At 46.0% G+C, this 142,583-nt stretch overlaps 4 protein-coding genes across 9 annotated transcripts in view; 2 read left to right on the top strand and 2 right to left on the bottom strand.

The window, feature by feature from the left end:
• Positions 1-21,587: 21,587 nt before the first annotated feature.
• Positions 21,588-60,427, top strand: NTNG2 (netrin G2). Of its 5 annotated transcripts, none has more exons than XM_042830703.1 (13): positions 21,588-21,749; positions 24,219-25,311; positions 37,175-37,818; positions 46,700-46,872; positions 48,470-48,496; positions 50,314-50,439; positions 52,540-52,608; positions 55,614-55,688; positions 56,126-56,188; positions 56,690-56,764; positions 58,232-58,399; positions 58,786-58,920; positions 59,366-60,427. In XM_042830703.1, the coding sequence occupies exons 2-13, from the start codon at positions 25,099-25,101 to the stop codon at positions 59,587-59,589; spliced, it is 1,992 nt and encodes a 663-aa protein (XP_042686637.1). In that variant the 5' UTR covers positions 21,588-21,749; positions 24,219-25,098; the 3' UTR covers positions 59,590-60,427. The 5 variants fall into 5 exon arrangements, with proteins under 5 accessions (XP_042686637.1, XP_042686636.1, XP_042686638.1 ...); XM_042830702.1 differs by having other exon boundaries at positions 21,589-21,749; positions 56,123-56,188; XM_042830704.1 differs by lacking the exon at positions 50,314-50,439 and having other exon boundaries at positions 21,590-21,749; positions 56,123-56,188.
• Positions 60,428-66,341: 5,914 nt separating this feature from the next.
• On the bottom strand, positions 66,342-95,086 carry SETX (senataxin). Of its 2 annotated transcripts, XM_042830665.1 has the most exons (25): positions 94,928-95,086; positions 93,002-93,182; positions 90,850-91,060; positions 90,582-90,691; positions 90,226-90,445; positions 89,829-89,948; positions 88,636-88,807; positions 87,416-87,506; positions 82,247-86,737; positions 81,390-81,489; positions 79,571-79,747; positions 78,791-79,020; positions 78,175-78,342; positions 77,480-77,633; positions 76,986-77,087; positions 76,404-76,516; positions 75,691-75,762; positions 74,851-74,994; positions 74,251-74,358; positions 73,277-73,464; positions 72,835-72,927; positions 72,024-72,188; positions 71,429-71,527; positions 69,026-69,113; positions 66,342-68,227 (listed from the first exon to the last, which is right to left on the bottom strand). In XM_042830665.1, exons 2-25 carry the CDS (start codon positions 93,179-93,181, stop codon positions 67,430-67,432), a joined length of 8,394 nt encoding a protein of 2,797 aa, XP_042686599.1. In that variant the 5' UTR covers position 93,182; positions 94,928-95,086; the 3' UTR covers positions 66,342-67,429. The 2 variants fall into 2 exon arrangements, with proteins under 2 accessions (XP_042686599.1, XP_042686600.1); XM_042830666.1 differs by lacking the exons at positions 93,002-93,182; positions 94,928-95,086 and having other exon boundaries at positions 90,854-90,910.
• A 2,165-nt stretch (positions 95,087-97,251) lies between these two features.
• Positions 97,252-105,655, bottom strand: TTF1 (transcription termination factor 1). Its single transcript, XM_042830983.1, has 11 exons — positions 105,571-105,655; positions 104,189-105,290; positions 103,209-103,453; positions 102,657-102,842; positions 101,204-101,282; positions 100,814-100,944; positions 100,151-100,379; positions 99,776-99,865; positions 99,506-99,571; positions 98,787-98,872; positions 97,252-98,334 (listed from the first exon to the last, which is right to left on the bottom strand). The coding sequence occupies exons 2-11, from the start codon at positions 105,031-105,033 to the stop codon at positions 98,171-98,173; spliced, it is 2,121 nt and encodes a 706-aa protein (XP_042686917.1). The 5' UTR covers positions 105,034-105,290; positions 105,571-105,655; the 3' UTR covers positions 97,252-98,170.
• Positions 105,656-105,963: 308 nt separating this feature from the next.
• CFAP77 (cilia and flagella associated protein 77) overlaps positions 105,964-142,583 on the top strand; it is a 51,763-nt gene continuing 15,143 nt past the window's right edge. The window contains exons 1-3 of the mRNA XM_042830948.1: positions 105,964-106,077; positions 136,561-136,660; positions 137,065-137,293. Of these exons, the coding sequence (XP_042686882.1) occupies positions 105,964-106,077; positions 136,561-136,660; positions 137,065-137,293 (443 nt within the window). The remainder of the gene's footprint in view (positions 106,078-136,560; positions 136,661-137,064; positions 137,294-142,583) is intronic.

Consider the following 142,583-nt stretch of genomic DNA (forward strand, 5'->3'; position numbering starts at 1 on the left):
CTGAACTGCCTTGAAAGCATCAGCTACCCTACAACAAAGTCTTGTTCTCTAATCTTCAGCTTTAGTTACATTCCTCCTTTAATTTCTTCTCCAGCTGTAAGAGAGAGAGGCCAACAACAAAGATAACTTCAGTCAAACGTGTTTAAAACTGAACATTCCCTTCTTTTTGGCAGCGTGAGCTTACACACACACTGCAGTCACACTGCTTGTGTCACATGAGCAGGGAAGGAGCAGAGCCACGTGTGATCAGCAGATCCAGCACAAGTTGGATTTTGTTCCTGAAACTGTTATCCAAAAAAGACTTTGCTTTTTCTCTCAGGCCAATGTGGTAAATGGTGTCCAGTTAGCTGAGGAAAAGGTCAGAGGCATTTTAAAGTAAAGAAAGGCCATTTCTGTCAGCTGAATCCAATTCAGAGTGATATATTATCCCCAAAGGAGCAAGAGAAGAAAAATCCTTATTTGCTTTATTTCTGCATATTCTGCTCACAGCTACCTTGCTGCATTCCTTCTCTGGAACTGAGCTATGTTTTCCAGCACAAAGCAGTCAGTCCTTCCTGAAACAAGACAGACGTTGCCTAAACAATCATCCCCTGGAATTCACAAGTCTTATTCCATACTTCAGTATTTAAGGTCTCAAAATAAATAAATAGAAGTGACATCCATCTTCCCTCTTAAAAAAAAAAGAAAAAAAGAAAAAAAGACTGAACAAAAAGATTCTGCTTCTATCTGGAGATTATTTAGTGCTCTGTTATTGACACGGCGTCTATTGAAAGATTTAAAGATAAAAATGCAGTGCATTCAGGTAGTGATCGTTTTTCATCGTCACTTAGTGGCAGTGCAGCCTGCAGTCAATTGCAGCTGATTTATCTTTTCTGATATTGATTGTGTGCAGGGCTTAGCTGTGCACAGGCACCTGGCTCTGTCTGTGCCAAACTGCTGCAAGAAATGCAAAAGGAGAAGGCAAGAGTTGTGCCAAGCAATCTTATTTTCATTCTAAATTGCTTAATTATTTCCTTTAAAGTGATGAGATAAGCTGCTAGAAGGTAATTTGCTTATGGACACCAGGCATTTCCTGCCAGAAAGAGGGAGAAGCAGACAACACAGCTTCCCTGTGTGGCTCAGTCTACAAAGTGTTATGGGAACTGGGCTTAAGGCACCAGATATCAATGAAAAACTCAGGTATCAAAGAAACAGATCTTTTGCATATTTGCATAAAGTGCCAGTAGCAATTGGACAGATAAACATGATGGTGTAGCAATTGGACAGATAATATGATGTGAAAGGCATTACACCAGAGGTGTAACGATAGAGGGACCTGCATGACAGAAAGATGCTATAAAGGAAGGGAAGAAGATTGCTCACCCATATCAGAAAACTCCAGGTTTGCAGGGGAAAGCTCCACCAAGGAAGGATCTCCAGAAAGAGAACCCACCCCAGTGCCAGTCAGCCCTTAAATGAGGTCTAAGAGAGGTGCAGCCGGGTTCCACCCCTTCTGGTCACACACACGAATTGCCTTCACCTGTGCTCCCGTCCATAGCTGACCTGCTCCTTTCCCCAGGTGCTCAATCAGTGGTTCAGGCCGTGACTCAACAGTTCCCATACAGTGCCACTCAGGTCCCAAACTTCCCATTATCTCTGAGGCAAAGCTGCTCCTATGTGTTCTCATGAGGATGCTCGTGACATCATGGAAAGATTCCCTTTGTCTTCCGAATGTCAGAAGGCAAATGTCTGAGAACTGAAAATATAATCAGGAGGGTTTGAATGCTCCAATTCCAAAACTCCATGCATGATTTTTGTATGTATGAAAGAAGAATTAATTCTGATCACCTTCTGAGCTTAGAGTGAAGCTGGAAAAAATACAAATTACAAAAAAAAAATCCCAAACCACACAACATTGAGATGCGAGGCGGGACCTGCTTGTTCACAAGGAGTGCTGTATTGGAACCCAGACTTCTGTCTTAAGCACGTCTGCTATTTTAAACAGAGCCAGATTTCTATAGATGCCCCTCTTCACTAAAGCCAAACCCAGCAGTAAGTGCTGATACAGAGGCTGTGAATGTGATGACTGAATAATGCTTGCGGGAATCCTTAAGAGACCCAGAAAGCTTTCTCCAGAAGCTGTCATGCACCTCCCTGATGGATCACAGCTCACAAACCATAAATGCACTTAATGTGGGGAGCAGTCAAGACCAGGTCTCCAGCTTCCTACAGCGATTGCTCTGTTATGGAGTGAAAAGGCACATTTGTGCTGTTTCTCTTACCGGAAACCAGCTGAAATGTGACCCAGACACCTTTAAAGCATCTGTGTATCAGCCTTACGTATGAAGGCAGGAAAAGAAGCATGCAAAGGACTGCAATGAATGAGCAGACCATCCAGCCTCAGCTCTGCATGCAGCTTCCTCATCCAAGTGGTGTCAGTGAGCTGGGAGGCAGTGCTTTGTGTGCTCCCTGGAATCTTGCTAGCTAGTAAGAGAAGCACAGAAATCCTGTTTTTGTCTTTTATTCCCTTGTGGTTGGATGTTTCTTCTTAAGACCTTTGCTAACTACCATGCTAAATATAGCAAAAGCTGGAGCAAAGAGGAGCTTAACCAAATTGTAAGAGGAAAGGACCTTCTCAGAGTTTCATCTGGATGTGTATGTCCATGGCACAGCATTAACAACCACATATCCCATAAAGGAACGCAACACAGCACGGGAGCAGTGGGACACGATGTCATTCAGGTCAATAATGTTCATTCCACAGTTGCACCAGACCTTCATGTGGCTGTCATTTATCCACAATCCCTGTGGCTTTGGGCTCTCCCTCTCCTGTGGATCACAGGAGACACAAGACACAAGCGCTACGCATTTCTTCAAAAAAGCAAACCTATTTAATTCCTTGTGCTCCCTGCTTTTTCCTCCCACTCCTGCTAGGGAGACCCAGCTGATGAATTCACAGCACAGCAAACATTAAGACTTGTCTGCAGGAAATACCTCCAACTGAAAAGTGCATCCCTTATCCTAGAGACAGCGACTTAACCAAAACCAAGCAAGCTGAACAAGTAAAACACATATGTACAAGTTCACCCCAAGCATGAACTTCAAGATGTTCTCTCCGTTCTCTCCTTCCCTGTTAATCATGTGCTACCGAGGTTCATTTTCTAATCACTTCTGTAAAATCCAATCTTCTCACAGAGACCTCATCTTTTTACATTCCTCTGCAGCAAGCTCTGACTGATCCGAAACCTTTTGATTAATCATCTCTTAACAGATTTATCAATCTGTTCTCAAGCCTGTACATGGGAGCATGCATGTTCAGCAGAGCTTTCTTCTATAACTTGATCTGCTACACTATTTTGGAGAACTGTTTCAAATTGTGCCAGCTAACTCCTGCTATTTGCAGACATGGGAGGTGGGATTGTACAGCATGAAGGTTTGCCAAGGTAGCTATATGAGTATACTAGCAACAGGAGATTTCTTCTCCTGCAGCTCATTCTGGTCCTTCAAATATACTGTACTAGCAGAAGGACTTCCACTGCATCAGCGGAAGGGTTTTGTTGGTAGGACATTACTTTCACTCTTTGCAGTGCAAGTCAATATAGCAACGATAACACAGCTTGCAACCAGGAGTCATCGTTTTCTCCTCAGTATTCACAGCTGCCAGAACAGGAATCTGGTCACCGCCTTCGAGAATACAGAGTGGCTGAACTCTGCCTCCAAAAATAACCTGCACTTTTCATCCAGTCTCTATTCTTCTCCTTGCAAGGCTTTCCTGCACAGATAACAACATTAAACAAATTAGCAAATTACTCCCTCTGCAAGAGCTGGGTCGTATTTCACCATTAGAGAAGGAGTCTTATTTCTGCTTGGGTAAAAAGAAATCCTCAATAGCAACGTCTCCTATCCTTCATGTATTAGTGTTTCCCTTTCATTTTGTCATAGTTAATGCCTCAGCATTCCATCTTAAAATAATGTCAATAAGTACAAATCTCGCTGCTTTATTTTAGGCGCTGCTCAGGAGTGACAGCAGCGCCCAGATTGGGAATGTTGCTAAAAGGATTGCTGGAAGATTTGAAAAAACACATCTAAGCTGTTCCTGAGTGACAAAAAGGGAAAAGATCATTTCAGGCACAACAGCAAGAAGCTACAAAAGCGTGTTATTCTCATCGTTGGCCTAAAAGCCAAACAAGATTCTCTCATAGTCGTCTTAGCACTGCAGTTTTGTGAGCTCATGGTGTTCTGTTCTGGCCCTTGCTGTGGGATGTTGTCCTATGACACTGACATGAAGGATCATGCCCTGAGTTCTGCACTTTGGTGCCCCTCTTTGGCTGTCATACTCAATTTTAGACAGGAAAAACCCAGTGCAGAACACTGATCCAGTTCTGTCCGATTTGTCAGTTAACAAACAGCCCAATGTATGTAAGCCAAAACCTCTGCAGACCAAACAAATAAGACTTCAAAAACTTTCAGGGAATCATAAAACCATAGAATGGTTTGGGTTGGAAGGGGCCTTTAAGATCATCCAGTTCCAACCCTGTAGGCAGGGACACCTTCCTTCAAGTTTAAAGCTCTCTATTGCTATACAGTGAAAATACCTTATAAATGTTATGGGCCCTAGCACTGACATATTCGTTTTCTAATGCCTGAAAAAATGACAGATATCCTCTTGGCCATTGAATAAAAAGGCAAGGCCCTTTACAAGCCTATTAGGAGAAAAATAGTTGCAACAAAGCACCAAGGAAAATCTTGCCATTACTTTTTACAGCAATTTCCTTGGAAGAGTCCTTTCTACAGAGAACAGCTGGACTTAATTGCAAATGAGCTGAGTGAAGGAAGTGCATCTGATTGCAGAGGTAATAAAATTCACACTTGACACCTTAATTTTTTTAATATATATTGGCCACCATCACATCACTGCAGTTGCTGGATTGCAGGTGAAAGCTCTCCAAGCTCTGGCAGGAGAGCAGGCAGGGAACAGAACAGCTCGTGGAGTCCTTCAAAGCTTGCTGCTTAAGCCACAGCTTTTTAATGCTATTGATTCCTAACAATCGATACTTTTTTCAATAAGAAACTCTCATATTACCCTTTTTCCCAACCACCCTTTGTGATGAACTTGGTTAGGATGAAAAAGCACTTAATGGCTTTCTTTTGAGGTCTCTTTTTTTTTAATTCCATTTCCATTGCAGTCTCCTCTTCCTGACCAAGTTCAGCCCCAGCCCTGCTGGCTGACACCACACTGCTGTGCAGAGGGAGGCCAGATCTTCTCCAGTGTCAACGTTTGACCCAGAAAAACCAGTTTGTTTGAAATAAACGCAGTTGCAACCACATCAGCCTATTGCAGCTAAGATTTTTGCTTAATCTACCACAAAAAGCGAGAAGTTGTGCTTCTTCATCCTCCCTGTCATATTTCTGTTAACGACTTAGCTAGCAGTGAGCTTAATGAACAAGGCTTTTAGGTACATTTTTGCTATTATATTTGAATCAAAGCATCATTTCTGCTGGGATTCTTCTAGGATGACTTTTTCCAAAGCTTGTTGTCTGCTGTTGGGAAACGCAGCCCTTCTGCATCACGAGAATACAAAACCTTGCTTAGAGACGGACCCGAGGGAGTCAGAACTGTGGCTGCTGCCACCTAAGATTGCATAAATTGTGAGTAACATCGCCGACTAATTGCAGGAAAACTATTTCTGCTGGAATCTACACTGAGTGAACAGCAGCAGCAGTGTTTGCTGGCAGGGCAGTAAGTGTAACAAAGCTGGAATTAGCCCTAAATCTGCCCAGATCCTCCTGATAGCAGCACATGCTCCCCACAGGGAGTGGGACCTTCATCCACTTCTCAGCCCCACCAAATTTCTGCTGAAGGAAATGTCGCGATGCTCTTCTCACCCTCTCCTACTTCCTAACCTGAGAGGTTTATTCCCCAACAAAACCACATTTCTACACACACAGTTCTTTTCCACCAACATACTGTGAGCAGAAGCCGATGATCAGGGCTCATAACAAACAAAGGCTGCTTTTGCTTTCTCTTCTTTTTTTTTCTTTTCTTCCCAGAGTAACACTGTGCGAGGCATCCCAGCACTTCAGAAACACCCTGCTGCTCCACAGACACCTACCCTGACGTTAATGAGAGCCTCGTGGAAAGGCTGCTGCAGAATCTGTAACAGCGAGCTTCCCTCAACCACAAGAGCACTCTGTAGCATAAGCAGCAATGCAGCTATGCCCACAAGTGTGCAGGTAAGGCTGGTAAATATTTGATAGACTATTTGTTACATGGGATACTAAGCATAAATATTTAGTGTAATATTTATTTACTTTTATATCCTATGTTTAGAATAAAGTTACGTCTAAAGGCAAGCGTGCATTCAGATGTTTGGTCTAGCAATACTAACAGATGTGCTTAGGTAAGACATTAAATACAGAGACACAATGCAGGCAGGGAAATGAAAGGATTATCTAATAAGACACGCATACATATTCATGTTTCGTTTTCTTTGTAGAGCTATTACACCACGAGAAATAGATACCCTGTAAACACCAGCCTCTTTTTATAAGGTGGGTTGGTTGGCTTTTAGCACATGACTTTTTGGTTGGTAGGGAATGACCTTGAGGAGCAGCATGACAAAATGCTGGGTGGGCACTGGGGCAGATGTGCAGACATCACCCCCACAATGCTAAGAGCACAGGCAGACCTCGTGCCTCTTCCATAGAGTGAAATGGAACTGGGGCTGATTCTTTGGAGAAATGCAGGGTGCAATCATTGCAAAGGTAAATATTTCCTAAGAGAAGCCCTGGGAATGCATTATCTCCCTAGCAAGGCTGCGACTCATTCTCTGTAAGGCTGCCTTTTGCCTCCATCCCAAAATAGAGGTGGCATACAGTTTGACGCATCAATATTTATTAGAGCTCGCAGTGCAGCAATAGCCCTGTATGAGAGCTGACTCTATTACAGAAAAGACCTGCATTATAGCAAGAGGTGGCCCTTCACATGGATTTGCTTTTTCTGCCTGATAGCACATTTTGGACTACAGTCTGTGTATACATTGAGAACTGCTTTTACAGCTGCATTACATTGATGATGACAGCCGATATCTCCAGCTGAGGGCCTGTCCCAAGAGTCCTTTCAGTTCTGACTTTTTTTTTTTTAATTAATTAAATGAGGTTAATTGAAAAATATCTGTTTGTATGTGCAGGCACAAGCACTATTTCTTTTGGACCCCCAATCAAAGCATCAGTGCCGGCTTGGCAGGAATACAGTGTGCCAAAGTAGAGGAGCCATTCTTGGAGGACCAGTAAAGCAATAAAAAGCACTTAATCTCTAATTCATGGTCTTAAATATGGCCCACATTGCCTGGGACTGGTCTCACAACCACTCCACAACGACCTCAATGCAATGTGCCGTGGCAATGGTTCCACTCTTAATGGATGCTTGCTATCTGCTTTACAAAAATCCCACTGTCACTGTTTGTATCTGTTGCTCTTTTTTTTTTTTTTTCTTTTTTTTTTTTTCTTAGCATGCATTGTCTTTTTAGCAATATGCCTGCTGAATATTAACCACTCTAACTATCCCAGTGCAGTTCCGTAGTGCTGCTGCTTCCTTCAGTGCTAGCAGAAGTGATTTTCTGCCTTTGTAGCAATTTCAACAGAGGCCAAGGACTGGCAGAGCTACAGCAGCCAAGCATCCTTCCTCCTTTGCCAGTTCTGCTGCACAGGGTAGAAAACTTTGATTGCCATTTTGCCTTATTGATACTAATCCCACAGTGCTGATGCCTTTGGCTGAGCTCTGTGTTACACAGGGTGAAGAGATGCTCAGAGTTTCCTTCTGAGTGTTGAGGACTTGCTAATGCAATAGCAGTGCAAACTGCTACCCTGGTACCAAATCCAGAACCTTACTTGTGGGGATGAGGAGACAGAACCAATTTAGTACGCCATCTTCCTGGGTAGATTAGTCATTGCCCTGTAGGGAATGAAACCACAATGCCATCTGTCCTGAAAAATGGGTTAGTCTGGAAACAGAAGAGGAAGACTGATCATGGGTGCTTTGACACAGGGTAATCTGTAACCTTGCTGCTCACATCCTAAGTGTGCTTGGAAGAACTGGGGAACAGCAGAGGCAGGAAGGAGCTCGAACTGACCTCTCCTGTGTGCTGTCAGCATTTCACCTCTTCAAGTGCTGCTCTTCCTTCCAACTCACTGAGGTGCAGCCAGGACCTGCCCTGCCCTGCACCCTGGGCAGGAAACCTGTCTGAGTCTGCTAAGAAGGCTCCTTTCCTCTGTGCCCATTTGACTTGCCCCCCCAGCCTCCTCCCTGGCACACTTCAGTTTTCATTGACTGACTGCTAAGATTGTGCCTGACTTCATTGAGATGCTTTTAAAATCTTCATCTTTGCTGTTTGTATTGATTAGCTTTGCCCTCTTAATGGGCTATTTTTTGTCTCCTGGCCTGTTGCACCAGCAGGTTGTATATTATTCTTTGTATGGATTCATAGCTGTGAGTACGGTTGGGGACCAGCACTGAGAAAGGATGCTGATGTTTGGAACAAAGGCCCCAAATTATCTTTTGGTGCTTAGGAAACCATTCACAGTGTGAAGAAAAAAAAAAACAACCAAAAACAAGAAGAAGATAAAGAATCTGATCGCTGCGTTCTTCTGCATAAATAAATAAAGCAAAAGCAAAAGTTGAAAGGAGGAGAGCAAATTGCTCTTCAACAGGGTGAGTGTGTTTAATAACTCAGAGAGCCAACACGCCAACTTCATCCCTGCAGCCATTGGTTCCCAGCTTAAAAATAGAGAAGTAGCAATTAATAGTTTGCATTTACGCAGTATTTTTGCAGATTAACCTCTCCAGAGAAATTCCACCCAAAACTGAATGCAGCCACTCCTGCAGTGGAAAATGGTAGGAGTTCAATTATGCATTGCAATACCATGCAAGAACTCAAGTCAGGGATATTATATAGAAATAAAAATAGAGGGGCAAGGTTCAGAGTGAGAGAACTTGGTTACTCTGGTTAGCATTGCTTTATGCAGCACAGCTCATCGTCTGCCTTCCAAAGATGTGGCTGAATGGTTAAAATATTACAAGGAGGTATTACAAGTACACTTCAGTTCCATCTCATCTTACAGCTGGCTTCTCCCAGAGCCTCCGGCATGACGCTGCTGCATTCATCCAGTATTGATTCCGGGGAAACAGAGCTGCTGAACTCCCAATGTTTGCAGCACGGAAGGTTTGCACTGAGATCTGTCGTCAGGACACTGACCCAGCAGCCCTGGCAGTCTGTGAGAGCTGCAAATATCACATTGCAAGGTGATGGGAGTGCGGCCCATTGATCTGATAGCCTCAGCCTCTGGGAATGTGCCCAGGGCACGAGTTAGCATGGATCTCAGAGAACAACTGCAGACAGAAGAGCTGTCCCACAGGCAGATGATTCTCCTGGCTGTTCTCTCGCTGCAAAACGCTGCTTGCCATTTCCAAGCCTCACTCAAAGCCTCCCCCCATCCCCACTATTGTTCAGCATCAGTCGGTAACCACGAGGCAGGGACCAGCTGCCACTTTCAGTCCCCTTTGTCGAGTGCTTGCGCCTGGGGTTTGACATTCGGTTGCCTCATTCCCATCAGCTCACTGATACCCCCTGCGGGGTTTGTTTAGCAGCGCCTGTTATTGTGGGCTGTGAGCTCCCCGGCAGCGCAAGCTTTGGTCCTTCCATGGCAATGAAGATGTTTTGTGACAGGTGAGGCAATAGCTGGAGATGCTGCTGATGCGCGGTGAGTTCAGCTCGTGAAGGAAGCAGTGAATGCTGCCGGGGGGGTTTTGCTCGTTTGCCGATCCCAGATAATTCGGGATTGGACTCCGCTTCCCTCAAAACTGCCTCTCGAGAGCTGCGCTCTAATCAAATTAATTTGGCTGTTGGTCAATGAGGAATAACAATAAATCTCAAGTCCTGAAGGCTTATGGAAATTTGCTCCTACGTAGGATATAATTTTCAAGCAGAAAGGAGAAAACAGATTTGCAAAAGAAGTTCCTCAGCTGACAAAACAAGCTGTAACAGAGCAGGGCAAAAGTGAGGGAAGAGCCTAGAGAATTCTGAACGCAGGGCTGTGTCTGAGAACAGCACTTCCTTGTAATTTCACTGCAAAGCATTGCACTCTGAAAATGAGACCCAGACAGCATGCTTCCAGTGGTCCACAGCTTTATTTTCAATAAATGATGAACCTTCAAGTCCCGTGAAATATGAAAGTAGAAAGCTGCGTTCTATTATATTCAGCAAAGGTTCTCCCCCGTGCCTTTTGTTTAAATATATTCATTATCAAAGGTATAGTGCCCTTGAGAAGCTGAGGCAGTTGCTTGTATTGCTGTGCAAGGAATTTAAGACACTTACTGAATTCTTTACAAACGATGATGCAGAGCTGTGTGGAGTCTTTCAAGACCCCCAATCCATCTAGGTAGAGCTGACACTTTAGCTGTAAAAAGACATCCCTGTCAAACTACTTACATACTGCATATAGAATGAGGTAGCTCTCCATTGCTAACGCGCCAGTAGCAGGAGTCAGAATGTAAAGCAGAAGGGCTATAGACCTCTTTTTCCAGACTCCTGTGGCTCCGTGTGCAGGAATCACACTGGCAAAGATGAAAGTTCAGTATTTACATTGAATTTATGAGTACATGAGAGGGCAAGAAAGTGTTCCGAGGAAGAGGAATCTGACTTGATAAAACAGTGCTTCCATCCTGTGCTCCAGAAGCTGTTTGCATGCTGAGAGCTGGGAGGGGAAGGATGAGACTTTTTTCAGGTTGTTCCATTAAGTTCTTCATTCTTTGTCCCACTGCCCTGCACTGACACTTTGGAAAAGAAATACATTTCTATGTATTACACGTAGCTGTGATACAAGAGATAGAAAACTGTCTTACATGGGCAGTTTCTGAAAGTCAGTAAGAGTGCTAAGACTCAATCCAGCCTTCAGACTCATACCTGTGGCTTCATCTTAGGGCTCCTCTTTATTTCTACACTTCTTAACTTGCATTTTTCTAACCTGTTGCCGTCCTTCTGACATACCGGTGTTTTCACCTATAGATGTGTTATCCCCTCAGATGGTTTAAAAGCAGGGAGAACTGTTTATCTCCTCAAAGATGAGCATGGGCTGCTCTCAGCCAGGCTTTTCTCTCTGCTATGTGGCCAAGGAAGGGCAGCTCAAGCGCCTTCTGCAGCCCACAGCCCTGCAAACAGCGCCACGAGGAGCAGAGGCCCGGGCAGCAGGAAGCTTTCTCCTGCTATCACATATCTCGAAGGAGCACCACTGAGATGTGAAGTGCATATGCAAGAAGAGGTACATTTTAATGCCAGCTTCTGTTGGTAACAATTTCTTGCTGGCAGCCATATAAAATGATGGTAAAAATCTGAACAGGGGTGCTAGCAGTGCCTTGATTAATCTGCTTACTTAATGCAGTTTTATAAATTCCACATGCCAACACCTTGATTGTGTCTGCAAGAGTTCACCAGCTGCCTGGCTCTGCCCATCAGAGAAATCTCTGTTGATGAGGTGGATGCCATGTGAGCAGCCCATCCCAGCCTTGTCCCATCCCAGCCCAGCAGCCTCTGCAGGCTCTTGCAGCAGCTGGAAGCTTCAGAGCTGCTTTACAAACCGCCCTCTCTCACAGCAGGCGCCGCGTTGAGACCCACTGGGGAATCGTCCTGCATCTGCTCCACTGAGCCATCCAAGCAGGGCTGAAGGTCACAGCTTGAAGAAGTCCTTGCAAGAAGAGATCTCAGCTGGCTGAGATGTGGTCCCGGGTAACGTTGGATGGTTTTCATATGACTCAGGTTTTTCTACTTCGTCCTTCCTTCTCCTTCTCTAAACGCGTGTTTTGCTGGTTCGTGGTGATGCAGCACAGCTGTGGGTATCGTGCCCATGTGAAGGCCAGTTATCATTAATATCTCTTTGACAAACTGTCACTAAGCACACACATCCCTCTGAGCAGAGCACTTTTAGCAGAAAACAGTGGGACTGCTGCAGAGGGATGAAAACCAAGGCGTCCCTCCTCCCGCCTGGGAGGCAGCGGTGCAGCCGGGTGCCAAAGCACCAAAGTGCAGATGGAAAATGCGCCGTGGTGAGAAACGACTGCACGGCGCGGCAGCTCAGGAGGTGGCACAGGAAAGCTAATGCTCCAGAGCGATACTAGAGGGCACTGTAAACCTGGCAGTTTGGGCTTCCGAGTGGGACGGAGTGAAAAAGCAAGTGTTTGCTATTTGCGGTCGTTAAAGCTCTCCTGGTACTTGGAGCAAAATTAGCGCTAACCCTTGGGTCGGGAGCAAATTAATTTGCGGAATTGCATTCTGCTGCCTTAGATCCCACCCTTGCACTTACAGAACAGGATGCCCATTCGCTGCCAGGCCTTCACACCACTGCTATAGGGCTCTGCTTCCCATAAGCCTAATGCTTGGAGGAGAGGGCAGTGAGAGCCATTAGGAGAACTCAGGAAAGTCTTTTTTTTTTTTTTTTTTCCCTTTCCAAAGCTATCACTTAACAGTAATGCGTTCATTAATTGGCAGCCAGACCACTGCCTGGCTTCATTTAAAAAGGCAATAGTTTCCTTCCATTGCGGCAGGGTGAGGTTCCATCCCGTGCCTTTCCTGAATGCCAACAGCAATCTCTCCCCGTGCCTGCTTAAAGATGTGCACCAATCAGTGAGCAGGAGGAGTCCTGTGCTCTGATATAATAAAGGTGTTTTAAGAATCTTTCAAAACGTATTTAAAAATAGGTATATGATGTTCTAAATGAAACGCTCCCATCAATGCGATCGATAGATGAATGGGTTTCAGCATCTGCCTCCCCAGATATCCCCCAAACGCCCATCACTGCAATTTATAATTCGGTATTCAACTGAAATTAGTCAGACTCGAGCTGAAACAACAGCAGACAAGTAAACACAACCTCTCAATTTCAATGTAAAGCATTGATGTAGCACCAAGCTCTCCGCTCACAGCATCTTCTCTGTACAAAATATGCATGGAGCCACAGGGAATGAGAGGGAAAGGGATCTCGAGAGGTCACCTCGTCCATCTCCTTCCCCCAGGGCAGGACCAACCCTGCCTAAATTGTTCTTGACAGGTGTTTGTCTGACCTGTTCATCACTGGAGGCTTTTAAGGAGAGTCTGATCTGTCCTTCTTCTCAGCTATTCCTGTAGATGGAACATTTTCCCCTAAAATCTAACCCAAATTCTATTTGCTGCTGCTCAAGCCCACTTCTTCTGCTCTACCCTGGTGGACGTGGACAACAGTTTATTACTTCTGCAGCATTTTTACCCTTTGCGGGATCATTGCTGTGTCTTTGTTCAGCCATAAGCCACTGAGCTCCTTCTGCCTTTCTCAGCAGTTTTGTTTTCTAGAACTCTGATCTTTTTCTCATTTTCCAGATTTTTCTGGAAGTCAGATGACCAAAGCAGCTCCTCCCAAATGCTCTGTAAGGATGGAAACAGAGCAGCATACCGCTCTCTATTTACACATCCTTATGTCAGCACTGCTTTTCCCACTCCGGGGCATCACAGTTGGCTCAGGGTGAATTTGTTGCCCACAACATTACCCCCACTCCATAGAAATGCTGCCTACACAGCCATTTCCTGACATACGTTTCGATAGTTCCAGTACATTCTGTTTTGCTCTTGTCCTTTTTGAATGTCAATCTACTCTTTCCAGACTGCTTCTTCAGTTTGTCAAGATTTTGCATCTTTCTCCCGTTCTCTGAGAGCTCTTGCAGCCCCTCTCAGCCCGGTGCTGCCAGCAGATGCACTGAGTCTGCTCTGCATTCCATTGCCCAGCTTGCTAAGGAGACTCCTGGGTAATGGCAGAGCCTGCAGCACCCTGCTCAAGCCATCCTTCCACTTCATCCAAAAGCAGCTGATGAAAGTGTACACATATATAAATATATACAAAAATATCACCTCCGTACAAAATATGCATAGAGCCACGGGGAATAAGAGAAAAAGGGATCTTGAGAGATTACTGTACTCCATCTCCTTCCCCCAGGGTAGGAGATGGACTACATAGACCTTCAAGCATTTCTCCTAGACTGTACCTCCTATTTTTCTCGTGGGAATGCCATACAACAGAGTACTGACAGCCTGACTGCAGTCAAGATCTATCCCAGCCCCAGCTTCTCCCCTCTCTGAGACCTGCTGCCTTGTCATGGGAAAAGAAGGTTGGTTCGACATGATTTATCCTCCACAAAACCACAGCTTGTGGGACTGCAACATGCCTTAATGCCTTGCCATCGGAGCTAACAAACAAAATTCTGTCCCTGCTGAACCATAGAATCGTGAAAGTTGGAAAAGGTCATCATCAAATCCAACCCATCAGCACCATGCCCTTGAAGGAAGGGACGAAGCTGCCAGCATCCAGAGATGACTTCGCTGCATCCGAAATCCACGCAGCACGATGTGGTTCTGGGCAGCCTGGTCTGGTGGTTGGCAACCCTGCACATAGCTGGAGGGTTGAAATTAGATGATCATCGTGGTCCTTTTCAACCCAGGCCATTCTATGATTCTGTGAAATAGCACAGCACAAGAGCCCACGTGGGTGAGCAGTGGTTGATTTCCACCCAGGACTGCAGTCACAGAGCACAGCCCCTGTACTTTTGAGCTCTGTTAACCCCTAGCAGCACTGCTCTGTTTGCACACAGTCCCCCTGCCTCCCTCCTGCAACGACAGAAAGTGCATTATCTGGTGCTACATGATTTCATTAGTATCCTTGGTGCAATGGGTCAGACCCAATATAGGTGGGAGCAGGTGTAATTTACACACTGAAGGGAGTTGGGAGAAGGTGTAAATTACTCAAGCACCAACCACCTAAGATGCATTTAAAATTCTCTCCGAATTTGGCACCAGATATATGGGAGATAATAAAGTTTCCCTTTTCAGGATCTCGTGTATTTAAAGCCTGCTGTGTTCAATCTTTGCAGTCAAAACAATGCTCATTCATAAATATTTCCTAATGTTTGATCCTATTAGAATGTGCAGCGTTGTGTTGGATTAATGGTCTGGAACAATCGGATCAAGCATATTTTGGGCTCCAGAATACCACATTGTAACACCTCATATTTGATGAGGTATTACAGATAGGCTTGTCTTCCAACTAGATTTGATTGTACTGGAATTTTGAGAAACTCAGATCTTGGATAAGAGCTGAATTTCAAGTGAGCCCTAATTAGCCAACACGCTGCACCCAACCTGGAGCCCTGCACACTTCCAGCACAGGATTCTTCACAGTTTAGATGCAAATGCTGTTTCTTAGCCCTCTCTCTCGGGATTTATAACATATTCATCAACTTGTAGTACCTAAGAGCCCTGTCCAATTGTATTTGGAAGACCTTAATTTGACTCCACTAGGAGCTGAACAAAATTAATAACTAATACCAAACTGGATTCCTAACGGGTGCCGGGACAATGGCCTTTGATTGCTGCATTAATCTGGTGCAGTTGTGTTGGTATCAGCCTCGTTCATCCCATGTGTGCTCAGGGCCATCTTGGCATGAATACAAGATATGCAAATCTGGGGGATACACGTTAATAGTGGGTCCATCTGCTTGGATCTTTTATTAAAGGGAAGTGTGAATGCAGTTGCCATGCAATCCACTCTTACACACAAAGACCACGAGTTACGAAAACAAGAGAAAACATCTCCTGATTTTGCCTTGCTGGTAGCTCACATTCATCATTTCTGCAGCTGATTTTTGCTTTAATTTAGAAATCTTCACAAAAACGAACTTTGAGTGAAAGAGCTCAACAGTTAGCAGTGATTGCACATAGACACACACAGCCCTTCCTCTACAGTGACAGACAGGATATTACTTTCCCACTGCATATGAAATTAATACCAGAAAGCATAAGGAAAAAAAACATGTAAATTCCAGCCCATAAAGCCCGGTCTGCATCACGCTTCTGCTGCTTCAGACAGCAATAACCTGGAGGAGAAGTAGCTGTTCAGATTAAAAGGAAGGTAATCCCTGAGCTGCTGAGCGATGAGGCAAACCCTGAGCGTGGAGCCGCAGCCCAACGCCGATTCATTCAGCTCCATCCAAAAGGAAAGTCTCCTACAGCTCGTTGCTCTCAGAACTGCTGTGTCCTCAGCCTGTCTCTGCCGTGGATGTGTGCTGTTCCATGCTAATAGTCTGGGGAGAGAGGGCTGTAATTCGTTTAACAGTTGGCAGGTCAGACCTACGTGCCCTAGAGATGCAAGTGCTGATTCGGATGTGGAGAGGAGAAGGTGCCCTGATGACATCAAGCCAAGGTGTCCATGATGACGAGCACTCCTCATCCAGGAGCTGCCTTTTGCCCACCAGCAGGCACTGATGGAGAGCTTTTGTTGCCATTGTAGCTCTGATGCTCACCACTCATCCCAGAAGGTTGCACTGAACAGTTGCTCCCTTATTCAAGGGCACTGAGATCAGAAGTACAAGGCAGCCCATATTCTCCTCCTTGTTTCACAGATATTGAGTAGGCAGGAGAGTAAGCAAGAAGACAGTTATTTTGCATATCTTCAGAATGCAAATAGATGAGTGAGCTCAGCTCTCTATTCATTGCTTCCAACATACATGACACAGATGATGCTGTTCCCATTGTCAGACTGAAACCGGGGGCTTGATGACAAGAAACTCACTGAGTTTCCATCTGCACAAGGCTGGGATGATGGCTGGGTAGGGAAAGTCACCGCACTTACATACGTCAGCCCCACCGACCACGTCCATAACTTACAGGCTGTGTTTGGGATCTGCAAAGCCAGTTTTGCTCCCAGTTATCCCTGCAAGATCAGCCCTCATAGCTCCTTGGTGTGGCCTCATTTGCACCTATCCAGGGGACTGCCCCCTCTGCCCTCCAGCACAGCTATGGCTCTGCTCCTTGGGTTGGAGCCAGCAAAACTACTGAAGCAGCAGCTGATTGAACCGGTGCGTGGCTCAAGAAAAAGTGTTAAGATTGATTATATATGTATTTATTAAGTTCCAGTGAGGCAAACAGCATATTAGCATAACTGGGTCAATTATTTGGCAATCAGCACATGCGTGCCTGGGAGGGAAGCATGTGCAGAAATCTGCTGTTTTGTGCTGCTGAACACATCACCTGCTTGGAAGAGAAGAAATGTGTTTATTCCAGTGCTAAAGAAGAGAGAAAAAAGAACAAGTCAACCTTCCCGAGCTCGCTGATTATGCATTTTCCACATCAAATTGTCAGCATTTATTCAATTACTTCACTCATTACAAGTTTGTTCTTCAACCACTAACCTAAAAACCCTCCCCGCTGCCGTCAGCTCCATTAGAAATGACACATCCCTTCCTCGGGTTAAGAAGAATTGGAAGGCGTCTCCTCCCAGTGCCAGGCTGTGGGCTGGGAGCTGCTTCCCATCCCCATTTCCCTGTGCCATGCAGGGGGGCAGTGCTGGGGCCATCCCTGGGAACCCATCCTCAGCCCAACACGGGGCTGCCTGAAAGCACAGCACGCACTGGGGAGGGGATGAGGGGATTCGCAGGGCTCTGGCAAGGAAACAAGTGAGATCCCCAGAGCCAAAACCACGTACTCTCAAACACTTCCATTTGAATAGTAAGTCGAAAGGAAAGTTCCCCTTTCGGAGGGGTTGTTAATTATAGATCCCTCCTTCAGAAGCTCCTCCTGTTTTTATCCCTGCTTACTCCCCCGCAGATGGGAAAGATAAGGAAAGCTCTACCTTCCCCAAAATCAAATAAATCTTCAATGCTTCCTGAGCTGATTCACTTGGCTAAGCTCTGATTTGATATATGAAACAAAAGACAAGGCAAGAGACAAGGCGCAGAAAACAACATATTTTCCCCGTGTCAAGGTGAAGCACTTCCCATCACCCAGCCCGTCTCCCCTGGAGTAAATGCGCATCAATAATATTGAAATGATCAAAGTTTTTCAGCAGAGACGGCGATGGGCTTTTTTCTGACTTGTCATGCTTGTTTTCCTCCAGGAGGCACTGACCTGCCGTGGCTCAGCCTTGCAGTTTGGCACGCAGGAGCTTTTGGAGAAGCGTTCTCTCCCCAGCAGAACAGCAGCCTCATGTTTCCCTGCACAACAACCTTTCTTAGCCCAAAATGCTTTGCATCCCATTTCCTTGATCTGGCTAAGTGCTCGCATGCTGAAAATCCCACCCTCCCTCCAGCTGTCCTTCTGGCAGGAAAGAGGCAGCGACTCCTCTCTGGAGACTACAGTCACCGCTCCTTTGGTTATCTAATCAGGGAGGGCAAAACTCATCCGGGGCCCTGCAAAATGCAGACATTGCACCTGAGGTCTCGTGCACGAGGCAGGGAGCAGCCTCCCCTCCTGCAGCAGATGCTCCCTGCCATCTTCCCAGCCAGTTGCCCTGAGGAAAAGATTTAGATGGAGGCGCCAGGCTGTTCCCTCTGCTGATGGCTGTGTCTGCATGTGTTGAGGAGTGGGTGCTGGTATTTACACCCTGAGGTTGGTGCAGAAAGAACAAGAGAATAACCCCCCAGTCTTCCTGCACTGCACATCACAGCTCTCTGTTGCTCAGTTTCCTGGCCTTTGAGCTTTCTGGTGTTTCTCAGAACTACAAAACAGTCCCTCTTCTTTTTCCAGCGTGCTGATCTTACCTTTGCACAAAGCACAAGGCAGCGGGAAGCACAAACCTTCCCATTCCCATCACTCTGCGAGATCTCTTCACATCCATCAACAAAGGGACAGCACAAGGGATGGGATGGGGAGGGTGAGCTGAGACAAACCTCCCAGCAGGACAAGGTTCAAGCCCATGGCACAACAGCCCTCCCCTCCATCACCCCTAATGCCCCCCCTTCAGAGCGCTGTTACTCATTTCCTTCCCCCTCCTGCACACTTCTTCCCAGAGGTCCTGGCACAGCTGGAACAACAGGTCAGGCTGCACTGGGCTCTGCGGACACTGCGAGAGCTTCTCTTGCTCAGGGGTCCCTCACCTGCTCCTGGGCTGAAGCACATTTACGAGCCTTGTGCTCCCACCTCATAAAATGCTTACTCACTTTCAGCAGGCGCTTTGACATCCCTGGCCGCGCATCACCAGATAAGGACTATAAAAAGAACGTATCGCTATTATAGGTGATACAGCAAGATGTATCCTCGAATGAAAGATCCTTTGTGAGGCTGGTTATTATGCTGGCACTAATCTCAGAGCTCTCTCCACGGACCAGACTCAGCCTGAGTGTTCGTAAGCACATCGCCGCCGAGGAGCAGCGCTGCGAGGTGTCACGTTTGCCTTCTGTTGTTTCAGTTCATCCTCACTCATCCCAAGTTGGAAAAGCACTTCTCTCTTCCCCTCCCCCCCACCACGCGTGTCAAAATCACCTCTTGCCATTTCGATGCAGGGAGCCAAATATTGCCTTCGTACAAACAGGTGCCAGGCTGCATATGTCAATAGAATTACACCTGCGTGTAATGGGTTTGCATTTGGCCCTTGAGCCCCGGGGATCCCTTTGGGAGCTGAAGCTGTATTAAAAATTAAGGGCCTTGTTCTCCACCCTTGCCTACTCTGTGGTAATTAAATCTCGGCGCAGACCCATTGATTTTCAACCTTGTGTGAGAAGGCAGAGCTCAGCACGAGGGAGGGGCAGAGCCGGCCCTCCAGGAGCAGCACAGCCACGTTGCTCCCCATAGGAAGATTCCCCAACAAGGAAACAACGCTGATCAGGAAATATTTGCCAAATTCTTGGGCAAAAGAAGACAAATGGTTTCAAATTAAACGTTTGCTGAAACCGTTGCCCATTCCTTCCTGCAAGAACAGCACTGCTGGATGGGTGACCCACTCCGCAGCACACAGCCCCTGGAGCAGCTGCTCCCACCTCTGCAGGGCATTCGGGTCACTGTTCCTCCTCGGGATGCACCTGGAGCCCTCACCTGCATAGGTGTGAGTATTATTGCCAGTCGTCATCTTCTGAGCTCGCAGGGCTGAGAAAAACGACTTCAGTTTTGCTCTAAATGCCAAGTAGTTTAGAAGTGTGACGCCTCACACTGCGCTGTTATTCTTTCCAATTGAAACCTAATGATGCGTGCATATCACTTAACTCTGATGTCAATAATCAGCACACCACTTGGTCTTTGCCACGGCTATTAGAGGGAAAGAAAATGAAATACCAACTCCTTTTTATCCCGTTACTGTACCATAATAACTAATAAAGGAGTAATAAGTGAGACGTGGGGAATTTCCAGGGGAGTCATTACTACAGAGCAGAACCTAAAGGCACAAAGTGAAACCCGGGAATGTTCTTCAACCCTGAATTCCCAGCTAATGTTTCTCACTACCATACAGTGTTTACAGAAAAAAAAAAAATACAGAAATAACATGTAGAAAGTGTCTGTGTCATGGCTGGAGTGGAGATGGATCCAGAATCACAGTCCTTCAGGTAAAGACCGTCCCATACCTCAGCACTGAGGCTGAGCCACAGTCAGGGTGTGCTCCATCATTTCCTACTTCTTGCTTCTGCTCCAGTATTTGGGAAACGTTTCCCAGGGTGGTCTGTGTGTTTTCCAGGGACTCTTCAACAGGAAAAGCCATAGAAAGACCTCAGAGCAGCGAGCCAAAGTAAATCATGTAATGTAACACTGAGTCAATGAGATTGCAAACCACATGCAGGTTGGACAGTGCACTTTCTGGCTTAGAAATTATTGAATTATTGGTTGGGAAAGAACCTTCATTTTTTGGTGGTCATGTACAGAGGGGACAGCAGGGTTCTTTGGTTTTCCTCCCCAGAAATAGATTGCCATTTATCCATCTGTATGTGAAAACCTGTAGGAATGACCCCCCCAGCAGCATCTGCTTGGGTGGAATTGGGTTTCACACGGCAGAATCTGGCACGGGTGGATTGAGATCTCCACCTGCCACTGCTTTTCCTGAGCAGCACCCACAGCAGTCGTGCCCTGTGCTGGAAGGAACTGCCAAACCCCACAGACCTGCACGTTTACCAAAGGAAACCCAGCTTCGTTAAATCCCAGAGTGCATCTCCATCATTACCAAAGCATTTCCCAGCCATCTGATTTCCCCATCCCCGAGTCCCTGCTTTGTTTATCCTATTAATTCCAACCACCCCCTCTTCCCCAGCACACGCAGCCTCGCTTACAGCAGCTCCGCCAGCAGAACCTCCCCAAAATATTCGGGACACAGCGTGGATATCTCACACGTGTGGGGAAAACCCTCGTGACTACAGCTTGTTCCTCGGGAAAACATGATCTCATGATTATTATTTCTTAAAAAGAAAAGGGGTGGGAGGAAAGAAAGGAAAAGGGGGGGAAGAAGGAAAAGGGGGGAGGGAGAGGGAAAAAGGCAGGAAAAAGAAAAGAGGAAAAGGTGGGGGGAAAAGAAGGAAAAGGAGCAGCGCAGCCACTTCCATCATCTCTCAGTTCTCCGTTCCCCGCCCGCCGCTCTCCAGCCCCGCACCGCGCTGATCCCGCAGCCCCTCCGGCCCCCCCCCCCGCTCACAGCCTCCCCTTCCCCGGCTGCTTTTCTCCCTCCTCCCTCCCCTCCCCGCCCGCATTTCCTCCCTGCACCTTTAAGAAGCACATTGCTCGCCGGTGGGATGGTGTGTGCTAAAGCTGCACAGAGGAAGTTACGCAGTCCGGATCAGGCACGGAGATAAAAGCTCCGATTGTGAAAGTGATAGCAAACGGGATTTCAGCCTCGGCATTAACTTGGGAGGGGAGCCGGGCACCGCAACGAGCTCCCGGCCGCCCGCCCTTGGGGCCCGACCCCGGAGTTGGCCGCTCCTCGGGAGCCCCGAGCCGCAGAACCCCCCGGTAAGCGCTGAAAGTTGGGGGGCGCGGGGTGGGGAGCGGGGGCTGCGCCCGGTGCGGCCCCGCAGAGCTGCGTTGTGGGTGCGGGGACGGGAGATCCACCGCCGCCCCCCGCGGTCCCCTCACCCCCATCTTCTCCCCGCCCTGCGGGAGCGCCTCGCCCCTACGGAACGGGCGGAGGGAGATCAGCTTCGGATTCTCCGCTTCGGAGTTTCCAGCTGAGATGCAAAGCCGGAGATGCTCGCGGCACGTTTCCCGTTTTCCCCACTTTTTTTTCTTTCTTTTTTTTTTTTTTTTAAGCCCAAACCTTGAATTCTCGTAACGCGCAATGAACCCCGTGGCATCGCTTGGTCGGGAGGCACAACCGCGTGAAGGAGCGCGGCTGCCGTAAGCGAAATTGCACGGGTTTTCCTTCGGGGAACGCGGCGCTCCTCTGGGCTTTGCCGTATTCCGACAGCTCCGTCACAGCGGTGCTCCCAACCCCGCTGCTGGGGATGCGGGGAAGGGCTCTCATCGCGGGGAAGGGGAGGGACGCGCAGCCGAGCTCCGTCGGCGCTGGGGTCGGTGGGGACGGCGGCTGGGTTTTATTTTCGAGGCAACTTCCGAAACTGAGGACTCCTCTGTTGAGTTTACTTTTGTGTCCTTAATTCCAGAGCAGCTCAGTTGTTGCTCGGCGCTGTCTCTTGATTTCAATTGGGTGTTAATCCAATAACAATAAAAAAAGAAAAACAAGGAACCAGCTCAGCCGAGAAACAATCTCATTTTGTGTTTTTAATACTCTGGCTATCAGTCCCTTGCGAGTGCTGCACACGCCTCAAAGAAAACAGAGAGCACTGATTGTATTTGTTCCCACGAACTGCAGTTTCTTAATATCATCGGGCAAAGATTTATTTGCTCGGTGCCAAACCAAGGCGAGCAGGGCAAAGCCTTCGGGTCAGAAAGTCTCTCTCCCCCGGTCGGGGTGTGCTGGTTCATCTCGGGGCCGCCCCGAGCTCCTATTTCTGCAGAGGGTCGGTGCTGTCGGAGCGCTGCACCGCGTGCCTGTGCCATTGACCGCCTCTCAATTCCCAGGCAAATTACCTCCCTGGGAACCTACAACATTTAGCAAGCGTAACAAGAAACTAATAGATATTATAGATCTTCTCTTCCTGGGTTCTTCCCTGACAGCCGTTCAAGTGCAAAATAGGGTTTTACGCCTATGAAAATAGATCCATAAACGAACCAGCGGTAGAGCCCTCATTAAAGGCGCTGCATCCCAGGGCTGAAGTCTCACATGCTGCAGTTGTTGGGTGCTTGGCTGGGACTGCTTGGATGTAATAATGAGGAGCTGACTTATTTTAACTGCAAAGACAGCTCTGATGTCAGTGGGACTTCTAAACACTCTGTCACGCCGCTTTCATATTTTTACTACATTTACTCATGATGTAAAAATAGCAGCCAGTCTATTCTTTCTTTGGGAGTTTATTCAGGTCCAGTGCGTCTGTAATAGGCTCTTCTTTGAGAGCCAGCGATGAAGCATGAGAGATGGCTGCTCCCTTCTGAACTCATTCATCTCAATCAGAGATCTCTCAACCAAAGACTGGGGGAAAGGGGGGCAGTGGCACAGCACTGCGAATCCCCCCAGCGTGGATCGATGCACCCGCTAACCTGGAGCCTCTGAGCCTTGGTGAGCTTCGTGAGAAAGCAAACGTGGTGCTGAATGGAGGAGACACCTCCAAATTGTGGGAGAAAAGTTGGAGGAGCCAATAGAGAGGGAATTACCAAGAGCCAAGTCTTTGCTCTGGATGTCTGCCTCCCACCTCTCCTATGATGCTTTCTCTCCACTGCTGGCCGAGGGTTCTGCTCTCCTTTTTCAGTTCTTTGTCATTTGGTTTTGCAATTACTAACGATTCGTATAGCTCCAGTGGAAAGACAACAAAACTGCAGAACTGTTGTTTTCACCTGAAATGACTACTGAGAAGGTCATTGCTCCTTGTACTGGGTAAACCTTAAGTGTTATTAGGACTTTAAATTGCTTTTTATTAAACGTTATTGTTCAGATAAATCATATGTGGGGATGTTGGACTGTGGATGCGTTTCCCCAGCTGTCACATTTATTTGCTTATCTCAAGACGTTCAATTTTCTGTCTGTCCCCAGTCTGTGTCTGCATATTCTCCATCTTCTAATGACCTCCAGCTATTTCTTGATATTATTTGAAGACTCATTAGGGCTGTTGTTGTCCAGCTGCCATTAAAATCAGATACCTTAAGCGGGGGAAGCTCTCCTTCCAACCTCCCAAACAGCAGAAGAGCCATAAGCATCTTACTATGGATTTCTTTTTATTAAAGTTGTATATCTCCCTTTTACAGACCCCGCCGTGTGTCTGGGATCACAGAGCCAGCTGAGGGCTGTGTTTCCCGTGGGACCCTCTGGCCTCATTGCTCCAGATGCATCCCCTCTCCCTCCCAGCTCATTTGTCTTTCAATTTGCAGGTGCAGCCCGCTAATGAATTCCCCCTTCGCTCTGACCATGAGAGAGGGACCAGACCTCAGGTAGCAGCGTGGCTCACAGCTGAAGGTTTGGGAACCCGATGCTCCATTGCCAGAAGACACAGACAGGTGGACAGACGGGCGGACAGACAGACAAACTGCACGCGGTGCCTCCCAGCGCCGCAGGAGCAGAGGACGGCGCTGCCCATCGCGCAGACCCCACCGATGCCACCAACCAACACAGCGGCTCCAACCCCGTCACCCCTTGGGAGAAGGGGACTGTAGCCCCAAAGCTCCTCTCTGCCACCTCCCAGATGCTATGGTAATTTGGCACATTAACGTCCCAAAGCCCCAATAACTGTCAAAGCAGACCCACAGTTTAAGGCGCTCTACCCAGTGACGCGTTTGCAGCAGACAGGAAGGTCGAGGAATACCTGATCCAGCACCATCCCGCAGCCTCTCCAATTTGCTCCTATCAAATTTCATCAGCGACTCAGAACTTGATCTTTCTATTGATTGACTGGAGTCACCTCTAGATATTTTCATGCTGATTTGGAAGCTCTTTCGTACGACAAAAGAGGGGAAAGAAAAACAAAAAAAAGATGAGGTTAAGGAAGACTTCTGACCACTGAGCAACAATCCCAGCCAAAACTTTCCCAAGCAAGTCATCTGCAAATCTGGCTTCAGTGCAGAGAGAAACTTTCCACAGCCGAACGCAACGTGGGATCACTCCTGTCCTCGCCCTGACCTCCCTAGAGCGGACCATCTGTAAATGAGGAGTTTCCATGCTGAACCTGAGAGCACCTCCTAGCCCAGCAGCCGCCTCCCCCTGGACTCCCAGCACGTCTCCAGCCCAGGGCACTCACGCTCGGCCGCAGCTGCCATGCTGTACCTGCTGGCTCTCCTCCTGCACCGTCTCCCCTTGGCCATGGGACAGTATGACATTTGCAAGTCCTGGGTGACCACCGACGACGGCCCATCGTGGGAGTTCTACGCGTGTCAGCCCAGGGCCATGAGGATGAAGGATTACGTGACGGTCAGAGTGGATCCGGCAGGAATCACATGTGGGGACCCTCCGGAGAGGTTCTGCACTCATGTAAGTATTTCCCTCCTTGCTAGATGGGACTGCGTGCGGGTGGCCAGGAAGAGCATCCTGCTGGGTGCTGCTGGAGGGACACCTTCACTATGGGCGGTGATGTTGGTGTCACACTGAGCAGGGTCGGGTGGTGGGAAGTAGTGGACTGGTTTGGGTGGTGGGGTCTGAGATTCAGACATACCCACCCAACAGTGAGTGCATCACCTGAACTTCGCCGAGCACGGATCGCAGAATGGCTTGGGTTGGAGGGGACCTTAAAAATCATTGAGCTTCATATGATGCTATGGGCTGGTTGCTTCCCATCAGCTCAGGCTGCCCAGGGCCCCACTCAGCCTGGCCTCGGGCACCTCCAGGGATGGGCACAGCTGATTGGGATGTCACTGCTGACCCACCCCAAAAAGCTGCCAAACCTGGGGCACTGTGCCAGTAACACCCGCACAGGGCTGTGTTCTACCCATGGGGAGCTCAGAGTGGCTTCAGTCCACTGATGTCCCCAAACCCCAGCTCTGCCTTTGCCCTACGTGAAAAAAGCCTGCCGACAGACACTTGCCCTTGTAGTTAAAATCTTTTAACTTATTTTCACTTAAATATTAATCATCACATTTCATTCTGTGCACCACAAAGCTCAGCAGGAGCACCTGATTTATAATTCACAAGGCTTTGCATTGGTAAAAAGAGTTCAGAGGTCAAAGCAGAGTGCAGCAATGTGGCCACAGCATCCCCTCCCACTGCCAGTGGTGACAACTCAGCCCCCAGTGCAGGGAGAGCATCCATGGGGGGCACCAAGTCAGTGGTGCTGGGGAAGCACCACACTGCAGTTAGCAGTGCAAGAGGGAAAGGAGGCCAACTTTCTGTTGCCAGCGTTGTCCAGGTTTGTACACCCTATGCCTCAGTTTCCCCCTGGGAAAGTCCCCCAACTCAGGGCTCCCCATGAAAAGCCAAGAGGAAAGCTCTGATACACCGTGGGATGTTGAACACGGAGACCATCCCCACATGTCACCACTATTTACCCCATTCTGCCCAACCTGCGGGGGCTCATTGAAACCAGCGCCGTTTCCCCTAATTCCAGCAAAGCAGCAGCTTTTCCTTTTAAAAGATAGTTGGAAAGAAAAGCTTAAGCCCAAGGATGCCAACAGAACTGTTAACTCTTGGTAGGGCAGTCCGGACTTCCACTTATTTGTCTGCAGAAGGATGAAAGATGAACAACAGATCGCTTTCTGCTTTGCTTGCTCTTTGCAAACTCCCTGGCTGACGTTGCTCGGGGCTCCAGCTCCATTGCCCTCCTCCAGTAAAAGCCACCACTCAGGATCAGCTCTCTGCCTCCCCCTGTTCAGTCAATATCCAGCTGAAACCCTTCTATTCTGGGCGCCAGCAGCATTTCCTCGCAGTGTATGACAGCACATGCTGCACCACGCACACACACCACATACGGCTGTGAGTGAGAGCTGCACCAACACACAACATGGATTCACCTCTCCCTGTCCCTGCCTGGCACTGGGGCAGAAAACACAGCAGAATCCCAATAGATTCCTCGAGAAAAGGGAAAACAAAGAGCATTGCGTGTTATTTTGCAGCCCGCTCCACTGCCTCTCCCTGTCCTGTTATCAATTCCCTTTGTGTTTTGATTATAGTCCCATAACAGGTGAGCTCCCATATGAGCCCAGCTGTCCAGCAGAGAATTTCTTAGGCTGACTATTGCTTTCTTAGTGGCTTTCAAAACAGCAGGGTGCTGTCTGTGAACTTAAACCAGCACTGCTCAGAATTAACCCTAAGCACAGCACCACAGGATGGCTGTGCTGCTCAGACAACTGAAACCAAAACAAAAAGACACCCAGACACACAGTGCCACACAGGAGGTGGGCAATGAACCCATGGCTGGAGGCAGCACCAGGACCCCGTGGGGCTCTGAACTTCCCAGCTATGCCTATAGGGGATTACACAGCCCCCAGCACGTTCTGCTCCAGGAGGTGTGGGGGGATGTGAGAGTTGTTTGAAGGATCGTTTTCTCTCTTTTGCAGCAATTGCTGGTCGCATTGGGCTGCTCTGTTCTGGCAGTTCAATGTTTTGCTGCTCATTAAGATTGGGAGCTTTGATTTGTCCCCATCTGTTGAGCTGTCCCCTGGCCATGTCAGTACCCTTTTGGCAGCATCACCTGGAAACTGCATCGTGCCTTCACTCCTGACAGGGCAGGGACAGACAAGGAAACAAAAGCTCGAAGGCATTCCAAGTCACCTCTGAAAGCAAAGTGGGAAAACAGCAGAGGTGTTGGCAGCAACTGTCCCGTGGCAGTTCTGGGAGATGGAAGCAGTTATTCCCAGGCGTGGGGATGGCATTCTCATTCAGTCGATGCTCTTTGATGCAGGGTGAGCTCTCAGCCCATATCGATGGGTCAGAGGTATTTTTATTTAGCATCAGCATTGTTTCATCAGCTAATAGGGCTCGTTGACTTTGGCATGGCTACATGAAAGGAAGAGGCTTTATTTATTCATTACACATTGAGTCGAGGTTGACGTTTAGTTTAATTCTTAGCTAAACTTTTCTGAATGACACGGGCTTATAAGGCTTGTGCTAAAAGCTATTGCTCTTACTAAACAGGATGCTAAAATTGGAAAAAGCAGACAAACTTCTGAGCACAGGAGCTCTTTCCTTGGACTTCTCAGCTCCGCAGCCACCCCAGGAGTCAGGATGAGGGAAAGGAAAATCCCTTCCAGGAGAAGTGGATGTTCTTCCCCTGCAGTGAATCAGCTCACCCTCGGTCTCAGCAGGGCCGGACTCAGAGCTGGCTGTGCCCTCCCTGCATGGTGCCCCTGGGGACAATCGCTGAGCCTCAATGCCAACTCTCAGCAGCACAGGAAATCCACTCCCAGGTGTTAAAATGACCCCTCAGTCAGGGATGGGATGCTGCTTCTTTGTCACATCTGTGCAGTGCAGGGGCCCCATTCCCCGCTCAGTACTCCAAAACATGAACACATCTGGAAAATCCACCCCTCTCCTAGGAGGAGTGCCTGGAACTGGGAACTGCTGCTATTTGCAAAGCTTCCTTAACCCACACCTGCACTCCTTTGCAACACAGGAGGAGGACTGGTGCCTTTCGGTCCCCCACCCCCCTCTTATTGACTCCCCAGCACCAGGGCTCTGCACAGAGCACCTCTGCAACCTGGGTCAGCAGCTCCCTGCCCTCAGGGTCAGACCCCTGGGCCACACAGCATTGCTGCCCAACAGATTGCATGCTGCCACAGAGGCCATTCCAGTGCAGCAGGATCTCAGTGTTACAAAAGCAGAGGCTTTCCAGAAAACAAGAGAATACAGGCTCAGCTTCAAATTAGAGAGTGCTGAGCAAACAGGATTTCTTCCCCCCCAGTCTGCAGCAGTTCTCTTAAATGCCCGATTCGGGATTCATCACGCTGCATAGCAGGATGGTGCTTTCCTAACAAGAGTCACTTCAACGTGCTGATGGAAAAGGCTCAGTGATAGAACCCAGACTGTCAGGTAGATTTAATTGGTACAGCGAGCAGAAAGTTTATTCCCACCTTGAAAGGGATGAGAAAGACTGAGCTGCTCTCAAGAAGAGCTTTGCTTAAGCATGGCATGAAACAACCAAATGTTGTATGCTTTGCATACAACAGCAAAAGTGAGGGCAGGAGCCCAGGCAGCAGGTAGTGCGGGTGCAGGGCTGCCCAGCACCATGCTCTGCTCCCCCCGCATCAGAGCACTGCAACAGCACCTCTGTTCCTCACTCTTCCCACCCCCAACATTCAGCTCTGCCCTCCCCCATTCAAACTACCCGGACCTCTTACAGAATAAAATATTAATGGCAGCGTAGCAAGCCTCTCTGCAAAGGCTGCATGTATTGAGCTCGCAAGGCGCTCAGGCTTTTAGAGAGCAGGACACTTTTCCTACTTCCTAAGCGTTTTCTGAGTCCTGAATCAATAATGCACTCCGGGTCCAGCAAACAGGTCGCTGCCGTGCTGCTGGTAGGGGCTGGTTGTGCACAGAGCCCTTGCTGCAGCAGGGCACAGGACGGGATGGGGCAACTGGATTCACAGACAGCCTGCAGGGATGTGCCTTGGGAAAAGCAAAGCTTGCAGCTCCTGGCGAGCTAAAAGCAGTCACCAAGGTTAAACCTGTGCATCCATGCATGCATGCCCAAGTCTGCAGGTTGAGGGCCCCCAGCTCCATGCCTTGCTGGTGGATCTCATGCTTGAGGTCACCCCTTAATCCACAAACCCACCAAAGGAACAACAGTGCAGCCCCATTCCAAAGTGAGCCTGGCCCTGCTCTGCAGCATGGGGTTATTACAGCTCAGCAGGGATTACCAGGTCAGAATGAAGGAGCGCTCACAAACGATGCCATGGGAGGAGGCCGGGCTGTGTGCTGTGTGTATGCACCCAGCACAGATTATCTGCTTAGGAGTGGAATTTTCCATGCGTCGCTTAACCCTCACATCACCCACATTTGGGCTGCACACACAGGTTTGGGTCCAAGGTGACACTGCAGTGCAGCTGGGGCTGCTCGGGGCACCCCATGGGTTTGGAATTGCCATCACTTCTGAATGCCAGTGCTGTGCTGGGGTCCTCCTGCAATGGGTCACCCTTGCAACGGGCTGAGCTCAGCCAGGTGGTTAGAGTTTGTTGTGTCAATGGATTTTTCATCCATTACTGCCTGTGAAGGGATCTCTGTGTGTGTGAGCATTGCTATGAGGATGGGCAAGGGACAGGGGTCAGCCCTGGTGTACAATGGGCAGTAGTTTCCTACCCCTCCCTTTGCACTCTGCTGTCCAGAGTTGGGTGCAGACCCTTTTCACGTGGGGTATTGAGGAGACTGTGGGGAACATTTCCAAGAGTATGGGGTAAGAGCTGAGGTTTCCTTGCTCTTTACACTAAGGCTCAATTGAGGAGCAACTAATACTCAACTGCCCAGGGTGTGCTGGGTAATGCCAAACCCCACTCCCCACTCTCTGCCTGCCTCAGTTTCCCCAAGAGGGGATGGGATGGAGTACAGCCCATCTGTTCCAGCATTACACCATGGCTGAAATAAGCATGAGATGCTTCTGGAATTCAGAAACAGATCAGAGGGGGAAGGGGAGCAGCAGCCAGTGAGCACGGGTTGCATCTTCTCTCTTGCAGAGAGATGGGCCCGAGGGAGCAGCAAAGCCTTGAGCAAGGAACGTGCTGCTCAGTGTGTCTGCTGCTGGCCAAAGGAAAGAGGCACGCAGCAAGGCATCAGGCTGGGCTCATCCTGCACACATTCTGCTGACTCATGGGATCCTGAACCCTGTGTGCATTCTGCTGACTCACGGAATCCCAAATCCCACATGTATTTGCTGACTCATGGGATTCTGAATCCCAGATACTTCTGCTGACTCATAGGATCTAGCATCCTGCAAGCAGAGAGTGTCCTAATGCCCAGGGGTGACCTTGCTCTGACACCCTGAGATGTGAGGGTGGAAAGGAAGGGAGGGAGAAATCGATGCCCCCAACCACTGCAAGATGGAGTGGGGAGGAAGAGGGAGTGACATTTGGCTGAGCCAGAATTAGCACAGATCTGTGGAGGGACCCCATTTCCACCCTATTAATAATTCATGCTAGCTCTGTCTTTACCTGCTAATAAACAGGAAACTGCTTGTTAGGCAGGACGTTCTTCTCCCCTTTTGCCTTCCCTGCCCTAAGCAGAGCCCATTGCAAGCAGCTAAGGGAAGGGAGGCAGCAAGCCAACATCCCCACACAGTGCCCATGACACTTGCCATGTGGGGCAATCATTGCAGGAGGAGCTCAGGTGCTCCCCACGCACCCTACATTCCCTTATCCCCAGCTACGCATCTCCCCTCTTTTGTCTGCCCCACTGTTGGGCTGTGTTGTTGCAGACACATGAGCAGGGGCTGCCTGAGTCCAGCGGTCAATCCAGGATCTCAGATGGGCATTAACGAGCCAGAATAAACTACTCCAAGCCCCCTGCCCCTAAATCTACAGAAAGGACAGGGAGGATAGATACCAGAGCACAGGTTCCCCTTGGTGTCACAGCCAATGGAGACCATCCCATCATTTTACAATGAGAAAATGATCCTGGCACCAGGACACAGTGCATTGGAGCCAAGAAGCTCTGTCCTCCAAGGGCCACTTGCAGCCCCCAGGACATGGGGCTCGATGTCACCACTGCCTGCAGCCCAGTAAGGTGCGGGGCTGCCTCATTCCAGCAGCACCTCATAATTTCTGCTCAATTATTTCCGTGCTCCCAGACATCGCTGCTGCTGAGTTGTGCCACTTGCCAGCTGTTGGAAATAATCGCTGTAAATTAATTACGGTTGTTTCACCCCTCTGATCCCTCCCAGCCCCCACGAATAGAGTGAAAATTAATTGTCAGTGAGTATTTCCAGTTCTCTGGGAGTCGCATCCCGGCCACTGGCAGGTTACGGTTTGTGCCCTGAAGCGTAAGACTTAATTACCCACTGATGTTATTTTTGATCAAAAAATCACCGTGTCTTTCCATAAATCCAGACAGAGATGTTGACCCCTCAGGTCAAGAGGGGCGAGAGTGGAAATGCCCAATAACATCTTCAGGACAATCCCAAATATCCCCTCGTGTAAATGGGATTCTGGTTGGGAAGCGGTTGCATCATGAAATAGATACTGAAAAAAAAAAAAAAAGAAACTGGGAAGTCACTCAATGCACACATCACACAGAAAGCAGGTTTAACCCCATGTCAGTGCAGGGGATGAGGACAGTTGTCACTCAGCTGGGACGAGGCCGCCTGCCCGCGGGGAGCAGCGGATGGGGCCGTTAATCCGGGGATTAATCAGGGAACTCGAGCGTAAAGAGCAAAACGACAACAAATGCTCCGCAGCCTCCCTTCCAGCTTTATCCCACAGCACAAACAAAACCCGACGCCGTGCTCCACAGGGGAGCCACGAAATCAAACTTCGGGTATCTGCACGCGGAGAGATGAGGACAGAGAGATGTCACCTCCGCCCACTGCGATCACCCCCGGCACACGCCGTGCAGGAGGTGTCCATCAGCACTGCTGGGCCATCTGCTGCCACCCAGGGCTGCTGTGGGTCGGGGACCTGTCCTCCACCAGTCCCACCGGTGACAGGTGGCCTGCAGGACACCCGCAGCTCGGTGGCATCAGAGCACGGTGGGGACATTTGCAAGGAATCAGGTGCACGCCAGGATTTTGCCGACACGGTCGTTCTGCAGGGTCGGTTGGTTGGAAATCTGATACCAACCCCAGCACTTTGTTGCCGTGCGAGGCAACGTGGGGACAATGCAAACCTAACCAGCTCATCTTTAAGCTGAAAAATCAAAGGCAGGGTCATAGGCACGCTGCAGGGAGCTGAAAGACCTTGGGATGCACCTGAGAGCTCCTTAAGATGTCTGGAGAGCAGCGGGGAGAGGATTGTCACCGGGTGGGCGGAGGTGACATTCAGCCCAGAGCTCCTGGCTGTTGGGTGAACCTGTTCACCAGAGGCTTGTCCCATCTGCACAGCCCACAGGCAGCTGGAGCCCCTTCGCAGGGTCTTGAGTGCTGCTGGTGGTGGAAGGGGCAGTCATGCTGCCCAACCATCCCCTGCTCTTGCACAAAGTGTGGAGTCAGTCAAGGTCTGAGAGCTTTCTGAGAGCCAGTTTTTGGGGAAAATACAACGTAAGGAGGAGTACAACGTAAGCACGTGAGAAAACTGCATGACAGCATGGACCTTTCTGCCCAAGAAAGGTATTTAATTTCTTTCCCCTCAGATAAAAATCTTCTTAGAGATAAGCCAAGGATTCCTCACTCCAGCTGAAAACACGAAGTTACAATATCTGGAGCTACTCCAAGCTGGTGTGACATTGCTATTATTCTTATTAGGATACTGGTTGTAATTAAAGACAGGTTGATCCCAGCATGACTGGGATTCTAGCAAAGGTCTTCACCTCAGCACCAACCCAATCGAGCAGAGGAGACCCAGCAAAGCAGCAGCTCCGTGGGGTCCCCTGGCCAAGGCACCAGCTGAAAGCTCATACTGGGTTACAAGAGCAGTACAGACTTTCACATTGTCCTTTTATTGTTCGTTGTTCAAATCTTTCCTCTCCTGCCTTTAATATTACTAATGTTATTACTGCTTTTCTTCACGGTGCAGCTAGTGGTTGTAATTTCTTTCTAGCTTCCCTTTGGCATGGAGATCTACTAAAAGCTGCAGCTTTATTTCTGCCCAGCTTCCACCATTCACAACAGATGTCTGGTTTGTTTAAAATATTCAACAGCTTAGTGATTAATCAAGCAATTTCACCTACAAAAATATATAATTTCATGCTATGAGGCTTAAAAATGGCATTATCTGCCAGGAAAATAAAGCAAAACAACTTTGTGCGCTCATTAGGAGCCCTAGCAAGCAGGCAGGCTTTGAGTGGGGCTGTTTTTCCCATTCCCTCTCTCTTGGCGGAGTGGAAAGCAGCTCCTCTGCAGCACCCTGGATTCCTGTTGCCCCTGACACATGTTATTTCTAAAGAAATCCTAGGAGGAAATCCCCAGCTAGATCCCTGCTCTCATCTTCAGAAGGACCCTTGTGCAGCATTTCTGCAGAGCACAAATGGGAAACGAAACCCATGGGCTGCAAGTCACCAGCATGGGGGCATCTCCAGATGTGCCACCCCCAATGGGACATCCACCTCTACCCCCAGGATGTTTGTTCTTTGGAGGCACATCCCTTGCCACGGTGCCAATGGCTGTGACAACCCGCCCTCAGCTTTTGCCACTTCTCCCCAGGGCTTTGCCAGTTGGGCTGAGCTCAGGAGAAGAAATCCTGCAGCACTCCTTGGTGCACACGCAAGAAAAGAGCAGCCAGAGCTAGGGACCTGCAGCATCCAGCTGCCGTGAGGACATTCACGACTGATTTAATAGCGTGAGACTCTAAGTGAGCTGCTTTATTTTAAGTGCACGAAGACCAAGTTTCCCTAGCTAATGCATTCTGACTTTTAGATTGAAGACGTAAATATCTTGAGACTTTGGACAGATTCTTTGGAGGACACATGGCTTGGATAAGGAAACCAGATTCTAAAATAATACCTGGAATTGTTTCAACAGAGCTATAACTGATCTTACCAGGACCGGCGGAGCAGCCAAATTACGGCCATCTGTTTCCGCTCCCCCCTGCCCTCCCAGCTGACTCGAAACCACCCCACCAACAGAAAGTGCATTGAGCATCCCAAGGAGGAAGGACATTTCAATAAGCCAAAAACCAAAAAGGAACACTTCATTTGAGCAGAGGAAGCCATGGTGGCATGACTCACTCGGTGGCTTTTGAGGCTCTTCCCGACTTCCAGCACTGTCACTTAGAGGTTATTTCCACGCTTGCCCTGTTACAACTGAGCAGCAATTGAGCCACGTGCCACCCCGGGGTGCTTGAAGACTAATTTGGGCTCACTGTCTGCTGAGCCATGTGCAGGCACACGTTTGGGTGTACAGGAGCCAGCAGGGATGGTGCACCTCCATTTTCTGTTTTCGGGGATGAGCAGATGGGAGACATGCTCTGTTCCTCCCTGCCTGCACCATGGCGCGTTGCATTCATTGAACTCCCATCGCTTCCCCTTGCTGCTCCTGCGAAACCTGCCCCACTCCATGCCACCATCCATCGCCACAGCTCTGGGCCAGGTTTTGTCATTGTGGTTTGATTGCAAAGCCATAGAATCATTAAGGCTGGGAAAGATCTCTCAGATCACCAAGTCCAACTCCAATCCACCGTGCCCGCTGACAACATCCTTCATAGTTCTAGAAAGCATCCAGGGACAGCCCCTCCACCTTCCCTTGTGCAGCTCAGCTACCAGGAGCCTTCAGAGAAAGCCTCGATAGGAGCATCGGGATGGCCTTTTCAGGGCTGTCCTATTAAGCCATTTGTACGACCACATTTGCAGCAGAAGCATACTGCAGCACAATATGTTGCCTCAGCACAGGAAATGCAATCAGAGCCCCCATAGCTTCAGCTGAGGTGCGTTTTTCTTCCTTTCCCGTCAACCACCATAAAGCTGTGCTAAGCGGCAGCCGCATCCCCCAGCAGGAAGCTGTGTCTCATTAGCAGAGGTAAACAATTCCTCTGAATGTGACAAGTCAGGAGAGCATATTAAATATGTCAATACCTAATTCTTTTACTCCCTGCTCCAGCACAGCGTGTTGCAGCAGGAGGGGACCAAGCACAGCCCAGAGCCCACAGTCAACATCCCCCATTGCAGACAGCATCTCCCCAGTTTTGGGATGGGAACAGTGCGCCTTTTCATCAGCTGCCTCCCCTGGCAGCCTCACGCACATGCACCAAGCAAGGCAGTGGCCACTTGTAGGACCCCTGTGCCCACAGCTGCTCCTCCATGCACCTGCAGAGAGCTCAGTGCTCACACACAGCTCAGCTGCTTGCTGTTCTGTTCAGGGGAGAATTATTGACACCCTTTGGAGCTTTTGGAGGCTTGCTCACATCTAATGCGTCTCTGAGCCACGTCTAGGCAGAGAAACCCATTTTACACATTCAGGATACAGACAGCTCTAAGTAGATCCCAGTACTTCTGGTAGCCCAGTTGGAGATAGCAAAGACCAGATTTTCCAATGCACCTCATGACATACATCTATGTCCATATTCAACGTACACACTGCAGCTGAGAACACCCACTTATGGGAGCCAGAAACTCTCTGCTTTGCCCAGGACACACACTAGATACCCTAAAAGCAGACCACAAGCACTTGGGGTTTCAAAAGATTCACAGCTCAAAGCAGACTCACAGCCAGGACCGCAGGCAAAGCAGCTTCTCTCCACGGAACAGCTCCCAGTCTTACTTTGTTCACATGCTGTGCTCAGGATGACCAGACCAGACCAGACCAGACCAGACCAGACCCCACCACTTTGCAGGCTGCTCACCTCCAGGCATCAACCTCAGTCAGCTCCAGCAGCTTTATCACCTCCTGTGTGATAAGGCATTGGCTGCAGCTGAGCCTGGTGCACTCCCAGCCCAGGTTTGGGTCTGAGAGGGAAGCAAAGAGATGCTTTGTATGCAAAGATTTGCAGTGTGGAGCCATGCAGAGTTTTTCAGGGGTTGATGCTTGCTATAACGCATCCCTGCAGGGGCTGAAAGGCAGGAGAGACCCCAGCTTGTCACAAAGGGCTTTCACACATTCACGAGCAATAAACCCAGCAGTGCAGGTAACCCTGATGTGTGCCTCCAAACCTTTAACATTTTGCTATGTATGACATTCACTGTGCACTCACAGTGCAGTTCAGCACATGGGGACACGAGGAAATGGGGATATGAGCAAAAGGGGACATGAGTGCATGTCATTGTGGGCATAATGGGATGGCTGTACCTTTTCTGCCATTGCACCACACCTCGGGAAGTGCCTATCCCCATGGGCAAAGAGCACAAAGCTCTGCTCTCTGCAGGGCCCTGAGTGTGGATGGGGGATGGGGCTTCTTCCTGCAGTGGTGCTGGGCCCTGCAGAGCCTGGGGCTGCTATCAGGAGCCACTGGGGACACGGATGTGCCCAGTGCAGCTGTGCCTGGGGGCTGAGCTGTTTGTTCTTGTGAGCAAGCAGGCGTGAAAATGGCCTTCCATGGGCTTGTAACTTGGCCAAGCTGAAATGAGGTTTCTCAGGGACTGTGTCAGGGAAAGTACTTTCTATGAAAACCACCCCTGTGTCAAATTGATGGGCCCTTTCCCAAAGGACCTATCAGAGGAAACAGCTCAGCTGTCCTTAGGGCAAAGAACCCTCGCAGAGCCAGGCCTCCAATACTCCAGCTCAGCTGAGCAGTCAACATTTACCAAAAGCACCAAAAAACAGGAATGGGGCAAGTAGGGTCTGGCTGGGATGCCCAAGTGTCGCCTTTTCTCGTGACCATTGCTGTTGTTCCAGGAGAACCCGTACCTGTGCAGCGACGAGTGCGACGCCTCCAACCCAGACCTGGCCCACCCACCAAAGCTCATGTTTGACAGCGAGGACGAAGGCTTGGCCACGTACTGGCAGAGCGTGACGTGGCGCCGGTACCCGGAACCGCTTCTGGCCAACATCACTCTGTCCTGGAACAAGAGCATCGAGCTGACGGACGACATCGTGATCACCTTTGAGTACGGCCGTCCCACCATTATGATGTTGGAGAAGTCTCTGGACAACGGGAGGACTTGGCACCCGTACCAGTATTACGCAGATGACTGCATGGAGGCCTTCAGCATGCCAGCACGGAGGGTCCGGGACCTCTCCACCACCAGTGCCAACAGGGTCCTCTGCACGGAGGAATATTCCCGCTGGGCGGGCTCCAAAAAGGAGAAGACCGTCCGCTTTGAGGTGAGGGACCGCTTCGCCATCTTCGCTGGCCCCGACCTCAAGAACATGGACAACTTGTACACGAGGCTGGAGAGCGCCAAGGGGCTCAAGGACTTCTTCACCGTGACCGACCTGAGGATGAGGCTGCTGCGACCGGCACTGGGGGGCACCTACGTGCAGAGGGAGAACCTCTACAAGTACTTCTACGCCGTGTCCAACATTGAAGTCACTGGCAGGTAATGGCCGCTGTATTTCTTTGTATATCTCTTCTTGGAGGGATGAGAAGAGGTTTACTGATGCAGAACTAAGCCACCAGCGTTGATGTCAACTGGTAGATGATCAGCGTTCCTCTCTCTAATATCCCCTTTCCCAAGCCAGGGCAGCATCATTGTCATAAAAGAGATGTGTCCTTGCAGGGAAAGGCTGAAGCACCCCCAGGGATGCCCTTTGTGGGGGGGAGGAATGAGGCTTTCCCCATTAAATTCCATTGGTCCAAGGAGGATCATCCTGGCTCAGCCCCAGCTCCAGCCAACAAGCTTTGGGGAGAGGCCAAAGCCAGCACCAGCTCTGGGGCAGGGCTGGGCAGGAGGGGATTTGTTTCTCCTGCTTTTTATTTCTCGTTTCTCTGTGCAGTGCCATATGTTATGTTATGACATCAACCGAAAAAGCAAAGTAAGGTGGAAAAATGCCGAGATGGCTGATTTCCCATCCAGCTTGTGGATGCAGCTTGTGTGAGACTCAGAGGCGAGAGGGGAAAAATCTCCCCATCACCCACCACTGGTAACAAGAATCTCCACAGCGACAGAGGAGCCGTTTGTATTGCTTCCAAACTGTTTGCTTCTGAGTCTCACAAGCAGAAATGTTCCGCAGGTGCCGCCGAGGCTGGCTTTGACTGCACTCCAAGGGAGAGGAAGGGATGGAAGAGCCCTTTATTTCAGCGGGGGGTGACGGGAAGGGCAGCGGGAAGGGCTGAGCAAGCAGCCACAAAGCAGGCAAAGGCAGATACAAGGCCAGCACGCTGCCTTCCCTTTGACTCCAAGCATGGTGGCTCCTTGGTGGCAAAGCTGCAGCGTCTGGTAGGCAGCACTGAGCAGACAGGAAGGGTTGGAGTGGATGGTTGGACATCGGGGCTGGTCAGACTTCGGGCTGTTAAAGGGATGCAGAGTTTTCAGCTCAGAAAGCTGTAAATGAGGATGTGATATCAGATGCCCTTGTGCAAGGACCTTTGGCTTCTGAGCTTGGAAGGTGCTGTGCAGGTAACCAAGGACTCATTGCTGTGTCCACAGTATATTTGGGATTCTTGATGCTTTAGGATATGTGGTAAAATAGAGATGTTACTATGTGCTGTAGGGGCTGTGATGGCCCACGGCTGCCTGTCCCCACAGATCACTTTGCCTTTCATGCCTGCCTTGTGCAGAAGGTGTCCCTTCAGCATCTCTAGTTCCTGGCTACAATGCTGAGATTTCCCATAACCGAGCCTCTTGCTGCCTGTCAGGTGTCTTCCTTTCCCACCCTGTCCAAACCTCACCACGTACCCTATTATAGCAGCAGAGATTACTTTGAGAGAGAAAACCCCAATAAATTTTTGTGAAAAGAGTCAAATAGAACAGGGGAGGAACATGGTGTGGGGGTGGCACAACCCCTTATGAGACATCAGAGACTCCACATCCACCCACACCCCTGGGCCAGTGCAATCAAAGAGTGCAAACGTCATGTGGGAGCTGCAATGCTGCATTTCTGCCAAGGCTGGGAGGAGAGGAGTTGGGCTTTGCTGGCTGGGTCCTGGAGGTCTCTAGGGCAGGGAGGGACAGGGATGGAGTTGATGGCTGTCCTGGGCTGAACCCCAAGTGCTCAGGTGGAGCAGCTCTGTGTGAATTCACTCTGCTCTGGTGGTTATTCCAGTACCAGCAAGCAGGGCCTTTTTTTTTTTTTTTCTTTTTCTTTTTTTTTTCTGGAAAGCAATCTAATTCGAGCTATAAGCAAAGCCTGTTACTTGCAGGGACTAAGACCAAATTAAATCTTGTGTGCGGTCCAAGAAGGGGTGGAGTATTGAGATGAAGAGAGGAGAAATCAATGCAAACTGTGGAAGGAAGGGAAAGGATGTGTCGTTTGGGATTCACCACTGAGGTCGTAGGAGATGAGAGGGAAGATGATTCTGAATAAAGGCAAAAACAGCCAGAGGATCCCAGCTGAGGTGCAGAGGAGCTGGTGACCTGCATATGAGAGCAGCCCAGGGCTGGATGGAGGAGCAGTGGTGCATGGTGGTTGTCCATGGCACGCAATGAGAGATGTCCATCTCCAGTTGCAGCTCATAGTGAAGGGAAGAGCAGAATGCTTTGCTGTCAGGGCAGGCTACAATGGGTGGTACCTCATGCTGGTGCAGTGCCATCCCAGGACCTCATCCAAGCACACTCATCCTTCACCTCCCTCTGCTTCCCATCAACAAAAACTGCTCACCACAACCCTGCAGAGCTCTGCAGAAAAGCAGAGTGATGGAGCAAAGGACACAGGGAGAAAAGGGAAATACTCTGCTGCCTTCCTTTCTTTCATTAGCCAGGTTGGTGGGGACCCAAGAGATTGACAGGACCTGAAAATGGAGTGAGTCCTGAGGGCCCTTCCTGATGCTGCTGCTTTGCACTCTGTCTGCATCTCCTGCAACCTCAGCCAGGTGGCATTTCTCCTTTCAGGGCTGAAGGTTTATTTTTACTGTCTTTCTTTTCCATATCTTTTTCTTCTTCTTCTTCTTCTTCTTTTTCTTTTTTTTTTTTTTTTTCTCCTTTCCTTCCATCCTGTCCCTATTGATCTGCAAAGTAACTGGAGCTGCAGAGGAGTCAGGACAGGAATAGACACGACAAGCCCTTGGCCTGTGTGCTTGTGCTCGTGTGCGTGCCAGGCGTGCGGGTAAGGGAAGCAGAAGGGCTTTTCCCCACAGATCTCTGCTCACTGCTCATTGTAGGTTGGAAAGGACCTTAGAGATCATCCAGTTCCAATCTTCTCCCTGGTGCAGCAGTGAGCTCGGTTGTTTTCTTGAGAGCGGGTGGATGAGCTTTTCCTGTCTGCTGGGACTGGCAGAGGGAGATGAATTCTGTCTCCATTACACATCATGTCTCTTTGGAGTAATCTTTTCCCCTCCATAACGTCAGTCACCACAGTGCTCAGTGGGGCACGCTCCATCACAGAGACATTAATAAGCTGTAATTGAAGCTAATGTGCCATAGCTGGGACACATGGATCCAGTTAGGAGAAATCAGATTGAGCAGAAGCGAATCAATTTCAGAGAATTTCAACTTCTCAGAAAGAGCAGTGTTGCACTGGCACAGCTGTCCAGGGAGTGATGGAGTCACTGTCCCAGACATCTACCAGAGCTGTGGGGACGTGGCACTGAAGGACGTTATCGGTGGGCACAGTGGGGTGGGTTTGGGTTGGACTTGGGGATTTGAGTGGTCTTTTCCAACCTTCATGATTCTGTGATTCTACTTTCCCCCGTGATCTGACCCAGCAGCTCACAGCCAACCCCACCCACACTCAGCACCTTTGGGAAGACCACAAAAACCAGGTTGAGCACAGCCCCCATCACCCCTGCTCTGTCCCACAGCCCCCAGCAGCCACGCACCGGTCCCCAGAGGTAACAGCATCCTGGTGTCAAGGACGGCCAAGCCTGCGCCAGCGGTACCATGAGGTCCTCATTCCGTCCTCATCTCCATGCCAGGCAGCCCCAAGAGCTGGAAGGATGAATTTCCCTGGCACTCACCCAGGCTGGAATTAGCTTCAGTTCAAGCAAAACCTTGCTGTTGGTCATATAGTTAAATTAAGTTAAGGCACAGCAACTGTTTGCTTTGCTTTCCTACAGTCTCGTAAAAGGCTTTACTCCCACGGAAGCTTGCTGGAAGGGAACGAGGCAGTTAGGGACAAATCTCCCCCTGCACCCAGGCACTGCTGACACTCTGTCAATAGGCAGATGCTCCAGGTCCCATTACCTGCTCCTTGCTTAGTTTTGTGAAGGTTTTTATTTCCACCCAGGTTTTTTTGCCGAGCTGTGTCCAGCCCTGAGCAGATAATAGAATTTTGCCAATAGACTGAGAAGGTGATGTATGTTAAAGCACTTAATATAAAGAGACTTCTACAGGAGCCCAAATCCAATTTGGCCAATGAACTCAATTGCAAGCGTTATTGCATTCCAGGAGAAAGACCAAGAGCATTTACACACATTACTCTGCAAATATTTATGGCCATGTATCGCTGCGATGTCCTCCTCACCCTTCCTCCCTTCTGCTGCCTGACCCCCTAACGGGGAAGCTTGGTTTTGTGTTTGCCTTTTTAAGACAGCTTTGAATGTAAACAATGCTCCACCAGTCAGCAGGATCCTGACAGCTGGTGAGTGTCAACTTATTTCAAATAAATAGCCACTTGAATGGGAACAGCCAGCTAGCACGCTCTCCATTTTGGCATCTTTTAAATTGTCTCCTCTTTGCAACCCAAACCTCAAATCATTTCGAAGGGCAGTGAGCAGGGCTCCTCCCCTCATCAGTCCCCACCACACAACCAGAAGCAAAAACCCGCAAGGAAAAGGAACCACTCACAGCACGTCCCTCTGTCTGAACCCAGAGTGTTTTTCTTACTTGCTCATTTTTTGGCTCTACAAAAAGCAGCAAAACCCCCTCTCTCCCTCCCTCCCCGCTTTGCGCCGAAAGCAGCAGAGCATTAAGATGTCTCTTCCTCCCTGTTTGGCTTCAACCACAGCTCAGTTACACTCCTGGCTTTGCTCCTGGGTGAATGAGCCACATTTGTCCTATTCTGTGTTTGCATGGCCCCTTCAGCCCCGCTCTGCCCAACAGGTCCTCAGCAAGAGACGGTGCCTCTTACATAGACCAGCCATTAGGAACTATTTCTCCTTGCTTCTGCATGCACAGATGGGCCAGAAGCAATCCAAGCTGAGCACTCATCGTGCTTTGCCCAACAGATCTGCTCCATGCTTTTGCTGAGCTGCCAAAACAGTCACAAAGGAGCAGGTAAAAAGTGGGTGAGCCACAGCCAGGCAGCTGCTGGAGCGTGCTGTGAGCATGGTTGGGGATGACAATAGAGAGAGGGGAAGAGTTATTCATGTTTCCCCAAGAGCAGAGATCAGTTGAAACACTGTTCTCCTTCGGGATGGAGAGGAAAGAGCTCCCTTCAAACACAACATCCCATGAGACTCATTAAAGGCTCATCAATTACAGTGAGAGCAAACAATTCAGGGGAAAGCGATCATAATCCTTCCTTTGGATGGCAGTCATTAGCAGCTTTCTGCTGTGTTCTATCTTTCCCCAATGCCAGCTTGGGTAAGCAGAAAGGGAGCAGGGGGGCACAACTGCCAGCCCAGAGCACAGAGAGGAGAGAGCATGGGAGCCGGTGGGAGGGGACCAGGTCTCCACCGCATCCCTGTGCCACCTGCAGCAGCATCCTCACCTCGAGCACAGGGTGGAGATGACAGCATGGGCTGGATCAGAGGAAAAGAGAAGTGGTCGCACACCATCATGGCTTTTGCTGCCCCACGTCTTTGCTCATTCAGCAAAGAGGTCAGGAAGGAAAAGAGCAAAGAGATGTTCCTGAGTTTTGTGCTCTTCAAAACGCAGCTATGAGCAGAAAAGCGGTTGTGAAACACACAAGGATCTTCGGAAGGGAAGGAAGGGCTGAGAGATCTTTTAAAACTTGTTTCTAAAGTCATTGGTAGTGAAAGCTCAGGGGAGGTGGCTGCTTTCCTGCACCCACCCGCGGGCTGTGCCTGCTCCCACAGCCTGATGTCTTGGCACCAGCACACTTCCAGCCGCTCACTGCTGTGACCTCCAGGATGCTGACTTGGGGAAACGCAGGGAGAGCTGCTCTTTATGGCTTAAAAAAAGAAAAAAAAAAGAAGGACACTTTCTGTAAACTTTCCTTGGCTCTTCAAGCTCCTTCCCATTCCCTGGTGGAGGCATTGGCAGCCTCCAACTGCTCTGCACCACTTGGAGAGAAGGCAGCAGCCAAACGACCTGCACTAAGGATAAACTCATAAATACCCTATCTGCACACTGCAAACTGCAGCGTGTTGGGCCAAGTGTTGCTCTGGCAACTTTTGCTGAGGTGTGGTGTGAGCTTGCAATGCAAAAGGCAGCTGTGTTCACCTCCCAGCAGCAGAGCTGGGTGTCCCCAGATCACTGAGGGTGCTGTGTTCCCCTTGGGTTTGCTGTCACCCACCACGGCTGCACCACACGTAGGCTCTGAGTACTCACCAAGAACTGCTGCCATCACTGCTAGTCTGGAGCCATGAGCTGGAAAGGAGAATAGTGGAATAGAATCACAGAATCACAAAGGTTGGAAAAGAACCTCTAAGAACCCCAAGCCCAACACCAACCCCAGCTCATGCCCACTGACACATCCCTCAGTGCCCGTGGTTCTGGAGCACCTCTGGGGACAGTGATTCCACCACTCTCTGGGCAGCTGTGCCAGTGGTATCCAACCAGAATAGAGTAAGAACAGCCACCAGCCCTCCAGAGCACCCCGTGCTCAGCTCTGTGCTGCAGGCAGAGCAGTCAGTTCTGGACTGAGGCCGCAGCTGCCTTCACCATTGCAGAGCACAGGTGTCTGCCCCACTGCTGCTCTTTAAGCCTCATTGCTAAGTTGCTCCTAACCTTTCCCTTCATCCTCTCTTTCCTGAGATGGCTGCACGCCCGGGAAAGAAGAGAAGAGACGAGCAGGACGAGCAGCTCCCACCCAGGGGACCGGGTTAATGTCATTTTCTCCTGTCTCCACCAGCTGGATCTTGGCTGGGGAACGATGCTGAGCACAGACTGGCAACGAGAGCATGTCCTTGGGCTGGAGGCTCAGAGGGGGAGGCAGGAAAGCCTGGGGAAGGGGTTAAAGCTGAGCCGCAGAGTGGGGAAGTCCAAATGCAGAAAGGCTGGGGCAAAACAGGATTGGCAACCTAGGCCAGCTGCTGGCTATTAAATAATGCAGCCTGATTGATTGCTCTGAGAAGTGTTGTGCTGGGGGGTCAGCTCACTGGGGTTATAGTTCCCTGCTTAGATTGATGATCCTCAAAGGTCAAAGCCAGAAAGCAATTCCCCAGTAAAATTGATCTTTTGGATAAAAGCTTCTGCACAGCGGTGACGGGCTGAGCAGTGAGAAATAGGCGAGCCAGGCGAGAAGGGTGAGAGGCTGCCTGTGTTTGCTCTTTATTTAATTTTCCTTGTTTACACCAATTAGGGAGTGAAGCTCTTCTCCGGCAAAGGAGCTTCCGCTGGCAAAGGATCAGACACCGTGCAGGGACAGGAGGAGGCAGCTGTGGCTCTCCAACTCTGCTGCTCTGCTTCAGGGCCCGGTGCGGCTGCAGTGAGGCTCTGACCTGCTTTAACCCCCTTCCTTGCCTGCTGCCTTCCCTCCTCCCCTCCCACTCGCTTATTCGGAAGTGAAAGAAGGAGGCCAGATTCGCTGGACGCTGAATAATTCAGAGCCCAGCTCTGCAGCGCCGATGGCCGGGCATCACCTCTACCAAAGGGCTGAGACAGCTCTGCCGAAATCTGTCCTCACAATGGGCACAGAGCAGCTGAAATGCATCATCCCCAGGTGTGAAACTGCCCAAAGCCACCGCGTGCTTCAGCTGCAGAGTGTGGGTGCTTGGAGGCTGTCTGCTTTCAGCGTGACACAGCTCCTCCAGCTCCAGGCTCCAATGGAGCACACTGAGCATGTCAGCCCCTGCTCCACTGGCATCATTTGCTCCCCTGTTCCCCTCTTCCTTTTTAGGGGCTGTGAAGCTCCCTACCCTGCTTGGCCAGAGCTGAGCAGGTCTGTGCTATGGGGATACTCACCCAGCTTATGCTCAGCCTCTGAGCACAGTTTGCTAGAATTTAGGACAGGGAGGGAGGAAGGAAAGAAATCTTACATGAGGTCAGTGTATCCAGCCATGCATGAACAGAGGCAGCAGAGGCAGGCTCACCACATCAGCACGGTGCCTGGGAGCCTCTTTGGGGGATCCAAGTGCTCCTAGGCATGCGTGGTGCCTGTAGCCAGGAAGGGACCAAGCACAACTCCCAGCCTCATCCACTTTGTTCATTCCTGGGCTGACAGAGCACAAGAAGAAGCAGGCTGTTTCTTCCCACAGCTTCTCTGCGAGCATTTCATTTCCCTCAGCTCTGCAAGTAGCCCTACAAAGCAGAACACATCCTGGTCAGACCGCTCCACACATTCACATCAGGTTCAGCATCACTATTTTCTAATGGTTCTGCTTTTAAGGGTATACATTATTACACGATGGAGAAAGCAGTGAGAAACCATCACGATGTGCTGGGATCCATTGTCCAGAATGAAACAGGATTTTTGGTACCCACAGCACTTGCCCAACTGGCTGAACTGAGTGCTGAGCAGAATCACATGTGAGCTACGAGCTCAGCCTCTGTGCTCTGCACGTCACCTCCCGAGTCTGAGCAAAAGGAGTTGCTGTGCACAGTGATAATTACTCCCTGCACACTGGCCTACAGCTCATCAGAAGTTTGTTAATGTTTGCAGGTTGCTGAACAGTGTTTTTCATTGTTGCCTTCTCCAACGAGGTGCTGACTATAAGGCAGGTTCTGATGGTGATGTTTCCCAGATGTTAATTTGGGCACAGTAGGCTGGCTGCATGAAGTGAAAAGGGGTTTTGATGTGCAGCTTCACACCACAGGAGAAAACACTCTTGAACTGAGAACACTGTACGGGGGTCAAGGGGCTGCCACATTGGTGTTATCTGCTCTCCTCCATCCGAAAAACCAAAGCTTCCTTTCTGCCTCCAAGTAAAAGCCTACATCTGGGCTGACAGCTGCTTGTCTGTCATGGAAATGTAGGGACTCATTCCTGGGGTCTTGGATGGAGACTGTCTTACCATGAAATGGTCTCTGCTCCCAGAGTTGGGTGGGAGGAATAAGGAATCTCTCATCTCGGAATGCATTGTGCAGATCCACGCAGGATATCATAACCCCACAGCACCAAATTCCCTGGGCTCAGTGGAAAAACACCGCAGAAGGAACAGTAGAGGTGTAACCAACCCGGCTTCACCTCTACATTTTCAAACACACTGGGGCAAGGACGAGGTGCAGCAAAACTGACATCTCTCCTGTCTTCTTCCAGGTGCAAATGCAACCTCCACGCTAACCTGTGCACCTTCAAGGAGGGCAGCCTCCAGTGCGAGTGTGAGCACAACACCACAGGGCAGGACTGTGGCAAGTGCAAGAAGAACTTTCGCTCCAGGTCTTGGCGAGCAGGATCCTACCTGCCCCTCCCCAACGGCTCCCCCAATGCATGTAAGTAACCTGCACCTCAGCCTGCACAATGCCCATGGATGGGAGCAAGCTCTCATCTTCTCCTCCTCCATCTCAAAGCAGTGCAGGGCACTCAGCTTTCAGAAGGGAAGCGAGGATTTACCTGTGGTGCACAGAGAAATGAGAACGGATCCGGGTGGGCACGAAGGGGATCTGTTGGTGGGTGGTAGGTCAGTGGTGAGTCCAAGGACGACTCCATTTAGACCTGTACAAATACGGTCCAAAGCAAAGGTTTGTGGCTTTGTAGCAATGCACATTACTGTCCCTTGGAGAAAATTATTTGGCCACAGTAGAGCCTTGGCTTTCCCATAGCCTGTGAGTCTAGTGAAGCCGGCTGCAGGAGCTGCACGGCAGCTATCTTGGCAGATTTCTGGATCCTGTTCTGTGTGTGTCGGCGTCACAGGCAGCGCTGAGAGCTGCAGTCCCTCTGCTCAGCTCCAGTCTCATCCGATTGCTGCAGCGACACAGTGACAGAAGTGAAGGTGCGCAGATTAGAGAAAGGATGTCTACCCACCATCCTTCAGCCAGGGAATTGGGGCAGGAAACATCACAGATGGGCCACTTTCTTCTGGGTTTCCATCCAGTCCACATCAACAGACTTGTTTAAATGTCACACAGCCACAGTAGCCCCTTCGGCCTTTCAAACAGAAGCTTTGAGCATTACCAAAGAGAATCTTTTCCCTCCCTCCCCCCAATTTTTTGAAAGATTTATGTGCTTTAAGATGATCAAAGCTGAAATCCAGGCTCCGAAGGCCGTGACGGGAATGTTTTGTGTGTGCCAGGGATGGTAGACGAGCAGGTTCTTTGAAAGGGAACGAGCTTGTCAGCTACCACCAAGCGGCTGCATCGCTTCAAAGGAGACTGGGAAAGTTTCTGGTGTTGACAGGCACAGACATGCTGTTCTCTCCTTTTCCCTCCCCTCTGTTCCTTGTGTCTCTTCCTATCTCTTTTTCTCTTCTTCTCTTGTTTTTTCCCATTCATCTCTCTCCCCATCTGTCAATCAGTCTTCCTTCTTTCCCCCCATCTCTCTGTTGCTTCCTCCTCCTCCTCCATCACCATCCTCTTCCTCTGCAAGAGAAACTGTTCTCCACAGCCCTTTCCTCTTGGAAGCCTTCCACCAGTGGCCCCCTGCTCTGTGTTTGTGCCAAGCTGAGGCTTTCCATGCCTTCGGGTGGCAGATTTGAATCTCGTGGCTTTGCAGCCCCCTATGGGAAGGGCACTGACACTCTCCCGCTGAGGACTGCCTGGATGCTACAAACTGGTCCAGACCCTGCAATCCACACTTAGCACATGGAACCTCACAAGATGCGCTTGTCCTTCACTGGGCATCAATGGTAGGTCAAGGTTAACAGAAAACCTTTCAGCAAGGACCAAGATGGCTTTTGTACGCCATGAGAAAGGTGTGTGATATCAGACCCTGGACAATCTCCTCTGTGCTTTGACAAGAGCAGCTTTTAAGATGATGCATCAGACATATTTGACTACGAGCAAGGCCCCTGCCAACGAATGGCTGTTTGGTCTCTGTGCACCTGTTTGATCTCCTGCTCCCAGTGACCTGTTTCTCCTTGTTTTTTTCCAGGTGCAGCTGTAGGCTCAGCCGTTGGCAGTAAGTAAAAACGTAACTGAAATGCTGGCATTTAACCCCTCGGTGCATGCTCCTTGTGGATGTCACTAGGAAAAAAAGAAATATGGTTGTTTTCTGTCCATTATCATTTTTCCAGGCAATAAGTCTCCCCTAATTGCTCCTCATTTTCTGTCCTGTCAAAGAGTCTTATATTTTCTTCCTCTGACTTCAGCAGCCTCATTTTGCCTCTTCCTCTGGCATGGTTTCCCCCCATGAGGTTCGTTAGAATGGCAGCCGGAAAGGAAATAAAAAAAGACTCTTCAGAAACACCACTGCTCGCTGTGAACTTTTCCCCCCAGTGTTGCAGACTTTTGCTCTAAGAAGGAGCTGGGTTTGAATTATTTGGCACAGCATCCAGGCTGGGTCACCTTGGGCTACCTATAGAAAAACGCACACACAGTGTGTGTACGTCTGTATGTCCACGTGTGTGTCCATGAACATATGTCTGTGAAGAGTCTGCAGCAAAGAGTGGAGAGCTCAGCAGGGATTTCTCTTGAAAGATTAATAGGAATAATAGGAATAATAGGAGTCCTTATTTAACAAAGCTGGAGGTAGTTTGGTATCAAACAGCCCTGAGTCTGGGGGAAGCAGTAGCTTGTCTCTGAGTTTCGTGGCTCAGAATTGCCCTCCAGAAGAAACAAATCATAGAGCTGAATGAATACTGAGCTCTTCAGTTTGCAGGCAAGTGGAAAGAACTGAAGGAGAAGTGGTTTCAGATAACTTCAAATACAATTAAGAAAAATGCACCTAACTGAAAGCTGGATAATAGTTTTTTTTCTGGGTAAATGAACCCTATTTAGAGTAATTTGATTTTAAATTTTCAAATAGAAACTAAAAGTCTCCCTTAAGTAATTTAGGATTAAAAATAATTAAAAAAAAAAGCTTTACGAGTCCAAAACATTCTTTGCTTTTCTGATCAGAAACATTTTGGCAACCCTTCTTCCCCTTTACGCAGCCTGGCATTCTCAGCTCTGCATTTGTTTCACTGGAAAATGTTTCCCATCAAAATTTTCTGCCAGGATGAAGCTGGGGATGTGCTTAGAGCAATGTGCAGAAAGCAGACAGGAGGGATTTGTATCCAAGGCCAGTTAAGGAGAGATTATTTAGCCCGCATAGGAGACTAGAAGTGACCTAAATTAAGTATTTAAACTAGCTCAGGGCTATTATGAAATTAAGCACAATAATCTGCATGAAGCAGTGGGACAAACAAGGACACGAGGGCAGCAGGTGTAAGTTAAGCAGGAATTTGTGTTCCACATGTTATTTCGGTCCCAGCCGTTGTGGCAGGCAATGGGCATCACAGCCAGCACCGTGCTGAAGCCAGGACAGCAGTTCCTTTGCCCTGGTGAGTGGAAGATGCTGGTGGGAAGGAACAAATGGCGGTGGGACAGGTTGATGTCGCTGGTGCTGAGCAGATTTGGGGTGCTGGGAGGAAGCTGTGCTGGTGTGGGCACGGCTCTGCCATCTGGCACGGGGAAGGCAGCAAGCAGGAGCCCATCCTGCTCTCTCCTCTGCACAGGGCGTGCTTTCTTTTCCTCTTTTCAAGTTTAATTGGCAATTAGTTTATGATAGAGCTGTAAGTATTTAAGCTAATATCAGCGCCAACAGGGTAAGCTGATAGAGCCACAGCCTCCAGCCCTGCACGCACGCGCTCCCAGCGTCACAGCCTTAATCCACAGAAACCTCCCAGTGCCCCAGTTGGAACCGTGCTGGAAAATCAGCCATCAGCTCAGCCCATAGGATGCAGAGAACCCTTCTGTGCCCTGCAGTAAGTGCCTCCCACCTCTTCTCTTTGATAGCGTTTGAGCGACCGCAGCGGGTTACCACTGCAAAAACCACCACTGCAAAACCCATCCCCACCACCACAACCACCACCACAACCACCACCAGCACCCCCCTTCCTGCCTCCACCACCACCCAACCAGGTGGGTGCCATCTTCCTGCACTCCTCTTTTTGCCTTCTTCTCACCCTGGCTCCTCTGGTGATGCTGGAGAATGCGTGAGGAGTGCTGTGGGTTTTCTGTGCTCTAGGATGATACGGGGACATGGATAAAAATCAGCCTGACAGGTTCACATCCCTCAGTCTCTGAGCAGACCTGGTTTGCTCTGCCCCTATCCAGTCCCAAGGCACTGGGAGCAGGTGCCATGTTTCCTCCAACCATGAAGCCAACAGTTACAGATCCACCTTGAAGCCCAAGACCATGCAATGGGTTGACATCCCCCTCTCTTACCATCAGGGCAGCAGGAAGAAGCCAGGACTGGATGCAGGGAAGCAACTTTTCCCTATTTTTCCTCCTTTTTCTTTCTTTTCCCCCAAAAAGTCACAATGGGAGAGGACTGTGCTCACCTTCCTTCCCCCAGGGGGCTGGCTCTGCCTTCACTGGCTCTCCAAATCCTGCCTCAAGTCCCATCTCAAGGGCTGAGCTGCAGGCTGGCTGCCTGCTCAAGGGCAAGCGTTCAGAGAGAACTGGCACACACCAACAATCCCAAAGCAGCTCTGCACAAATAAAGGGCAGAGAATGGAGCTCGCACACGCCTATAACACCCCTTCCTAATTTCTGCAATCACCCCATGGAGGAAAACTTTTGTGCTTTCTCCTGGGGTTCCTCCTCCCCTCCCCTGCGAACAAGGAGACGTTTTCACTATTCTTTTGGAAATGAGCAGATAAAACTTAACAGCAGGACTTTTTTTTTTAAGCTCCTCACGGGGGAATTAGACACGCATTCCTCCCATTGCCATGCTTTCTGGGCCTGATATTTCCCAGGAGGACGATTTACACCCACAGTATGTTAGTAACAGTCTGTCTGGGGGAGCTGCCAGAAGCCAGTCAAAGGGATGAGGAAACTTGATTACATGTTTATGAATATATAGCTGTATTCAGGGAGGTACCCTGCTTGGGAAGCTGGGGTTTATCTGCGATTTCCACAGACTCTGGGTAATCTCCTGCTCTGTTCAAAAGCACTCCTGTGACCCACAGTATGCATGGGGAGGTGGTTGGCCACCCAGTGCTCCCATCCCCACTATGTCCACAATGGGGGGAACCACCTCTCCACCACACACTTGGGGTCACCTGATTTTTATCCATGCTCACTCGCAGCAATATTTTAGGCCTGTTTTGTTATTGTTTGTTTTTCTCAAGTGCCATGTGTACGTGAGTGGTGTATTTAGTGCCTATCTCACATATGATTTCTGAGTGTTGTCCATCTGGGGTGGGGCAGGAAGGCAACAGTGCAGTGTTGGGGATGAAGGGCCAAGCTGCTCTGAGCAACCTGGAAAGCATCCTGCATTCGGGGGTTATCCCTTCTCCCTGGATAGAATCAATGCCCTCATAGCATTTTCACATCACCCCTTAGCACCAGGTAATAAGTAAACAGAGAAATGTAAACTGTGGAACAGCCACCACATCTCTGCCTCTACAGGGGAAGGGCTGAGCTGATCACCTCCATCCAAGGCCTGGTTTGTTTTTCTGCACCGCCAGGTCCCACCCCAGAACTGTGTCTGTGATGTGGAATCAAAGCAAAGCCCAATCCTAATTTGTTTCAGAGCTTAGGAGAGTAGAGTTTGCCCCCATTTCCTACCTTTGTGCAGGAAAGGAGATTCAGGCTGGGGTTTTGCAGCTCTCATGGTCCCTTCATAGAGGGAGTCTGGTCTCCTGCCTCCACAGATGTCCAGAGATAATCTTCCCACTCCAGCCCTGCAAAATGTAAAGTACTTATTTAAATACCACAAGGGGCTCAGAGTGGAACTCACCTGCACCTCAGGGAAAACATCTCATTAAAAAAAGGTGACCTGCTTGCAGGAGACGCAATAACCCCGAGATGGGCAACAATCCCAAGTGGGATACTCTGTCATTGCCTCTCTCTTCAATTTTAGAAGCATGAAACAAATTCCTCCTTACTTAAAAGTCAGCTCAGACAGACATTAATATCCCCCCCTCCCAGGTCCCTGTCCCATCGCTGTGTTGTTTCGCCCTCTAACATACACGCTGTTTTTTCACCCTCTGAATTTCTGCTTCCCACCATAAGCAAGCATCATCAGACCCGCCTCTGAGCCCGCTGCCTCTGAGCCTGTGAAAGAGAAGGAGGAAAGAACAGGTATTTCCAGCCATACTGATGTGTTCTCCCTTCTCCTCCATCCCTCCTCTCGCTGGGATAGCAGCCAGGCATGTAGACTAGAGGGGTAGATCAGAGTTGGGTTGACTCTGGGGTGCAGACAGCAGCTTCCTTCGGCTGCTCGTGGTGCTTTCTGTGGTCAAGGAGGAGCCGTGCTCATGTTCTTGGGATGCTTTTGTGCCCGTTGTGTGGTGAGAGGGGAAAGGAGTGTGTCCAAGGACACGGGCTGTGGTCTGAGCATAGCGGCAGAACAAGGCAAAAACAGGCAGAACAGTTACCCAAAGGAGGATGAATTGAGTGCCAATCTCCCTTGCCTTCTGCAGTTTTGTTATTTCTAAGTCTTCCCCAGAGCCTGTCAAATCTGCCTTGCCTTCAGTTACATTTTCCCCCGCATTCAAAATAAGCAAAAGGAGCTTTCTTGTAGGTTTTTGGGTTTTTTTTTTCCCCTTTTCCTGCTTCATTTTCTGACTGGTTTGTAACCCAGCAGTGCCAATTCGCTTCTGAGACAAACAGAACCAATCTAAGCTTTGGTTTGGGTTTTACCAACTCCCTGGTGCTGGACAAACACATCCTATGCCCTTCTCTCCCAGATGCTCATGCACCTGGGGAAAGACAAGGGCTTCTCAAGGTCCTTCCCCTGTACTTCCGCACTGTTTCAAACATCTCTTCCCCCAGTGTGTTTTTCTACAAAGAAGGGCTCCTTGGTTCACTTCCTGCTGCCTCATCAGAAACCCCACCAAGACCTGGGGTTGCCACCAGAGCCATAGAAGCCCCAGCAGGACGTGCCTGGGGCTCCCGTTGGTGTGGAGCGGGTTTGGGTGAAGCACCTCTCTCCCACTCCCGAAATGTAAAGCTGTCCATTAATGTCACAGAGCTACAAGGGAAAAGTTCTCAGGATAATGAGCATTAATAATTTCCCTGGCTCTGCACACGCAATGTGAGTGGAGGTGTATGCGAATGACTAAAAAGCAAAATGCCTCCAGGGCTGTTTTTTATTGTGACTCTAATTAAACCCTTGCCAATTTGCACAGGGTTTTTTTCATACTCTCCTTTAACAGCATATTAATATCAATTGGTTTCCACTTCCCAGCTGAAAAGGACAATGTCTATCACCTTCTCTTGAAGCTCATCATTTAGGAAAAATATATTCTTTTTTATTCTGCATTGTTTATGATCCCCTTGACGAGGCTGGGAAATCACATTTCTCTCCTACTCAGGTTTGTCCTTTGAAACTTGGCAAGGATCAAGGAATTTTTTTTTTCCCTCCTCCTCCTTATGTTACCCAATTGGAGCCTGAAATTAATAATGTGGCTTTTAAATTTGCATTCCTCGATTTGTTTTCTAGCAAACCTAAAGATTGTTATCACTGTTGAGGAGACAGAGAGGGGCATGGAAGCAGAGGGGTTGAAAGCGTGCAGAGAAATCAAAACTAGGGATCTATAAATGTCCTGCTGCTTTAATTTCCCTGCAGGGGCTTGCAAATTCTGTAACTGCTATTTCCAAGGAAAGAGCAGAGCCTGAAGCAGGGACGAGTGCGCAGCAGAAATCAGGACTTGGTGCCTCCAACGTAGGATATTCCTCTGCAAACACACAAAACTCAAGCAGTGCTTTCAGAAGGGCTGAGAACCGACAGCTCGGTGCACTGCTTCCCTCCTATCCTCTGCACTGCAACGTGGGGAGGTTAGCTGCCAAATCCCACCTGAGGCACAAAAACCTGCACGTGCTCACAGCCACAGGGCCAGCTTTTGTCCTCCAGCGCAACGCAAAGCTCCCAGCTGGTTCCCAGCTCCCCCAGCACAGCTCCTAACACAGCTCTCTGTCTGATTGCTGCCAGGCTATCCCGGCCTGTCGGCGGCCGCCCCGCTGCAGGTGGGCTCTCCCCCAGCCAAGGTTGGGGCAGCAGAAGGTAGGAGACACACGGCTGAGCCGGGTCCTGCCAGCCAATCCCTGCTCCCACCGCTTCCCTTCGTAGCTCTGCGTATCTTCTTTCCATGCATCTCTCTCTTCCTCCAGCCTGGGAAAAGCTGGGGGTTCATCTGTGCCCTACATGCAGCTGGTAATCTGGTGAGGCTGGATTGAGCCTCAGGGTTTAGTCGCATACATGAAAGATGAGGATGATAAGTGGTAGAAGAGATTGTTCTCGGCTTGCTGCCGGGGTGAACAGAGAGGATCATGGAAATCCTGTTGTCTCCTGAGACCAGAATAACTTTGTAAACAGATAGGCTTGTGTCGTTTATAGCATAGATGCCTTCTTACATATTTCCTCGCTTCAGGTCTCCCACGTGTCTGCCTACGGTGAGCTATGAAGCTCCTGGTGGGAGCCCTGGGAGGCTGTTGGGGCTGCAGTGCCTCCTCCTCAGGGCTCCCACTGACACATGCTTTGGCAGCTGCTGGTGGGGCTCACTGCCCTTTTCCAGCTGAGATGCCTGTAGCAATCTCCCCCATAGACATCAGCATCCCTTCCAGTGCAGAATGTAACAGCAGCTGGAGCCGGGCCAGGACACAACCCAGCATCTGCTCATAGTAAATGGGGGACAGAAAGTGCTGGAATTCAGGCTTGTTTGAACTGTGTGCTTTTGGGCTTGTCTCTAACCTCACAGAGAGAAAAAATTGTATTTGAAATAGCAATAAGATAGGCCAACGCCATTTGCACCAATGCCAGGTGATGCTGACAGTTTGTACTGGACAATGGGGACTTCTGAGTCTTGGCAGAGGTCTGCTTTTCTCCATGCTTCATGCAATGCAGTGACCACATGTCAACACTCATCTGTCCAGCAGCTCCCCTTAAGAGTAGCTTTTAGAAGACCAATTTCCAGGAGATTTTGTCTCCTATCCATGCCCCATTGTATCCTCAACCACACATGGCTCCACCAACCCACCCTTGATACCTGAATAGAGCTTCCAGTGTCCTTTTCTCTCCTTTTTAAGCAAGCAAGTGCAAGATCTGTATTAAATCTGATGTTCTCTCTAACTGATGCCACCTTAAGCTGTTCAGAGCCCAACAAAAGTAGCAGCACCCGAACCCAAGCTGAAGCCACCAGACCCTCCCAAGAACATTCGAGGTAAGGCCCTTTCCCAGAGATGGAGCAGGTCTGTTTTCTCCCTCATTGCCCACCGGCTGGGGACATTATGCCCATCCTCAGCATGCCCAGCATTGTGCAATTCATTCTGCCACTCGTAGTTGAGATCAGCTCAGTTCTGCTCATTCCACCCCATAGAAGTCTTTCTGAATGCCCTTTTGGGGTTGGCAGATGTGGATGGGTGGGACAAACTAGAGAAATCAGGAGTCAGTTTCCTTGTACTCCATTCCTTGAGAGATCATTTGCCTTTTCCACACTTGGAGAACACGGAAGATAAAATGGGGGTCCCACAAGCACCAGCTCAGCCATGGGCAGCCACTTCTGGTGGATCAGCTACCATCCAGCCCAGCACAGCAGGCATGGGGGGCTCTGTATCTCCACCTCAGCATTCAGATCTATTTTATCATCTCATGTAGCAGCTCCGAAGAACAAAGCAGGGCGCATAGCACACTCTGCAGGCAAGAGGCATGGGAAGAAGACAGGTAGGTGCTGGGATGGGCAAGAGGGCTGGAGCAGCCTGGGTTCTGCAGGATTCTGTGCTTTATACCACCTCCGTAGCTTTTGTGCTCTTAGCTGTGGTCCTAGCTGCTTTTTGAGGGTGGTGAGGGGCTGTCTGCATGGCCGTCATCAAAGCAAGGCCACAGACAGGAGCTCTTTATACCTGTAGATCCTCAGCCTGGCAAAGCCAATCCCATGTGTAAGCAGGGGACGCGTGGATGGCTCCTTCTGCCCAGCGCTCGGCTCTGTGCATTGCAATACTGCCGTGCATGGAATTTTTCATGCATCAAACTTTGAGGAGGGGAGAAGAAGAGGAGAAATGTAGCAGCTACCAGCTGTCTGGTGCAGAAATAGCTTTCAACGCTGCCAGCGCGGTGTTCCTGACTTGGCTCATCATTGTTCTCATAGCAGAGATGCTCGCAGTAGTGTAGGACGCAAAGTGGTGCGGAGCACTGAGAAAAAGCCTGTCTCTGATTTTCCCTAAGCATCCTCAAAGAACTCAAAACTCATCCGGCTCCGACCAGACACCGGCCCGGTGGCTCCTATTGAAACATATAAAGGTAAGAGGAGGGAGTGAGGATTTTCAGGGCTCCCAGTCCTCGAAAGAGCTGCAGCCTCAGACACGGAGAAGATGGGGAGGGTTTGCTCTCTGTAAGATCACACACCTCGGGTGAAATACTGCTTGTGAACTGCAGCAGCAGAACCACGCGAGCTGGAGTTCTTTGGTTATCGATCAGGCAGGCAGTGGTTGTTTCACAGAGGGTCTCAGCTCCTACTCAGGCAGCTGCAAACCATGGGGAAACCTCTGCCACGCTCCATCCTCCCTGATCTTCATTTCATTGGCATGAATCTCTTCCTCCAGCCCCACATGCATGCCTGCCCATGCTTCCCTGCCATCGTTCTGCCATGCTGGAATGTTTAATGTGGGAGCCTGGACCCAAACCCCTGATCTGAACCCACCTCCACCTCTCCAGCACTGGAGAAGCTCAGATCTGCCCAACACCACCCCTGCTCACGTTGTCTCCTGCCAGCTGGCTGAGACATCTCCTGAGCAGGATGACTGTGCCACTGAGCAGCCAAGAACTCTCCCCTCCTCTTGTGTTGTCCTTTTCAACTCCCAGAAAGATTCATTATCCTGAACACAGCACTACAGTACTGCAAGGTGATCACCATCCCACGTCACAGTAATAAAAAGCAAACACAAGAAGCAAATAATTAAGTTCTTCCAGCTAGAAATTAAACCCAGGTGGTTGTTTTTCAACATACACCCACAGCTGAGAAAGGTCAATGCAGCACAGTGAGGACAGGAGCAACACTCTGCTCAGCAATGGCAGCTCTGTGCCACACCAGGCAGTGCTGGGCCACCTCCCCATGCCCACCTCCCTTGGAAAAAGCCCACACAAGCCGTGCATCCTAGCACATGCTCATTTTAAGCTATAACACACTCAGCCAGAACTGAGAGTCATCATGCTTCACAATAGGCACTGCCTGGGGAAGTACTACAGCAAAGGCCATGCTAACAAGGGACACATGAGAAAAAGGCCAGAGAAGCAGCCAGGGCTTACCTGCATATGCATCAGGTTCCACACATCCAGGCCTTCCCATCACCTCTCTGCCAGCCCAGCTCCTCCTTGTCACCACCAGGCAGGGCACAATCTTCCCCAGAGCTCTGCATGCCCCTGCATAGCCCCATGCCTCTCTCTTCTTCAAAACATCAAGCTGGGCTCTACTGATTAACAAGGCAGCTCTTTAATTAACACCTGACAGCACTCCACAGCCCACTGGCTGCTCCTGTAATTATGCATTTCCCCGAAGAGCTGTGTCCTGGGGCTGGCTCCTGCCTGTGTACCCTGCAGGGACAAACCATCCTGGCCCCACTCTGAGCAAAGACCTCCAACCCAACCCCCATGCAGCAGTGAGGTACAGCCCCCACTGCAAGCACTCAGCCCCACAGGCAGCAACCATTGCATTTTGTTGGAGCAAAAGGCTTCCCCAAGGCCCACCTCTCTCTTTCTTCCTCTCTGCAGACTGTGAGTGCTACGGCCACTCCAACCGCTGCAGCTACATCGACTTCCTGAACGTGGTGACCTGTGTGAGCTGCAAGCACAACACGCGGGGCCAGCACTGCCAGCACTGCCGCCTGGGCTTCTACCGCAACAGCTCGGCAGAGCTGGACGATGAGAATGTATGCATAGGTGAGCACTCATGCTGCCTTGGGAGCAGCGCTGGGCCTGGGACCTTGTGCTGTGAGATGGGCTTCGGATCAGCCCATTCTGAGGGCAGCGTGTCCACTGGGATGCTCTCAGAGGACAGCAGCTCTTAGGGTCTTGCAATCCACCAAGCCCAAAATAATATCTGTGGGCACCAAAGCCCAAATAATCTTTCCAATTGGGTTCAGATGCATTGCTGTAGCAGGGGCTGCCCATGGTGAGGGTGGTCTCAGGCAGACACGCGCGCCCTCAGGGCCAGCCCACGGCACGTAACCAGGCCTTTCCAAAGTCCCCAGCCCCTCCATGGTGGGAAGAGGAGGCGCAAAGCCTGCGGGCAGGGTGAGGATTCACAGCGTTGTCTTTATGGCCAGAATGTAACTGCAATCAGATCGGCTCCCTGCACGACCGCTGCAACGAGACCGGCTACTGTGAATGCAAGGAAGGAGCCACGGGGCCAAAGTGTGACGACTGCCTGCCCAACTACTACTGGAGACAGGGCTGCTTCCGTGAGTAACCAGCAGCACTGCGGGCAGCCTCCCCGTCAGGGCACAGAGATGGGAGGTGGGCATGGACGTGGGGGGAGCTCCAATGAGGAGGGAATCTCCCATGAGAAAGGGATCTCCAATGTGGGGGGATCTCTGGTGAAGGACGGGGCGTCCCACGAGGGGTGGCACTTCCAGAGAGGTGGAGATCTCCAACAAGGAGCGTGCCTCCTGCCCACCCCATGGTGGGGGGTGAGCTTGGTCATTCCTGACAAATCCAAAGCAGCTTTGAAGTCTGCAGCCCCAGATCTGTTCCTCTGGCACAGGGACCGGTCCCACTCTGTCAGGGTTTGACGATGGAGCCCTTCGGAGCCAAAGCAGAAAACCAAAACCTTTCTGGTTCCTGCTGCATCCGAGGGGTTTCACGCCCAGCAGCACAACCCCCACCGCCATCCCTCCCTCCCTACAGCCAACGTCTGTGATGACGAGCTCCTGCTCTGCCAGAACGGCGGCACCTGCTACCAGAACCAGCGCTGCATCTGCCCCGTGGGCTTCAAGGGAGTCCTGTGCCAGCAGTCACGGTGCGAAGCTGACAAAAAGGACTGTGATGGTGCCTCCAGCACGCAGGCTGCCATTAGCACCATCGTCCTCAGCGTGCTGGGCCTGCAGCTGCGTGGCTGGGCTGACCTCTGAGGCCGGCAGGAGGGAGCCCAGCCGAGGCACAGCACCGAGGGTCCAGGGAGTGCAAGGCAATGGTGGATCTCCCCACCAGCTCCTCTGCCTTCCTTCACGCTAAGACTTGCACAATGTCTTTCGGCCACTTTTCAAGCAGCTGAAAAGCAGGGCTGACTCCCGACCACGGAACCACGCGGGGCGGCCGCAGCACAGAGCTGATGGTTGAGCAGCGACGCAGGGACTGCAGCAGAGCCACGCAGATACGGCCGTCCTTCCTTCCCCGCTCCGCACAGGGCGACCCGGGGCCCTGGTGCCACAGTGCCGCAATCCAAGCGAGAATCTTTTCTTTTTTTAATGATTTATTTACTTTGGTAGAGGTTGGGGTGTTCTTTTTCTTCCCTCCCTCTTAGTGTCCCGTTTCAAAAAAGCCTCTCGTGATAACATCAGAGTCCTGCAACACCACAGGGAGGGGAAGGGAGGGAGGGAAGAGGGGACTCTGCTCCATCCCGCTGTGTAGCCCCACCGCCAGCCGGGCCTGGCTGCTCACATACCGTTGCCTACAGCTCTAGTTGCTGCATTGATTTTGTATCTCATTGCCAGGTTTTGTTTTCTTGCACTTACAGAGAACACAGGGGCCATCAGGCATACGGAGCGCGAGGAGGGCAGTGTCTTATCCACACATTTCCGTATAGTGTACGGTTCAAATCCTCTTTTTTTTTTTTTTTTTTTTGGTAGAGACTTATTTTTGTTTGAAGTAAATGTTATAAAGGAGCCACAAGTTAAAGGGACATTTTGCCATGAGCGTTTGATTATGGTGTATCCTCCTACAGTAAAGCAACTATCAATTGCTGCTTGATTGCCACGTTTTCCTTTCTGTGTGCACAGTTAATTACAGGTAAAAACTTATTTTTTTGATTCATAACGTCCTCTTGTGTTTTCTGAGTCACTGGCAAGGTGCACCAACGGTGAGGGAAAAGGGAGGGAGAGACGTTGCTTCATCACTGAGAGCCGTTAATTATTTCTCCTAATTACTTTGCTGAACTTAGGTTGCACCACTAGCTGTAGACAATGAACGATATATTAAGCCCCAGCCTCATGGAAATGCCATTTCCAAATGAGCCTGCAGCTGAAGAATGCTGGGCAGCCCAGGGGTGGTTCTCCAGGGGATCTCAGCTGCCCAGCCTCCCATGCCATCCCCCAGAGATGGGGCCATGCTGCACCTTGGCAGAAGGAGCCCTTCAGTAAAGCGCCTGGGACTGCAGTGTTGAGATTCTCATAGAGAATCAGCGTAGAGGAAGCAACATACAGTCAAGCACGTCAAAGATAGCGACGAGAAATAAGGGGATCAGCATCAACACAACTTTAATTGCATCGTATCCAAAGCCATACCGAGCAAAGAAATTTGGTGCCTGTTTCGAGGAGCACCACAGAGGTAGGTCACAGGACTCAGTTAATCTACTACAGAAGCAAGGAGGGTCAAATTCATCCTGCTGAGGTCTGATCTCTGAGGGAGTGGGCTGACACAAGCATTTCCTCCCTTTAATGCAGCCGCTTGCTGTCTGTTGCCATTGACACTTTGCTCTTTCCTTATACTTTCTTACTGAGATATATTTCAAATCCTTATGTGTTACTGTTCTTACAAGTAATAGCACAGAACAGGCTGTAACAAGATCAAGGTCTCTAATGACATTTCTGGAAGGTGAAGCACACATTCTCCTTTCCCTGCACTAGTGTTTTTCTCTAGTAAATTAGATTAAGCAATGGAAAATCTGCTATTTCACAAAGCCATATCCCAGGCGAACTGCAGCCAGCAGATTCTCTGCAAAAGCACACTTATGAGAGGCAGGTGGGAACATGCCAAGCAACAGCAGCACTGAATTCCCACAGAAAACAACCACAGAAGAGCACAACAATGCTCAGAACAGCCAAGATTACTGAGGGTGATGTACCAGTAAACCAAGCTCTTATGAGGGGCTGAGGAATTTGGATTGTTTGATCGGGTGCTGTTTGTTGGGATTTCTTTGTTTTCAAGACAAAACATCCCCAGCTTCCTAAGTCCATTCCAGAGATGGTCCCACCTCCGTGAACCCCAAATACTGTGGTGTTCAGTCCCTAGGCCTCTTCAAGCAAAGCCTGATGAACTGCATGCATAAGTAGAAACTTGCAGTGCTAATCCTCCAGTAGCTGTATCCTGTGCAGCTGCGTCCTGTATCAAAGGACACCTGAGAAACACTGAAGGCGGTGGGCAGGGCAAGAAAACCAAGAAACAAAACAAGTCCACTCAATAGAGCTAGAAGAGGGAGCTGTGGTTGCAGACTGGGCAGTAGATGGCACATTCAAGCTCCTCCATGAAGCCAGCCCCACTCGGTGCAGCTCCAGGTACTGCTTCACCAGCCCAGTTGCATTGGAGAACTTACAATCACAAAACAGAAACCCCTGCAAGACAAGAAAATTAAAAAAAAAAAAAAAAAAAAATCACTCTCACAAAACCTGGCATTTAAGAGAATAATGTAAATTTACAGAGAGCTTCAGCACTGCAAACCCATTAGCTTGACATTTGTTAGCACACAGGTGTTTATACCAAGAGAATCAAGCATTATTGAAATCATACAGAAAGAAACCAGCACAGCAAGTGCCTGCAGACCTGAAAGTTCTTCTTAAGATGGAGATGTCTGTGCATTAATGGAGAAGCTGTCCAATGAGTTTGATGTCTCACTAGTAGAAGGGTGAGCTGACAGGCACTTCTCCTTCCAAGGAAAGCCACTTGTACTCTTTCAAGAGGTTTTCACGTCAGCAGCCAGCATTTGATTCCTTTAAAAAAGTTTTTAGATTACACTCCTGTCTGCAAAAAGGTGACCTCTTCAAACAGTACAAGCAGAGCTTTTGATTTTACTTGTTTACCTCAAATTCTTCTTTAACTGTTGAAAGTACTGAAATCCATGCAGTCAAAAGCCCCAGACAACAAAAACTGCCTGATGTGATGGAGGACAGACCCAGCTGTAGAGAGGTCTACAGCACTTGGGCTTCATGCACGTTTACATGCTCAACAAACAGACGTGTGACACCTCCATGTGAGCTGGACACAGAAATGAAAGAAATCCTGCCTATAGGAATTTACCAGGTGTGCTGGTTCTCCATTGGTTTCGCTTTAAAGATGGGGAGCTCTCATCTCTGAGAGTGATTTGTGACCCTACCAGGCCAGTGGAAAAGCAGTCCATTAGTGGCAGAAAGTGCCAACAATCTCACCAACCATTTTTATTCCATAATCGGCTTCCATGAAGCATCCCAAATAAATTTAAGGAGGGAGCTGAGCCGTGTTGTCAGAAATAAGAGCAGATCTGGGTTCTGAAGAGATTTCCATCGCCATCTTCTCAGCACTCCTGGCAGAGATTTGGGGCGTTCGGCCACTGTCGTGCAGAAATCACACACTGATTTCAGATGCAGAGAAAAGCTTCAGACTATCCTAAGGGCTCCTTTTATCATTTTGATTCTCTAGGTGTCATAACAAGTTTCACTGCAGGGTGAGACGTGTGAGTAAAGCCTAAAGATAACCTGTTTTTGCCACACTGCTGTTTTCTCCTGGCCTACAACACAACCGAGGTCCAGGAGTTCCACCCCACTCCATGCAATTTCAGGGATTAAAGTAAAGAGATGGGAAGCACGTTGTAGCCAAGAAAGGAGGTCTTGCTTGGTGAAGCAGTGAAATCAGAACAAAACAGAGTAGCCTGTCAGGCTGTACAACAAAGTTTTCTGCTCTTTCTTTGTACTGAATGTACTCAGCCTATCTTCGTTTTCATTTCTACTATTATTTGCGTGGGAGCTGGTGGCAAATTAGTCGAGGCCTCAGCAATCAGGCACATGTGGCCAGGAGGTCTCATGTATCAGCATCGTTCAACATACAGCTCTGCTTAGCTTACATTTATTTGTATTAAAGAATAACGCATTTGGCTCCTTCCCAAGCATCTTAAAGACAAGAAAGGAGACCTAATATACGACTTGGGAATGGACTCGTTGTGGCAAGAGACTGTATTATATTGTTAACATTATAAATTCCATTTACAATACAGCAGCCATTTCATCCATCATTTATTCATGCAGGCTGGAGAGAACGCCTTGCATTTTTAGGACCACAGTTCTGCTTACTCTTGGTGTTGTCACAGTCCATAGGCTGTGAATAAAGAACCCACCTCTAGCCGTTGGCTGTTGGCCACTTCTCTCCATTCTATAGGCAAAAAGTAAACTGCAACACCTCGCCACCCTTCAGTAACTGCAAAAATACAGTCTCTTAAATCATTGGGTTTCCATGTTATTTTTTGGATCTCACCTGAGGCTAACAATGTTTAAACTCATTCAGTGTTTGGAAGCTGCCAGTTTTTCTGGGCACAGCTGCCTCCCAGCTCATGTGCCTTCATTTACTGGATGCTAATTAAGCACCAGCTCATCTGTGAGCCAGTACTGTAACCCCTCACACCTCACCAGCACTGAAACGTGAACGTAGACAAGAGACTGGGAAGAGATGCTGATGTTTTTGGGTCTTGCTTCGGCCTCCCCCTCAGCAGCACCGCACTGCTCCCATGATTACTGCCCACAGAGATATCACCTGCTCTCAGCATTACTCAGCCATATTTGCCTCTGCTGCCACACCAAGCAGCATAAAGCCCCCCAGTGTTTTATCCGGAGTGTGATAATGCTCCAGCAAACTGCCTGCCTTCCTCTGATGGGTTGGCAGGTAGCTGTAGGTACAGCTAGCAAAGGCATCCTTCCATGAACACCAACTGCACTCTGCACGTGCAGTGATACACAGGTAAGAATTGAACAGGAAAGTCCTAGGTTGGATATCATCAGTATAGATACAGCCATGGCTTGGAGTAATGGCATGGAGTTACACTTCACCTCTACTGGAGAGGCTGCTTTATGTACAACCAAAGGATTAGCGAGACAGAAACCTTTGAAAACAGCCCTGTGCTCACACAAGGCATTTTCCCTTCTCTATGGAGTCAAGGACCAATAGCATCACACCAGGAACTTCTTTGCACTGAGAATTCAGCTGCCAAGCACACAGTTTCATTCCAGATATATCCTTAATGGCACAGACTGACAACGAGAGGAAAAGCTTCTGCTGAAAGATCAACAGTTTGGGGGGCTGGACTTGATGATCTCTTGAGGTTTCTTCCAGCCTCTGCAATTCTGTGATGCTGTGAATTTATATCAGACAAAATAAACCTAGTTTTAAATAAGAAAAATGCCTCAGCCACTGACCACACCTCAAAGATGATTTATGGAAGAATACAAATTATAAAATTACATGGCTTACATGCGTACATAATACAAGAAAAAAGGCAACGTTGAAACAAAATTCCTTCCAGCATGGAGTAAGTACAGTTTCAGAAGAAAACATGCTCTGAAATGCAGAATGCTTAAGCAGAAAGAAAACAAGCAGAGAAGCCTTAAGAGAAAATTCCCTTGACAAACTTCTATTTAATGGCCAGAAAAGCATCCTCTCATTCACACTGTTGCCAGCTTTGTTTTATTTACAGAAAGACAGACTTCACAGCTTCCACAGCTATAGGGTCTTTCAGCAGCTTGCAGAACAGTAGCCTTTTTAATGTGTGAAAAAACAGAAGACAGGTCAACACAGCCCTGGCAAGTAGAGCCAAAGGGTTTAAAAGACAAAGGTATTTTAAGTGTTCCTGTTGACTTGGAGAATCCATCCCTGTGTGCCATCTGTAACATGGGAGTGGCAGAACTGCCCAGTTCAGGGCAGTAAAACAAGCAGCCTTCGTTCTCACACAATGTGCAACAAGAGTGACAGCAGTGGTAGAAGCACACAGTGCTGAGAAGAAAAGGTCGGGGTTCACTGCAACAGTTAAGATTGCAACATGGAGAATGACTGAAGCTGAACACCATGCATACTCTGCTTTCACTTCACAGGCATCCCAAAGGACAGAATTCTCCTGTTATCTTAAATATAGCACAATGAACAGGACAGGCACAGTGACTAACAGTCTCCCAGCACACCTACAATGCAGTTGTTGCTACTAAAGCACATTTTTCTGAGCTTGGATACATCAAGCATGCAAGCTATCCCAGCATCAATCACCACTGAACTGCTACACCCTTTTGTTCAGTGAGCCACTTGTGTGTCACTGCACTGGATCACACACACCACTCTGGCAGTGGGATGAAAGAACAAAGGTAGCACTGATCACTGCAATCAATGTGTCAGGGCAGAAACAGAAACAAGATGATGGTTAAACTCTGGCCAGAGAAACCCAGCAGCTCATTTGCTCAGGAAAAGCCATTGACATTTTGGAACCAAAAGCATCCCCACTTACTGGTTGTAAGTGCATGGTTTTCAGAACTTCACCCTACCAGGACCTGCCCCCAACCGTGTGACAATGCTTCCATTTCAGGTGCAAGATTCACTTACCAGAGCTCACTCACAAAGATAATATTGGTTTCTTTGTAGGTCTCAGATCTCATCAGGCCTCAGCAGTCACAGCACAAACAGCCCTTCTCAAGTCAGAGTTAGAAAGGGACGGCACGATACCAACCTGGTTCATAAAGCACTGAATTTGAACACAGGAGCCTGGAGGTAGCAACCTGGCTTGCAGGCAAAACCCCTACCTCAAGTTACTGCAGCAAGGTGCCAAGCTCTTGGGCAGAAGCATGCAAGACTACCTCCATGCAAATCCGCATGCATAGCAAACATTACTGTTCACTTGCTTAAGACAGACGCAGCATATTCCAGAAGAATTAATACTTCATTCTTAAGAGAAATAATTCCACTTTTATTGTGAAATGTTAATGATGACAGGATGCTTTCTTAAAAATAGGTATTTCTTCCCCCCTGCAACCTCATTTTACTGGTTACTTCTTCATCGACACAGTGAAAAGAATCCAGTAATAACACTTAGAATGAACGCTTCTCCTTTTTTATCTCTGGATCTCCAAGAGCAACATACAAAGAAACTTAAGTGTCATTATCAGTAAGTGTTAACTAGATCTCTGACTCAGATTCCACAGTCCTGTTGATTATTCATCACAAGGACTCACTGGGTTCAAACAGACCTCCCAGGCTTTAATCTGCAGTTTGTACTGCCACTGCAAGAGGAAAAGGATCCCAGCTGACGAAGCAGCAAGAGCAAAACTCAAGGCACATCTATATAAACGAAAGCTCTTCTGTTCCTATAAAAACAGACAATAAAATACACAAAATAAGTAGAATTCTCTTCATTCAACCAACGTACATCTGCCTTCAGCCTTCCCTGAGGCACTAGTGGAACACGAGGAAGACTCATCGTTACCACGTTACCAACACTCACGCTTTTCTATTAAATAAATTAGACTTACTGGTACAAAAGGAAAACAGTCTGGCTGTTTTTTTGTTGTTTGTTTGTTTTTTCCTCTTTTTTGTTTTGGACAGGTTAGGTCTGGGTTGGTTTTTTTTTTGTTTATTTTATATTTTGCTCTTGTTCTTCATTAAAAAAAAAAATCACGTAGCTAAGAAATCTGCATTTGCACAAGGAAATGAGAAGTTATGTTTGCCCAATTAAATCTTAAAATAATTTTGCATACTGTACAAATATACAACATTTACAACCTTAACTTCCTAGATGACAAAATTCACTGCCATTCCAAGTAATGCAACTCTCCAACTTCTCTCTTCAAAAGCTCTCAACTGCCAGATACACAGTCCCTTTTGTAACTCGAGACATTTCAAATGATGGATCTTCTGACAGTAGCAGTATTACTATAAGAGAGTTCCAGGTGCACTAAATATTTTAAAAATATTTCTTTGTTAGATAGAAACCTGGGAATAGAGTCTCAGTAACGAGCCAACGCTGAAGTACTGAAGTCAGTGAGAGGTCCTTCTTCGCTTGGCACTGTTGGAGTCTGCGCTCACTGATGACGACTCTGATGTTCTCCTCATTGAAGTACGTGGGTCTTTGTTCCACTTACTGCCACTACACTGACCTCGTTCACTGCTGGCTGTTGAATGGTGTTCTGGCAACGGAGCTCTCCTGTCGCCCTCTAGTTTAGCTGCATAAGGCAATGTAGAAGGCACCTCACACTGGCCCTTTGCTTGTTGGTGCTTCCTAGAAGGCTCCGTTCTGGAAAACAGGTCCCTGGCAGCTGAGGATACATCCAGACGCGGCTGCAGCGTTGATTCTCGACTGCTCTGGGCTGACTGACTGCTGTGTTTTGGGTCCTGCTCCTTCCCTTTAGCTTCAGTTCTGCTGGCCATACTTGCCAGCCTTGGGTCGCGCGGTTTCTCTTTATCAGCAGGGAGTGCTGCTGCCTCCACTGGTGCAGAGATGCTGGCTCTCCAGGAGTCTGCAACCTGAGTTCCCTGTGGCTGCTGGGACATTCTGCTTCCCTGTGGCACTGCATGGCCAGGACCAGCAGCAAGTTCCCGTGGTCTGCTGGCCTCCCTTGGATTTGCAGGCTCACCCACCTTCCTGCCAGAAGTCGCCTCTGCCAGAGGAGCTTTCGTTGTCCCTGCTTTGGTGGGAAGCTGGCACAGGGGATTCTGTGGCGTTGGTTTGAGCTTCAGAATCTTAAGGGCATCTTTCTTGTAGCTTTTGTCTGATGTCTTGATAATTGCACCTCTTCTCTGAGCGTCCTGAATCAACTTGTTCCAGTCTTTATTCTCCTTAATGGTAAAGAAGAAAAAAAAAAAAAAACCCACACCAAAAGAAAACATTTATCAGAAGGAAAACAACACATGGCCAGAGGTTTTGGAGGATACAAAACCCCTTTAATCAAGGTACCTGACAACCGTAACGGAAACCACATAATGTTCCTTCTGGAATAGAAGGATCTAAACTTTCACTGGCGAAACAGCAGTAGGCACTCTGGCTGCTGTAACACAGGGAAGGTTACTTTCAGCAATCTGAACTACTCTTTAAGTGGTAATTTCTGTATCTATGAAGGCCTAGAGTTATTTCCAGTGTGAAATGTGGGTCTAATGCCCCCTAGTGATGTAGCTAACCCCCCTTCCAATGGAAAAAGAATAAAAACCAAAAACAATAAGACCAAGTCTATTCAAGAGTATTTCTGCACATTTCATAGGATCTTTATGACCCTGGGGGCCCGCCCCAGATATGCATATCTGTTTCAGAAACATTTGTTTCAAAAAATACCATCAAATAGTATCCTCAGACACCACATGGCTATACAGAGTAGTGTAAAACAATCTGAACATCAGGGGAATGTTTGGGGGTGTCCTGCAGTTTTTAATCTTTCCTTGCTCTAGAATCCTATGACAACTGCATTAAGTGGAAGAACAGTAAGGATCAAGAAGGAAAGTATCTCTGCCATCGTTGTATCTTGCCTATCTTTGAAGCCTCTGTTCTTCAATTGTAGAGCCCTGTGTTATAATTTAGGTACTGAAAACATTGACTCAACCTAAAAGGGTAGATTACTATCATTTGATTAACGCTGTACCTACCATGAGTGTTTTCAGTCTTCCAAGGATGAAGAGGCTGAATCTGGCTCGGGTAATTGTAACATTCAAACGCTGAAGACTTGCCAGAAACCTAGGAGACATGACAGAATGAAGCTCCTGAAGACTTCTTGGAAGAGACTTAAAAGTGGTAAGGAAATATTCAGTTACTGTGAAACGAAGACAACAGAAACAGCCCCTGACCCACTCCCAGATGCCATGGCACAGCCCTGCTCTACATGAAGGGCTTCAGATGAATTGCTTTTCCTTCTTTCTCCACTGACGCCTTGCAGGGAATTCCAGTCCTTTCCACCTCTTACCATCAATGTTTCCTTTCTTAGTGCAAATCCCCTCTTAATGCCAACTACTGCTTCCTTAAATGTTCCTCAAAGAACAGAAGTCATCAACCTCACTTCACCTATCAAGACTTTAAGCTTCTTTTTGACTTGAACTGAAATAGATTAATAATATTTGGCACGATTAACGGAAAAAATTTCTACTGAAATGCTGAACATTTCAACATTTTATTTTAAAGGTGAAGTGCACTGGCAGAATATGAAGGAAAACCTGCTATATCATGCTTCTAGATCAGAAAAGCACAGCCCTTGCAAAAGAAAATATTCATGTTGCAAGCATGAGATCACCTAGCCTGCATCTGTGGGTTCACAAACCAAGGTGCTGAAACCTGCAAATAAATGTTAAGTGTATTCTTGAACGCTGATTTCTGTTAGGGCTTCTTCCCCAGCAAATCTTCAGAGTGGAAGAAAACAAAAACGCCTCTCAGTTACGAAACTTACATTCCTCCTCTAATGAAGAAGTTCCCAAAATGCACAGCTTATTCTGTATTAACAAAGTTTGCAATTCAAAGACATGCCTCTGCACAACTTAATTTGAACAGACCCAACATCAGTGCCCAACAGCGCGGTGATGAACAGCAGGTCTACAATACCTGCAGAAAAGACTGCAAAAGTCACAGAACCACAGCAGAGGATTTGGCCACTGTGAAAAAAGACAGAGGCAGGGGAGCAGATCCAACAGCACAGATGATACAGATCTACAGGTCTTAAAGAAGCAAAAAAAAAGTGGTCTTGAAAGAACATCTCAGTCTTAACAGCATTTAAAAGTGGAAGATGACAAGCACTTTGGTCTGAGGAAAGGAAAAAAATCCTTTCACTGTTGTGTCTTGTGAGATTTTTTTCCTCCTTTTGCAAGGTACTTTCAGAGCAAATTTAATGCTGGACGAGCAACCTTGGAGACCAAAATACTTTGCTCAGCTAAGAGATCAGCAGTAATGGTGATGGCAAACTTTCCCAGCACATCTTGCCAATGACACTTGACTTTGTAACAGAGATGTCCAACTCATCAGTACACATAGCTTTTAAGGCACAACACTGCCAAAGTTTTATTATGTAAATCTCCAGCACAGTGTTGCAAAGTTTTGTTCTGAAAGAACAGATAGAGGTTATGTCCCAGGCCAGCCAGAAGTACTGGCAGGTTCCAGCTGCCTTCAGTCTCCAATCTCAATCAACTAGATTAAGACACCTTCAGAAAGCATCACTGTTTAACACAATTTGGGTCTTTTATCCTTCCCAAAGCAGCACAGGTCAACATAATTAGAAGCCCTTAAGCTAACAAGTAGGAAATTAGTACCAGAAAAGCATAAACAGCTTAGTGAAACCTGGTGTGTGGAAACAAAGGATTTCTGTTTATGTGAACAGCTTTCCCATAGATTAATTTAAAAGCTAATGAACTAGAAGGCAGCACACTACTGCCATTTCTAAATTGAAGCAATCAGTAAGCTACGGAGAATATTATTAAAGTAAATTAAAGTAAATTAACAACTGTGTAACTGTTGTCTGGAGGGACAAACAGTGCACCTGGCATTCAGTTCCTTCTGCTTCAGACTGGAAAAAACCTACAAAAACTATCAAATCTGCAAGCTTAATTCAAGACTTTCTGCATATCAACGTAGGCATGCTGCTCTACAAGTCAAAGATACAGCTGCTCTGCACAACGTGCCCAAACTACGTACAGGTTGGCAGTGCTTTTACAGACAGAATGCTGTATTAATAACGATAGTGACAAAAAATGTTCAATCACAACACAGAGTGAAAGCTAAAAGCAAAGTCCTGCCGTGTGCTAAGGAGCCTGCCAAAACTAAGCAACAACAGGCTAAAGCAGACATGTGCATTCATCAGCATATAAAACAGAACATACTTAGTGTTTTCCACACCCTGTTTGGGGGGGGATGTCAAACCACCAACATCAATTCATGCAGATGGCTTTTCATCTGCTAGCTATGGTGACATGTTCTCTAATAAGGTCTCTACTGATAATGTTTAAAATGTAATGACAATATCTGGAGTGTTACTGGAAAGGAGGCTTGCAAATCACTGGAGATGGACATACCCAATGGAGCCTTTGGAGCTGTGTGCCCGGACACACGTCACTATGATGCAATCCTTCTCTCGTCCCTGAAATGCATCCACTGTATCCACTTCTCCTGGGCTGTCAAAGAAAATATTAATCAAGCCATTAAGTTGTTAGTTGGATTTTTAAGCAACACACTGATGCAAGCAGCCTAGGCTATCCAGAATGATCAGCTGTCAGAACTATTCAAGCTTAGTTTCTGCTTCTGAACTTGAAAAGATTCAGTGTATGAATATAAAGCAAAATTTCCTTTTTTGAGGCCAAGATCACTGCTAAAAAGCTGTTCAGTTCCACATCACTTGGAATTTTAGATTTTCTTTCAAGTCAGCTACACTCAGAACAGCAATATAATCAAAGCACACACACAGATAAGCAATAACTAAGAAATGGTACAAAGAGACCACATTTGTTTTAAGAGAAAGGGTCGGTAACGTCCTTTTTTAAAAGCATTACCAAGGGCACATCTTGGCAGTACACACAGAAATCTTAAAGTTTTTGCTGTGATTTTAAGAGGATAATCAAGGGACTAATACACAAGAGCCACGTCCCATTTGAAACATCATGGTTTATTTACCTGTTATTCTTGAACACTCTGTCGAGTTCCTCTTGAATTTTCTTTTTCTGTGCACTGTAAGGTGTAATTATTCCAATGCGACGAAGACCCAGATCCTTCCTTTTTTCTTTAATTGTTTTAATTATTTCTAACACCAGTTTCACTTCTTGGGGATTACTGAAAGAGCTGAACAAGAAATGAAGGAAATGTTAAAAAAAAATAAACAAAACAAACATTTGACAGCTTCTGAATTCAACAGTTCAGCCAAATTGGAAGTGGAATTGCAATTCAAAGACCCCCTTGGAACTTTCAGAGCTTCCTTCATACAGATGTTCAAAGACCTCTACAAGCAGGCCCTGACAAGGTACTAACAATGAGAAACATTAACCATGAAAGGCTACACTTCATGCTCCCTTAAAATTACATAGCTTTGCTTTCCTCAGCACACACAAAAGGGAGGACTCAGCCTGCCATCTTCTGGTCTTACCTCAGCATGCAGCTGTGAAGAAAAAGTAACTGATTGAAAATAAATAAAATACATCAGAAACTCAAACCACCTCCTGAGTTAGCATAAACCGTAAGGATTCACTGGCATCTAGCAGACAGTCACAACAGGATTAAAACTATATTCAGGTAAGTAAATAAACCCCACCACCACCACAAATCAACACCTGCTTCCAGCAGAATTCTTCCCATAAATCAAACAAAGTTGAAAATGCAGTTCTGGGTACTTAATGCATACTGGAAAACATTACAGGAAAGAACACAACCCGTTGGCTGGTAACTGATTCTCAGCACGTGTACCATTGGGCAGAGTGGATGCAGGACTTACTCTTTGTCACGCTCCTCACGGCCATCTCCTACATCAAAAACAAGATAGGGCTGGAATGGCCACTCCGAAGAACATCTGTTCTCTTCTGTTGCTCTGTAAATAAGTTTCATCACTAGGTAACCACAAGAAACTGATGCATCATTTATTTCCACCATCATTTTCATAAAAGCGACCTTCAGCTATTTTTCAGAGCTCTTAATTTTCACTGTTACCTGAATAAACTGAAACCTAAAAATGAACTCCATGCACTAAAGAGTATGATCCTTTGAGTGAGCTAGTTATGTACAACAGCAAGCACTAAGAGGTTAAATGCAAGTCTCCCACTAAGCATCTTCCTCCACAACCTCAATTTTTAGAATTAAAAAAAATAATAAAAATCCTGATATGAAAAGGCTCATTTGAAATCCCCGCTGCTCAGAAATCAGAGCAGACAGCTACTCACTTGTCAGTCTTTAGAGTCCTGCCATAAACATAACTGGATGGGAAAAGGCAGATGTCAGGGTGCATTCGGTACTGCACGGTCAGCTGCACCACTGGCAGACGTCGCAGAAGATTATTCTGCACTTGTTCTTCCAGGTGTCTCTGCAGGCGTGCCATTAAGGACTGACCATAGCCATATTCCTGAGCTTTCTGTCAGAAGGAAACAGGAGTGATTTCTGAGGAATTAGGTCAAACTTGACGATAGAAATTTGCTTTTTAGACTTGAAACTATCTGATATTTGGAAGTTCTAAAACACTGATGAAATGACAACACTTTGCACTTCATTTTTACACTTGCATTTATCCTTTCTGAAATACTGCAATTTTAAGCACAGTAATAATGAAAAGTGAGGTCTCCCAGCTGGGATCTCTAAATAAGTACGTAAATTAAAAAAAAAGTGCTTAAAAAAGGCATTCTGTTTTTCCTCTTTTCTTTGTCAGATGTTTGAAAGACTCTTCTTTGTCACCACAGGCAAAGTAAGAGCTTAGAACACACTGACAGGGCAAGAAAGTCCTCACACCAACAGCAGTTCATCCTAATCCTGTGTTCCTTAAGGAATGTGACAGTGGATGAAGCTCACAACGGTGTAACTGATCCTGCAGCACTGCAGTTGATCACAAATGAAGTGCTGGGCTGCATGGAAGTTTGTGCTACCGTAAGCTTTTCTTACTGGTGCAAGAGATTAGCTGCAAGCCTACAGAAGCCACGCTCACATCAGCATCAGCTTTACTAAGACATCTGAAGGCAGTATGGATACAGGCTCCACGTAACACACTAAATAGGCATCACCTGGCAGCATAAAATGCTGTAACCTGACAGACACTGTGATCTGACTTTGAAGCATTTATTTATTTTTTTTCTTTTCTACGTTTTTTCCATGGTTCTTACCCTACACCCACTAGATAGTATAACAAAAATACAGTTTAAACACTTACTATTGATTTTATAGTGGGAGGGAGCTGCCTGGGATCTCCAACAAGGACAAGTTTATTACAGCGATGAATCAGTGGAATCAGTGTTTCAACTTCACAGGACTGCCCTGCCTTTTTGTATACGTGAACGGGACAAAAAAGCACAAGTTGTAAGCAAAGGACTGAGGTACCTAAAGTGTTCCGTAATACCAGCTAGAATTAACAAAAAAATGCTTTCTAAGGCTTAAAAAAAAAAAATTGTCAGTAAAAACTCAAACTAGATTATTACTTTATCATTAAACATGCAGAGCTTCCCAAGCAGATACAAACATAACACAGTCATGTACAAATCTCTATAGCAAGAAGTACACTTAAGCCATGACTTTTAAATAAAAGCTGTGTTATGCTTTAGTGACAGCCAAGTCCACAAAAAAAAGCAATTAGTACTTATCCCTTCTTCTTGTTGCTCTATGTGACAGAACAGGCTGTTATCAGATAAAACGTGGGGATGGGGTAGTCAGGCCAGGTCATTTTACATCAGCAAGCAGCCACAAGTAGCCTAAGCAGAGAACAAGGCAGACTTCAAGCACGGAACAAGATGAAATTCTCAGTGGCTTTACTGACCTCGTCCACAATGACACAGCTGAAAGGTCCTTGCCGCCAGAACGCAGATTCCAGCAGCCCTCCTCCACTTGTGCTCAGTGTGCAGCAGATTATATCAGACTCCAAGATGATATCTGTCTGTACCTTCTGAGAGTGTCCCCGAACCTTCGAGTACAACAGAACACCATGTATTCTCTTTTTGTTTTCATCAACTACCCTCAAGCAATTTTTAACTGCCTGGACAATTTTAACTGCCAAACCAAACACGAGTTATAGATCATCCCAATGAAACTTATCTCCATGACTGCAAATGGAAGTCACAAAAGCTGACTCAAAGCAGTATTCTCACTTTAAATCACAGACCAATCCTACTGAAGTGGCAAACTTTTGCCTCTACAATTATGCCATCTAACTCTGCATTTGCTATCAGGTTTGGAAGTGCAGATTGGCACTCCCCCCTTGCACACACAAAATCTCTGGCTGTCACTCTCGTGGAAAGGCTTAAACATACCTCAACTCCAGCAGGACTGCAAGAGGCATGAAAGTGGTGATGAATATAGGTCAAATTAAATGAAGGTTGTGAGCTCTTTTCTTCTTCTTCACCCAATGTGCTACATTTCCTTTTAAATCCACTCTCAGAGAGAATTCTCAAATAGTTTTTTTCCTCAACACAACAGCCAGAGTACACACGTAACTCACATCTGGCAATCTGTAACTTAAAGCAGCTTGTCTTTTACCTTTTCACTTACTTATAAACACTACCAGCTACATCAAATCCAAATCTTCACCACAATTAAAGGATACCAAGTATCCAAATACATTACCTGAGGTTTATTAAGAGCCCTGAAGATAAATTCCTACCTCTTTCAGCTGAGAAGCAAGTTGCTGTCTCTCTTTTGAAAGTCTGCCAATTTCATCATCTAGCATTTGACTCTACATGAGGAAAAAAAGAATCCACATAAATATCAGGAATAATTAACAGCACATGTTCTACTTCTCTTTCTTCTTTCCATACTATAATTCATTTATCATTTAGACTGGTCCAGACTGTCTCTAAATATCAAATGTGTCTGAAGAAGTTGATCAGTTCCCTCAGAAAACTGTCAACATATTCACACTCTGCAACACATGATACTGCATTCTCACATTTCCATGCAAACAGAAAAATGGTTTACCTTTAGAAATCTGTAACTTGAAAACAAATGCCAACTTCTTAGGGCAAGATGATGGAAAACTTCCAAGTGCAAAATACTTCAAATGTCAGATTTTAAAGTCATCTTATTACTTCCAGTTAAACAAAACAAAGCTTTGAGGCACACAATGAAATTAAATAATTGATATGGTTGCACTGAGAGCAAAAGGATGGCAGAACCAAATGAAAGTTGCTGGGCATTAGAGCAATAGAACTGCACAGCCGAAAACATCAGTATAAACAAACAAACAAAAAAATCCCTGAAGTTCCTCATTCCTTATCCTGGATGTTTTTAAAAGAAAGCGTTTTTCACTCTTTGGATACAGTCATGAATACAAAAAAACCCCACACCCAAACAAATAAAACACTGTCCATTTATTACCTCCCTCTTTTCACATCTGTGCATGGCGCGCTGACGAGAGAGCATGTCCAGCTTCTCATCCAGAGCTGCTTTTTTCTTCTGAATATCCTGGTCCCGGTCAGTTGGCTTTCGTTCTATAATAAATTGGAGGAAAGTAAGCAGGGGGAAGAGTTCAACTGCTTACAGTCACAGCATTACCTCATTAACAATGACCAGAAAGTCACTTTTTATTGCAGTTTCCTTTTTCCTATCCAGGTCTTTTACCTTGGACAATAAAATGAAGATGACACACTTTTCTTGGTTCCAACTGCAGCTCTCAAATGCTGCATAGTCACGTTGTTTAAGAAGAATGGCTTTAACATGCATTTGTTATTCTTTCTTTAAGATGTACAAGACCTGGTGTTAATTTCTGGGGGTTTTACTTAGACTTCAGGCCGTACATGCTGTGAATGCTTATGAAGCACCCTGGCACGATGCACGCCATTGCAGAAAGAAAATCTTACACCTGATCTCCTGTTTTGAAGGACATACAGTCCCAAGTGCTTTACGTCATCCAGCTCTTAAATAAAACCTAAGGAAAAGCCCAGTTTGCACACTACTTACTCATTCTATGCTCAACTTGTTTATCCAGGCTAAAAGCCCGGACTTCACTGTTGATTGATCTTTCAGCACCCAGTCGCACTAATTTGACATCACCGCAGTTTCCTGTTTACAAAATCAGACCCAAATTACTTTAATCATCTTTGCACTTTAGTTTGAGAGGGGGGAAAATAAAAATAAAAATCAATGTAACGACAGCAGTACTGGTAACACTCTATTCAAATTTGAATGACTTAAATGTGGTGATTTGATAATAACACTAAGAAGAAGGGTAAACGTGTACGTAAAGTGCAGTTTACTGAAATAAAAAAATACATCTTTTTAATAAGCAAACTAACAGTGGTATAAGGATGCAGCATCAGTCAAGGTCTGCAAAAGGAAACAGCTGTACAGAGCAAAGCGGAAGCATTACACCTAACCTGAAGGAGAAATTGTAACAACTGGTTTTGTCTACTTAACACAGAAACAGATTTAATTTTTTTTTAAATAAACCTTACCCAAAGGCTCCTGCTTGTTTTGGCATTTTTCCTTAAATGCAATGATGATCTTTTTCATGAGCTCATCAACGGCAGCATTGGATGGGGCGCAAACCAGGAAACGGTTCTGCTTCACCCTGGCGTTTTTTTTACTTGTTTTCTCATTCCTAATGTTCTGGAGATTAATTAATAATAAACCAAGACAGGCTCTTGAGATCATTTCCACTTGCATTTCAGAAGTCATACAGCACATTCAACTTAATCAGCATGCAGAATACAGGTACATGTTACTTAAACTCTTAAGGTAGGCCTCGAGTACAGCACGTCATTCAAACAAATACCACCTGCACAGCTCCCTTCAACAATTATCTGATGGATGCTAATACAAAAACCATTAAACTGGACAGGCCAAATAGCACTGTTAAAAATATCTTAATACTTTGATGTATTACTTTTAATAAAGCATATTTTCAGCAAATTCCTATTCTTTTTTAATTTTCTAAGCTCTGTAAAGCAAATGTTTTCCAAAGCATCCAAAAAATATTATTTCCACCATTACAGCCTATTCAGTTCTGGTTTAACTAATTCAGTTTAATAAACTGCATCCCCAGTCATTCCCACTCCTTACCCTTCCACTTAGCTTCCACTGAAGCTACCACTGACTTGCATTGAGAAACCAAACACCCGCACAAGATGGCTGCAGCACGTTCACCTACCTCACTCAAAACACGAGACAAAAGTCCAACTATAGTTTTGGACTTCCCAGTTCCAGGTGGTCCATGGATAAGACAGATTTTGGCAAGCCCTGGATGTTGCTTTACCATGGCATAAGCTGTTTCAATGGCTCTCTTTTGATCTTCGTTGTATTCATTCATAGAAAACGCCTGAAGGAACCGACAGGAAAATACCGACTTAATGCTGATTAAGCATTGCATAATCCCAGAATGTTCCCTTAGCTAAGGCTCACAAAATCAAAGTGCATGGAAGCTTTTGATACTAGGTTTGCTCTTAGAGGCAAACCCAATCCTGACTGAAAAGTTGTAGCGATGCTTCCTCTACAAAACTTTATCTTTCCCACACTACAGTTAACTTCCTGCACAGACCACTCCAGCAAAGAAACAAAGGTGTTCCGTTGCACCTCAACAAATTCAGCATCATCTCTATTCACCCGATCAACCAACTCTGAAAAGCAGAGCAACTCAGTGCTTTTGAAACCTTTCTTTTCACCGTTGGTCACCTCCAAAATCAGCACGCAGAATCAGTCTTGCAAAATTCACGAGATCCAATTGCCCACTTGCCATTCCTATCACTTGCCCTAGGCATAGGACTTACAGCATTTTCTGAAGCTACAGGCAAATCTCTTGGACAGAAATCACTGTAACTTGGATTTATGATGGGTTTAGCCAAGGGACTCCTGCTCAGTAGTAGCAGACCTCTGAATGATCGCTGTGTGGGCACTAAGGAGCCAACCACCACACACTTCACTTGATTATTTATGAAGAATGACAAATTTCCTCGAGTTTGTACAGAAAGATGACAGACAATATGCTGCTCTATTTGTCCTATTAAAAGAGAAGGAAGGAGAAATGACAACAAAAACTGTTATTTCAAAGAACATTCAAAACGATTACTGAAAGATATTCAAACAAGTTACATAAAAATATTGTCAGAATTAGGAGTTGTCTTCTATTATACAAATAATTCTAGCCAAAATAACCTGTTTACTTTGGGCAGCATTAATCTTGATATTTGGTAAACATTTCACAGCTCAAGTTACAGAGGGCTGTGAAGATTTTATGCAGTGATGTCACAGAAATTCATGACACCTCATGTCTAACAACAACGCACTCCTAAAGATGCATAGCACTTGGCTATGAGTTTCTGCTCTTACAGAAATAAGAACATGTGAATTGAAGTCTGCAGAAAATGCACGAAAAGCCAACCAAGTCTGTATATTCAGCTGCTGGCTTCTTACAAAGTTTCTAGCACGCAGTAAGCATGCTGACATGCTGAGCTGAAACAACAGTATTTCCTCTGAGGTAATTGCTACATCCCTCATCAACCAGCTCTAAAGAAACATTTCATAGTATCATTTTTATTTCTGTCCCTTACTCGTTAAGCAGCCAGACGCACGAGAAAATCTCCTCACAAGACCAACGTGATTCACCAGGTGCTCCTCCACCTCGCTGTCTTCCCCAAAGGCATCCTTCTTCTTCTGGCCCACCAGAAAGATTAAGTCATCCTCCTTTGGATGGAGCTGTTTTGTCAAATCGTTTTCCTCAAAATAAGCTACACAAAAATACATTTTAAAGTTAGCACTGTAAAAGGACAACAGGCACAACTACTTCCCGACTAACAAAATGCTACAATTAACATGTTACATATTTCAGTAACACCTACTTGATAGCTGTTGGAAATTCTCAGAATCAGTAATTTTCTATCAGGCAAAGACCTCAGTGAAGCAGCAAATTTTTTTGTTGTTACTGCAATAGTGGGCATGTGCCACTTTGTGGCAAGGGAGAAGAAACCCCTCTCTCATTATACACCTTTTCTCTCATTGCAGCTAATTACCCTCATGTTCCCCTCCTGGCTAGCTACAGCAGGCTCACAGTCTACATGACACATTCGCTAATCCATTTTTCCATAAGGTCTATCACCAGCCCATTAAGATCATTTTGCACTTTCCTATGGATAGAGGAGGACAGTATTTCTTGAAGCTGCCATACCTGTCCTTATGTCAGACCTTCCTTACCCTGCTCTGTATTTTCACCTTATCTCTCACTACTTACAAAAGCCACTTTTAAGAAAAAAGAAACTCTTATCAGGAAATAGCTAAAAGGTTGCTAAGCCCCAGTTCCTGATTTATGATACCTCGTCTGCTGTGCCAACAAGCACAAATTTAATTATATATTTATTTACCAGCCTTTCCCTCTTCAATGAAGATGTGTACTCCTTCACAGTAGTTCATATTGTTCATGCTTGGTAACTGTGGGCATTGCTCAAGCCTTCTGGATTAGTTTCTTACCCTGTTCAGCACATCCTAGCCTCCATCTTGTTCTGCTTCTCAGTGCTCTTCTTGTGAAAAACAACCTATGTGGTCATTTTAACCTATGCAGCCATTTTGTAAGAAAGTTATAACTTCAGTCATGGCCTATATCTTGGTCTTGGAAGTTTCCACTGCAAAAACACAATCTAACTCTCACAAAGCTAAAGACTACGAGATCAACTCCATGTGCACTCTTCTGAGCCACGTAAAAGCAGAACAAGTCAAGGATTATTTCATTTGCTAGAATAAGATGAAACAACATTCCAAATGAGTAAAACTATCCCAACGCTACACAAATAACTTCTGTACTGAACCAATCACGATGAAGCACAAGTTCCCTGCAAAATGCTTATTTCTGTTCTGTACATTCTGTAAAGCACAAATTAAAGACCCTTTTAGTACGTAAAGCAAATAAGAACTTCATGCATTTGGTGAAGCAACCACATTAGAAAAGGTGAGAGGAATAGAGATTACATGTAACATGCAGTTACATGGCAAGAACAGATAGAAAAACTAGAGGTAGCAACACCTGGATTCCTGCTACACTGCTCTATTCCATGACTCAAGACTGCACTTTCAGAGCTAAAGAACCACATCAGTGAACAAAATGTATCACATTCTAAGAAATAAGTGAGACAAAACACCTTATATTCACTCAATACATCTATATCTGTATTTTGAGAATAAAGATAAATAAAAAAGAAAAAAGATAAATCATAATCCTACCTTCCTACAATTATTTTAAATTGACATGACACTCATATGTCAGATGCTTATTTCTACCTTTAGGTACTTTGCTTGTTATTAGGCACTGCCTACCTGAAAATAAAGACTAAGTCTCATTTAAAAGCAAAACAAAGAAATTACACCAAACATCACACTTACCTATAAACTCCGCCGTATTCAAATCCGCACAGAAGTTCTGTAAGTAGAAGTAGTAAGTCCTGTCTTTCATCTTCTGGTTTTCTACCCACTCTTGTGCCAGCTATGTATTAGAAAGTAAAAGCTACATAAAAACACTTAAAAGGATTTAGGGATTCAGAAGAACAACTCATCACAACTCCAAGTGCTGTCAAACACAAGATACATGCAGCAAGCAAAAATGCTTTTGCTTTCCCCACCATTTTAAACACAATTTTCTTACACAGCCCTTTAAAACAAATGTGGGTTTTTCTGCCTTGCATCCTCAGGCATGCCAGCATTATCCTGGTACTGACTTAATTTTTTTTTTTCATTTTTTTTTTTTGTCTTATTTCAACTGGAGAAGAAAAGCAATGACCAGCCTTAAAAAACATACAGTTTTTAACTAAAGAACACCATGTTTCCTATTAAAACTATTGTATAGAATTTTTCTGGAAAAGAGCGCTTTCTAGATTAACCTACACTCATGTTAACTTCTCAGCAATGATTGAAACTTGTTTTTTTTTTGTTGTTGTTTGTTTGTTTTTTTTTTAAACACAGAGGCTGTCATTGAAGAACTTCAGTTTGCAAAAAAAGAAAATAAAAATATTGCTGTTTTAAGCTTTAAACGTTATGAAGAGGAACAACTTTTTTTAATATCCCCTACTGCACGCTGTTGGGAATGCGCACAAAAAAGCCTTTGTATTTGTCCCAAGTCACTCCTGTGTTCAGATGAATATCTGAACCGATCAAGAACATTTTTGTAATGTGAACAGAAAACAGTTTTATATCTCTTTCCAGAGTTCACTAATTATGGTTGATTAAAACAAAGAAAAACTTACTGTTTCAAAGGCGTTTAGCATCATCAAGGGGAAAAACGTATTAAAATAGTCATTGTATCCCTGAAATCTGATGGGAACAGAGGCGACTACAGATTGTAGGAGAGTATTTGGAGGTCCAAACTGCATGGAGTTTGCAAACATTTCATAAGTCCATTTCAGAACCTCCTTAACAAAAATATTATGATCGTGCTGCTGAGCGCCAAGAAAAGAAGAACAATGCTCTGCTCGGGCAGGCCGTCTGGAAATATTTGAAGCATTGTTGATGTGTGTATTTCGTGGTTGGAGAACGTTATTAGAAATACGAGGCTGAGGAATATTAATGGAACCTGGAGTCTTGCATGTTAGATTTCCTGTTGGCGTAGCCTTTTCACTCGGTGGTCTCAACACAGCGGGTTTTGCAACGCTAGCTCTGCTTTTTAAAGCTTGTGGTTGTTTTTCAACATCTTCAAGATCTTTGCTGAAGGCTGCATTTCGTGAAGAACTTACTGAGCTGAAAATTTTAGTAGTGGAAGGTTTTCTAGGTGGCAAAGAAGGCTTAGCAAACAGGTGATCTGATTCTGAATTGGCGGCCAAATGCTTGCTACAGCAGTCTCCTATTTTTTCCACCTTCCCCATACAGTCTTTGAACTTACATTTCACAACAGTCAACGGCTCATTCTGCTGAAGGTTTTCAGTACTATCTATTTCCATTTCCTCTGTTCTTGTAGTAGCTATAGAACTGTCTACAGCATCTTCATCCTGTGAACACAATTCCATATCCACAGGATCTAACTGAGTTAAAAATAAATCATCATCATCATCATCGTTGTTTTCATCTGGTTTGCACTCATTTTCTTTTGAAGTTGCCATTCCAAATTCAGGCTGGACAATGCAACCTTCTTCTGGTTTACCTTTAGCATCTCCAACTGCAGCAGAACACGGACTAGAATCCATAAGTGCAGGAGGAATCATTACATCACAGTCTTTTGCTCTGCTTGAGTCTGAACAACTAGAGACAAGTGTAGTTTGCACAGCCTCCTTCTCCACAGAGATGCTAGCGATACGTTCACTCTCATCGACAGATGGATAAAAGGTCTCTCCTGGTTTTTTTTCTTCTTGCTTTTCAGCAGATGGTTTATCAAGACATTTAGCCTTTTGTTTGACAGACTTTGTATCCATTGTGGATGCTTTTTTGCTTCTATCCTCAGAACTCCTCGAAATATTTTTCACTCGAACGCTTTTGCTGAGCCTTGTTTGCTTTAAAAACTGAAGTTCTTGGCAAGCTAGCATTTTTTTGTTAATTTGTGTAGATAAACTCGGATGAGCAGCTCGTTTAAGTTTCCCCCTCTGCACACCTCCAACCTTCCCTGCAACTTTTCCATAACTACGCAATTCAGCTAGACTATCTAACGAGCGCTGGGATAATTCAAATGCTTTGCGGGGTGCCTTTTTCAGACCAAGCTTTTCCACTGTTGATGTTGGTGCAGGACACTGTCGAGCTTTCTTTGGAGGAACAACAGCAGGCGTTGTCCTGCCAGGCTGAATTTTTTTTAACGTGCTTTGAAGTAGTTTTTTAGTTTGTGTTGTATTCAGAGCCGTTGCTTTAGGACTTCTCTGAATAGTTCTTGCTACCTTAGATTTACCTATATTTTTACGTGGGCTCAGAGTACTTTTCTTCAGTGCCAGCTTTGAAGCTAATGAGATATTGGATGTAGAAGCTCTGGGTTCAGTCAAATCTGCATTCAGAATTAAGTCTTTATCAACAGTAGTTTTGTCAGTAGAATTCTCCACTTCATCTTTTGCATTTTCTTCAGCAGAAAATTCTTGCAAAGCTGAATTAGTTACTTCTGTATTATCATTTTCTTTCTGGTGAGAAGTGTTTATCTCCTCCCCTGTCCAGCTTGTTTCTTTTTCCACAGCATCATCACTTACATAATCTGTATCATAACCCCATTCATTTGTGTGATCCTTCAGTAAGCCATCTGAATGACTGCTACCAACCGATGTTGAAAGCCCGTCTTGTTTATACTCTTGAGTATCTTGCCAAACTGAAAATACATCAACTTCTGTTTCAAACTCAAAGTACTGAGAGTCACAGTCTTCAAGAGGCAAGGGAGAGCTTGGCATCTTTGATTCTGATTTGCTATGTGTAACATCATGCTGCATTTCTGACAAAGGTTGCTTTTCAGGACACGTATTTTCGTTAATTTCTTTTGTTTCCTTATTGACAGTAACATTGTTTTCTTCATCAGAAGAGTCTAAAATTATAATGGTTTTATTGCCATGGCTATCAGTATCATAGAGAGTCACGTTACTCTGGGCACTGTTGGAGGATCTTACAGCACTTTTCACTTTCCTTTTAACATCACATGTATTATTATGCATTGAACTTTCCTGACTTGACTGTGATGGAAAATTCACACTTTTGGCATAAGCAGCTAATGACAATTTACTGAGATCTTTATCGAGCTGGGAGTTTGTTAAAGTATTATCTCCAGAAACCATCCTCACAAAATGCTCTTCTTCATTCCCCTCTAAATCGTTTTCTCTCTTGAAATATTTTGAGCATACTATCAACCTTTCACTTGATTCACATTTGGTTGGCAGTGGACTGACTGGAAGAGCAGCATTGGACATATCTCCCTTATTTTCAAAGCTAGATGGAACGTGACCACTTACTGAATTTTTAACTGTACAGGATGTCTTTGAAATTTGACCTTTACGGTCACATTTAAGTAGGTCTCTTAAATTAGGCTGTTCTTGGTCTTTAAGACGGACAGACTTCAACAACAAACTTGAGTCATCTTTGGTGGATACGTTCTGCAGTACGGTGTCACTGATATTTGCAAGCAAAATACTGTTATCTTTGTTTCCTTGCATGCCAGGTTGATTTTTAGCAAAGCTGAAGCAGTCAAGTGGCATCTCTCTTCGTTCCTGGATTTTGGAGACCAGCCCGTATTGAAAAGCACTTTGCTCCCATGTACTTTCAGAATTCCTTGAAACATTTGCCGATTCTCTGTCTTCATTTTCACCCACAGCGTTTACTCCCTGATGCTTGCAACAGTCTTTCCTCATGCACGAACTACCAGCGCAAAACACAGGTTGCTCTGCTTCTGAAGCACTTGCTGCAGAACCACAATTTTTCAAATCCACTATTGGAGTTAATAGTCTAGAGTGCCCTTCAGTATTGGGCATCTTCATTTTCAGACACACAAGTCTATGCGTACCTTCTTTAAACTCTGAAGAGGAACTAGGAGACACTTTTCTTCCCTTTACATCTGAGCTGTAAACATCCTCTGGAGAATCAACACTAGTCTGAGCAGATAGACACATTGGTGATACGGCTTCTGCTTCCTGTTTGTTTTCCAACACTCCAATTCTTCTAGAATTTGAACTCTGAATACTTGTATTAAAGCCCTGATTACCCACATCACAGTTCCCTGACATAAGATCACTGTTCCTATTTTCCTGAACTTTCCCATGCATTTCTTTTGCAAATGATTTCTGCAGGCATTTGCACTGCTGAGTTATCAAGTCCTTAGGCTCCTTTTTAATATTTACCAAGAGGCAGTCTGTAGAGGTCAAAGATTTTGAATTTTTAGATGAATCGGTACAATCCTCTTCCCAAGAACTATTTCTGCCTGTGAAAGAGTTATCTTGACAACGTCCATCCTCACCTTCCTTTGATATGAAGGCAACCGGTGAACAAAGATTCTCTCTGCCATGCACACTCATCTTATCACCAGGTGTGCTCTTCTCTTGCTTCAAAGAAACACTGGGTAAAGCTGCAGAGTTTGCACTGCTTTCCACAGATACAGACACATTCACTGCTCTGCTCTTTAAGTTTCTTATAACCTGCTTTAAACATACTTGTAATTCCTGAGTTTCTTGGATGTTCAGCTGCCAACCTAAAGATAGATTTCCTCGCAGAAGGAGATTGAGTTTGTCTAAATATTGCTTGCACAGTGCATGCTGACCGATCTGATAGCCTTCTCTAAGAAGGCTGCGTATCAGCTGCACACAAGCATGCTGCACAGAGTTAGAAGCCTGTGAAGATACTGTCGATGAACCTCTTGCATAGCTGCCAGCTGCTTTTTCAGTACACCGGGTAAATGCAATTGCTGGAAGCTTAGCACATCTCACCACTGCTTCCACCCATTCTTGAGAGCTAATCCACAGCAAATGCAGGCACTTTTTGTTTCTGTGTAGTTCAATAATCGACACCAAGATCAAAAGAAAAAACTCAGAAACTTTGTCACACCGCTGGATTCTTTCATTGAGAATATCCTTGATTTCCGAACAGAGGTAGTGAATGACCTCTACTATATATGCTACACCCAAGTCCTTGAGATCCATTAGTGACTGAACAAAAGGGATGAACCACAGAAACGTGCTGTCATGGACACGCATATCTTTGCCAATATCAGACTGAAGAACATTAGCCAGTGTTTGCATATCTTCATACATGTTGGGGCAGTAGTCCGGACAAATAGCAGTTTTCCACCCAGTATCCTGAAAAATAAATTAATCATGAATTATGATCATTATTCACATCTTCACAGTTCCATCTGTCTTTGTTTTCCTAACCTTTCTGTTATTTTCTCACATATAAGGGATCTGTTATTAGTTAACATATAAGTCAAAATCCAAATGAAAAGACAAAAAAAAAAAAAATCAAACTACTATACACAAGAAAAAAATATTTCTTCAACTAACTTATAAAGCCAATGTAGAACTGTATTTCCTTTAAAAAAAAAAAAAAAATCATTTTTAAACCTTCCAGAGATGTTATCACAATGACATATTTTAACCTCAGATAATCAGCTATCCTATATTTAAAGCCCTTTGTTTCTCCGTATCTAAATTGAATTCAGAGTTTTCCTTCAGGTAATGGTGTTTGCCTCGATCTCAATACCAACTTTAGTTTTAGTAGAATCCCTGCCTAATTCATAGACATGTTCTTCTTTCCTTCTGCATCCTGAAAGTATCAGAAAAAGAAGAAAATGGCCAGTCCTGCTGCTGCTTAAGGCACACAATACTGACTTCACTTTTTTTTTTTTCCTTTTGCAACATTATGAAAATTAGTAATAGAAACAGAATGTATTCCCCTCTATTTCAAAGATGATTTAAATTGACACTGTCATTCAGTAATCAGTTTAAAAAGCCAGTAAAAAATATAGCTGTTAATACCTTTTGAGGCTTTTCTGTGTTATAAGTATATACCATCTGACTGCAAGTAACCATTTCATCATCGTAGTTTGTCTTTGATTCAGATTTCGCCCTAAAAAGAAAAATTAACCATTACATATTCCACACAGCTAGCAATCAGAAAGCCAATCAGCCAAGACACGGACTTCACTTTTAAAATACTGACCATGTCACTACTAGAAATTCTCCTAGCTATGTTTTATCACTGACAGTAAAAACTGTGAAATCTTATTCTATCCTGCTTGTGAAAGAGTGGGAAGCAGAGAAGAGGGAGGAACAGCCTCAGAAAAAAGAGTTTTTTGGTAAGACGTGGATTTGACTGATTAAATAGAACAAACATTTAAAGTCAATTTTCTTTGAATTTTTGATCCCTAAGTACAGCCAAATTATGGCTACACTGGCATGTGGTACTCATACATTCACTCCAGCAAGACCAAGAAGCAAATAGTGATGTTACAAGGTAAGGCTTTACTAACTTCTCTGAAATGAATACACGCAGAAAATGTATAAAACTTTTGTGATCATACAATACCTTTTAAAAAAAATCTGGAGAAATAATCAAGACTTAACGTGAGCTGAAAGTAAACTCAAATCAGTCATCATATAAAACTACAATAAAATCTAAAACAGCATCATCCTATTGAAAATTCTGGAATTTCATAATTCTATTAAGAGTCTCAAACGTGGCATTTTTCTTCAACCTCAAGTATGACTTGGTTATGACACCAAGTAAGCACTAAGCAGTTAGCAGGCTTTCTCACTGAGAAAAAAAAAAAATCTGAGTATACCTGAGATATCAAGTAATCAAAGAGAAGCAAGCACATACTTTTTTGAGATTGTAGACGGCCTACTTCAACTTTGCATTGCTTGAAGTTGTCAACACCTCATTTTTCTCCTTGCCACTTCCCCAACATAAATTAAGGCAGCACTGACAAGGAAACAAATACCAAGCTATTATGCTACCTGATACTAAGATCTCTGGAGGCATTTAAGGCCAGGCAGGACAGGATCCAGGGCAGCCTGACCTAACAGTTGGCAACCCTACCAGTGACAAGGGGTTGAAACTAGATGATCTTTCAGGTCCCCTCCAACCTAAGCCATTCTGTGGTCATAAAGATTGCCCTATTCCAGTAACAAAAATCACCTATTATTAAAAAAAACAAACAACAACAACAACAACAAAACAAACAAGCAAAACTTACCTTATAAAGCTATTGCGTATATTCTTTATTTCATTGTTATAGCTCACACTGTTGATAATTGTTTGAAAGGCCTGGACGGGATCAATAAGCTGACCCCATACTTTAGCTCCAAGCTGATCCAAAATAACCATGAAACAATGCAGCGCTGGCCAGAAGGGGTCAGTGGAATCATCTGAAACATAACAGTAATATCGGAGAGAACTGAAATGCAAGAGCCCTGTGTGTTCCTGGACTAGGGTGAAACTGATTCCTACTGCAGCTTTTGTTCTGTGGCTTTTTTTTGTTTGTTTAAAATGAAGTTAACATGGATTTAACTAGTTGAGTAGGTTGCAATTATGCTTTTTAACCCCAAGAAAAAACAATTAGGAAAAGTCGGCTTAATTTGTTTGTACAGAAAGATACTGCTTATGCTGTATTTGATCAACAGGTACCTGGATAACTATTATTACCACTTCCCTGCTCTGATAATCTAAAAAACAAAGCAGTTCTTAGTTAAGAACTTACACCTCTAGGACAATTTATTCTTCAAATTTAAGATGGAAGCAATTAATTTTCTTTTCTGTGTGTTTTTCCTTCCTCATATAAGGTGACACCATATCCTCAACATGCATACTATGTTATAAACATCTTCATAAAGGAAATTATTTCTCTGAAGGGCAGCTCTAGTCTCCAGCTCACAGGCTTTTCTAGAGCTACGCCATGGCACACTGGCTACAAGGTTGGTTCAAGGGCTACAAGCCTAAAATCTAAAGTCCAAATAAAACAGATGCAAGAATCAGTTTTTTAAGCAAGTCCAAAAAGGCCAAAAGGTGTTTTGTTATTTCAGTGCTAAAAATTCTAACATTATGCCATAGTGAAATGTTCATTTCCATATGACCTGTGAAAATGATGTGGGAGAAATGATCAATTTTGTTCTCTTCAAGCACTACCATGTTTTCTCTTATTAGGAGTTCGTCATGAATGTCACTTTTCAGTATTTGTCAGTATAATCCAAATATTGCAAAATACTGACCATCTCCCAGGAGACAAATAAGCCCCAAAGCTGAAGTTTTATCACCCCAGCATTATAATGCTAAAAAAAAAAAAAAAAAAACCAAACTAAACTACAAAGTACTATAAAAAATAAAAACAAAAAAGATAGAAATGAATAATAAACTAGAAATCGTCTCAATCTCATACTAAAAATTAGTTACCATCTGCTTCCTTCTCCATGGTGTGAAGTATAGACTGCATGAAGTCATTCTGTTTGTCTGGGCCCAGTAACAAGGAGTCCATAGCTTGTTCTTCCAGCACTGTTAGCAACATACAAATGCCTGCAAGAAAACCACCTTTCTGTACATTTCTGAAAACTTGTTTTAAGTTTCACCAAATCAAGGATTTTCCAAGTGTCACTACTGCTGTAAACTCAACCTAAGAGATCAGCAGCAATATTTAACTACCTGAACTACAGATTGCAGATGTGCAATGTGCAGTTTCTCCATTTGACAAGCTCCAAGAGAAACCAAACCACTTGAAATAGCTCAGACTTGAAACAACTACTTACCAGACAAGTTACAAGCACAAGGCTCATTTCAAATCAGAAATACTCACCTAGCCAATAGTTCTTGTAGTTGGTATTATCATATAAATGGGATGGCAGAAGAATGAGTTTTCCCTTTTCGATCACTGAAGATCTGTAAATATCTGGACTCTCAAAAAGCCCCAGTTCAATAACTTTAAACAAGCAAGTCAACACTTCCTGTAAGTCATAGTAATCATCCCTGTCAACCTTCCCTAAATTCCTTGCTGTTAGGATGGCCCAACGACGAATCTAAGGATTACAACAAAAACACATACACAAAAAAAAATAAATAAATAAAAAAAAAACCAACAACACAGAACCACTTAGAATCTGTTCTAACATTATTAAAAAAATCAAGCTTTATGGAACAGAAAAAGTAACTTACCACTTCATTTGGGTGTACCAAAAACAGATAAATTCCTGGATATTTCTCAAAAATCTGAAAGGAGGTGTGACTTTCTTCCATTCTACACAGCACTTCTACACAAAGCTCACCTGAAAGGAGAAACATATTTATAATAAAAATAAATTTATCAGCTCATGAAACAAACCAAGAAATTGGTACTCTGGTTTATCCACTATTTGCTATTTTTGTCTCCTTCAGTACAAACAACACCATATGCCTTTCCAACTACATGCTAGAGGATACATACTGACTTTCTCATGCAGCAGCAGATACGGGTATTTCAGCATTTCTATAAGTGGCACTCTCAGGTTATTCTCAAAATCTGGGCCAACATAAACAGGCAGCTGTGTCTCTCCATTCTCATCCACTATAAACAACTCATCATCTTCTCCAGCTTCTTCTCTCATGGATTTTTCAATGTGGGCTATGAGACGGGAGGTTTCCAATTCCAATAAAACCTATTCAGTGTGGGAGATGGAAAAAAAAAATAAAAATCAATTTTTAAAAATACTGCTTTTGCAAAGAAAGTCATTAAGAATATTACTACAAGGAGAAACTCTGACCAGATTTTCAAAATTTGCAATTTCATTTTGCAAAGGTTCTTTCTTGACAGGGTACATAATAAAATTTTGCAGTGGAATTCAGCTTGTGCAAATGACAACATCCTCGCTCCAGAGATAATATTAAAAATGATTAAAGAAGAAAAAAAAAGAGTGGCATTAAAACTTCAAGCATTTTCATAACTCGAACTGTTCAAGTAATCATTTCAGGCAATAGGTAAAGCACGGCATAAACAAGTTAATGATACCAGAAAAAGGCATTCAAAAAATAGAAACACCAGTTTTAAAAATCTTTTTTTCTCATGTGACATTTTGTGACATAATAATGAAAGAGTGAGAACATAAACAATGCAAGCAGAACAACTGACCTGCTGAATATTTATCCAGAATTCTTTCCTTACTATATTAGTCATCTAAAATAACTGCTCCAATTAGAAATCAAGGTCATACCCCACAATCAAAGCACGCAGAAAGGCACATTCAGTGGTTCAGTCACCCCACTTAATTCCAGCCTGCAAGTGGGACTGCCCTCTAGCGGTATGCATTTTTGTGGACTCCTGAGAAATCTCTTCATATAAAAAGCAACAATGATTGATCAGCTACAAATATTCATTTGGCATAGATAAGGACACCACACATGCAAATAAGCTTTCCAAAATATACAATGGGATGCTAACAATCATCTTAAAGTAACAACTTAGAAGCACCCTTCATTGTTTTCAAGTCAGTTTCACATTGCTAAGGACTGCCAGAGAGTCCTGCCAAGCAAGTACCTTAGCCTTTTGACTGATTCAGATAATCATCAGCATCCATACTAGGCTACAAAAACACATGGGCAGAGTTCCAAACTTGGATTGTCTACCCATATCTAGATAATGGTTAAAGGTTAAAATTATATTTATACACACACACACACACATTGTAACAGTGGGCTCAATCTCTCTTCCCACCAAGATCTTTCCCCGGGTCCATTCACTTGCAGTCCCTTTTTTGCATGAGTCAAAAGCCATGAACTTATCAGTTTATCTTTATCCCTTCGTTTCATGGCACACCGTCTTTTCAACATCCTGTTCAGTCTGTTGTCAGCAGATTACCCACTGACTATCTCTTCTTTTCTTCTGCTCTTTCTGATGGTTAGATTCCGGCCCAGCCTTAGCGTGGGGCAATACAGAGGAGGAGGCCCACAGTCTCAGGACAACACGGCCTTGTAAGCAGTTTATATTGTGACTTCTGCACTGGAACACAGACGGGTTTTATCCAACTCTGTCTCTGTTCCCTTTTTGGAATTTCATCTTATCTCCTACAAAGTCCCCCACGAGCTTCTATGATTATGACTATCTGATCCCCAGCAGCTCTAAGCCTTTTACTTTCTTTCCCGTTAATTTCTATCTCGTACACACGTGCAAAAATCAGAGCTTTGAAACTCAAACATCGTTGGAAACTGTGAGTGAAAAATGAAAGCGAAACAAAAAGAGGAAGAACTCAAAACTGAACAGAAGCCAATGCTTTAAAAGCAGAGCAGTTAATTTGCTTGGCGTACAATCTCTTGATTTGCTTCAAGCTATAATTTCTAAATCAGTGACTTTAGTTATCACTAATTTGAATATATGCAAAACAAACAGGTCTTCTCTTATGCTTTGCTCTATGCAACCTGGTGTAAAAAAACAAAAAAGCATGGTTAAAATTCAACCTACCATTTTCCTCAGTCATTGTAACACAATTCCTGCAAAAAGCTCCCCTGTATACTGAGGCCAAGCCACTGAAGCCCCTTCTGAAGTTTTCCTTCAGTTTTAAGCTCTCCTTGCTAAGTAAAGGTTGAGAGTCAAAACACTCCATTACCCGATGCAAGCTTGGCAATCTCTCCCTTGCTTTGTGGTATTCAACCACGCACTCCAAGCAGTAGCAGAGGTCATCGTTGGAACCTTCAAGATCTTCTGGGGACAACTGTTTCGATGCATAGCTCTTCAGGTATTCAGTGGTATCAAGACCACTCGGTGTACACCATCGACATACGTTCATTCTTTAGAAAGAAAGACAATGAGATCAACAAAAGTCTTAAGACAGAGTGGTCAAGTATTTCCCTCCAGCCATAACAGCTGTTTTAGATAATGTAGGCACTTGCAATTAAACAAAGAAACAGAACATGTGAAAAACGTTACATAAAAATTGCAGTGGGCAGTTTTCTGTATGACAAACATTAAAAACACAGCCACAGCACTACAAAAAAGTCACATTATATAGTCTTCATACTGTTGAAAAACCCAAATAATTTGTCAGGATAGCTCTTCTGACAAAAGTAGATTTTATTCACAATTGCAATGGCAGGCATCCTGCAAGCAGGAGCATGCCTGCAGAAACAGCATTACTTCTTTTATGCCCTATTACCCTATGCTTATCCTTTCTCTCCTCTGGTTCTTCATTGAATGAGTACTTCAGGATCACAAACCTTCCTGACACTTAACATATGGATACTGGTTAAACATAAACTGTTGCCAGCTACTGCGAGAAACTCTCAGAATCAAAGATTTCTAGTTAGGCAAAGATTTTAGTGATAGCAGCAAAGTTTTTCCCTTATTTCAATAATGGACGCCCGCCCCCTACTGGCAAGCGAGAAATTGCGCACCAGTCAGCGAAATGCATTCCGCTCGATGCCCTAAATCCGACGCAGGTGATGTTCTCCTGGCACTCGCTGGTTGAACCTCAGGCTCACAGGCCTCCCGACGCTGTTGCTATGATATGTCTCCATATAAGCTCTGTTACCAACCTGTTGTTTTTAGGTATTTTTGTATTTTCCTATGGCGACAGCAGGGCAATGTTGCCAAAAGTCAGCACATTCGTTCTGTCCCATACTAGGCTATCTCCTCCCTGCATATTTACCTTATCTTGTGCCTGTCTCTATTCTAGCTGAGCCAATGCTCCAATCTCAACTTCACTCCATTCAGCAACTTCCTTTGCGAAAAACAACTCATAACCCTCTTGTGAAAGAGTTATATAAGTTCATTAAGAGCCTACACTATATACAAAGAATACTGGAAACTTCCAGTGCAAAAATACAGTCTACCTCTCGCACTACATATACATATTGCTAATTATCTAACTTGTCCTCCTTAAATTTTCTATCTCTGAGGCCTCATCTGCCCAGCACCAAAAACCAGCAATCTTCCAACATAATGAGCCTAATGATATCCTTGTTAAGGGTTTTTGATTTGTAAAGGCATTATTGCACTGTTTAGGAGCGGGTTGTTTAACTGGTCTTTAACTCAAGGCTCAGAGGTATTCCAGATGGCTGGACAAACAAGAGCTGCAGTCTGCATCCCTATAAATTACTCCATCTGCCTAACCTTCATGACTGTAAATCGTTTCTACCTTATCTACTAAGCGTGTGCCCACGTGGAAAGTTCATACAAAGGACAAGTGATGAAGACCACCAGAGACCCCCGGTGAAGTAAAAAGGACTCAAAAATAATTGTTAGTACTGATAAAGGATGCTAGATGACAGCAGAGACCATGAAATGAAATACTTATCTTGCTAGTTCTAACACAGAAACAACATTCCATTCCTACAGAAGCTACACAGCCATCTCAGATCCCGTTAGTTCTAGTGGAGCACGAACACTTAGAATGGCTGCATAAAATGAGCACTGGCAACAGCTGTCGTTCAGCACAACAACGAATGCAAAAGTGAAACCCAGGTAAAGTAGAACCACAGATTTCCTCATAGATAAGGCACTGAAAGGAAAACAAAGCACCAGCGGTAGGATTTACCTTTGGAAAAGGAAGAGATTTGCTGCAGGAGCCCTGGGTCACATGGTGGGATGGCCTCGGGCTGCCCTGTGCTCAGGGCCGGGGGTCAAAGCCTGCAGCCACAGCTGCCCTGCAGCACGGCACAGCACAGCCCATCAGCCGGCACTCGGGCTGTGCTTCGGAGACCTTGAAGAAAACAGGAGTCAGAAAATCAGCTCAGTAGCTGCAGGCTAAGAACTGCTTCGGTTTCTGGATTAATAGACTTTGTCTCTACGCCAAGCAATCCCCTCCCGAGTTGCTAAGCGTCGTTTCTTTCCGTTGCTCACACGCAGGCAGTACAAATTCCACTCACTTCGTTCTGACACAGGTGGATTTACCCGAGCACCTCAAGGAACAAACCTGCTAAAAATAAGAGACCCCTCCACACACACAAACGCCCCCAGCAGAAAGAAGCTCCGACCCGCACTCACCCCATAACGGCTCCCGCCGAAACCCACACCGACCCCAGAGGAACCCCCGGCCTCAGCAGGGATAGAAGGCAGCCTTCTGCTTCCTCCCGTCCCAACCACCTCCCGCCCCGAGCTCACAGCGCCTCAGGAACCAAGAGGGGCCGGCGCTACCTCCACAGAAACAGTGCAGCTAAAAGAAAGAGAAGGGAGAACAGAGGTCGGAGCGCGTCGCTTTGCAGCAGCGAAAATCAGCATCGCGGGGCCGGGAGAGCCCGCCTCACCTGAGCTCACCTCAGATGGCGGCGCTTCCCGACCCCACCCGCCCAGCCCCGCCTCACGGCGCGACCCCGCGCTTCCGGTCCGCTGGCGGAAGTTGGCGCCGCGCGGGTCCGGCGCCCTCGCGTCCTTAAAGGGGCAACGGCCGCGAGCAGGTGGGACCGCCGCGGCGGGGAAATTGAGACAGCTGAGCGGTGCTGTGAATGGAAGTGCTGACAGAGCCCCGAACTTGAATGATTTAAGCGCTAAGCTCATAAAACCTGCGATCAGCAATCTGAGCCTATAAACACCTGGGAGAAAGCTTCGAGGCCTGCGATGCAACGGAAACCGTCCGGGCTGCTGGGGGTTCCGAGGAGAGCAGCGCCCTCTGCCGGGCAGAGCGGGGATGTGCAGCCAAGGCCTTGCTTCAGCCTCCCGGAGGAGGGGTGGAAAAGCCGTGCTCGGCCTTCCTGCTGCCCCGGGGTCGCAGTTTCGAGGCCTGGCGCTACTGCAGACGCAGCTGTAAGCCAGGCTGGGATAACGGCAGCCAAGATTTCTTTCTACGCCGTTCATCCCATCATCAGTGCTCAAAGTGACGCGGTCAGTTTGAATCTGCTGTGATTTTTGAAGGACTGACGGTGCTTTTAGGCTCAGAGGATCTGCCCCGCTCTTTATAACAGCCTGAGGTAGAGCTCTGTCGCTGTTAGTTCTGCTGGGTTTGGGAAGTTCGTGCTTGTTGTTTATTTTTTAACCTCTACCCAGAGTTGCTGTTTTTAGCAATGACTCAAGCACCCACACGAACTAGTTGCTTCTCCCTCCTCCACCTTTACAAAAAAAGCACAAAGGGAAAAGCTCCTTGCTTATCCTCTCAAGTGCCAGGACTCACAGAATGGGATATGATTTTGGAAGCCTTCTCCTCCTCCAATGGATGAGAGAGTCAGCAACAGCTCACCAAGGAGATTAGGGGTAGGGAACTGTTTTCACAGAATGGCCAGGGTTGGAAGGGATCTCAAGGATCACAAATCTCCAACACCTTGCCTCATGCAGAGCCACCAACCTCCACATTTCATAGCAGCCCAGGCCCCCATCCAACCTGGCCTTGAACACCTCCAGGGATGGACAGGCATCCACAGCCTCTCTGGGCAGCCGTTCCAGCACCTCACTGCTCTCACTGTAAAGAATTTCCCCGACATCCAACCTCAATCTTCCCTCCCTCAACTTAAAACCATTTCCCCTTGTCCTTGCTTTCCTTCTCCATTCCCAAAGCCTGCATGAGAATGACAAGTTTCCCCTTTTTTGCTGTAGGAGAGGTCAGATCAGTACCTTTCTCAAAGCAGCCACAGTAGTGGTGGCCCCAAGTTCACAGTTCTTGCACTGAGTGACTTGTTAAATGCTGTTTCTCCATTAAAGAATGGATCAGCAAAACTCTTCCTGTAGAATTTTGCCTTTGAGCAGGTATAAAATAAATCCTGTTGTGGAGGTGCAGGTTTGTTCCTGTGAGATCTACCCTGCAAAATCTGCAAGCAACCTGTTGTGCTCTACTCCACAAAAATCTCCACTCTATCTTCTGAGAGACTAAAGCCAGACTACAGTTAACATGGAAAGTTCCCATGTAACATCCTTTGCTTCATGACAGCCAAGAAAACACTCATACAAGGCCTTTATTTCAAAAGCCTTTAAAACTTCTGCATTTTCATCGACAATTATTAAAGTAGGAAATTCTCACTTACCAAAGGCAACACAAAGCATTATGTCAGAACCAATCCTTGTGTTTCTAACACGGCACATATGAAATATAAACAAGCCATACAAATGCTTTATACACACAGTACAATTATATTACATTCACTGAATTTACAAATAAGTTTTAGGCAAATTATTAAGAGATCATAGAAAGACAGGAGGTGCAACCTCCACCTTATCCTTCTTTCATATCAAAACATAAAAACTCACCTTGGCACAATAAAAAAATATTTATGTGCATATATGTATTTATGTATATACATATACACAGTCTGTTCTCTCTCTATATTCCAGATATTAACAAAAACATTTTAAATGTTTTGTTCTGATTTACATGAAATGCTGGCACAATTTATGATTACAATGGAGAAAAATCCCTTTTCTCTAAAAGAGTTAAATCTACACCAAAAATAAAATGAGTTGGTTTAAAGCGTAAGACATCACACAGTTGTGCTGTTTCCATCACCACGGATGCCTGAAGGTTTGTTTGTATTTTAGTTAAGAGCACACTCAAGTTTCTAGCTCCACAGACAACACAGCAGTGGAAAAAAATCTCTATTTTGAGACTTTCAGAAAGAAATTTGGTTGCAGTTAAAAAAGGACTTCTAAAACAAAGCTAAATTACGGTAACAAAAGGTAGCATTAAAAAACCTGTATCTTCAATCAGTCTTCAATATAAAACAAGAAAAGCAGATGTGCCTCTATTCATGCTTTTCCATTATTTCATAGCCTGGGTGCCTGCAGTTGTTGATCTGCACCCCCTTTCCAGCAGACCCTTTTGGCAGTTCAGTATGCAGTTCAGTTGCTTCTAAGGCAGTCAGTCATCACTCTCTTCACTGGAGTCGAAAACATCACTGAGCTGGAAAACCTGTTTCTTTGGATTGACCGCTGAATCAGTGGAGCTCGACTGCTTCCCTTTCCTCTTTTCCAACTTCTGTTCAAATTCTGGCAGTGTCTTTTCAAAAAGGTAATCAATGATTTCTTTGAAAAAAGAAAAAGGAGTCTTAACTGAAAATCTGTTCAGAACTGGATCCCTTCAGGAGAAAGGATCTCACAGGCAAAAACTGTTTGTCAGTGTTTAATGCTAATCTCACTATTCCATAGTCGCCGTAATGACTGCAGTGTAGATCAGACACACATTTACATTACATTAAAACATAAAGCAAAAGAGCACAGTTGATTTACAAAGTTTATAGTTGAGGTACTCAGCAGAAGGGGTTGATGAGCGCTGTGTGAAGATGCAATTAAAAGAAAACTGTTAGAATGCATTAAAAAGGGAAAAAAAAAAAAGTGAAATAAGTATAAAGCCTGTGGTATTAGCCAAATTGCTTAGGACAGAAAAACTAAGAAAGCATGCAGTGAGGTAGAAGATGTGACCTCTTAAATTGGAACTAAAAGCTTAAGGAGTATCTGAAAACAGCTGGGAGACTCACCAGAAAAAGTCTTTTCTCGCCAAAAAGGAACATAGGAAACTTTAAGCTTGTAAAATTTTGCTTGAACGTAGCTGCCAGGAACATCTCTGAAAAGACAGGAGTTGAAAGGCACAATGCACTGAGTCACTACTGACTCTATGTGAGTCACAATTCCTGAGAATGACACTGCTCAAACAGTTAACTTTGCTTCAGGTAGAAAGCACAGCCTGCAAATCCCAATACAGCCAAGTTTTAAGCACCTAAAATGTAACACTACACACATTCATTACCCAGTTAGTAAAAAGAAACAACAAAGCTGAAGACACTGTGTAAAACATCAAGAGAATCGCATAGAAAGAATAGCATTCACAGTATCAGTAATTTCATGTTCAATTTTTACTTTGTTTGGAAGTTTGATACTCTGTCACACATCCCCATAGTTGCTCCTTTTGCTGTTTCTTGATGTGCATTTGGAAATGTCCTTTATCAGAACTTCAGCACAGGCTGTGTAATACAGTGTTAGTAGTTTTAGAGCAGAATAATAGGGTTGCCTGAAGCAGGTAAAATTAACTTTCAGAGCTTCTAGACGTGGCTGATTGTGCAGTGCTATGCCAGGATCCACAACTGTACATTATCAAATTAGGCAGTATTTTTTATGGTTGCAGGATGTTCATTCCTTTGAGGAAATTCGGACAGCCTGCATCAACCATCCTTTGTATCCATAAGAAAAGAGTTTTTACCCAATAATACCACTGAGTTCTTGCCATTTTACTTCATTAGCATCTTCCACTTTCATTTCGTACAACCTGGGAACACAACAGAGGCAGATTGTAGGCAGAATTCAATAAATAATTCAATCAGGTTCACAGCTCCCCCAGTTAGAAGTTACAGGACTCTTTGTCCAAAGAGTGGTACGAAACCACAGGCATACAGCTCACAAGCAGCACGCTTTCATCCCACCATCTGAACAGCAAGAGATCCAGAAACATCCCAGTAACTCTCAACTGTACCTTTTAATAAGGTTGATGCTGGCTTGTAATCTTTTTGTTCCCCCGTGTAACTGCTGCCCTTTGGTAATCTTGTTGGTTAGAATTGAAGTCCTTTAAAACACAACAAAAAAAGGTTCCTATTATTTCATGGCATTTCAGGCACCCAAAGGAAGCAACTCCAAGGTGCCACAGTGCTACAGCAACAACGCAGCAGCAATCAGGCCTGGAGATGACAGCAATGAGAAAACTCAGCACAGCTGGCAAGGAGTTGTTTGTCTCTTTTTGTAGCCTCCAACCTATTGCCCATCCTACCAAACATCCTACTGCAAACTATTCAGAATGGGGTTAAATACTCCAAGAACAGATTTCACTACTCAGTTTAGTAGAAAGCCTTACCATTTCTGCTTACATTGTCTCCAATACCTCGTGCCCACTTTAGTTTCAATCTCAGTCCATGGTAATTTCTCAAAAAGTTTCTCACGGTCAATTTGGAGACTTCTGTGTGATTTTTTTGATGATGAAAGAGAATTTGCATTTTCCAATCTTGCTCTTTTTACCATCACTTCCTCCACTGCGTGCATCAACTTCCGGATCTCTTCTTTTGACCAAGGACCATAATTAATTTCTAAAATAGAAAAATGTTCATGGTTGGGACATAATTTATCATCCATTATTAGGAAAAAATGCTTCACTTTGCCATATTTTCATTTAAAGGATCCATTTCTTACCTGCTTCCCAGAAACTCCTCAGCACACCAGGTGTGAGAGGGACACTCAGTTTAATGAGAGTTCAGCCTGAAGAACAGCACCAGTTCCTAACTCCTATATTTCAAGACCCTGCTGTCAAATTCCTCACATCCTCCCCACAACAGCATTCAGACATCAGAAATATCAATTCCATTTAAGAAAATAAATCACTTCTGTCCCAGTTCCTCTTCCTCCCACCCCATCTTTTTTGTTTGTTTTTCTTCTCCCTCAGATTTGAGACTGTTCACTTTTGCCCGAAAGCTTTTTAAATTAAAATACACAGAAAGAATTATTATTCTTTAACAATACATACGTGACTTGATTTCAGAGTATTTCATGGCAACTGAGAGATTAGAACGGGACATCATCTCAGCAATCTTCTTCCAGTCGTTGCCATGGAGAGCATGATACCTCTTCAACTTTTCTTTTTCTTCTTTAGTATACCTAATAGAAGGAATGGACGCAGCTTCACATGCAAATTCAAACCCCTCCAATATCATAAGAGAGAGATTCAGCACAATTTCAAGTCACGCTTTATACTGGAGGGATTTACAGCAACTAGTTAGAAAAACGAATTGCCCATTAAGTCACAGGAACCAGCAGAAACGTGGGATGATCTTAATTATATCCACATTTAACAAAGAAGTAAACATCAGAGAATGCCATCAACCTTCTTTTAAACTCTTTCAAATTACTGGCTTACCTCCCTTTGTAATTATTGGGGTCAAATATCTTCCTTGCTCGGTAATATATAAGTCTCCAGGCTCGAGGTATGCCCTCAGCTGGAAGGTAAACAATTCAATTTGAAGAAGCATTTTTACACTGGTGAAGCAACTTTAAAAAGAAGTATTTTTATGACTCTGCTTTTAATCATAGATTCTCTCCATTCAAGAGACAGTACTCTACAACACTTCAGAAACTGCACAGGAAAAGTGTTGATAGAATCTCCTGAAGAGTTCCAAAGATGTAACTGTTACAGGCACGGTAAGATTACACATGTGACAGCTAATACATAACTCTGTGAGTGTGCAGGTGAATATTCCAAACTGAACTTTTGAATTCTAAAGCTAAATCTGCTGCTCTAAAGCTTCCAGTTTGGATGGACTGGGTGTAAATTTGCATCACATGTGGACCACATGCAAGTAGCTTAGTGAATCGTCCTACTGATAGAAAGGCACGAGGCAGCCACCCATCAGGAGGCCAAGAACTTTTGCATGCTGACTATTTCAACTCTGAAAATCAGGGAAAGGAGGCACTCGGCGAAAAGAAAGTGAAGATCCTGGCTGAAGGAAAGATCCTTGAAGTGGAGAAAGATCCACAGAAATGAACGCACCCAGGAACACCTAACAACCTCGGCTAAGACTGCTAACAGCACTTGGCATCACATCAATGTCACTTTCTGCCACACGTTCCCAGAGCAGGAGTGGTGTCTCACATGAGAAGTCAACACCATGCCAGTGTGACAACACAGGTGGAAAGATCAGGTTCATGAAATCTTCAAGAAGAACCAAAGTATCCAATCCCAGGGCTATCATTTATTCTGCCTTGCCTGTAGAGAACACAGCACGACGAGCCTCTGAGAAAGGGCACCGAGCAGCTTCACCAGGGACATCACAAAATGAATATATTTGCTATACAAAGCAGGAAAGTTTCCTAGCCATGAAAAGTCACGAGGGAAGAGATTGTGCCTCTTGCAAACAGAATCTCATGAGCTGGAATATTATTTGCTTTCCTCACGTTTTGGAATACTAACTCCCCTGGCTAATGACTTTACTCCTTCCTGTTCATGACATCACTGGATGCTGAATATTTCAGACAGCATTTAATCATTCCTTCCCATTGATAAGTCACTAAACTTAGATACAGCCTAGCAAATAATGTACCTTAAGCCACAAAACCCAAATGTAAGTTTGTAAGAGCTGCTGGTCACGATAAAATTTTCATTTCTAACTTCTTCCTGACCTAGAACAAATAACAAGAACAGCACCCTGTGCAATTATCAACTACAAAACCTCAGCAACGTGTTCCTTTTCTTTGCCAAATCACCAACTTGAGTGCTTTTCAGTAATAATTTACTAAAAAGAAAAGAAAAAGGAGATATCACCAGTCTGTGCAAAGTAACATCAAAATACCTGAGACAGAGCTTTAATGCTTACCAAGCTTCTCACAAAAACGGTGCTCTGCTTTGAGCCGATTGATGGCTTCTTTCTCTTCTGGATACCTGGAGGTAAACAGGAGCTTTTCAGCACTGTCTATCCCAGTAATTGATAAGAACTCTTCAACATTTCTCCTGATTTGATTATTTTCTTTCTGGGTGAATCTGCCAAACTTGATAGCAATACCTAAAATGGAAAGAAATTTCTATTAGAAAAATAAATAAAACAGCCCCAAGTAGAGAATACTTCAAGATAGCAAAGATGTTATAGAAAACATGTAGCAGAAGATCAACAAATTCAGGAGGTAAAACGGCATACGGAAGAGAAAGTAAAGTGGAGACGAGAGCAGGTAATTTAAGCATACATTCTGAACTGTAATTTGCTGATAAAATAGGGGATGCTACAAAACAGAGCAACAAAAACATGCTCACTAGAATTACATAAATTGCAACAAGAGCACAGCTGTGAGAGGACACAAAAGCTATTTCCCCTCTGTCAAAATATCAGCACAGCTACACACTTCTTCACTGCAGCATTCTTTTGAGGTCTCACCTTGCCTTTTAAACTGTTTAAATCTCAGTAAGTCTCTTCCAGCCATTTTTCTGATTGAATGGTCAGACAGTTGACCCACATGAGGAATAAACTCCTCCAATTCTTGCCTTGCAGTATCTAAATCCAAGACTGTAACCATGTGCAGGAACTCTTCATCATCCAGACTGAGCTCATCAGTAGCCGTGGTTTCAGTAAACGAATTATTCTGGTCCTCCTTTTTATTTGATGTTGTGGTTTCAGGTGTCCTGATTAAAAAATTAAACAGCATTAAAACAAACAAACCAACCCACCAACAGCAGAGCTCCAAAACAGAGACTTTGATATTCTACAATTAAAAGGATAAACACATTCATTAATTAAAGAATAAGGACTATTTCAGACATCCACGGATGGGGCCCTGGCAGCCTGGTCTGGTATTAAATGTGGAGGTTGGTGGCCCTGCATGTGTCAGGGGGGTGGAGATTCATGATCCTTGAGGTTCCTTCCAACCCTGGCCATTCTGTGATTCTATGATCCATACACTCCACTCCAGCAGAAGCCTTTTCATACAGGTATAATTCATTATGACATTTAGTGCTTACAGTATTCAAACAGTTTCTGAAATCAGTCCCAGCTTTCTCAGAGAACTCTTACACATAGACACACATAAGTAACAGTGGCTCTTAATACCAGTGGCAACACGGAACTTCTCTGTTATTAATGCTCTTACTATCAAAAAATACTTCTAAGGTTATTTTTATTATTGTTTATTCTACATCAGTGCAAATAGTCACATATTCTTACAAACTTTCACTGCTTATGTTTATATTCATGAAATACCTAAGGTCTAAAAGCAGTATTCTATTATCTCAACATAACATTCAGGCTTTAAAGCTGTTTTCAAAGATGCACGCAATAAAGACTGAAGAAAGATCTGAGACTCAAATACTGCTATATAAACCTGTTTAAGTGGAGTAGGAAAAAAACCACCCTAAACTTACATTGCGTCAGAATCTGAAGAGCTGTCTTCTGTGATGTAAGTCCTGCTTTTTATAACCTTTGCAGCCCATCTAGATGACTTCTTAGCTCCTGCAGCAGGTTTGGAGGAACCAGCGGGTTCGTCTGTAGGATCCTCACTGACAGCAGAAGCACCACAGGAGCTGCCTCTGCACTGCGACGCTGCCACACCACCCTCACCTGTGGTGGATGGTGACTCCATGCCCTCCCGTTGCTTCTTTTGGCCTGGACATGTCAGAAGTGACAAGTCAACATCTGCATCGCTGTCCTCCTGTGTATCCTGGGTACTGCTCGCTCTTCTCTTCTTCTTTTTCGGCCTTTTATTGCCATGTGTTTCTGAAGCAGGTGACTCACTCACCCCATCCTCTTCTGGCAATTTTCGTTTTCTTTTCTTCTTAACAGACTTTTTAAAACACACGTTATCAGCATCATCCTCCTGACAACTATCAACACAATCCTGATTTACAGGGACACAAGCTACATCACCGTGACTATCCATACTCTCATTGAGCTTCCACTTCCTTCTTTTCTTTTTCTTCCGGGAAGCATCCACCACAGTTTCACTACCTACTTCACGTTCCAGTTCTGCAAGAGAATTCTCCAGCAGATGCTGCTGCTCCTCTCTCTTTTTTTTCTTTTTCTTCTTCTTTTTAGAGACTTCATTGCTCTGTCCTGCATGATCTTCAGAGAGCTGCGTAGAAGCACAGCTGAGCTCTGCATCCTGGATGCTTCCATTCTCGTGGTCCTCACTGAACCGTTTGCGTTTTCTCTTTTTCTTCTTGTGAGAATCCCAAATGGGAAAATCATCACCATTTGCTTTTTCTCTCATATTTTCTCCTTATGTTAAGTAAGAGTTTTACTCACGTGCTCAACATTACATCCGTACCAGACTCTCATATAGTAAAAAAAAAAATAATAATAAAATAGATAAAACCTATAGAACTGCTGTAGAACGACTCAGCATTGGGTGAGAAGCAGACAGGGCAGATGCTTGCTTGGCAGGAGAGCAAACTTTGCAAAGTGAGTGCGTGGAAACGCTGCCGCCCTCATCACACACACCGTGCATCCCAGCTTCGGGAACGCCGCCTGCAACAACAGACACAACGTCAGCACTAAGGTGCCTGGGAACAACTCCGTAATAACGCTGCTACGCTCAGCACGACACACCGACAGTCTAACAGTACTACAGCACTGAGGCATTGAGTTTTCTGCTCAGAGCCTCCCGACCACGCTTCGATTCTGTGAGCGGCTGTGCCGGTACCGGCAGCTCTACGCCAACACCCGAAAGCTCGAACGTTTAATCAGGAAAAACTACGCGCAAAACGGCCCAACCCGCAGCCCAGCACTGCAGCCCGTCCCTCCGCACCTCCTGAGCACCGCGCCGTTACCGCAGGCCGGCACCGCTCCGCTCAGCACAACGCGGCACCGCACCACGCAGCACGGCACCGCACCGCCGCTCACGCGTTCACCCTTCGTCCCTCCGCACAGCGCCCCGGCGCCGCTCTTCCCGTTCCGCTCGCTTTTCCCGTTCCGCCCCGCCAGGCGGAAGTGTTCCCACCCGGAACCATCACAGCCGCGCACCCACAGCGTGGCGGTTGCTAGGAGACGGGGCGACGCCGTTTTGCCCCCCCACCCCCCGCACACCCTCAGTGCCTGTCCGCCCCGAGAGCCCGCAGCGCAGCGGGGCCGTAACCCGTCCCTTTCTGCTCTTTTCTTGCCCCTTTCTTTCACCCGTTGCCCCCGCAACAGCGGTCTCGGCATGGCGGGGCCCCCTCGGCGCCCCCTGAGCCTGGCGGAGGTGGCAGCGGGCAGCGAGAACGAGCGGCTGGGGGTGGCCCGGGACAGCATGCTGCGCAACCCGCGCATCCTCAAGGTGAGCCCCGCGGCCGCACGGCTCCCGATCGCTCCCATCCCCCGGCTCCGCGGCTGGAGCTGCGCGGGCACAGCGGCTGAAGTGCAGCCCTCGCCCCCTGGGTGGCACTGCGGCCTCGCTCGGCCCCGCCGGGCTGCCTGCGGTCGGTGCGGTTGGTCCCGGTGCTGCCCGGCGCGGCGGAGCTCTGCCATACGGCGTAAAAGCAAAGCACAGCTTTTCGAATCCCGACCTTTTACGTTAGTTCTTTTTCTCTGTATCCTCTAAGATTGATTGGGAGCGGCGGTACCGTAGAATCGTTTGAGATGGAAGGGATCTTGAAAGGCCGTTGGGTCCCTCTCCATGAACGGAGGCACCCAGGGCTCCATCAGTGCTCTCATCTCATCCCCTGCCCTCGGGTGTCTGCAGGTGCGGGGCATCACCGCCTCTCTGCACAACCTGTGTCAGCCCTCCTGTATCTGTGGTTGGAAGTGGAGCTGGGGTAAGATTGTCCTCACCTGAAGACCTCCCTGTGAAGGATGTGGGGCAAACAGCACAATCAGAGCACCGTGCTTGCATGTGAAAGCAGAGAAACCCACCAGCACAGAGGCAGTGTCTTCCCCCTCCCACCATGCTAAATCTGCCTTATTGTAGAAAAGCATGATAGTAAATACGTTTTTAGATGATACATAAAGCAGAAGAGTTTGATAGTTAGGGTTACAATATAATTGTAAGGGTTGGTTGGTCTGACTTGTCATCACAATTCATTCTCCTAAACATTTTATTAAGACTCAATCTTGATTACTTCTATCTGGTCAAGTGAAATAAGATTTGAGAAATTTTTGAGGAATAGTAGTGATAAATTTTTATGTTTTAGCATTCTACACAACTTTTCTCAGTGTTTCTCTGCAAGAAGGTTTCCTTCCCAGTAAGCCAGCTCATAGGGATGTAAAGAGACTTGCACCCAACCAGTGCAGTTCTCTAGCACAGAGATGCTTTCACACACACAGAGTCAGCAGTAATTTACCTTAAAGCAAACTCTGCTGCCCACCTTCTCAGTGCAATCCCACGTCACGTTATACCCCACCAAATGCCAAACTGTGCAGTGTGTCCCATGCTGACGGGATGGCGCTGATGGTGGCATACCCACATCCCAGCCCTCTGCCACATCCCTTCTCCATGCTTCCAGCTGCAGTTATGGGTCTCTTCTCCCTGCAGGGGAGCCCTGGAGGTGCAGTACTTTGGAGCCAATGCTGAAGGGATTGGCCTGCAGTGACACCTGACAGCCAAAGACACGAAGAAGGGACAAAGGCTTTGAGACAACTGTCACTTGGACAGGTGCTTCTGGCAGCCAGGGGAGGGCACTGCAGAATGTGCAGCTGGCATTAAGGTGCACTGGGCAGCAAATACAGAAGATCTCAAGGCCTAGGAGTCATGGATGGGACATTTACTCCCCAGTCTTATTCTGACCAGCACTCAGTCCCTGAAACTGTTGTTCTCTATTACTCTCCGGTAGAATATATTGTAGGTTTTAATTAATCAAGTAATTAATTTTGTTAATCAACGTATGTTTTCTTGCAGTATAAAACTGAGGAAAGTATTTCATCTAGTGATACCAGTAGAAATCTGAGCAAAGCATTTTTACTTGCTTTGTTTTTACCAGTAAAAGCCTTAGCAACGCACTTTGCTTAGTAAAGACTTTTTGAAAACTACTCTGTGGTACAAAAATAATCCAGCTCTAGGCAGGAAACAACTTCCCCACACTTAACCTCCAGCACACCATAATCATCCCCAACAGAGAGCTGCCAAAGTCCTTGCCTTACCAGCCCATAGCAGCACACACATCTGCTGCATGAAGGTAAATGAGAAACCACAGCTGTGAAACCTGCCCATCAAAGCATGCTCCTATCAGCTGAAGAGCACTTGGGGGACAAAAAAAAGGTGGAGTCTGGGAACAGCTCTCTGTGAAACAACTTTTGAGCCCAAACTGAGTCTTGCAATATCAAAAAGAAAAGCTTTTTCAGAAGCAGCAATTCCAAGGAGGCTCAGGAAACCCATGGGAAAGGCTGCAGGAGGTCTCAATCCCTATTATGAAGGCTGTAAGAGAACCAGATGTAACAGAATTTTTCAGAGCTATTAACATCTACAATATTTGCTTTAAAATCTTGTTACTTACACGATAACTGTTGCCAGGCTCTTTTTACTGGTCTAAGTGCCAGAACATTTAAGATTCATTTCCCTGAGCTTTGCTCTTCAGCCACAAGGGGTAAAGGCAGAAACAACTCACCAGATTTCACTCTTTACCTCCTGTTGAACCACACCATAAGCGACTTCTTGGCCATCTGACTTGTCACTGAACTGCTGAGAATTACTGCAAACTCATCTTCTTTTCTGGAGACATTCATAGAAAGGACAGCTGTGAAAACAAGCAGCAGCATTTTATCAAATTGTGTCACACCATGGAAGAGAAAAAAGCTCTTCTTACACGAGAGACAAACACAGAATCATAGGACCATTAAGGCTGGAAAAGACCACTAAGATCATCAGGTCTGACTGTCAACACATCAGTAGGTGTGGACTAGGATATGGTGTGGAAAAGGATACTGACTTCAAGGAACAACCTGCCTGCATCAGAAACTCTTGCAGCAGTAGCTGTTGAAAGACAGGCTGCCCAGCACTCTGGAGTTCAGGCTTTTATTAACAGACCCACACTGTGGCAGTAACAGAACTTTGACTTGCCCGAACATTGCGCTCAATCTTTGAGCCTTTCACTTCCAGTTTACTCTTTTCATAGACCTTCTCTCCCTGTCCACACAGCTTCTTTAGCCCACATGGGCATAGCAGGGAGCCAGGTACTCCTATCTCACCCAGTCCTTCCAGGAGGCACAATCATGATGCAACACTCCTTTCCTCATCCGCATCCACCTTTGTGCAAGGACTGCTCACCTACGCTGGAAGAGAATCGGATAAAATGAAAGCTTCTCTAAAAATAACACCCATTGCTGGATGCTCAGAGCTGTGACAGCTATTAGAAACCACGCAGTGTGCGCGCGATGGGTGGGGCTGACAGAGCAAAACCGTTCCCTCTCCCTAAAGCGTGCCAAAAAAGCACAGCTCCTGGTGTCCTGCTCTGTCTCCTTGGCACATTCCTACCCCAGTGCCTGGGGGTCCACAGCAGCAGCACCACATGGGCTGAGAGCAGCCAGGAAACCCCCCGAGGTAGGAATTGCTGCTGACAGCATTGCTGCCGTACACAAGGCAGCTTCTACCGTCACGTAGATAACTTCCCTCAGTTGTTAGCTTTGCTGATTTAAAGAACCATTCCCTTTCCTAATATTGCTTTCAGCTGTTTGTACTCACTGCTCCTATTCCAAACTTGGTTGGGAACCAGTTCTAATTTGTCCATTGCAGGTGAACGCAGAGGAGAGCAGCCACAGGGGCTGTGAGCTGTGGTCAGAATAAGAGCATCTTTTATTTGCTGTTAATTATACTGTTTACCTCAATTTGCTACATGTGCTGAGCATCCTGTGCTTTGCTGCTCAGGGGCGCTGAGGATTAATTAGTGTTTATGCGGCGTTCTGTGTGCTTATTAACATTATTATTATTATTATTATATCACTCTTACTATTATATTTCCACAGTCTAAGGCCAGCACTGTGCTTTTGCAATGTATTCTGGAATGTCTACCCAGTACAGCTCAATAATTCATTAGAGAAATAAGCTAACGAAGGGCTGGTTAGTCAAATAATCATTAGATTTGGTTCCGAGCTTTGTTTTGCCAATGCTCCGACTTCTGAGGGTTTTCTTCTCAGCATGAACTCATTTAAGATTTTAAATGAATTGTTTGGTACGCTAAAAATTAAACTGCTCACGAGCTTGAACGCCCTCCCATGTTTTGCACAGACAACACTGAAATAAATCAGCGTTTCCAAGAGGCGAGCAAACATTCTGCAGTGGTGAAAATAGTGGGTTCTTCTGGTGGGCGTCTGAAGGCAGGATTCAGGCTGCAGACAGACAGCAGTGAGTCAGTAGGCAGAGAGGCAGCAGCAGCGCGGGGCATCCGGAGCTGCTCAGCACAAAGATGGGCGTGCAGGATGCGAAAACAAGCAAAGGGGCATTTTGATCCTTTATGTGAACAAAACAATGCAAATTGGTGAGACTAATAAGCCCCAAAACATTACAAGGTGAATGCCTTTCATGTTTGTGAAAATCTTCTGTGTTTATCCGTCTAATACAATAGAAATAAAGCTTCAAAGGGCCCTTTGATTTAAAAGTGCATTATTGAAGTCAGCCTGCAAAATAATAACCATTAGACCGAATTGTTGCATTATGACCCTAACAGCAGCGCTGCCGGAGCAAAGGAAGCCTGCACAGCCTCTTGCATGAGTTGTTGTTGATATAAAATCAGAGATTAAACTAAAGGAAGAAAGAATGTTAGACATGAGAAGAAAAAATAAAATGACAAAAAAGGTCACAAATGGGTCCACGTATAAAATGAGGCTGTCGTACTCACAGTGCAACAAGAGCTGCGTCAGGCAATAAATTTTTATGATGGAGCTGGAACTCAGGCTTTATTGTCTGGAAGGTTTAAGAAACTTTGGGAGAGAGCCAACACCCGTTCATGGTGTTGGCCCCAACCCATGCTAAGCCAGGAGATGATTTGCAGGCTAATTCAAATCCAGGACACCATGCAAAATGTCAGGGACATTTGAGTCCCTGTCAAACAGAGGGGAAAGGGTGGTAATAATCCGCAAGGCTCAGAACCACACGTCTCACAGTTCTTTTCAGAGTTTATCCTGTCCTCCCATTTGAACCACTGACCTGAGAACGCACCCTGGTCTACAAGCTGTCCTCTGGAGATGCTGAACCCACCGGCCTGAGGGCAGCACTGCCGACCCACTGGGGACTTGTAGGAGCACAGGAACATCTCTGCCCTTATTTCCTCTGCACTCTCAGCTCCTCACCCCATCAGCAACAAATAGCCCTCCTGTTCTGTAAAAGGCACAAGCAAATGTCCCAAGAATGCAGGAGAAGCCGGAGGAGGCTCAATAAGGGCCCTTCCGAACAGGAGGGCACTGGGTGAGCGCCCAAAGGAAAGGCAGAAGGCTCTTCATTTCTAAACCTTTGCTAAAATCATTTCTCCTCTTTTTATGCAGCATAGAGAGCAAACGGGGGTCACTGGGAACAATGTCTTCTGTTCCAGGTTTACAAGTTTTTCACCACAGTTTCCCAAGGGCAGATTGCTTTCCGTGCAAATTCCTAGAGATGCTCTCATGCTTAATTACTGAATTTGAGAAGCCTTTGTCATCTTGCAGGAATTGTTTTGTTCTTGCTTGGCTGCTCACATGGTGCAGATTAGACAGAACGTGGTTTCTGTAGGTTATTATCTTTGTTAACCATTTACACTTAAAATAAATTACATCATGACTTTTCAACTTGCGTTTATTTGAAGGGACGCGGACAAGCGAAAGCGGGGCCCTATTGCCAGATTTCTTGCAACAGCCTTTAAGAAATTTCTCTACTGGGGCAAACAGCTTTCGTTTGATTTTTGATTTTTAAAGCAAATCGACGTGCAGATTTGCACCTAAAAATCTCACAGCGAAACCCAACTAAAAGCAATAGCGTCACTGCCGGGCTGAAAAATCAGAAAGCGAGCAGAGCGAAGAGCAAACTAAGCTGAAAATGAAGATCGTTTGAATGGCAGGTTCGGGCCGCCCGCCCAGGTGGACGAGCGCCTTTGTTTGCAGCAGCTTTGTAACTTCCCTTTCCGCTTGCTCCCCTCAGATCACCTCCACGGCTGCCGCACCTTTGCTGGTTCCCCGCAGGCTCCGATCGGGCGGCGGGGAGGCGGCTGTGACTCCAATAATTGCGGCGCATGAAGGCGCTGAGCGATGCTGAACTGCAAGTTTCCCCGCACCTCCCCGCCACGGCCGGCGCTGCGCTCTGCCCCTCTGCTCCGCACGGCCAGCCCTGCCTCCGCCATCGGGGAGATCAAATTGGGATCAGCTTAGCCCCAGCAATGAAAAGCACAGTCCCAGATCACACTCGCGGTTAGTTAGCATTTAGATAGGCTGGGACAGGGGTCCGTACAATAGGCATCAAAGCTGAACTCTTGGTGCAGCAAGAGGGATTAATTTCTTTAACCAACATGCCTGATCTGGCCTATCTCATTACCCTGCCTTGTCAGTGTCGATGTTAGATTTGATTGAAGATTATACCATTTAGGCCTTTCCCCTGTTTTCCACAGAAATCGGGCCTATTGAATTGCACATTCTTCCGTGGGCCCCTGTCAATACTCAGTGGCCTGAGCCTCTAATTCTGCTTCATTTAAACTTCATCAACTTTTCCAATCAAGTGGAAGGATCTGAAATAGGCTCCGTAAGCAGAAAGGCCCTTTTTCCTTTTGTCAGATAATTTATTCTGTTTTCTCCTTCTCTCCCCTCTTCCCCACCTCTTTCTCTTTTTCTTCTTTTCGCTCCCTTTCCCTGATGCTGAAAATGAGATTACAGTATTTAAATGACTATGATAATCAATCGGGGGACCTTGAGCCGAGATTGAGGTTAATTTTTCTTAGCAGAACAAAGAAGCGTGATGCCATTGGGGATTTGAAGGTGCAATCTGTGTTTCATGCCTGTATTCCTCCCCCCTCGTCCGAAACTGCAGTTTTAGTCATCTTTTCTTGTTACTAACTAGGCAGTTGTGGTGATTTTTAGCAGAGGCAACCCCTAGGAGAGGAAGAATGTAATTTTGGGCCGATAAATAGCTAACAGCCTTCAATCAGCTATTTTAATGGGGAAAAAAATAAATCACTTCCATGATGTGACTGCAGATGGAATGAAAGTGCCATCATCACTTTGTTTGTATTTAAACACAATAGGAATAATTTTCAGCAGTGCTGCAAGCAGCCCTCCCAGCCTGCACAGTGCAGCTGTGAACTTTGAACCGAGCACCTCTGTCAAGCAGCCACTTGGCAGCTCGCTGGGTTGCCTTGAAAAAGTGGAGAACTTTTGTCACCATCTTGCTAATCAGAAATGGAATTGCTTACGTTCAGCTTAAAACTCGCACCGAAATGCCTTGTTATGTCTTTAGACCACGCATTTCTGGTTGCAACACAACAGCATTCGCTCACCTGGAGCTCTCCCTCCCCTTCTTAGGAAAAAAAAATGTGTATTTCTTTGCTTCCATCCCAGCTGTCTTGTCAGTGCTGTTTTACATGCTGCCACCCAATGTTGTCTTTTATTTGTGTCAGGAGAGGGGATTTGACAAGTTCAGTATACAATGTTCATTTGGCAAGGCAAATTTTTCATACCAATTTTGAGTAGAAAATGAAACCATCTTTCAACAGAATGAGCTGCATCATTTTTGGACAGACTTATTATGGGAAGAAGAATTGCAAAACTTTATTTCCCTGCATGATCCCCCTTCCAAAAAACCTGGAAATGAGACATTTAAACAACAACAACAACAAAAATACATGTATGAATGTTTGAGCCCATCCGTTTGTTTTAGAAATAAAAAATAACCACCGGCTGCTGTCAGGTGGCTGTGGCCTCCTTTTTGTTAATCAGATGCTGCTGAGATGGGTTGCATCATAATGTAGCTTTGCTTCAAATCTTTTAAGCTGTCAGAAAATTGGGGAAGGCAGAGCGACTTTAAAGTTTGTCAGCGTTTGCCAAGCAGAGCAGCCATTAACCAACAGCAGCGGGGGCTGAGGGCTGAGGTTGACAGGTGCCTGTGGTCTGGGTGAGGAGGGGCCAGGTCCCACCCAGTTTCCAGGGTAGCTGGGTGCTCTGCCTCTCTCGGGCATCCCCAGTGGAACTTCTGGTGGTGCTAAAAGCTCTGACCAGCCCAACTGATGGAAAAACTCATTATGAATCCTGTTCTCTCTGTTCCTGGCTCTCTGTTGGCTGCCTGCATCCCATGTGTGTTGCGAGTTGCACCGGCACAGCATCTTCCCTCAGGGAAAGGCTCTGTGCAGCCCCACCTCAGTGGGCTCTGCTCCATGACAGGGACTCCCTGGTGCAATGGCATAGCAAGCTCCCAGGACACTTAAACATGTCTTTTTTCCACGTGTTAAGAAAAGACCTCATAACCTTCAAACTGTGATGAAGTTCATTCTACACCCAGCATCCCTGCAAGGTTACGAGGTGCAATCTGAAAGCCCCACCGGGCTAAATGTCCTTGTTCTACAAGCCCACAGGACACCCGAGCCCGCAGTGGGAACTGGGATGCTCTTCTACGACTCTCTGTGGATTTTAGCCACAGCAAAAGCAGCAGCAGCCCCAAGATGCCTTTCCAGCCCCACAGACTTGGAAGGAGCTGCACGTGTCTTGGGGCAGTGGTTTGCTCTGACAGCCTTCTCTCTTTAAGCAAACGTTGACTCACCATGGGGAAATTAAAACTCCATTAGATGCTGCCACATTGTAGAGCAGACCCCATTACAGCGGTTGAGTTGCAATTAATTGGTTTCCACAGAAATTACTTAATTCTGGAAAGGCGCAGATAGATGGGAAGGACAAGGCAAGGCTGATCTAAACAATAATTTCCTAAAATGATATAATCTAAATAAGCTAATGAAGTGATTACAAAGTTATTAATCTAAATATGAAAAAGAGTCAAGAGAAAATATTGGATATGTAACAGTTTAGGAAGCACAGTAGACTTAATAACACTCTGGTTAGTGTCAACATGAGGCAATCAGCATTTGGGTGATGGTTTAGCAGATTAATTATGTTCCATCCAGAAAACTGTCATTTCCAAGTGTTCTGTCTTCTGCTTTTGTTTGCTCTGTTGTTTATGCTGCTTAACTTTTCAACACGTAGATGGAAGGGGTTGGATTCATGGCGCTGCAAGATTGGGAATTGTTCTTTTTTTTAATTAAGGTTAGCTTGGGATTAGGAAACGCAGAGCTAAATAACCACAGAAAGAGACTCCCTTGCATGCAGATAGAATAATTAATCATTTGGAAGTACTCTGGCCTGGGAGAGGCCCTCCGTGCAGGCAGCCCCTCTATGGGGAGCTGCACACTGCATCCATGCCCTGGGCTCCATAGGGCCCCGCTGTGTCCCCCTGCCCGCCCAGCTCCCACACTGCTCCTCTGCTGGCACGATTAGGGTGAGGAAGCATTTGTCTTCTGCAGAATAAATAACTAGGCCTTATAAGTCATTAAAAATGTATTATAAGAAAAAATACAGTGCAGCTATAAATAGAAAACAAAGCAACTTGTACATAAACTTTTACAATGACTGTTACTCACGCTATCGTCACAGCCTGTTTTTAAATGAATTTAGCATCTGTGATCTCTGGAGGCTGCTATTGCCTGAAACCTCAGCTCCAGCACTGGCACAGCACTGCTGCCTGTAACCTGCCCCAGCTCTGCCCTGAGCATCCAGCGCCTGCAGCCCTGCTCTGTGACCTGCCAACCTTGTCTTCAGAGCCCCTCATGGTGAGCAGAGGTATAGAGGGGCTGAGTGCTCCCAGACAGAAAAAATCAAAGTATTTCACTTATTTTTAATTCGTTTACAAAACTGCATTTATAAGAGTCTGACACATAGCAGTGACTTCCATACAAGATAGCATCTCTCCCTGCAAACCACCACTGATACAGATCTTGGCTTAACATGAAATGAACTGTGTAGCAATGCATTAATCATTCAGCAAGACATCAGTGCTGTCTTTTTTATTACTTAACCAGCAGTTGATGTAGCTAAAGCCGTGTACTCCTAGCCTTTCTTGAGGAATATGCATACTTTTGAAGCATGCACGAAGTTTGTCAGTGGGAGACAAACTGTGCTTTGTGTTTTCAGATTTGAATGTTAGGAGTTTGTGTTCTCTGGGCTGGTGGGCCTTGGCTCTCAGAGAAAAAGGTGGTATCTCAGGCTTTCAGCTCACTTCAGCCATTTGATGTTCTAGCTTTGAAAAATCAAATACTAAATGTGGTCCCAACGTGACTGATGCTGAAAATTCCACAGTAGGGTACTCAGAGCACTTGAACTCCCAAATGTATCTGATAGGTTGCTCTAAGGGAAAGACTGGGCTGCCTTTGCTGGACAGTGATGAACAATTAGGTATTACAGCACACAGCTGTACTGAGGAGTCCGTCTTTACATATTCAGGTCAGGGAAAGTAGGCCACAGATCGGGGTGATGAATCCTAACAGCCTGAGTTGTTGTGTGGTAAGGAGGAGGTTTTGTGCAACTTTTTTTGTTAAGAAATGTGATGTTCCCCTCGGTACTCTGCTGTATGCAGAAGAGCTGCTGCAGTGTGGTTCGGAGGAAGAGCAATTTGTTTGTTTGCAGGGGTAAGAAAGTGCCAGGAGCTGGAAGGCACTGCTCAGCAATTCCCAGCACTGGTGTCTTTAGGATCTGGGGTCACACTGTTCTGTTCACTTCCATTAGAGCAGCCCTGAGTCGTATCTCTATTTGCATCTAATGCCTGATCAACCATAGTGGCTCAATGTACTTGCAAAATGAGCCTGTGCATTGCCACTGAAGTCATTCTGTCCTGCCCCATCCCAGAAGTGGGATGTGCCACAGGGCTGTGAGGGCAAGCAGATTTCCTCTTCTGTAAGGATGTGCGTTCAGGTCTGCACTCCCAGGCATGGAAACAGCTGGGAGGAAACACTGGCAGAGCATTTCCTAACAGAGCACACCGATTGGATGTGCTTCTGCCAAAAGATGAAACTCAGCAGGTAATGATTGAAAAAAGCAATTTCTTTTTATGAAATGTGTGTTCTAACATTCTTTTTAAGCCAAAATTGCAGGAGCCTCTTTCTAAAATGCTCCCGCAGCCTCCTCAGTAGCAACCTGGACCCTCACCTCCCTCCCGCAAGGCTGTTAGTGTGCAGCAGTCCTTTTAATTTGAGAATTTAACAAGGAATTCTCAATTAGGATGTTGGAAAAATCCGTGATCCTATCTACCATGTCTATCCCATCAGATGCGGCTCTGTGCTTTCACTGCCTTGCAGACAAAGGGGAAGAAAGTTGAACACATGGTATCCTCAGCTAGAAAGGGCTTTGCTGTAAGAGGATATTGAGTTGTTTCATAAAGCCCAATATTACGCTTGAATTATGCCTGAATAAGGAGAAAGGACATTGTTAAAGAGCCCTAAACATTGACCGTAGTGGATCATCTTTCTTCCAAACCCTTCAGTGGTGTTGTTTTTGGCTGTTAATGATTTGGTATTGTATTTATAAGCCAGCAGGGTAATCCAGGGAGCAGCAGGAGGGGCAGTTGCCTTAAATAAAGCTTTACAATGCTGCTAATTAAAATGATCCTTCCTCTCCTTGTGATGATTAATGAGACAGAAAGAAGAACTGGGGAGGGTTAATGAAAATGTTGCCATGAGATTCCCTATTTTTAATTGGTCTTTTTAATGTTTTAATCTCCTTTATGGTGCAGGGGTGGAGATGGAGATATTGTCTTTCAACCTTTCTTGTACCATGCCCAATAGGATTGTAATGCACGGCCTTAGAAAGGGGCATTTTCTTATATAGAACCAAACCATAACCAAACAACTGAGCCTGAGTGTGTGAATGTCATGAGATGGAAGAACCAATTTTGGACTTAACTGAGAACAGAAACAAGAAATGTGAAATCTGTTTTTAAGCTCATCTTCCAAAACTCCAAGGGAGCATTCGTACCCTGAGGATTGAGGCTCAGATCTATTGTGAAGGATTGGCACCGATGCTCAGTAGTATTTAGAGCTTTAGGTCATAATGCTCTGTTAAATGCAATATTTATCCCATGAGTATGTCACAGTTCACCTCAGATGTCAAGAATTCAATTAATATTCTGTTTAATAGAACACACCATGACCTAACCTTTTAAGACTCTTAGTGAGTCTGAGCCCTCCTTATTAGTGTCACTCTCTAACCGTCCTTCTCAGTTGATGCATCTAACAACAACTGGGATGGGGAAATTGGGAGCAAAGAGAGAGGGGAAGAGATTTAAATTACTTTTGGACCTCACTGTGAGGATTCAGTAGCTTTATCCCTTGTAAAACTCAGCTCACAGGGGGTTAGCACACCCTGCTTTTCCCATTTTTACAGGGTTGACATCTTATCAGTTTCAACTCTCTATTGATTTCAGAACACAAAAGGCACCGCCAAATTTTTCATGGTTTGAGTCCACTTTTTCACTGAAACAGCGTTTCCCCTCCTCACCCCACATTGTCAAACTCGGGGTCAGGAGAAACCATTCATGTGAGTAACACCTGCAGGATTAAACCTTTGCCTTGGAACTTCATCTGTTCACAGCAACGGTGGATTACACACAGCCCAGACTTCTGCCTAATTCGCTTTTGAAAATTATCTCTGAAAGTGGAATCCCTTCAAAGCATTGTCCCAGACTGGCCCTGCTTCATCCCACTACCTTTTTTATGCAAGAGTTCCATAACACATTAGAAGTAGAAAGAGACTGAAAGCGAATAAGTGTTTAAAATTATTCTCTGTGCATGTATATTATTCTCTGTATGCGTAGCCTTTCTGTTTGGGGAAGTAGCTCAATAGCAGCAGATCATTTTAAGGCAGTGGTTCTGGGATGTGATTAGCACAGCTGAGAGCACCTGCCTGCAGGTGGAAGGGGGCCCTGCTATTACCACACCTGTGATTTCAGGAAGATTTGTTGGGAAGATCAACCAATAAATACAGAATGTGCACCGCAGCTCCTTAGAGTGGGAGGAAGAACAGGCGTTGTGCCAGATATTTCCATGCAACTATATTCATTATTTATGCAGAAGAAGAGATATTTCAGGAAAACAGAGCTGAACCATGAGTGACAAGGTATCTTTCTGGAGCGCCGGGTGCAGGAAAATTGCACCAAGGTTGACAGCTTTTTAATGTAGAGCCTCTATTTCCCTGAATTACTGCATGTTGGCATTTCGAAAGTACAAGATGACCTATTTATTAGCTGTGAATCAAACAGAAATTACGCGCTAGAAAATAAAAAAGTTGTATGTTTCTTCCAGCCGCTAAGATGCTTATCCTACAGAAATAACGTATACAGAAAAAGAAAACCTGCAAACAAAGGAACATCAATCACAAGGCACTAAATTTAACATTGTAGGACCCGCGTTCATCTTGCAATATTGTGATTGTTTGTGCTTGTTTCCTTACATGTGATGTACTATTAAATATATGTGTGTCATAATACTTTAAATTTCATTATCCTTGCTTCGCTTAGGCTCCTGTCATCCTCTTCCCTCTTGAAAAGGGCAATAGTTGCTTGGTAATGTGATTTCAACAGTAATGTGCTTCACAAAGCAACACAAAATGGTGCTCTGAGGTCAGGCTTTCCATATTCCTAGCAGTCCTGTCCAAGCAAGTCCCTTCTCCAAGCACAGTCTGGGGTCGGGTCTTCCAAACCCAATCTTGGAAACCACAGCCACAGGTCATTGATGCAGAGGAATTCCTACAACTTGTGCAAAAGGCAGGGGAACGTCACCCATCTACTGCCTCAGTCATGCATCACCCTGTGGCTTTTGGTCAGCACTGAGGGTCATCAACAGGCAGCGAGTCACCAAGCTTCAGTTCTGCAAGTCTTTCATATTCCACCATTAGACAAGCAGCTGTTGATCAGAGAAAAGCATGCTGATTCTGACTTAGAAACACACGGTTGCTACAAGCGTGCAAGAGTGTAGAAGTAATAATCTGAAGTACAGATTGATGCATGTCACCAGCAGTCTGCAAAGATGAAAATCTTCAGTATCATAGCAAGTAGGTGGCCTCATTTCCTTCCTTTGTCAATCCCTTCTGTTCCCCCACTCTTTAGCAAGAGCACAAAGTCTTGGTGTCTTGCTGCGTGGCCTGGATGTTGTTTTCCTTACCATAGCAGCAGGCTTTGCGGGGAAGATGAAATGATTGCTGACTCTTTTCTTCTCATTAAATTTGTTTATGTTGTGGACCATCGAGGTTTTGCTGGCTTTGTGTCTCCTGTACTCTTTCTTTGAGGATCCCCAGCATTCATAACAGTAAAACCTCCCGAACATCCGCAGCTCTTACAATACTTAGAAAAGTTCAATGTGAATTTTTATTGCATATGCATCATTGTGTTTTTCTAAAGACAGAACTGAAAAGCAAATTGGCTATGCAGGAAGATTACTGCTAGGTCTCCCCTTAAAGATGGCAGCTGTCACTCCCAAATCCAGAATCAGGGGTCTGCTACACCCTCATGACTGTGACCAAAAGCACCAAACATCTTTGTTAGAGCCCAACAGCAATCTGTCCTGAAAAAAGCAATGAGCTCAATCTCAATAGCCTCCCAGTACTATTATTGTTTCTGCTAATGCACCCATGTAGCCAGGAGGAGGAACGCGCCATTAAGAACTGCTGGTCCAGCTAAATACCCCAGTAGGAAATGAAGAGAGGGAAGAATAACACAAAACTCCTACTGGCTTCTCTGAAACCCATTATCTGAAGCACGTGGAGAGCTTTATAACTTCATCTTTGGTTCTGCCACTTTGTCACAGAATCACAAGGTTGGAAACGACCTGCAAGATCATCTAGTCCAACCACCCTCCCATTCCTATCAGTACCACAAACTGTCCTTCTGGGATCTCAAAGCAGTTTCTCCCACCAACCTTAAATTCCCTTCAGCCTTGCAATTAGCCATTACCACAAGGATAGCTATATCCCAATGATAGCATTTTCAGACTTCTCAGTCGGTATCCACTTCCTCAAAGCAGCTGGATAAAAATTATTTTTAAATACGTGTTGACTCAAGTATTATTTGGAATAGATGCAGGGCAGTTATTTCAGACTTACACATTCAGGTATTCAGAGTGAACATATAGGATCTTCTGAAAGAAAAAAGATCAATACATTACAAATATTTAATTGACCGCTTGATGTTATTCTAGTCCCTCTGTGTTGAATCCTGAATGGTGAAATTTAACACGATTCTTTTTTCCTTGAATTATCCTCCTGCTCTTGCATATATACAAGCTGTGTGCTGCAATGCAAGACTCCTCCATTCGTCTTTGTAATTTATCTCATTTCCTTTGGAATGGTGTCCCTCAGTGGCTCAGAGAAAGTGGAGCGGTTGTTTTAATAGATTTGAGTTTTATCTGCCTCTCTATTTGCAGCAGGGCATAATAATAATAAATTATGATACTAATAAGTAGGTTGTGCAGAACGGACTACAGTGGTACCACTTCCCTCCCCCTCCAAAAAAGTAATTTATGGGTACATTCTTGTGACTTTAGGGGTGTAATAAATTATCAGGGTTCGTTTTTCCATCCAATTTGAGGCAGTGCAGCTGTGTTTTGCAAGCAATAAACTCTCTTGTTGTATTTCTTAGCTAAGCACTGAAAAACACAGTGCGATTTTTTTTCCCTCCCTTCCCAATTATTGTTGCAACGCCTGGTAGCTTCTCTGCAGTTAAGGGTTTGCCAGTGCTTCTATTATAAACCTCAATTTTCAGGGGCCTATAACTTTGCTCTTTCAAATCAGAATGCTAGGACTCGGTGTACATCTCTGTCAATCTGCACGCTTTTTATTCGAGGAACAAAGGCAAAATTTTTAAGGAGTCCAGAACTCCCAAATTGGAGCTACGCACAGAAGTCAGAGACACACACGGATGTGAATGGCTGGTAATGCTTGGGTAGCTCTTCAGCTCCTGAGAAGCCCATAAATGCTGCTTATCACGGAAACACCTTGGGGTAGCATTTAGTCCTTAATGAATTTTTATTTGGGTGTAGCAGACAGGAAGGTCAGCCATCTGCAGCAGCTCCCTCCTGGAAGGTGGTGCTCTGCCATCGCATGCTGACCTGGAGACTCATACAAATCCAGAAGGTGCAGAGGATACAGCTCCATGCCCCCTTCCCACACAGCAGCTCGTAGGCTTTGTGCCTTGCCAGCCCTACTGCCACAGGGTCTCTGAATTCAGGCAGGAATTAGCAGCCTCCGTGGAGCTGGTTCCCTTTCCCAGTCCCTGCGCAGTCTCTGCTCAGTCTGACACGAGCAAGGGTCAAACAAGGAAGGAAAAAATGCAAGGGGGTGTAATAACATCACTAGAACCACACAGGCTCTCTACAGCAACCTTGCAGACCCTGTGGCTGGGAAGTGACGCACATGCTCAGCTCTGCCACTAAACAGGACATTCATTCACCTCTACAAAATTTTACTGAATGGGGAAAAATAATAAAATCTCACTGATTTCCCAACAAGGACTTTGTTTGGGTGCAGTTACATCCTGTTTGCATTGCCTGGGCCCTGAACGCCTTCCAGCAGAAGCAAACCAAGAGCAGTGCAGAAATGGCTCTGGTTTTCCTGGTGATCTCAGGAGGGCATCACGCCAAGGAGGAGAGCAGCTCAGCCCCTTTTTGCTGTGCTGTTGGACAGCCCTACCGCACCGCCAGGCTAAAGCTGACGCTACCCAGCCTCCTCCATGATCAGCAATTAAGCTGTGAAGTCAGCCCCTTACTATTATGTTAACATAGTTCAGTATATTAAATGTAAAACAAGCCATAATTTTTAAAGGTACCTCGGCTTACTGAGTTTAAATGAAGGCAGCAGTAGGACGATCACAGCCGTATGCAAATCATCTGCATTTTAAAGCTAACAATAGATTTTGCTTTATTGTTTTGGCATTTAACGAGTGGGAAAATAATAAATTAAGCCACATGGGGAATCCCTGGTGCTTTTACAAACTGAAGCAGTGCCCATTTGGAGAGAGAACATTCCCCATTTTTCTCCCTAGCTGCATTTCTCTTAACCCACCACCTTATTAAAACTTATAGGGCAAAATTCTCCTCTCATATTCCTCTGGCAGTTCTTAGTCCACGCTCAGCTCTCCCTACCTTCCTGGCTGTCTTTCATCCCACGAGCTCTCTCTGCAGAAAGGAAATGAAGAAGAGCAAAGAGTGGTGAGGCCATGGGGAGGCAGAAGAAAGATGTTGTCATCATTTCCAGATAGCTGTTAGAGCATGGACAGCTTCTTCTGCCTCCTGTAGCAGAGAATGCAGTTTGCAGCTACCAGTGCGAGGTGTACAGAAGAGACAGCTGCACTAGGATCCATGCAGTGAAAATAACAGGGCTTCTGCATCTGCCTGCTGCATCACTGTGCCAGGCACCAGCCACACGACCAGCACCAAAAGGAAGGGAGTAAATGCCTTGCAATGACATCTGGTTCCAAGTGCTTTTGAGGAGGGTGTTAAAATTGCATCGCGCAGGTTGTGAGCAATATTCCCTTTTTCATTCACTCATCTCTTAACGATCAGAGCCTTCAGCCTCAAGTCAAGCTCAGCTGTGAGGTGTTGGTCATCTCATGCAGATACAATCAGCAGGTGTTGCTCCTGCCAACAGCAGTGTGTTGCTCACCTATTGGTAGCTTCACTGCCCACACTGCTCCAGCATGTGACTAAGTGCAGCATTTCCTCGTGCAGAGCAGTCGCACCAGCACATTCAGTACGTGCTTGCTTCCCATGTCATCTGTGAGAAATATCAATTATAGATGTCTGTGAACATATCCCTGCACCTGCTTTCCCCCAGGAGCACTGCCTTATCAACTCCAAAGGATGCAACAGAAATCAGGAACCAAGGTAAAGCAGTCAGCCTGAAGTTAACATGGCAGTGCAGCATTCACTGGCAACAGAAAATTGCCAGGGAGAGTGAAAACTTAAGACAAAAAACAAAACAAAACAAATACTGAAAAACAGAGAGAAAATGCTTAGAATGGAAACCTGCAAACCTCAGACAAGTTTTGAACATACCTAGGGGTAATCCAGCAGCTTCCATCTCACGGCTCTGTAAAATCTTTATAAAGCCCTTGCAGTCCCACCACACATCTGTTTTCCACCAAATCTGCTGTTTGTCCCATTCAGTGCATTTCACCTGCCATACATAACATTTGCACTTACATGTGTGCCGTGCACTGAGATTGTAGATTTAAGGCTTGTGCAGCACTCTGAATGTATGAGTGCTGCCCAAGTACTAAGGATTGTGGTTGTTTTGATAATAATTCCTCACTGTTGCCTATGTTTGAAGTTAGGGATGGCTGGTGGCTGAACCAGACAAGCAGAACACACACAAAAGCCCAATTAGCTTCCTATCTCCAAAGCTCTTACAAACACTAATGCATTAATCATTGTAAAATGAAGATGAGCATCGGTCTGTACTCCTGGCTCAATTCACTCAGGATATAAGTTGACTGAAGCTGAGAATTACACCAGAAATCTCATCTGTTTATCCCCACTGTGCAGCAGAGGAAACCAAAGCCAAGGCAGAGCAGCTCACTGTCCCTTTGTGACAGCCAGCTCAGGACAAACACGTCCCAGGCCAATGTCCAGCCAAGCATCTGTTCCCAATGCAGGGCTTTCTGTTGACATCTTAGAAAATCCAAATGATGCTCAAACCATGGAAAGTTTAAAATAGCATGAGAACGTGCACAGAAGGACTAAACAACAACGACAACAACAACAAAAAAGTGTTTAGTTCTGCAAGAGATGCACAAAAATACAAAAGCTAAGCTGGCTCTAGGAAGAGCTTTTCAGATTACTTGAATGGCTCTTAAAAAAGGAATTAAAATACGGATTCCCTCTATTATTTTCCAATAACGCAAGTGCAGCACAGAACTACTCACTAGTGCCACAAACTAGTTTTTCATTTCTGTTTTTGTTTCATGCCTCAATATCTTCCAGCTGCTCATGTCTCCTTTTCCTTCTCCTCACTTTGATCTATTAGTTTTCCACAGAAATGGGGTTTATAAATCATTGTAATGCAGCCCTGGGAAAGACGGTGCTTAGTGCAGGGAGAAATACATTGCAGCTAACAGCCACGGCAGGGAGGAAAACTCTCACCTCGTAGTGGAGCTTTGGCGACAGGTTACTGATGGCACTGGGTTATTTTATGTCTGCATTCATGCCATCAGGGGCAGGGCCGCGGGGACCGCCGCCTGTACCCCCCATGCAATATTTCAAGCTTCCTTCCACAGGCAAAAACAAACTGCTTTGGGGCTCGCAAGGGAAGAGGAGGAGGAAAAATTACCAGAGGAAGGGGAGGGGAGGCAGGACAGGTGGCGATGGATCGCTCAGTTCCCGCTTTTGCACCACTGCATCTTTTTAAAAAGAGGCATTTGTCTCGAACGCACACTGAAAAGGTGCGGATTTTGTGCCAGTCTGTTGGTGGCAGCAGCAGGATCCAGCTCTCCTTTGAACATCTTTGTGTACCTTGTGTTCCCATCTTGCACTCGGACAACTTTGTTGCCTGTGCCCACTGCTGACCCCAGCATCGCTGCGCATTAGGGCAGCAGCACCATGGCACAGCAGCATTACCGGCCTGGGGTAACAGTCTGAGCATCCCCCAGCAGAGGGAAGTGCCCTGGGCTCCCTCCCAGGAACAAGAGTACGTCCTAAATGCAGAAAGCCCAACATCAGCTGTGGCCAGAGAGACAAACCTCTGCCAGCAGAGGTTTTGGTACTTACCTCCTGCCCTGGGGTGTAGGATGGATTAGGGAACCCTATTGCCAGCCCTATTTAATGAGGGAGGAAATCTTCATAAACTCCTAAAAGCAGCACAATCACACACAAGCTAGAAGCTCTTTTAAGCACTCCCTGTGTTTTTAGGATCAGCAGCTCCTAATAAGACCACCCCAGGCAGACACACCATCCTTTAGTTTTGAAAGCACACAAAAGAGACACCATGCTGGAATCTTACCTATATCTTTAACAAAGCATTACCCCCTCCTCACCCTCTTCCCCATAATTGCCTTGTTATTGTCATTGGTGCCATTGTTCATTGGCTCGTCCATAGAGAGGCCCGAGGGAGCAGTTCTGCCTTAGCTAAACCAATATCTCCTGCAATAACCCCCTGCAGTTTCCCCTTTGCTATCCCATGTTGAATAAATCCTCCATCTCTGTTTGCTGAATGATCATAAAGATATGATTGAAGTTTCAGATTTATGGTTTCCTTCCAATCGAGGAGCAGCTCCAATAATGCCAGAGCCTGTTTGCTGACTGCTTTTGACAGGATGTATGTAAAGGGAGATTTGTAAGTGCAGAAACACAAATGCAAATACTAAGGCAGGGTATTTTCTACGAACAGAGCACACGTGTGAGGTTCAATTCCCACATGCTTCCAGAGCATCCTTTCACACAGCCCTCCCTGCAGCTTGCAGCACCCAGTGAGGCAGGAGATGTGCACCGTGTTGTACTCTAACAGCAAATCTGTCTCAAGTAACCACTCTAGGGACCCACAAGAACTGGCTGCCTATAAAGGAGGATCCTAACTAAACATCTCACACAACTGTGCTGGAAACTACTCTTAAGTTGTAGCTGAAGAAGGGAAGAGAGCGGTACATTAAGGCAGTCCTTGCTGTCAGCTTTCTAAACACCTCAGTTCTTTCCTAACTGCATTGGCACAACAATCTGGGTGCCTGCGATGCTCCTGGGGGAGCACTGACAAACTCTCTCTCCTCTGAGAGAAAGTCCCAGCAATTCTGCAGATCCAGCAGCCCAAAAAGCAGCCAAAGTGGAATTACGCTGGCAGGAAGAGGCCATTTCCTATTGCAAAACAAAGTATTGCAACTCACCCCTTGAGGCAGCAGCGTCGAAGAGCAAAACCAGGGACTGTGGATGGCCGTGAGCCTCCAGGAGGGGATGGTTACTGCCTTCCCCCTCCTCCCAAGTGTTCGTTCATCACCCATCCCAGCAGCATTTCCTGAGCAATCTCCATCACACAGCTGTAACCCTGGGAATCACGTATTACGGGCTACTGGTATTTGCATCCAGGTTAGAATTTGTCTTTCTGACTCAAGCACTAAGCTTTGATGAAATCCAAGCTTGTCAGTTTGGCACCAAAACCTGCACAGAGCATCCCAAATACATTCTCTGCAGCCCTGTGGCCATCACACGTTGGCTTTTCCCCTATTAGCAGCCATTTACGTTCATTCTCATTTCAACAAAAGCCCATAAAGCTCTTACAGGGTGATGCAGTCCTAAATTAAGTGCGTTTTAGCATCCCGATATAACAAGGGAGTCTTTGCTCTTTTAAATTAACACGTGTAGCTGAGAAGGGGACCTTCCCTGGAAAATTTATTCCGCTTCATTTGGAAACAGAAAACCCCACCTTGTTGCACCTTCTGTGAGAGCAAAGATTATTTGGTGTTATAATGAGGAAACGAGAGCACTGTGTGTTACACTGGCCATGAGGAGAACAACAGAAAAGAAGAGAGGACTTCTGTGAGCAGCAGTGTTGTGTGATGTATGGTAATATTTTTCCTCAGTGCGTTACAAAAGAAAAAAGCAAGATAAAAATATCTTCCATTTTCTCCCTAATTTGTAGTTTTCTGGTGTTAGCAAGGCTTATAAGACACATGCTCCCAATTAGCTGCTCCTCTTAATTTAAATGCTTCATAAATTATCTCCTGCGCTTGTGGATTATCACTTCATAATGCGAGTTAGCATTTAAATAAATAGCTGCGATGTAGGAAATTAGAGAGGTTTACAGTCTGAGGCAGCAGCATAATGAAGGAAAATACCACAGCAGCTGAACAGGGGTTGGGAGAGATGTGATGAGACAGATTTTTTCCTTTACCTTTTAGCAACCCAATTTGGACTGCAGCCGGGAAAATATGGGTCAGAACTCCAGCCGAGCAGGATCCCTCTGCAATGGCTGAGTACGAAGGGAACACAGTGAATGCTCAAGCACATAAAATGTCTGATTCATCAAATATGATGCGATTATGAAGTGGGGTTTTAGAGCCAACCCTTTCTTGCCTCACTAAAGAAGCCCCCCTGCAAGCAATCGGGCTGTTTGTGTGCATCCCCTGAGCCACGTCTGAGCCCTCTCATTCCAGGCTATTGGAAATGGACAGGACTGAGGGGAACAGTAGCACAGAGCAGGACTGAGATTGCAGGTAGAAGACTTGGTGGAGAAAGAGGTGAGGGACTCAGATATAGGATTAAAAGGAATTTCATAAAAATGCAGGGATCAAAGATGAGCATGAATTTGTAAGGCAAATATCTTTTGCCATATTTCTGCTGCCTTTAGCAATTAGCTCATGGGCAATAATAGCTCTTTAACCATCAGCAGCAAGTTCCCAGTGCTGCTTCAGCCTAGTTCCACAATTGTCATAAATGTAGAAAATTAGGAAGTCTTGAGATTTTTCCTGCCCTGACAACTCCTTGGGGGACTCAGGCTCTCACCAGCATTTGCTGGTCGGTCTTGCCTTTGGTGTCACTGCTTCTTTTTCTGCCACAAGAGAAAATTCAGGGCAGGATCCTACCAGCAGTCAATCACACTTGACTGCCATTGACTTCATTGGGAGCTGCAGACACTGAGGCACTCACGGGCCTGGGGCCGCTTTGGTGTTCATCTTGCTGAGAGCCCAAGGTTGAGCACTGCAGCTCCTGGGGAAGTTCAGCTATTACAGCTCCCTGCTTGCTCACACAAGCCCCAGCGTGTCAAAATCATGGGTATTTTTTCAGAAACACGTGAAAATCATAGAAGCCTTGACAGCCTTGACCAAAGTCCAGCCTTAGGCAGGAGTAAAGTTATTAGCTACCTTATTTCCCAGAGAAAGAGCCTGACACATTAGGATTTCACAGTAACTGGCTGTAAGTGTAATGGGCAGGGTGTGATTTTGCTCACTAGGTTTTGCGGTTTAATTTCAGCATGTTGAATACATTTTGCTGTAGGACAGAGCAAATGACTTGGGCAGATTTTTGCAGTAGCACAAGCCCCTCTGTGCTTAATAGGAGTTCTGTCTAACTGACAGCACAATTTGGATCTTCATTGTATTTAATATACTTCAAGAGCGGGGGTCAAATTGTCTCATCATTTACATCCACACAACCCTGCTAATCCCAGGAGATGTGCAGAGCTGAAGCTCAGGACATGTAACTGACTCAATTTTCTCTGCTTAGAGACTTTCAGCTAATTTTTCTAGCACTCTTGGTTACGGCTCCAGTTCTTCCCAAGTCAACAGGCCTGGATGTGAGCACATAGAAATGAGCACATAGAGCACATTCAGAAAGTGAAAAGGGATCGTCCCACTCCAAAATCTGGAAGCTTATAGGAGCTCTTCCTCCCTAACAGTTTCCAGGCAGTAAAAAGAAAGCAATGTGGGCCAACGTGAGCTCATGCTCACAATAGCTCTGCAGTGTCCCTTTCCTCCGTGACATATTTGCATCTGTATTACCATCACTTGGTCTTTGGCACCAACAAACGGATGGGAAAAAGCACAACTGGCTTCCTCTGCACCTTGAGCCTGATCAGCCTCTATTTTGCTGCGCTATGAGGACACAAACTCTTCAATCCTCCATGCAAGAGCTCTTCAGGTTTAAGAAAAACCCATGAAATGCTTTGGGTGGAGGGGCAGGAGGTACAGCTAGGAAGTCAGGGTCTCAGCCCCCCAGGGAGGTGGTGCCACTGTGTGACAGAATCACCTTTCCTCCTAGAAGGGCACTTTAAGGAATAAAACCAGGAGCTGCTGCAGATATCTTTCCAACTGATCTACTAATCGTATTTCTTCAAATTTTATATCCCTGACCCTTGTAAAGGGATTGCAAGGAAGGCGTTTTTTAAGCTGCATTTTAATAAGTCAATATGGAAGCTCAAAATTATTTAAAGCTTCTTAAATAGGATTATATTTGATTTCTTATGGGAATAGTGGGGGATAGTCTAGTAAAGACATTCTGTCCTGCTGAGATTTTATTACATTAAAGAAACAGCATCTTTTTTTTTTTTTTAAGCAGCAAAAACTTTTACCTATTCTCTAATGAAAATGGAGATTATTCTGTATGTGAAGTGACTGAAGGTACAAAGTTCCTGCATCTGTGATCAGAGATTAGAGCTTCTCCTTGAGTGAAGGCAGGGAGATTCTTAAACCAAAAACTTGCCCAAAGTTAGCAAGTTGTCTGCTAGTCCAAGATATTGAATGCCTTGTCCTGGGAGGAACCACAGCTGTACTGACTTCAGGCAAATTGTGCTGCAAGATGAGGGCAGCCAGCATCTCATTTGAGTGAGGGTTGAATTTGGCCCTGAAATCAGACCTATGCCACCAAGAAACTGTTTTGCTGTATCGGGAATACGGCCATATTCGGTCTGCTCAAAAACACACAGAGCCACATTCTCATTTGCATTCAACTCCTTAAATGTCACTGTGAGTATATGGATGCCATGCTGGCAGATCTTTGCCTAATATTTTCTATAGGGACCCAAAGAAATTTGGTAGGAGGAAATTAAAACTACCTGTATGGAGCTGAAGGAGACACCAGCAAGTTACATGGCATAAAAAGCAGCTTCATTGAGTTGAGCTGTCCTGCACATAAACTCAAACAACATCTGGCCCTGAGAACATAAAGAGATTTTTCTCGGAGTAACAGATGGGGAGGCTTATAGAAAAGATATTACTTAGGATGAAGCACAGAGAAAAGGTCGTAACTGCTCTAAGGGAATTTTTTTTTTTTTCCATTTAACATTCCATCCCATCTCTTTAACATTTATAGAATGTTGTCTCAGCCACCAACCAAACCAAATCCCGCTCGCAGGTAAACTACAGTGCTCCCTCTGAAGCCAACAGGAGCTGAGCAACAGCGTTCTGCAGCTGAATTTGGTGTCAGAATTCCCAGTGGGGCAGAACCTTCCCTGCCCCAAACATCTCTGCCACTTCCCCCACATCCGTCCCGTGCTCATTCCTCACACCGGAGATGGGTGATGGCTGTAGCTCTGGGGATGAGGTGCAGGTCAGACCTCAGGTTAGCAGCAACCATGAGCTGCACACATCTTCATTTATCCTAAATAACATCTCCTTCCTGCCTACAGCTTTGTTTTATGAATAGCATGCACTGCTTCATCATGGCTGGACACCCACTCCAGAAACACGGAGGCTTCTTTGACCTTCAGTACTGGCATGAAACCTTACATAGACACAAACTTATCTTTAACTCAGAAGCAGATTTAACAGAGCAGGAGAAGATAATTTCCAATATTTGCATCTCAATTACAGTCAAACCCCTCTGTGACTCTCAGCCTTTGGGCCATACTCAGGCTGCCAGCTCCCAGCACTGGGACTGTTGGAAGAAGCAGCACAGTGGGGTGAGGTGGAGGTGATTTATCAGTGCTGGACTGATTTGTACCGACACAGAGACTCTGAGGAAGAGCTTAGGGTCCTGCAGGTGCCCCCTGAGTTATACAGAGCCTTGCAGCAAAAGTGGTAGATCTTAGATCTGGCTCCCCAGCAAAGAATGTTTTTGTCCACAATCATTTGCAAACAGCTGAAAGATGCAGCTCTGTTGCAGAGAAATCAAGACTTAATATTTGCAGTGCTCTACAGTTCAAAAATTACCTTTCAAACAGCATATTGTGTTTTAACTCAATGAACAGCAACCAGTATCCAGAGCCCAGGAACGTGGGGGCACAAAATATTTTTCAAGGGAAACCTGGAAGGTGAATGAGCCCATGAAAACAAATGAAAGTCTTACATAGGCAAATACTTTCATATCTGCCTGGCCCTTTAAAACCAAAACGATAGAGTTCATTTGCATTTAGATCTCTTTGGCTCCCTCTTTTCATCTAAAGACAAATCCTCACAAAGGCTGCTTAATTAGACCAAATTAGATTTCCACCTAGTGGCTTGTCATTCATTAGAAAACGCTGTTCTTTTTTTCTATTTTGGTAATTATAGGCTGGTCTCACAGTGTTCACTTCAGGCTCCAAGTATGACTTGCATTCATGATTTTGTGCAGATGAGAGGAAAATTATTCAGTCGCATCAAGTCTGCCCATTTTACAAGTTGGATAAAGATCACTGCTGGAGTCTTTTATGTAATGGGGTATACTCTTTCTTAAGTTCTAAATGATTAATTGTAATAGCATAAGTACAAAGTTTGCAAGCAAAGCTACAGTACCAGACAGAGGTGTCTTTCTACAGACATATAATTCTGTGCCGGGGATCTTTGGTTATCAGTGATTCCACCCTGCTGCAGCAGGTCCTGCCCTTGAGTGTAGAACAGAGGGGAGGGGGCAAGCTGAGCTTGTGTAGGGAAAGCCCCCGGGGTAAAAGTGCCCCCTGCAGCCTGTGTGTGCAGCTGTGGCTGACCCAGTGAGGGGACACCTGTGTCCCACTGTTCACACAACCTCCTGCAGCCAGCCTCGTGCAAAACATCGCTTCCAGAGGGGAGGGCAGTTCTGAAATTCACACCTGAGGCGGATCAGTCAGGAGCACGTCAGTGTAGGCTGCTCAAAAACCATGTGTAGCTGGGTTAGCAGCATGCCTGCCCTGTCTGGAGGGTTTGAGTGTCAGGAGTCCAGCTGCATATGTCAGACCAACAAGCGTTTTCTTGCTGGACTCCATGAGAGCTTCTTGCTCAGCCATCTTCCTGTGCTCTGGAAGGCTCACAACCCAGTGTTGTCTCAGCCTGAACACGGCCACACTCCTGATTTCCCCCATCCAACCCCCACTCCCTTTGCCATTAGTCACAGACACGTTCATTCCCTGCCTCAGTTTCCCCAGCTGTTACAGCAGGATCATCACTTGGTGGCACATTCTGAAGTTTAATAAATCAGGGCCAGATTTTGTGGTCCTTCATCAAGCAAAACTTCCTTCGTCTTTGACCTTTAATGCTTATGAGAATCTTCAAAGATAAGTGCCAACTTATTATTAATAATCTTCCTGGGAGGGGAAGTTAACAGCACTTAGCAGCACGCAGCCCAGCAGCCACCAGCCCTGCTTGCACTTCTTCTGCATCAACACATCCAGATTTTCACGTGCATTTTAATACTATTCTTGTTTTCCCAACCATTTTTGTGAGAGATGGAAAAATAAGTTTTTCACCTTTAAAAAAAAAAAAAAAAAAAAAAGCTGATCAAATTTGCCTTTCTCAAAACACTGAACATTCCCTTTCTCATCTACCTAAACCTGATGTTGAGTTACTGTCCCCCAGAGGCTTTCAGTAGCTCAGTTCTGATGTATCCCTGCACTTTGTAGCTCACTGCCTTCTTAGAGTGTAATCAAACATCAAGCTAAGTAGCAAATAAATCTCCCGATCTCATAAGCTGCACAGCAAGATCATGTAAATGCAAATGAAGGGCTTGATTTCAAGCTGTCGCGGGGGGAAGGAGGGAAAAATGCTGGGCCTTGTCACTGCCATCACTTCACTCTGCAAGTGCAGTAAATCTGCAATAATAATAGTAATGGCAGCGTGACAGGAGGCTTTACTGTACAAGGGGGTGTAATGAAAAGTGGAACAGAAGGTAGGAAAGGAAGCAGGGCCTGCCGGGTTGGAAATGCAGCGGGTTTGCAGGCATCCATCGGCAGGACGGAGCTGATGGGGAGGGGATGGGGCACCCCTGCTGAGCTGGAGAAGAGGGGATCTGTGAATCTGCCCAGCATCCCCTCCCAAAGGGCTGCAGGAGATGCATGGATTAAAAGGCCTCCATCTCTCATCGTATCCCTCTGCACACAGGCAGGTGCCTCACCCCTCTCTATCTCAGCCATCTTTAGCAAATTAATGCAATGTGTGTTGATGGATCATAAATGCCAGGAGATGGAACATAAATGAGGTTTACAGCAAGCCTGCAAGTTCCTTTACTTCTCTGCTCTTTTGCGGCTCACCCAGCTCTTTTCACACACAGAACCGCTTCCAAGCCCAGCTTTTGCTTTGCATCAAACATTTTCCAACACCATCAGACACTCAAACCCAAATCCAGGGCTGCATGAATGGGAACCTACCTGGGAAGAGCAAGGGAGTTCAGTACTCCCAGCACTGCAGCCAACCAGGGCATCTCACTGACCACACAGCTCCAGCACTGCACTGCTTGGAGCAGCGTCCTCCAAGCACAGAACACACACCCCTGGTTCAAAAACTAGAATCACCCTGCTCAGGGGGAAGGGATGCATTAGCTGAGCCCTTAAAGAGAGTTTTAGAAAGCAGAGCCTCAGCACACATTTCTTGCAGGCCTGGAAAGAGGCGGTCTCTGCAGGATGCACTGGGAGTGTTTCAGGAAAAAGCCTGAAGTTGTGTTTGTGAACGGGCTAGATAAACAGTGTTTAAGATGCCTGATTTTCCTCACTGAGGTCATAAAGGGAGAAAACTTGCAGAAGGTACCCAGAGAAAATTAGGACCGCCTGGGATGCAGAGAGAGACGGTTTTAATTAGAGCCAAGAGGTGGGAAATAAGGCAGAGAAATGACATCTTAATGAGGTTTAATGAAGTTGTCTGCTGATGGGCACAGCTGTCAGACAGATCTGTATTCCAGCCAAGCAGCTTTGTGACAGTCTAAACCCGAACACAGAAAGCAGTGCTGGAGCTGGGGAGGAAAAAAGGACCTTCTGCACCAACTTTGGCTCTCTCCCACCACAGCTCATGGCACAGCACACCTACATCGCCCGAGGACAAGCAAAGGAAACCAGCCCGTGAGGTTGCAACAGCGTTTTGCTGATTTATGAATGAGAAAGGCTAATCTTTGATTACACTCAGCAGGATTCATTCCTGCTACATCCTTCCCCTTCTTTGCTTTTGTGGGTAAAACCCTTGGCATGCAGCCAGAGTCCTCTGAGCCCATTGGTTTCCTTCAGAGCCGCCGATTCTCTCCCTGTTCAACATATTGGACCAGATTTTTTTTTTTAATTAATTATCCAGCACCTTCAACTTTATTTATTCAGTGCAAAGCGACTGTAAACTGCCACCTGATCGTAAGAAGCAGCAGCACACGCGCATTTTGAGGTAACATCACGCGCTCTGCAAAAGGGAATTTCTTCTGTTCTACAGAGTTGTGCATTCCGAGGTCTGGAAGCCACTTTGCCTCTCCTTTCCTGCAGCTTCTCAGCAATTTCCTCCCACCTGCCACACCTTCCCCCCAGCAGCAGATTCTTGGCCTCGCTCAGCTGACCCAGGATCAGAACGTGAGCCCTGGGTAAAGCCTTTCCTCGTGCATCTGAACAACGCTGTTCAATTTCCCTGCAAGATCAGTGACAACTCCCCCTAAAAATAGCTGCCGTATGAATGCCTGTAAATACCAGAGAAATAGATCAACACTGAAAGCTCCTTTATCACTCCTGGCACCAGTTTATGCGTTTTGCGTGAGCTCCCTGACTCACACCCAGCGTGCACATATGGTTTAGCACCGCCGTGCGATATTTCAATGGCAGCAGTGCTAAAAGCCCTCTTGCTGCCATCGCTGCACACATCTGCAAGGAATGGTCCCTTCCTCTGCCAGAGGTCTGCAGGAGGCAGTGGGGAAAAAGCAGCCATGTTATGCACAGGTTTGAGCAGGTAGCTGAGTTGGTTGCTTTCAAGTAGCTCATTGCTCGTGTTTGCTCGCATCGAAGGATCCATAGCCTTGCAGAGGGCAATAGGCTGCTGGAGTTTACCAAAGGATCTTAGTAAGTCCAGAAAATTCATTTTCTGGTGAGATTGTACTGCTGGGAATCACAGGGATATCACATCAGTTCCACAGTGCCATGAGTGGTTGGATTTAATGGCCCCAGGGTGCAGGATTCCCCTCCCAGACCTGGGAAGCCAATGCCCAGCTGTACCTGAAGCCCTGCTATGTGGCTTTGCAGACAGAGATCTCAGCCACAGAGCAGTATTTCAACATTGCCATTTGCCCCAACACCTACAAACCTATCTTCCTCAACAGGCTTCCCATGGAAAATAACCCATCCCAAGGCACCCACCCCGTGCCTCAGGGCTGCAAGGAGCTGAATGCCTCGCTCTGCTCCCTCTCCCCAGCAGGAACACACACAGCCCGACTGCTCTCACCCTTCCCTTCTCCATGGCCTCTCTTTCAAGCAGCAATAAGGTTTCAAGACACACACATCCTGCAGTGACTTCACCATGGAGATGGGAGGGCTGGGACAAAGGGGTGAAGGGAGGTCAGTTAATCCCACAGACAACACCAGGCTGGGATACACATGGGCTGGGTAAGAGTTCATTTTGAAACTAAATAGAAATGAGATTATTGAGCTCAAGTTCTCTCCTTTTCTGTGCTATAAATCCCAAGCTCTGCTCCCCCTCCTTCATCGCCCTTATCCCACCGCAACATGCCTTGCGCCTTGATTATTCCCAGGCAGGAGTGGCAGTGTGATTGCATTTGGGAGAGTTTATGGAGAGCGAACAACTTGGAAGTGAAATACTTTGAAGGAAATTTAAGGTCAGCTGCTGAAAAAAACAAATAAATTAAACAATAAAAAATAAATAATAATAATAAAAAAAAATCTATCTGCCCACCATGGCTGGGCACCCTGGCCAAAGGAGAAATTAGTCAAACAATTACATTAAAATCATATATATTGTCAAGGCCACGATTTCCAGCATGGCTGGATCACCTTATAACTCAGTTGTGAATCTGTGCCAAATTCAGCATCCCACAGGCTCCAGGCCTGAGGAAGCCTCACAGCTATGAGATCTCCTTTGTGCTTGGGTCTGGGCAGTGGGATCCATCTGGTGCCGAGAGCAGTCAGAGCCTCTGCAGGCGCTCATGGCCATGTTCTATACATGATTTTGTTTTCAGAGGGTGCAGCTCATCAAGCAAGGTTTTTATTCTTCTTTATCCTCATTCTTCCACAGGCAGAACTGGGAAAGCCTCTGAGAAACTGCTATACACTGCCAGGCTTGGATTTTTCATACGGGCTGTACATCGAAAGGACAGATGGAGGAGTCCCTGAAGGTATGGCAATGCTACTAAAATATACAAGTCCTAATGCTAACAGGGGCTCTCCTTCCCAATGCTCCTCATTACTTCTCAGAAAGCTGGGGCTGAAAAAACAACATTCACCCACTTCCATTAATATTACCCAAATTTCTTGGCCATTGGTAAATCACCTTGGAAATATCTATTGGATCACACAAACCCCAAGCAGAGAAGGGTATGGCAACTGCAAGAGTGCAACATATATATGGCCACTTTGTAACTCAAGAGGACTGCTACTGTGTGCTCTCAGGGATTACCCTGTGAAATCAAACTTGCTGAGGCCCTCAGACATGGCACACAAACCTTGCACAGTCCTGTCTCCCCAGATAAAAGTTACCATCACCTTTTTCTCTTTGCCTCACATTTCCTTTCATTTCCAGCAATAGGCCACTGGAACACAATAAAGCCTAGGAAGAATTTAACTCAGAATATGCCCCGAGACTTCATCACCATGAACCGTGGTGCTCTGAAGGCTGGGTATACCACAGCCCGGGAGTTCAACTCGTACTACAAGGCCAAGGACATTCGGTGCAAAGACGACGAATACAGCCGCTTTAGGAGATCTCCTCCTCATGTACCTGCAGACAGGACCTATGGCATCCCAGCACGGTAAGGAGGAAAGCTCAGGGCCCTTCTCAGAATGACGTTATCCCTTCCTTCCTTCATATTTGCAACACTCTCACATCTCAGCCAGCTCAGTCCCCAAGAGAGAAGTGACCCAAGACCAGACATGCTGTGATGGAGTCATAGCGTTACTTGCAGGCCTTGCTGCCTGGTTCCATCCTTCACAGTCACCTGCCTAAATCTGGTCTGCATGCCACAACACATCCCCAGTTCACCTCTTAATACAAGCTTGGAAACCTTTAAAATGTTATATGTCAATCCTCTGACTTAAAGGAGCAGAGAGCTGTAAGCCAGAATAATGCTTCCCTGGTCAGCAAGTGATGCTGAGGCAGAGCAGCAGCATTTCTACCTGCTCACACTGGTTGAAATACTCTTGTGCAATTAAGGATGAGTTCAGATTCTTTATCCCACTCTCTCATACTTGCTAGATCACCACCCAGCACTTAGAAGTGGAAAAAGTGACCCATTTGACAAGTCGCTCAGACTCCAATTCCTGATTATCCACTGTGCTGATTTCTCAGGAGCAGTTGTGAACAGGGGTTCTGTGGGGGAAAACAAGCACCCTGCTCAGCCTGACCCCCAGACACCTGTCCTCTACAGCAGCACAAAGGGGCTGCAGTACACAGGGTGCTCTGGAAAAGCCTGTTCAATTCCAGTGCAGACAAATACTAAAACCCCCAAAAAGGGTCTCCAAAGCAGCCCCGATTCTACTGGAGCACAGACTTCTCTTGCTCTGTGCAGGTCTGGACTAGACATTAGGTTTCATTTTAAGAGCTGGATAATAATCACTACCAGCAAAATAACAGCAACAAATTCTAGAGAAAAGACATGATGAACTGCACTGTGTATTTTACATGATAGTAAATGGGCTTTGCATATGCAAATTGAATGGATTTTAAAATGGTATTTAATGACAATTTTCGTAGCAGACATTAACATTAATTGCATCAAAATGAAAATGCAGCATTAGCTTGCTGTTAGCTGCAAATGCCCCAGCTATAAAGCTTTATCTTTATCAGTATCAGCCCTCACCAATGTGACAGGGCTGCTCTGCAAATTGCAGGCAAAAGGGCTTTTATGTTGCAAAAGTATCCCCCAATGTAGACCAAAATCAACATCAATTTTGCTTTATTTCTTCATAAACGGAGGTTAAATGGCTGCCTGTAAGAAGTCTAGGCACGTTCCAAAAGTTTTAAGGAAAATCTGCAGACCCCACAACCACAGAAGTAGTGAGAAAGGGCTTTTAATTTAAAGTTATTATCGTGCAACTTGTCTGCTCCTTAATAGCTACCTTTTATGCAGGCTGATTGTATTTATCCCCTAACTTTAAAAGCACGTTATAGACAAAATCAAATTACCAGCATCACCAAGGAGCTGTTACAGCCATTTGGGTAAAAGTGGGGAATTTAACTCCCTTTTCATGACCGACAAGTTAAAGACACCCATGTGGGTGAGCACTCCCAGCTCGGGTCTCCCAGTCACCACAGATCTGTTTCAGCAAGACCCTCCCTGCTAAAAATCTACTGGCTGTCTGTGCTCTCCTGCTTTCGGACTCCAAGCTCTGTATAACTCTGTTTCTTATTGCTGCCAATTGGGAATGTGCTTGCTGTTAAGGTACACGCTTGTCTAGGGGCAAAAAGGGAGACATCAGTAGCAGGCAGCCCCTTTCCATCTCACCAAGCTCTTGCTTGCCTTTAATAACATCCACTTGGGTAAAGACCTCCAAAGTTTTCCCACTGAGAACAGTGTGTGATGTCCCCCTGCCCAAGGCACAGCACAGATGGTGCAGCCGAGGAGCGAGCACTGCTGAAGGTACCCAAGTGTCCCAAAGACACCAAGGTCAGGAGCCGTCCCCAGGCTCATGAGTACAAGCCCTCCTGAATCATCCTGCACGGAAACAAGCCGAGATAAATGCTGGGGTTGCTATTAGTGCCTTATTAATCACACCCTGGCCCTGCTGCTCCCTCTAGCACAGATCACTTTCTGCTTTCCGTTCTGGTGGATGTGTGCTGCACGGAGCATCTCACCAGGCACCTCACAGGCATCGGTGAGAGCTTTCTGAGGCTCTGGGGCCCGTTTCCTTGCACAGGATATTTACCTTCAAAGGTCACCCATGCCCCCTCTCTATTAATTCCCTGTGGGCACCTTCCAGGGGAGAGAAGCAGCTCTGCTTTTTTGCTGATTCCCCCCATTCTCTCCCTCCCTCTTCCCAGAGAAATGTTTGCTACGAATCATGTGGCAGCTTTGTTGTGAGAGTCATAAAAAGGACATTTTTCATCTCTCCTTTTTCCTGCTCTCGCTCCCTCTCTCTCTCGGTATCAGACAAAGATTTATTCCCTCCCTGATGCCTGTGGCATTCGAAGCTGGGAGGGGTCAGGGGAGGCACTGATGGGACGATAATAGATAATGCAGCGGTTCCCCAAGGGCTTGTCCAGCTCCATAGCTGATCCATCAGCAGGCAGCACTCGTGCCAAGGTCAGCAGTAACGAGGATGCAGTGGGGTCCCGGCTCGCCCCACGGGGCAACCTCCAGCCAGGCTCCTCTGATTCACACTCCAGCTTCTGATCTCTACAAGAGCCGCCTCGTGGAAGCCACGATTTGCAAGAGCATATGCCCACTGGGTGCAGGCACTGGAGTAACAGCCGTGCTGCAGTGCAAATGCATCCAGTTCCACCTGCCCCAGCCTGCTTTCCAGCTGCAAAAACAGCTACAGATCTTCTTTCAAGGAAAACAGCCATAGTGATACTCCAGGAGATGAGCCTGTCCTATCAATGCAGGCTCTTAGCATGGGGCGTGTTGTGTAGCTATAAGGCATTTGCAGCACAGGATTGCTGTTCTGCACTCAAGTCCTCTGTCCTTTCATTTAAAATAACCTCCTGCACTGTGCTAATAGCAGCTGTGTTCACTCCCAGCCTCTTCATGTAGTGTTCCACAAAAGGGAGGATGCAAGGTGCTCAGTGGATTGAGTCCTGCTGTCACTGGGGACCCAAAAACACAGAGGGGCTGTGAAGACCTGCAGGATCTTTACTGGTGTCAATACAGCACTCGGAAACCCCCAGTAAATATCAAGGCAAATATTTAGCCCTCCCCAGCTTTCCTGATTGAAACTTACATGCATTGAAATTAGCGGGTATTAAACTATCATTTTTGGAACCATAAGCCAACATAAAAGATAGGGATGCTTTCCACAGCCCGATTTTAAATTATACTGATTTGCACAAGGTCACACATAGAGTTTGAAGGCAAAACATCCCAGCACACAGTTGGTACCCCAAGCACAAGTTTTATCCCCAGGAGCCAGGGATAAGTTACAGCAGTGCAGAGTACATTCTGAGCATGAACACAGCCCAGCATTTCCAGGGCTGCTTTTAGAGAAAAGCCTTTCTTTACTTCTCATTTCTTAGTGCAAGTTTGCTAATTCTGCTTTCCACATCCCTACACACATTCCTGGACACAAGGACCATGCAGACAGGATTTTCTGCCATCCTACACCTGCACCTCCCTCAAACCCTGCATGGCCATAACCCTGCCTGAGCCATGCTGCCATCCACTTGGCAGTTGGCCTGTAGGTTGGGCTGACCTTGGGTGTGCTGGCAGGATTTCCCTGGCACTCTGTCATCCCCACATCTCCAGCAGGGTCCCCCCTACTGCCCGCCTTCACTTTAGCAGTCCCTTTCCTGAATTTCACATCCCATTTTCCTTCTAACTTCTTTCCTCCTACCAGTCCGCCTCCCATTCTCTACAACCAGTCTTTATTCTTCACCAGCTGCTTTCACTGTGTTTCTGCAGCAAACTCATCCCTCCAAAGCATTTCTTCACTGCAGTCTCTCTCTCCAAATTGACGTAACTAACCAAAGGCATCAGTTACCCAGTACCTCCTCTTTCCTTCGTATCATTTGCAGCGGCCTGATGCTCTGCTGACAATTGTCTCAGTGGCCTTTAGCAGCTCAGCTGTTACACTGGGTATTCCTGCAGCTTCCTGGCATACCTGGCTGCTCTGTCCTTATCTTTCACCTTCCCCAAGAAGAGAGGTTTCAGTGCTCATACCTGTGCTTTGTAAGTGGCCTTTCGTCCCAAAATGCCCGTGCTGTTTGCACGCAGCCAGAACAAAGTTTAGAAGGCTGTCCCAAATGCTGCTTTAATACTCCCAGCATCTCGCTGGCACACGAAATGCATTAGCAGATTTATTTTTTGAAACACTTAAAGAGCATTTCAGGTCATTAACGTATAGCCCTGCAGGCAGAAAGAAAAGTCCAGCTATCCAGATTTTTCCCATGAAGAACCCATCAGGAAGAGGTGGGCAGGCAAGGAAGATGAATATTATAGCAACCCTTGATCTGCCGTCAATTGGAAGAAGAACAAATAATGTGTAAAGCCACAGAGCCTCCCCCACACTGGGGCAAACCAATGTTTTATGGAGGAAAAAAACAAAACATCCGAGGACTGACAAAGAAAAATTATAAAAATATTACATAGAGACCGAAAGTCAGGCTGAAGAGACCAAAAAATGCAACCAAGTTAAAAAAAAAAATAATAAAACAGGCCTCCCATCAGTTCAGATAATTGCATATCCTACCCAGCTCCACCACAGAAGACACTTTGTGCGTCTGCCACCATTCTCACATTGCTAAGATAAGAATTTCTATTTCAAGAGTCATTTCTTTGCGTTGGATACCTTCCAGGCTGCGATGTGCTCACATTGCTGTGCATGCTTTCACTGCTGCCTGGGTTGCTCTGCTGTGTGCCCACTGCTGCACACAGGCCTGCAGTGACCCTGAGTGCACCACACAGATGTTGGCCATCCTGCAGCTGCAGTGAATAACTGAATTCCTTCAGGCTTTAGGGTGAAGAGGAAAACAGGCAGGTCAGGGTTGGCCATAAGGGAGCTAGGAAAAAAGATCTGAAGAGCAAAGATTTCGATCCCTAATTGCTAAGTGCATTACGCTGAGTAGGAAATAATTCACACTCCTATACAGTCCCTCCCTATCAATAGGGCTGGCTTTTACAAAAAAACTTTTACGAACTAAAGCCACTCATTGCCCCTGTGGACTTCTTTCCCCCTGCAAAGGCAGTGGCCTGACCAGAGAGGTTTGAGTGTAAACAGGAGGTCAAGGGGAAGAGCTGGTCCTTCGATTTGTTCCACTCAACATTATGGTGTTTAGGAGACTTTCAGGGGGAATCATTTCCTTCCAAATGGAATGCCCATCAGGATGGCCTGTGTTTGCTGGAACAGCTCTGCCTCAAAGCCAGGTCCCACCTGGGTTTCTTGGAGAAC

Source organism: Centrocercus urophasianus, unplaced genomic scaffold (genome assembly GCF_019232065.1).
Source record: "Centrocercus urophasianus isolate 14NV4802_14NV808 unplaced genomic scaffold, USGS_Curo_1.0 seq_34, whole genome shotgun sequence".
Taxonomy (NCBI): domain Eukaryota; kingdom Metazoa; phylum Chordata; class Aves; order Galliformes; family Phasianidae; genus Centrocercus; species Centrocercus urophasianus.

What these genes read in the sequence shown, in the direction of transcription:
- NTNG2 (XM_042830702.1), top strand. Translation starts at nt 25,099, where the DNA reads ATGCTGTACCTGCTGGCTCTCCTCCTGCACCGTCTCCCCTTGGCCATG. An exon ending in CCCTCCCAAGAACATTCGAG is followed by an intron (nt 55,689 to 56,122) that starts GTAAGGCCCTTT and finishes CATCTCATGTAG; the next exon opens with CAGCTCCGAAGAACAAAGCA. An exon ending in CGATGAGAATGTATGCATAG is followed by an intron (nt 58,400 to 58,785) that starts GTGAGCACTCAT and finishes CTTTATGGCCAG; the next exon opens with AATGTAACTGCAATCAGATC.
- SETX (XM_042830665.1), bottom strand. Translation starts at nt 93,181, where the DNA reads ATGAACGTATGTCGATGGTGTACACCGAGTGGTCTTGATACCACTGAA. An exon ending in ACAAGTTGAGCATAGAATGA is followed by an intron (nt 76,517 to 76,985) that starts GTAAGTAGTGTG and finishes AATTTATTATAG; the next exon opens with AACGAAAGCCAACTGACCGG. An exon ending in CGTGAGGAGCGTGACAAAGA is followed by an intron (nt 72,189 to 72,834) that starts GTAAGTCCTGCA and finishes TTTCTTGTTCAG; the next exon opens with CTCTTTCAGTAATCCCCAAG.
- TTF1 (XM_042830983.1), bottom strand. Translation starts at nt 105,033, where the DNA reads ATGAGAGAAAAAGCAAATGGTGATGATTTTCCCATTTGGGATTCTCAC. An exon ending in CCCAATAATTACAAAGGGAG is followed by an intron (nt 100,945 to 101,203) that starts GTAAGCCAGTAA and finishes TCCTTCTATTAG; the next exon opens with GTATACTAAAGAAGAAAAAG. An exon ending in AGACAATGTAAGCAGAAATG is followed by an intron (nt 99,866 to 100,150) that starts GTAAGGCTTTCT and finishes TGTGTTTTAAAG; the next exon opens with GACTTCAATTCTAACCAACA.